General features: G+C 43.5%; 4 protein-coding genes and 1 pseudogene across 18 annotated transcripts; 1 reads left to right on the forward strand and 4 right to left on the reverse strand.

The window, feature by feature from the left end:
- Positions 1-2,528: 2,528 nt before the first annotated feature.
- FCRLB (Fc receptor like B) lies at positions 2,529-6,800 on the reverse strand. Of its 4 annotated transcripts, none has more exons than XM_033855976.2 (6): positions 6,770-6,800; positions 6,443-6,463; positions 5,851-6,105; positions 4,006-4,272; positions 3,058-3,203; positions 2,529-2,735 (listed from the first exon to the last, which is right to left on the reverse strand). In XM_033855976.2, the coding sequence occupies exons 1-6, from the start codon at positions 6,798-6,800 to the stop codon at positions 2,529-2,531; spliced, it is 927 nt and encodes a 308-aa protein (XP_033711867.1). The 4 variants fall into 4 exon arrangements, with proteins under 4 accessions (XP_033711867.1, XP_033711870.1, XP_033711874.1 ...); XM_033855983.2 differs by having other exon boundaries at positions 2,600-2,735; positions 3,058-3,244; XM_033855979.2 differs by lacking the exon at positions 6,443-6,463.
- A 4,371-nt stretch (positions 6,801-11,171) lies between these two features.
- FCRLA (Fc receptor like A) lies at positions 11,172-22,036 on the reverse strand. 2 transcript variants are annotated; one of them, XM_073805200.1, is made up of 6 exons: positions 21,928-22,036; positions 18,273-18,287; positions 17,850-18,041; positions 17,263-17,529; positions 16,505-16,789; positions 11,172-15,665 (listed from the first exon to the last, which is right to left on the reverse strand). In XM_073805200.1, exons 1-6 carry the CDS (start codon positions 22,004-22,006, stop codon positions 15,367-15,369), a joined length of 1,137 nt encoding a protein of 378 aa, XP_073661301.1. In that variant the 5' UTR covers positions 22,007-22,036; the 3' UTR covers positions 11,172-15,366. The 2 variants fall into 2 exon arrangements, with proteins under 2 accessions (XP_073661301.1, XP_073661295.1); XM_073805194.1 differs by having other exon boundaries at positions 17,850-18,002; positions 21,928-22,006.
- A 20,311-nt stretch (positions 22,037-42,347) lies between these two features.
- On the reverse strand, positions 42,348-63,364 carry LOC101317295 (low affinity immunoglobulin gamma Fc region receptor II). Of its 10 annotated transcripts, none has more exons than XR_012331991.1 (9): positions 58,703-58,913; positions 54,601-54,621; positions 52,571-52,828; positions 48,061-48,315; positions 47,334-47,453; positions 45,065-45,121; positions 43,659-43,793; positions 43,069-43,106; positions 42,881-42,959 (listed from the first exon to the last, which is right to left on the reverse strand). XR_012331991.1 is itself a non-coding variant. In XM_073805208.1 (8 exons), the coding sequence occupies exons 1-8, from the start codon at positions 58,812-58,814 to the stop codon at positions 42,870-42,872; spliced, it is 948 nt and encodes a 315-aa protein (XP_073661309.1). In that variant the 5' UTR covers positions 58,815-58,913; the 3' UTR covers positions 42,348-42,869. The 10 variants fall into 10 exon arrangements, 6 of the variants coding, with proteins under 6 accessions (XP_073661309.1, XP_033715917.2, XP_073661332.1 ...); XR_012331990.1 differs by having other exon boundaries at positions 43,659-43,796; XM_073805208.1 differs by lacking the exon at positions 43,659-43,793 and having other exon boundaries at positions 42,348-42,959; positions 52,571-52,825.
- Positions 49,688-52,464, reverse strand: LOC141276770 (polyhomeotic-like protein 1; annotated as a pseudogene).
- A 37,408-nt stretch (positions 63,365-100,772) lies between the features above and the next one.
- On the forward strand, positions 100,773-109,481 carry LOC101336576 (low affinity immunoglobulin gamma Fc region receptor III-A-like). 2 transcript variants are annotated; one of them, XM_019932141.3, is made up of 5 exons: positions 100,773-100,914; positions 101,606-101,626; positions 102,177-102,431; positions 105,328-105,582; positions 107,294-109,481. In XM_019932141.3, the coding sequence occupies exons 1-5, from the start codon at positions 100,866-100,868 to the stop codon at positions 107,482-107,484; spliced, it is 771 nt and encodes a 256-aa protein (XP_019787700.1). In that variant the 5' UTR covers positions 100,773-100,865; the 3' UTR covers positions 107,485-109,481. The 2 variants fall into 2 exon arrangements, with proteins under 2 accessions (XP_019787700.1, XP_019787696.1); XM_019932137.3 differs by having other exon boundaries at positions 100,776-100,914; positions 102,174-102,431.
- Positions 109,482-117,995: the final 8,514 nt, after the last annotated feature.

The raw sequence follows: 117,995 nt of genomic DNA on the forward strand, positions 1-117,995 counted from the left end.
TGCTGGAACCTTAAACAGAAGCTGGATGAGGACTTTTTTTTTCCCCAGAGGAGCATGGCCAGTAAGCTGCCTGTCTGATATCTCTTGATATTTCCTTAGTGCAGGTCTTCCCGGGAGATCATTAACAGGTATTGTAGGGGAAGATCAACGAGAGCTGGGGAGCTTAAAGACAGTGGAGACTAGAGGGCATAAAACTCACTCTTTCCCCCGCCCCCCCCCCCCACACACACATCATTCTAACCCATAAGTTCTTGTTCTTCCCCACTCCCCATATCCCTAACCCTAAATGGAGGTATGTGTCAGGACAGGAAGAAAGATATTGTAGCTGCTAACAAGGTGTGAATGAGGAGATACTGAAGAGATAAAACTCCCTTTTGAATGGCTATTTCACCCTTTTGCTCTCTTAAAAAATGATCAGCTGAGTTTTTAAATTAATTTTTATTGGAGTATAGTTCCTTTACAATGTTGTGTTAATTTCTGCCGTGCAGCAAAGTGAATCAGTTATACGTATCAACTGATTTTTTTTAATGACTCGATTCTTTGATTACCTAGACTCTTGATACTAATGCTAGTCACTTCCTGTCTAGATCAGGGATGGCAGAAACTTCAGGCGACACGGGAGTAGAGTGGGGTTAGCCAGGGAAGGCTTGCTGGGGGAGAGTTCTGAGAAGTGAGCTAAGCCTGCATTAGAAAGGTGGAAATCAGAACCACAAAGACCCTTGTAAACCAGAACCCCAGTACTGGATCATAGGGCCTGGACATAACTCCTCAGGGTTAAGCAAGTGTCCACTGAGGTCAGTTTACTTGATTGCTCTTTCGTAATTTCAAATTAGCTTCTCCTCCAGTAAGGCTTACTGATGCCCTCAGTAAGGAATGCTTCCAAATATCCAACAGGTTAAAGAACCTCTTAACAAGACTTCCATGTTCTGATCCCTTCCTACTTCCCCATGTTCATCTCCTGCCACCTTCTCCCTAAAACACCCCCCCCACACACACACATGCATAAATATGCATAATTCTCCAACCACTTTCAATTATTTGCAGCTCTACAAACACACCACGGTCTTTTATGTCTCTTTGCCTTTGCACCCTCAGCCTGCATGCCCTACCCCTCAATCTTTTCACATCTCTTCTTGGTGAAATCTTGCTCTTCCTTCAAGATTCAATTTCCTCCTCTGAATTCCCAGTGTTTCATAGAGCACTTATCACATTGCACTGTAATTTGTGTGTGTACCCACCTGCCTCTCTCATTTTTATAATTTCAGTGACTTTGCAGTAATAACACGGTGAAGATAATACTAAGAAGAAAAGGATGAAGTATGTTGATGTTATTCTGGTTAATTGTTCAAAAAGAAATGGGAAATTGCATTGTGACTGAATATGTGTCAAGTAGAAGGATGGGAGGGTAGAGTTGTTATCAGTTCTAAGCCTTAGCAGTAAACGTTAACTGATGAAGGATAAGGACCCAATGAGAAATAAACCTCCTGGGAATAATTCACACCAGACTTGCAGAAAACCAATAGTTTTAGTAGGCAGATGAGGGACTTATAAAAATTGAATTGTATGTTAGTGTTGGAATGGCTCTTCGGGAGGTAAGAACATGCTAAAAACTAGAATTCAGCAATTTTGAGAATTTGTCTTAATCTTTCTTCAAAGAGATTTCTTGATGCTAATAGTACCACTTGTTTAGTTAGGCTAAAGTGAGCATGGCCTGCCTGCTGCCACCAGAGCCCATCAGCCTGTCTAGCTATGTTGGCGCAGGAGGTGCATCTGGGTGAGTCTAACAGTATGCTGACCCTTCTAACCTGGAATGGAGGCCCACACAAGTCCCTTTCCCTCTCTAAAACTAGCCCAGGACTTTGAGGGTATACACTCATCAGAAACAGAACTGAAAGTCTTTTAAAATTTAACATTAAAGTCATGATGAATAATTACAACTTGACCCTTAAATGCTCCAAAGAGCTTAGTACCAAATAACCTTAAGTACCAAAAAACTGCCTGTGCTGAAATACATGTTGGGTGGATTTATATGAAAAGCTAAGGATGACTAAATTCAACTTCCAAACGTATACCTCAAAGTAGTAAATAACAGGTTTCTCCTTCCTTACTGAAATCTGTGAGGGGAAGGGAGCCATCAGAGGGAAGGCCTTGTGGTTACGAGGATGTGCTGTGTTAGACTGACATGGCAGCCACCACACTTTATAAGCCACAGTAAGACAGAGGGATGCAGAGATGGCTTTGTAGCGTCTCCACGTGACGGGAAGCAGGAGAGACCAGGGATGGATACGCCTGGAGAGGGGGCAGTAACCATCCCCTCCCTCAGCTCTCCACAGCAGTGGTCTCAGGGGTTCCCTGACTCACAGCAAAGTGGGAAGCGGGGGTCTCGAGTGTGTCCCTGTGCTCTGGGAAGGCCTGTGCCTCCTTTAATTCCAGGACCACCCGGCTGAGAAGGTCTTTGAGCAGCTGCATTTCTCGGAGCAGAAGGTCCATGTCGGGTTTTAGGGCTCCAGTGGTTTGTTCCAAGGGGGTCAGCGGAGCGCAGGCCGGTGGCCCAGCAGTGGGGGCTCCGCCCGCGGGGAACAGCAGCCCGGCTGAGGTGGTGTTAGGGACGGAGGTGACCGACGGGACCGATATGGACAGCGGGGGCTTTCTGAAGGAAAGCGGCTTGTTACCGGGCGCCAAAGCCGCAGCCTGTGGGACCGGGACGGTGGTGGACGCCACGTCCAGGGGAGAACCTGTGAACGCAACACACAGAGAACCGCACGGCTGAAATCCTTCTCACAAGGACTGCGGAGTAAGGAGGGGGCAAGGGATGGGGGTGGTGGGGGTGGGAGAGAAGCGCCGGGCCGGGGAGGAGAGTAAGGGGAGTGAGGAGGGTGGGAACAGAGGTGGAGAGGAGGGAAGGAAGGGGGAGGCGGGCGGAGATGGGGGATGGAGATGGAAGCGCGGGGAGAAGAGGGGGGCCGGCGAGACAGGCATTCCAGAGGGGCGGACGCAGTGCTCCCCTCCCGGGTGGGCTACCCGCCCGGGTGGGCTTCCCGAAGGACAGTCACTCACCCCGCCCCGGAAGCTGCAGCCAAGGGCTGCGTTTCCGGACGCTGCGGCTGGCGGTAGCAACCTCGCACCAGTGTGATTCCAGCTCCTCGACCTCGGGATCGGGGACGGTGTACTCGGCGCCCCAGTCGAAGCGGCGCACGGCGCGACTGTACTTGTAGAAGGCGAACTGCAGCGGCGTGTCGCGCTTCTGAGGGTGCAGGAGCGTCTCGCACCGCAAGACCACTCCGCCGAGGGCCGCGCCGCGAGCCTCCACCCGGCCCATCACCTTCAGCACCGGCGCCTGGAACAGCTCTGCGGAGAGGAGTCCCAGTGGCTAAGGATGCACTTTAGGCCGGCGCAAGGGTCCCAGGGAACCAGGTCCGGCTGGTTCACGGTCCCACGACCCCTCTCCCGGTTTCCCACAAGGGCCCGTAGCCGACCAGGAAGGAGGCTCTGTGTACACGTGGAGGGAGGAAAGTCTTTTGAAATGTGGGGAACGAGTCCACGAGGGAGGGGAGACCTTGAAAGGAGGCGGGACCAGGTATGAACCTTCGTGTCACCTCCCGACTGACACCCAGCTCGGGTTCTCCAGCCTAGAAGGGAGTCGCTGCGCCTGCTTCGCAAGACGCTCAGGAGCAGTTCCCTCGCCCCAGTCCCACAGTGATCCCATCTACTGCCGCTGTCTTTCTGGCTGGGGCTGCGGAGAGAGCTGCCCCCAATATGGGGGTCTCTACCCGGAGTAAGAAGCTGGATGTGTATCGGGGGGAAGGGACACCTGCCCCCACGCAGGCTACAGATCAAGGGCGACTTCACTGAGGAGGAGGAGAGGAGAACGTGTACTTGGTCCCGCAGAGAAATCCGCCATGTGCCAGCTAATGTAACCTCCGCCCCTCCTTTCCCCGCCTGGTTTCTGTCCCAGAATTTCCCAGGGCTCGTTTGCCTCCCTCCTCGGCCCCAAGTCTCCCCCACCTTGCACGGTCACGGCCACCTTGGCGGAGAACATGGGCGCGCTCTCCACCGGGATGCGCATGGTGCCGGAGCACTGGTAGCGCCCGCTATCGCTGGCGCGCGCCTGGGGCACCGTGTAGTTGGCGCTGGAGTGGAAGTAGCGCACGGGTTGGCCATCGTGGTAGTAGTGAAGTTTGTAGACGACCTTGTCGTACCAACCGCGGCAGCGCATGACCAGCGGCTCGCCCTCGAACACCGCAGCATAGGGTACTTGCAGGATCAGCCAGTCTACGACAGTCAGCACAAACAGACTCCAAGAGAAAGTCCAGCCCTGGGTCTCCCATACTTCTCCGCCTCCCTGCTCCCCCGTCCTCCCCCTTTCTCCTCACCAACTCCCTCCCCCCTTACTGGGCACCCCAGGAGCCTCAGAACAAGAAGCATCAGAAGGTGAGTGGGAAGGAAAGGGGAAGACCAGCCTTTTATTAGGTACTGAGAAGACAAAGATGCCTGAGACTTGGTTCCAGCCTCAAAGAGCCATGCCCATCAGAATCCAGTTTAAACTCCTTAGGATGGTATCAGGGCCTTCCTGACCTGGCCTCTGCCTACCTTTTCAGCACCATCTCAGGATTCTCCCCTGCCCCATGTCTCCTTTTCTCTCTCCACCTTCCATTCCTAATGCAGGCTAAGTCCATGCATACTGGACTGCTGGGAGAACTGGCCCTGCTCTGAGCCCAGAGGCTTTGTACCTGCCAAGAAGACCCCTTCACCTGCTGTAGTTGAGGCCTGCTTATCCTGCAGATCTGGGCTTAGATCCTGTCTCCTTGAGAAAACTTACCTGACCCCACCCCCAGACTTAGGCACCTCCCCCAGCACCCTTATGTACCTGATCACCATCATCATCATAGCCAACACTTACATAGCCCTAGTGTCTGCTAGATGCCACTTTAGGTGTTTTCCATCGAGAAAGAATTCCGCAAGTGATAGCCACAATCTCTGTGCTACTCACAGTTCCGCAAGCAGTGACTACCGTCTATCATATTCATTATCTTATCTGTACTCGCTATCAATTTCCAAACAAGAAACCACAGAGTATGGATGTGAAGTATAAGTGCTAATCTGAGCACTGAGTGATGATCTTTAAATTCTGAATACAAAATATAGCCTACCAGGCTAAAATGACATAACATTCCCTACAAAGTAGCCAATCCTGTGCCCTAATGAACAAATTACTGTTATTTCTCTTATCCTGTTTGGAAATCCTTTATCCCCCAGGGAATTGGTTTCTTAATTGACTCTTATGTACGCATGTGTACGTGTCTATAATAAAATTTTGCTGAAGTGCTTTCTTCATCTGCTTTTTTCTTTGAAAACCTATCAATTCATTTTTAATCTTCACAACAACCAAAGAAATAGATGCTCTCATTGGCCGTATTTTAGTGATGGGAGGCACAGAGAAGCGTCACACTGTTCAAGTGGGAGTAATTCCCCCAGCTGCACGCAGCCCGCCCAGGGACCCTCACTTTTCCTGCTTTGCTTTGCCCTTTCTCTCCCTACCCAACCCCCCTCCTCAGAAGTTCTCTATTCAGTATACCAGGTCCTTGGAGCCTCTTCTCTTCTGAGCTACTAAATGAACAGAAATGTTTATTTAGTGTCCATTGCGGCAGGATGGTAAGGGGACCTTTGGGGCCACAAAAGGCTTACTGCATCTCTCACATAGTGCCAAGCAGGTCCCTGCCTGCCCCCATAGACTCAATATAACCCCCTCCTTACTGCCCCAATGGGAGTGGCCCAGTGTCCTCCCCCACAGGAGGGCCATCACTACCAGAGGACATGTGTGCTACCCCTCCCCCATGCTCAAACACTCACCATTGGATACAGAGAGGTGGATGGGGTCACTGACAGGTGCTCCCCGTGTCTGGCATCGATACACCCCTGGTGTCTGCACCTCGATGCTCTTCTTGTGAGAGGGCAGGAGTAGGTGGCCCAAATACCAGAGAGTGCTGATGGGTCGGAGCTCCAGGAGCAGAGGGTGGTACCCATCACACCGCAAGGTTACCCTTTCCCCCTTGAAGATTGTGGTCCAGGGTGGGTGTAGAGACAATATGGGCTTCTCCAGAGTAGCTGGGAGGGTGGGGTATGGGAGGGTGCAATGTGAAAAAGAGAGTCAAGGTGAGGTGGCCAAAGATGAGGTCTGAGGTTGGGAAATCTCAGAAAATGCTAGCTTCCAGGAGCCATCCCTGCGAGAGGAGAGACCACATTGGGCTACAAACTAGTCTCCTGCTCAGCACCATTTCTAAGTGCCAGTGCCTACAGGCAAACTGAGTCACTGGGATTGAGGAGCCATGAGAAGAGTCACTACCCCAGAACAGCTAAGAAGTGGGGAGTACCCAAGCAGGTCACTTAGGATGGTTGGAGTGGAAGTTGTAGAAAATCTGGATGAGGGATGTGTAAGACTCACCAGCTTGCCCACTGCTTGGAACTGCAAAACAAGAAATAAAGAAGCAAGAAGAAGGAGAATGTTGGAGATGAGAGGAAAGAAAGGGACTCACTTGACCATAGGAAGGATTCAACAAGTCTCAAGACCTGTTTTTCTTCTGCCTTTATTTCTCTCAGCTCTCAGAAATCCCCTTCCTCTTTTCCTCTCCAAAGATAGATAACGAATCGAGGATTGAATATTCCCGCAACACACACACACACACACACACACACACACAGAAATACCCTGGCCCCCACTCTTCCCCACACCCAAAGTCCTTATGCCGCTGTTACCTCATTGAGGACTCACCCAGGAGCAGGAGGGCTGTCAGTTCCCACATGATGGGTGGAGATGCACTGGCATGGGATGGGGGAAGGGAGAGAGAGAAGATGGCCAGTGCTGACCACTGAGTACTCGGAGACACTGCTGCTTCTCCCACCCATTTCTAATTCCTGAAGACGGTGGACTGGAGAGAGCAGGAGACAGGCTGGGTACGTGTCAACTCTCAGGTGTCCCAAGCACCAAACATTGTCCCACCTACACCCCCTGAAGCCACCTCACATCTCAGGCCAGCCCCAGCTCCTGTAGAGAAGGCCTGCTGAGCAGAGGCTGTGCCCTTTTCAGCCCACGAAAGCCACACAGAACCCCAGACTCTGGCAGGTGACCCTGCCACCTTCGGGCTCCCAAAAACAGCCCACTCCCATCCCACCTCCTCCCCATCCTCCAGCAGGCTCCATAAGCCTCAATTGAGAAAGACACCTTCATGTGCTTGAGGTCCACCCAGGACCTCACTTTTATTCTGCTCACTTCCTGCTGACAGACATTGGTGTGAGGCCTAGTGAGGTTGACACTGCATTGCGTTCACCTAAGGGTTCACATCCTCCCATGGGTGAATAGAAAAGCATGACTCACCAACCACCTTCTCTGTCACTGTCTTACAGTGTCACAGTCAAGAATAGAAATGTTATGTTTCCCCTTTCTCCCTTCCTGAAACCTTAAACCTTCAGAAGTTAGAAAACACTTCTTTCCTACCCATCCCAATGCTCTCACCCTATAGCATCTCCACTCACTTGTGCCTTCCTTCCTTTCATCTGTCCCCAACCATGCCCCAGTTCTAATAGTCCTTACCTGTGTTAGAGAAGTCACTGCATCAGCCCCTTAGAAGCTTCTCAGAACTGTCCTCCCAACTCTACTGCTTGTGCTTTCCAAGCCATGTGATCATACCCTGAGCAATGGGGAACCTGAATTCTCCTGTAAATACTTAATGAATTTTCCAACCTGATAGTATGTCTCCTTGGGCCATCTTCTGTCCTCACCCGTGGCTGTTTAATACTGGGGCATCTCCTTCCCTTGGAGCTCTGGCAGGAAGGAGATCCATTATCAGACCCTGTCAACTCTCTTAAAGACAGCCCCTTCCCCTCTTCCTTGCTGATGCCCAAAACTTCCATCGGAGAATTCCCTCATAGTTTCTCTTAATGTGCTAGTCCTTGTTGAAATGCAGGTGGCCCTTAGGGAAATGTGATTGGTCCTTTAAATTAAGCTGGTCACTTCAGATCCTGTTTTGAGAGCATGTGTTGATAAAAGAGAGATAGAGTCATATGGGTCTGAACAGTAGGGAGGTAATTGATAAGGTGCTCAGGAGTGGGGGAGGGAGGGAACTAGATACCAGGAACAGAGATTATAACTTGCCTGCTTTGGGAGGGGCCAGGTTAGGCAGTGCCCCCAGCTTCCCCACCTCCTGCCTGATACCTCATCTGGGGCCTGTGTGGGCCTTCCCACATCATTCACAACCTGCCCCCAAGGTCTAACCTCTGCACCAGGTCACCACCTCTATGATATGAATGTAATGCACCCATCAGCTGTCCCTTAGTCTACACAAGCCGACACCATTTTGGCTTCTTATCACTCAGAAGATGGATCTCAGCCTCTTCACCTGATTCCATAAGAAACTTCTTTGTTTTTAAAGTCATTGGAGGTGATTCATGTATTTAGGCAGTTGAGTTGGGTTTTTTTTTTTAATATTTATTTGGCTGCGCCGGGTCTTAGTTGCAGCACGCAGGATCTTTTTTTTTTTTTGAGTTGCAGTTTGCAGGATCTTTTTAGTTGCAGCCTGTGGGATCTAGTTCCCTGACCAGGGATCAACCCGGGCCCTCAGCATTGGGAGCACAGAGTCTTAACCACTGGACCACCAGGGAAGTCCCTCCATAAGAAACTTGATTGCACTCAAAATTCGTGAGGTGTCCGATCTTCCCTGAAAATCTCTAGCATCACCCATAGGGTTCGTATCATACAGTGCTCAAATTTTGGCTTGAAGAATGTCCCACCCACACTTCTTTATTCTAGGCTTTCTTCTGAATTTTTCCCAAATTGGATCATTTTCTCCATTCAGGACTTTTCCCTGCAGAATTTCTAATTCTTCACGCCTTTACTATGCAGAGAAATTTAACAGTTATCATTTGCTACCTGAGCAATTGTTTGAAGCCTATCACGACATAATTTCTGGACAAGATATGCCGTCATCTGATAAGAATTCTGAGGAACAAGACGTTTTCAGTGATGATAATGGAATATTGCTGCTGTTGCTATTGATGATGACGCCAGCTTACTTTCAGTGAGTGCTGCAGCAGTGAGCATGTCACCTGCACCAGGCCAAGTGCTTCACAGATGTTACTTTATTTAATCCCCACGAGAGCCCTTTAAGGAAGGATTATTATTATCTCCATTTTACATGTGTGGAAACTGTGGTGATAGAACTGGAATTTGAATAGAAATCTGTCTCACTCTAAAATCTGCTCTGTCTCTCATGCTCACGGCAGACTGTCATCACTAGTCTTTTCAAGTCTCCTCTCTTGTTTTATTATTTTTTACCTTCATTCACATTACCATTCTCTCCCCCACATGAGCACCCACTATATAATGTTTACAATCCTTTACACATGCACATACTTTTGCTTGAGAACTATTTTGTATTATTAATTTACATAAATGGTATTGTGTTTTAGATATTATTTTCTCTTTTAGAACAAAAGCCAGGGTTTAGAGGAATTTGCCTCTTTTTTTTTTTTTCCTTCCTCGATGATTGAGCTGAGACATCTCACCTCATCTTCTCTGGCCCTTGAACTGGGATTTACATCATTGACTCCCCTGGTTCTCAGGCCTTTGGATTCAGACTAAATTATCCTCTCCTAGGTCTCCAGTTTGCAGACGGCAGATCATGGGACTTCTCAGCCTCCATAATCTCGTGAGCCAATTCCTCATACTCAACTTTCTCTCTCTCTCTCTCCCCCAGCCCCTGACAACCACCATTCTACTCTTTGCTTCTACAAGTTTGGCTATTTCAGATCCCACACATAAATGAGATCATGCAATATTTGTCTTTCTGTGTCTGCCTTATTTCACTTGGCATAATGTCTTCCAAGTTCATCCATATTGTTGTGAATGGCAGGATTTTCTTTTTTTTAATGGCTGAATAATATTCCATTGTGTGTATAATATATAGATATATAATACATACAATATATAGTGTATATAATATAGTATATATACACATATATCACATTTTCTTTATCCATTCATTTGTTGACATTTAGGTTGTGTTCACATCTTGGCTGTTGTAAATAATGCTGCAATGAACATGGGAATGCAGATGTCTCTTTGAGATACTGACTTCACATCCTTTAGATATATATCCAGAAGTGGGATTACTGTTCATTAGGCAGTTCTATTTTTAATTTTTTTGAGTAATCTCCATACTGTTTTCCATAGTGGCTGCACCAATTTGCATTCCCACCAACAGTGCACAAGTGTTCCGTTTTCTCCACAGCCTTGCCAACACTTGCTATCTTTTGTATTTTTGATAACAGCCATTTTGACAGGTGTGGGGTGATATCCTATTGTGGTTTTAATTTGCATTTCCCTGATGATTAGTGACATAGAGCACCTTTTTATAATATATACCCATTGGCAATCTGTATGTCATTTTTTGAGAAATGTCTATTCAGATTCTTTGCCCATTTTTTAATCCAGTTATTGGTTTTTTTGCTATTAAGTTGTTTGAGTTTCTTATATATTTTGGATGTTAACCCCTTATCAGATACAGGGTTTGCAAATATTTTCTCCCATTTCACTCTGTTGATTATTTCCATTGCTGTGCAGAAGCTGTCGCTTCTTCTCATAGATGTACAAAGGAATAAAGAAACATGTAATATAGCCAACTTAGACTTTTAAAAAGCATCCAATTAAAAGCATTAAAATGATTGACCTGAAGTTGAGGTCAAAATTATTTTATTATACCTAGAGAACTGACTTAGGAATAGAAAAGTAAATGGGTTCTTCTCTTCAGAAATGCATAAATATTGGGATCTCTGAGAGTAGTGTCAGGCTGGGCTTTAAGAATGATCTAGTTCAATAATTCTCACTTTGGTCTGTAGATACCTGGGGGTTCTAATGACCCTTTAAGGGGCCTGCAAAGTCAAAACTATGTTTATAATAATACTAAGAGGTTATTTGCCTTTTTCACTAGGTTGACACTTGCATTGATGGCATAAAGCAACAGGGGATAAAACTGCTAACTCCAAAGCACAATTTAAGGCAGTGGCACCAAACTGTATGTTTCACCGTTATGTTATGCACTCGCAGTAAGAAATCAAAACCAAAACAAAACCTTGATGAAATCATTTTAAAAATTAATTTTATTAAATTTTGAGCTCAAAATATGCATATTTTTAATATTCTGTGTGATGAAATAGGAAGTATGCACTTCTGTACTGAAGTACAAAGCCTGTCTTCATTGAAAGCTGTTACACAATTGAGTTCTGAGCTGAACCAGAACAAGCTACTCTTTTTCTCGGAATACCATTTTTAATTGAAAGAATGACTAAAACATTGGTCATTCAGACTTGGGTATTTCTCAGACATTTTCTCAAGAGTGAACAAAGTGAGTCTGTCACTTCAAGGAAAACATCTGACAGTAATTATTGCCAATGATGAAACTCAAGTTTTCAAATGAAAATTAGAATTTTGGGAAAATTTGTATTCATGATCATGATCTTGACAGCTTCCCAGTAAGTAAAGACTTTTCTGAAGATATCGGTGGTGATATTACATTCAATTTTTAAAATATTGTATATAGTGAGATGGTATCAACGTTTGAAAGATCTGTATAACTTTGTGAACAAATATTTTCAACCCACCAATGCATGGGTGAAAGATCTGTTTAAAGTACAAGAAGGACCAATGAATTTTAATGTAACAGAGTAAGAAACACTTGTTGCTATGGTTTCAGATTCCATAATGCAACTCCTGTTTAAGAAACTACCCCTTGTCGAGTTTTCAGGAAGCATCAAAGAAGAATATCTACAATTATATGAAAAGGCTCTTAAAATGCAACTACAAATCTATGAGGCGGGGTTTTCTTCATAAGCTTCCATTGAACTCTCCTTGGAGAGCAGAGATCATGTTAAATTTGTCTTCTTTTTTTCTTATAGAACCTTGCACAGTACTTTGCACATAAATGTCAAATTAAATGAAGGTGCTTCTGTACTGACAAAAATTAGCTGTCTTGTCTGGCTGGGAAAATGTGTGAAACATCTACAGTCATGTCTTTAAGGTTAACAAAAAAATGTTCACCAAATCCAAAAATAGTAAGGGTGTACTGGGGGCAATCTTTAGTAAGTTAGGGTTACTTGGGGATCAGTAAAGGAAAGAACTACTTCATACTGTAGGTAATAAACTTGGCTTCTTATTACTGCTAAGAAAAGACAATGGCAGAAAACAAAAAGGAATTTGAAGATGATTTAGAGAAATATATATATATATATTTAAGGAGGCCTAAATTCCTACTCTGAGAAGATTTTACAAATTAATAATTTAGGGCTTCCCTGGTGGGGCAGTGGTTAAGAATCTGCCTGACAATGCAGGGAACACGGGTTCGAGTCCTGGTCCGGGAAGATCTCACATGCCACAGAGCAACTAAGCCCGTGAGCCACAACTACGCTCTGAGCCTGCGCTCTAGAGCCCACATACCACAACTACTGCAGCCCACACGCCTAAAGCCCATGCTCCACAACAAGAGAAGCCCGTGCACTGCAATGAAGAGTAGCCTCCTGCTCGCCGCAACTTAAAAAGCCCGCGCGCAGCAACGAAAACACAATGCAGCCAAAAATAAATAAATAAAATACATTTTTAAAATTAAAAAAATTAATAATTATATCTACCTGTGTGCTCCTCCCCGATGGTTTCTCCCATTAGCCCCTCAGAGGTAACTACTATCCTGACCTTGGTGTTTCCATTTTTGTGCCTTTTTAAAAAGGTTTATCGTATGTATGAGTGAATGGTTAAGCAATATATTCCTTTGTATAAAGGGCATCACACCATATGATATCTTCTGGGACTTGCTTTTTTCACTGAATGTTAATATTCCTGATATTCTTTTATGTTGCTGCATTGTAGCTATGGTTCATTTATTCTACTGTTGTATAGTATTCTGTTCTGTGAAGCTAGCACAACTTATCCATTTTTCATTGGACAACCGAATTGACTCCAAAGTTTTGATTTTACAAATAGTGCTATTATGAACATTATTGTACTTGTCTTCTGGTGTACATGTACTCGGCATATATATCCAGGCATGGAATTCTGGGTTATAGGGTATGCAAGTGTTCGCCTTTACAAGATAATAGATGTGCTTTGTATCTAATGTTTATTTCAGAGATAACATCCAGTGTAGCTGCATTAGGACCTCTGTGGGTTACAGAATCCTAAACTGCACAGGCCATAAACCCAATCTAGTATAACAATTCCTTTTCCCACCCCCTCTCCAACTTCCCCAGGACAGGTAGAGACAGGTAAAAGCTCTCTCTCTCTGCCTGTCTGTCTCTCTCTCTTCATTCTTTCAGTTATGTTCTTGCCTTCCTCATCCCTGATGATAACAGATTCTCTCCCTGAGGCTTCCAAGCTCCTGACCAAATCTGGGCCCCCTGGGGAGAATCTGGAGATTTTGCTGATGCCAGACATACCACTCGTCCTTTAAGGTTCAGCTTAATTCCCATCTTCTTCAGGATGCCTTCCCTTATTATGCTGACCCAATTCAATTCAATGAAACAAAATTTACAGAGAGTTTAAATATGCCTCATTAAACTAGACACCAATGAGTCAATGTAGATCAGAGAGCTCAAGGAGCTCTCAAAGTGTTCACCCTCTAGTGAACAGAAATAAGATAGTAGAAAATTAAAATGCAGTGTGACGATAGAGGTCCACACAGACACATGGATGATGAGTACAGAAGTGAGACACTTAGTCAGCTGCACCCACTTCTTCCTTTCTTGATCTCGGTGAGCTTTTATTGTCTGGACATGACTTCCTTATTTAGCATGAGCTTGCAGGATGCATTCATGAACATGGTACCATTAACTGAAATCAATTCCATGTAGAATGGTTATAACATAGTATCTTTGGAGATCCAACATAGTCCACTGGCAGTTAAGCTTCCACTTTGGTCATCCACCAAATGACGTATCTCTGGTCATCATTTCTTGCAACTCCCATTCATACAGTTGTTAATCGATCCTCTCACGCTGCAGTGATATTTGTGGACTTTTACCAATTTCCAGTTTCTTTCTCATCTTTCCACTTGAAGGTGTTAGGAGCCACCATAAAACTGGCATTTTAGAGGGAGCTAGGAACCACCATAAAACTCAAATTTTAACATCCAGCATGATTCTGTTCCTTTATTTCTTTGTGGCATGTCTGGACCGATCACAGGTACATATTTTGTAAATCACTGTGGGTCCAAACTATACACAGAATAAATGGCACAAAGAAAAAGTACACTGGATAACCTCATACCACATGATTTAGGAGAAACGTGGTAGAACGCTCTTTGGCTGAGGTCATGAAATGGTGTGCTAACTCACTGACCAAAACTTCCTGTAGAATCTGGCAGGCTAGCTCTCATTGGCTGAGAATATACAATAGCAGTCCAAGCATAGAAAATAAAGTATTACTATGGTACCAAAATAGATTTATGTATATTTTTAAAGAAAACTATTTCAGAGACAGATTAAAACAAATAATTGCTGCTCTGGCATTGTTCTACTCGATCACGTGTTTCTGAGTCCACTAGGATCCTATGGGAAATTTTTATATACCCTGCTTTAATTGTTTAATGGGTAGGAGTATTACTGACCCTCCATCCCAAATTGTAAACTTTCTATAGACAGAGACACTGTCTTATGGGTATACTTAACATAGCATCAACTTGGGCATGTAGCAGAGGCCAACAAAATACCAGCACGTAATTAATATTTGCTGAATAAGGCTAGGAGGAGAGAATAAGTAGAAGAAGCAAAGGTCCACCCCAGAGTCCAACACCTCCATTAGGCTGGGGTTTCCCAACCTCAGCACTATTGACATTTTGGACCAGATAATCCTTTGTTGTGGAAGGCTGTTCTGTGTATTATAGGATGTTTAGCAGCATCCCCAGCTTCTACTCACTAGACACCAGGAGCACACCCTCCCTGCAATGTAACAATCAAAAATTTCTCCAGACATTGCCAAATGTCCCCTAGGGTGGGGAGGGATTGCCCTTGGTTGAGATTGCTGCATTAAATCTATCATCTCATTGCTTCTCTTTCAATCACCAGATTCTGATCTGGGCAACAGAAGGCAACTCCTGGTCTAGATAGAGCAGGAATATGTTGTCATGTTCAGGGAGATATACAATTATAGCTAAACTCTAATTACCACTTTGTACACGTTTATTTATACTCACCTATCCCTGTTAACTCTAGCGAAACACTGGGCAGCTTGTAAAACTACTTATGCTTAAGTATGGAACAGAAAGAGGACAACTAGAAAGAGTTGGATTTATTGGGGGTAGTTGAGCAACACGGCAGGTGAATTATTTACTAATATTTGGCAGGATCCTTTGTGGCCTGAAGCTTCAGGTGGCTGGACAAGTCCCTCAGCTCCATGACCAGGTGACCAAGGATGACCCTCATATCCTGTATTTGTTTGAGGAGAACACGCATCTGGTGATGCAGATGGGGATCTGGGAAGTGCAGAGGAGAAGAGGAGCCCAGATCCTTAGAAGAAGGGGTGGGCAGGGGAGGCAGAGGCCCAGGGGGCTCCGTAGAAGTAGTTTCTGGAGCAGCTGATTTCTGAGGAGCTGGATTCAAGGTGGGGGGTGCAGCAGAGCTGGAGGGACCTGGATTATGGGATAGGAGACACAGACAAGAGTGAAGTCTGACTCTGGCCCTACCCTCATATTCCTGGTCAGTCTTTCTTATTCTCTGAAAATAGCTGTGGGGCCCAATGGCAACAAAATCTTGAGGACTCTGGTCCAAATTTGAATGTGAAGCATAGTTACTTCTGCTTAAAAATCTTGCACAATGAAGCCTCATCATTAGAGGACTATGGATATTAGCCAGTTCTTCCCCTTTCAGTCTAATTCCTTACAACATGCATGTGGTAACTGGTCCTAGGTCAACCTCTTATTGTATATGCCATTAGTGTAATTCCTTACCCTTGTGCCAGCCTTCAGTGTTTTGAGGACACCTCTGCTGGCCCCTCGAGTCACCTCCTCTTCAGAATGAGCATCTCCCATTCCTCCCATTATTTTCCTTCTGACATGACCCAAGCGCCCTCACTACCCTGGACACCTCCTCCGGGTATATTTCAGGTCAAATGCAGCCTTCTTAATGGGGACTCCCAGAATTGAATAAGAACTCCAGACTACTTCGTCCTCACAGTAGATACTATATTCCTACAAATGCCCAGAGGTCATGTAGGGAGTGTAAAGTCTATGGGGAAGCAGCTGTGGAGTTGGCTCAGGTCTTCGTTTGATGAGGTATACGCCACAGTCTGAGGGAGAAGTTTCCTATTTGTGCTTTCTTCCATCACTAGGGACTCTGACTTATGGTTCCTGCCTCCCATGTGTCCTTTCTTAACCTGCTTACACTGAACCTTAGCTCAAAAACCCAATTGTCCTATTCCCCCCCTACCCCTGCCTTTTCACACACACCAGACATATACACACTAACTCACCCTGCACCCTGATCTCCAGCTTGGGGCTCTGTTTCCAAACTTGGTTGTCCTCAGTGGCTGCTTCACACCAGTAGGACCCAGAGTGTGCCTCTGAAGCAGTAGGGATCTGGAATTCTGAGGAAGGGCCCCTGCTACGCACTGTCCTGCTGTCCTTGTAGAAGGAGAAGAGGAGGTGGGCAGCTGACCTCTGCAGGGGCAGCTTTGTCTGACAGCTCAGGGTTACCGGGCTTCCCTCTTGGGGCTCAGCTGAAGGTGTGGCTCTGAGAACCGGGGCTCGAAACAGTTCTGGGGGAGAGATAGGTGAGGAAGAAGAACTCAGCCATCCTACATTCAGGTGGACCCATGACAGGCAAAGACCCCCAGTCACACTTTCCTTCCCCTATTTCTATCGGGAAGGAGTTCTCTTAGAGAAGTTCCCATTTGAAACTTTCAAGTCCTATCTCTCTTCAATAGACAGGACTAGAAAAGATCTAGAGATGGGCACATCTGACCGTAATCCAGACGCCTAGTCAGTGAACATTGGGAAGCATAGAACTGTAGGACAAAGCAGCAGGAAACATGCTGAACTTGGAGTTGGGCTAAATGACTTGAAAAGGCAATGCTAAGATGCTGCCCCTTTTGAAGCCCAACTTGGACATTTGTCAGCAACCTACTCCTTAACCCTTCAGTGACCTTACCATCTCCAGTGAAAGACATTTCTGGTCCCTCTGTCTCTCCCCACCTGCCTCTGCCACAATGACACGGCCTCTAGCTCTTACCTTGAACTGTGATAGCCACAGGAGATGCCGTTTCTGGGCTCCCAGGACCAGGGCTCCTGAAGATAGCACTGCAGTGGTAGTGCCCACTGTCTGCCTTTCGCGCCACGGCGATGGAGAATTCCTTGTTAGGTCCAGGGGGACCCAGGGCTGAGCCATCTTGGTAAAAGGTGACCTGGGTCAGTGGCCAGTCTTGCCAGGCCTGGCAGCGCAGAACCATAGGGTCTCCCTCAAATATAGGCCAGGCTGGACTTTGGAGGATCAGCCAGTCTGCGGTCCAAAGCAAGAGCTGAGTGTGACCCACTGCCTTCCTTGGGAGCTCCCTCAGTGCTGCCCACAACAGACCACTCTAATCTTTCTCTGAGGGGCCAGGTAACTTTCACCACTGGTTGGGAGTATGGAACAATTTCTCTAGGGCCTAGCACAGAGGGCACCCTGGCTTCTTGGGCTGAAGATGGGGCAGATGATATCTCATCCCCTGGCCAGTTTCAGGGGGCACCTTCCTGAGTGGGCTGTGGGGCTGAAAGGAGAACTTTGGCAAATGGGAGAAAGACCTGGCCTGCACTGGTCAGTCCCTCCTGGGACCTCACCGTAGGACACAATCAGATGGAAGGGTTCACTGAAAGTGTAGCCCTTGACCTGGAAGTCGACTTCCCTTGGGTCCGTCAAGTCATCCTCAGTGTGGCAGCTGCCCTCCTGGGTGCTGACAGGTCCTTCGCACTGGAGCGCCTCAAAACCGGCAGCTGGGGAGGGCATGGTCCGAGAAGAACCAGAAAATGATGCTGTGATTGGAGAAAGAGGACAGGAAATTGCTTTCCACAAGAGTCCCTCCCTCTCCTCAGGGAATTATATTTTTTAGAGTGGAATAGGAAGACATCAAAACATTTTTTCCAAGAGACCCATATGGATCTCTCGGAGGGATACAGCTGACTTGATTCGCTGGCTTCCAGGTGCTGTCAGTGAACGGACTGTGGTTTGAAGAAGGGGTGCGGGGGAGAGAATGGTGAACTCACCAGCATGACATCCAGCTGCAGTGCAGGAAGCCAGAGGCCAAAGACAACGAGGACCCCAGAGCCGGCAGACACAGGACAGGAGGGAAAGGGAAATGATCAGATTCTAACATTTGTTGGGTGTTTACCACATACCAGACACTGCCAGCCATGTTCACACCTTATCACACAAATCTTGCAAGATTTCTAGGTATGTGATTTCACTCCCATTTTATAAATCTTAAATGAAACAGGTTTAGAAAAGTCAATTCGTTTACCCCCAATTTAAAAAGAGAGTAGGGAGTGGAGCAAGAAACTCAGGTATGTCTGAGTCCAAAATCAGTGTTCTTTTTACTTCATTGTTCAGACATGATCTACTTTAGTCTTCAGACCTTCCTTGGGGACTTTCTTCCAAATTTTCATTTCCCCAAATTCACTTGGTTCTTCATCCTTGAACATGTTATCTACAAACTAGCTTTTAGTATCTTCTTCCTTGCTCCCCCTTTCAGGTCTTCCTTTTTCAGCCATCTCTAACTTAATGTCCTCTGTCCCTTGAACTTTCCCTGGCAACGGTAGAGTCCATCCCGTGTCTTTCTCTCTACACCTGAACCTCTACTCTCAGTCTGTACTGGTAACTATGGAACAATTCTTTCTTTGCTTGGGGTTGAATAGAGTTACAGATTTCTCACCACATGTCTCCTCAACCTATCTCTTAGTTCCATGGTTGACCAAGGCAAGGTAAATTTCTCCCATCTCCACGACTGCTTCTTGTCCCTTATAATGCCTCTCTTCCTCTTCTGGCTCCATGGTCATTAACATGTACTCAGTTATTCACTCTGTCCTTTCCTATCCTACTTGCTTTTGTTCCCTTCCACTTCCAAAGGCCCAGGACTCTTCTTTGACCTTGTAACCTCCCTTAGCAAGGCCCCTCTCTACTTCCTAATTCTCATTAAATAGTACCAAGTACTTTCTTTAGATCCTCTCTCAGCTCCCTTCACCACTCTGCTACCCATTTTCAGTTCCTCCATTGTCACTCAACTAGACTCAGCCTCCTGTCTTTTTCTAAAATAAAATACTGTTGGGCTATCGGGCACTTTCACTCAATAAACTATGTAGTAGTTGTTATTATTCTCGTTTTATGGATAGGAAAACCAAATTCAGAAATATGAAAAGTGACTTTTTCAAAGTGGCATAGAGCTGGTAACTAAAAGAAGAGGGGCTTGAAAACAGAGCATCTGATTCCATGTCTAGAGTTCTCACAACAATACCACTGCTGTATCTTAATACAGTCACCCAGTCCTGTCTCTATGAGTTCAATAAAACAACTCTTGTGCAGGGATAAAGCAGGTGCTGAGAATTCGAAGATAAATAAGAGAAAGTTAAAAAACAAACAAAAAGGCATTGTCCCTGCCTACAAATAACTCTCAGTTCAGTGGATGCACAGGCATGGGAAGAGATTGTTTCAGCACAAGGAAGAAAGTAATATGAAAGAATTATCACAGGTAGCCATCAAAGCAGAGAGGAGGGTTCAAGGAAGATTTCCCGGTAAAGATGCCACCTAAGCTGAGTCTTTAGGGATGCCAAGAGTCTGTAAGTGAGACAGGAATAGGGAGCAATGGGGAGAGCTCATTTCAGGCAGAGGTAGCAGTATGAGCAAAACTTTGGAGATAGGTAAGGGTCTGGTGTGTGAATATAAGCAAGTTGGGATTTATTAGAGAATAAATTGCAAGGCTCAAAGGGTGAGAGAAGAAGCTGAAAAGTTTTAAAAGATGCCAAGTTACGGTGGACCCTTAATGCCATGATAAGTATCTTAGGCTAGCAGACTTGGATTTTAGAAATCACTCTGGCTGCAGAGTGCAGAATGTATTTCAAGGACATAAGGCTGAGATATGAAGATTAGTTAGGAAGCTGTTGGTCTAGCCCAAGACAGAAATGATGAGGGCTTGTCCTAGGATACCATTAGTTATGTTTCAGGGAAGAGACGGGCTCTAAGACCAACTTAGAAGGTAGACATTGCCAAACTTGATAATTGATCATGTGTAGAGGATGAAGGAGAAGGAGGAATCTAGGTTGTCTCCCAAGTTTTTGACCAGGATATCAGGGTGGATACCATTAACTGAGATCAGAAATAGTGAAAGATGAAATTAGGAGAATTCCCTTGTGGCCTAGTGGTTAGGATTCTGGGCTTTCACTGCCATGGCCTGGAGTTCAATCCCTGGTCAGGGAACTGAGATCCCACAAGCCTGCAAGCAGTGTGGCACAGCCAAAAAGAAGATGAAATTAGGAGAGGGAGGGACCAAGAGGACAGAGCTCTGGTCATATTGTGCTGAGATACCTTGAAACATACAGGTAGCTATGTCTTGTGCAAAGCTTGATGTTTGAATGTGAAACTCAAAAGCATGATTAGGGTTGGAGATATGACTTAGACCTCTTAATTATAGAGTTGTAGTGGTAAAAATTATACAGACAAATAGCTTACTAAGGAGACTGTAAATTAAAAAGTAGGGAGGCAAGGATACAACTGTAGAAAACACCAGTCTTTAAGAGAAAGAGGGACTTCCCTGGTGGCGCAGCAGTTAAGAATCCGCCTGCCAATTCAGGCGACATGTGTTCAAGCCCTGGTCCGGGAAGATCCCACATGCCGCGGAGCAACGAAGCCTGTGCGCCACAACTACTGAGCCTGCATGCCACAACTACTGAAGCCCATGCACCTAGAGCCCACACTTCACAACAAGAGAAACCACCGCAATGAGAAACCCGTGCGCCAGAATGAGGAGTAGCCCTCGCTCGCCACAACTAGAGAAAGCCCATGCACAACAACGAAGACCCAATGCAGCCAAAAAAAAAAAAAATTTAATTAATTAATTAATTAAAATAAATAAATAAAATAAAAATTTTTTTAAAAAAAGAGAAAGAGAAGCCACCAAAGGGACCAAGCGAGATACATGGAGTACAGGGAGAAGCCAGGGGAGTAGAGATTGCCGAGGAAGAATAACTGATCAACAGTGCCCAATACAGAGAAGCCCAGCAGGATAAGATTTTAAAAATGTGCAGTGTTGGGCTTCCCTGGTGGCGCAGTGGTTGAGAGTCTGCCTGCCAATGCAGGGGACACAGGTTCGTGCCCCGGCCCGGGAAGATCCCACATGCCGTGGAGCAGCTGGGCCCGTGAGCCATGGCCGCTGAGCCTGAGCGTCCAGAGCCTGTGTTCTGCAACGGGAGAGGCCACAACAGTGAGAGGCCCGCGTACCGCAAAAAAAAAAAAAAAAAAGTGCAGTGTCAGTATAAAGGTCATAGCACCCTGACCAAAACTTCCAGTGGAAGTTTCCAGTGGAAGCCAGACTGCAAGCATTGAGGAGTGAGTGAAAAGTGGGGAAGTGGAGAAAGCAAGTTCAGACTACTCTTTCAAGAAATTTATCTGAGAAAAGGAAGAAAAGAACTGAGATGGTAGCTAAAGAAGACATCATAGTCAAGGGGACTTTTAGGATGGAAAAACTTTGAAGATTTTTATATTCAGAAAGAGCCATTCAGTCCTGCACACCAAACTTGCTTATATTATCCTTCTTATCCCACCTGAACACGGCTTCTTTGGAGGGCTGAAGTTAGTCCCTGCTTCTTTCCTGGGTCTTTTCCCCAAAGTCAGGAATATCTCCATTTCCACACATTCAAAGATTTTACTTACCCAGTAGCATCTGGGCTGCCCAGAGCATAGCAGGAGAAAAGTAGAAGACCCCAGCCATGAGGACACAGCCCAGCTTCATGGTGACTGTGTTTAGGTCCCCTGCAGCTTCTAACACACTGATTTTCTTCAACACGATACCTCTCAAATTAGAAAAGAGGAAGTAAATCTAACTGTCTGATCTCCTTTCATATGGGACCTATTTTAAAATTTTATTTATTTATTTGTTTATTTATTTATTTATTTTTGGCTGCGTCAGGTCTTAGTTGTGGCGCGCGGGCTTCTCTCTAGTTGTAGTGCGCAGTCTCCAGAGTGTGTGGGCTGGGCTCGGTAGTTGCGACGCACGGGCTTAGTTGCCCCGAGGCGTGGGGGATCTTAGTTCCCCAACCAGGGAACAGACCCTGCATCCCTGCATTAGAAGGTGGATTCTTAACCACTGGACCACCAGGGAAGTCCCTGGGGCCTATTTTCAACTTTGCAATCAGCTTTCATCCTTCAGATTAACCAGGTGGGTTCCAGCATCAATAGCACCCTTAGGGTTGTGGATGAAATGATAGCCCTCTCAATTGTTCAAAGATTCCCCCATAGAGTTCAGAGACCTTCCAAAGCACACAATTGTCTGATATCCCACCAGCCTTCACAAACTCTGGAAAAGGTCAGTACAACAATCATCCGTTTCACTGATGAAATAACTGGGGACAGGAGGCAGGAAATTGCTTGAAGGCTACCCAGAAAGTCACAGGGAGAGCAATGGTGAGAATTCAAGTGTCCTGCCCTGTCCTGCTCCAAGCCTTACATGTTTCTAGTAACCAGACTACAGCAGGACAGAACGGGGAGGAAGATTGGTAATGGCACCAAATTAGATATCAGATTAGTCCCCTGGTATAATCCTACCATCCAAAGCCCACACAAATTTGTACATAAATTTTTCTAGACTCATACCTCAACTCTCTGTTTCTACAGTATGACTAAGGCTATTCAGTCTCAGTGGAGATCTGAGTACAAGGCAGAGAGAGTCCCCTGGGAAAGAGCAGAGGGAAAAAGAAAGTCGATTTCCAGAGGACCTAGCAGTAAGCCCAGGCCTCAGGCGCATGACCAAAGTACAAACCACTGATCCTGAAGAAATTAGAGACAGAAGGCATCCGATAGCTTGAGAAACCTGAGGAGGGTCAGGAATAGGGGCAATATGGAGGCCACAGCATCTCTCTTCAGTTCCAGGGTGCCTTATGGGAATCATTGTCCCTGCCTCCGAACGTTTGCTGTTTGACTGAGGTCTCCTCAACGGCAGGGCCCATGCCTTTTTTCACAGGGACCACACTCCTCTCCCCTTCCCATCATAATACCCACCAGGCCCTCAGATGGTTACTTGGGGATGAAATGAGCCATCATAAATGGGGGAAGGCAATCCTGCCTGAAGGCAGAAGGAGGGCCAGCGTGACCCTTCAACCGTGCAAAAACCACACATCAGAACAGACATATTAGCAACGGAGGCATCAGAGAGTGGATACTTCTCGATCTAAAATAAGAATTTAGAATAAATTTTCCATTATCTGAGAGACAAATGTTTTTTTGCAGGTGGCCCCGGGGAATCTGGTGAGAGTAGGGGTTGAATATGGGTGTGAGGGGAGGCAGTGAGGCAGTAAGCCTTGCAGGTGATGTGATGTGATGTGAAAGAACCAGCAGCCTCAGAAGAGGAAGAGAAGTCTGGGCCAGACCTAATGAAAATGAAGAAAATGAAATGTGTTTAGATGGACCTCCACCCCCTAAAATATAGACTCTCAGAATTAGGTCTTTAAGGGGCTTGCAAACTAACCCCAGAAATCTTTTCCTTCTCATGCCACCCCTTCTCCTTAACTGTCCCTACCATTGAGTCGTACCTGAATAGAGGCTCTCATCTCTACGTACCGTCCTGCATCAACTCTCACAGGATCCTACTCTCAAAATGGAAAGCAAGAAGGTCTCTGAACATACGGAATGAAACTCTCATGTTCTTTACACTGAAATTTCTCCTAAGCTTCTAGAAAATTTTACTCACTTGAAGCTTGATCCATGAGCTATTTAGAACAGATGTGATTCACTTGGAAAAGAGCAACACTGGGTCTGTTACATGCTTATGGAGTCCAACCTCAGTTTCTTGAGTTAGTTCTGGCATCAAGATCACCCCAGAATTTTCACAGGGCAATGGGGCAAGTCCCCGTCCTCATCCCATCCCAATACCAATTAGACCTTTGATATCATCCCCAACTGCTCCTGGCTTGTCACAAGTGGGCTGATGTTTATTTTTTCTTTATTTTTATTTTTTTTAATTTTTTATTTTTTTTGCGGTACACTGGCCTCACTGTTGTGGCCTCTCCCGTTGCGGAGCACAGGCTCCAGACATGCAGGCTCAGCGGCCATGGCTCATGAGCCCAGCCGCTCTGCGGCATGTGGGATCTTCCCAGACTGGGGCACGAACCCGTGTCCCCTGCATCGGCAGGCAGACTCTCAACCATTGCGCCACCAGGGAAGCCCTATTTTTTCTTTATTTTTAATTGGGTAGATAAAAGATATTTATAAAAGATGTGAAGGTATAAAGAATAATGATGCAAGGCAGACTTTTGCACCCTCGCCCAGTTGAGGAAATAGAGTATTACCATTATCCTTGAAGTACTGTGTGGGTCTCTTCTGATTTCATCCTCTTCCTTCCCTGTGACAATCAACCACAATCCTGATCTTGCATTTACCACTCCCTTTATTTTATTTATTTTTGCTTTTTAAATTTTATTTATTTTTAGAATTGAAGTATAGTTGATTTACAATGTTATGTTCATTTTCTGGTGTACAGCAAAGTATCACTCCCTTCATTTTACAGTTGTAATAAATATAATTTTACACTATAAACTTTAGTAAATTGAATAATATTGTATTTATTGTTCTGAACCTTACTTTCTTCTCTCTTTTCGGTGAATTTCTTTATTAGCCTTTTGGTGGGGACAAAAAGTTCTTAATTCCTTTTCTGGCACACTTTAGGTCAGATGTGTGTGTGCATGTGTGTGTGTGCATGTGTGTGGGTGTTTCATGTTTGAAAACTATTTTTTAAGAGTAGTTTTAGATTCATCCCAAAACTGAGGGGAAGGTACAGAGAGTTCCCACATCCCTCCTGCCCGCACACATGCACAGCCTCCCTCTTTATTGCCAGCTCCCATCAGAATTGGCACCTTTGTTAAAACTGATAAACCTAGTACATCATAATCACCCAAAGTCCACAGTTTACATTAGGGTGCATTCTTGGGGTTGTACATTCTATGGGTTTAGACAAATGTATCCATAATTATAGTATCATATAGAGTATTTTCACTGCCCTACAAATCCTCTGTGCTCTGCCTATTCATCCATCTACTTCCCCAACCCCTGGAAACCACTAATCTTTTTACTGTCTCCATAGTTTTGCCTCTTCGAGAATGCCATATAGTTGAAATCATACACTGTGTAGCCCTCTCAGATTGACTTCTTTCACTTAGCAATATGCACTTGTTTCCTCCATTTCTTTTCATGGCTTGATAGCTGATTTCTTTTTAGCCCGAAATAAGATTCCAGGGACTTCCCTGGTGGTCCAGTTGTAAAGAATCCGCCTTACAATGCAGGGGACACAGGTCTGATCCCTGGTCAGGGAACTAAGATCCCGCATGCTGTAGGGAAATTAAGCCCGCGTGCCACAACCACTGAGCTCACTCCCCTCAACTAGAGCCTGTGTGCAGCAAACTACAGAGCCCACCCGCTCTGGAGCCTGCACGCCACAACTAGAGAAGAGAAAACCCGCACGACACAACTAGAGAGAAACCCACGCGCCACAACGAAGAGCCCACGCGCCTCAATGAAAGATCCTGCATGCCTCCCTTCCACGTGCCGCAACTAAGACCGGACACAGCCAAAAATAAATTAAAAAATTAATTTTAATAAATAAAGCTTAAAAAAAAAAGATTCCACTGTCTAGATATACCACAGTTTATTTTTCCATTCACCTACCGAAGGACATCTTGGTTGCTCCCAAGGATTGGCAATTATTAATAAAGCTGATATAAACAGCCATGTACTAATGATGCAGAGCATCTTTTCATGTATTTATTTACTAACTGTATATATTCTCTTTTTTTTCCCTAACTGTATATATTCTTTAATGAAGCATTCATTCAAATCTTTTGCCCATGTTTTAAAGTTGGGTTGTTTGTTTTCTTATTATTGAGTTGTAACAGTTCGGGCTTTTTTTATTCTAGATATATGTCCTTCATCAGGCAATAAGTTTTAGAAATATTTTCTCCCAATCTGACTTGTCATTTTATTTTATCATTGTCTTTCTTTTTGGAGGGGTATCATCCAAATAATTTGTGTATGTGTGTTTGTGGGGTTTGTGTGTGTGAGGTCCAGTATTTCTTTTCTTCTTCTTTTCTTAAAATTTATTATTGAAGTATAATTGACCTACAACACTATGTTAGTTCCAGGTGCACAACACAGTGAGTTGATATTTCTACGTGCTACCAAATGATCACCACTCATTGTCTTTTGAAAAGCAGACATTTAAAATTTTTATAAAGTCCAATTTGTCAGTTTCTCTTTTACACAATAATTTTTTTCTTTTATATATAGTTTTTTAATCATATTTAATAAATCTCTGCCAAACCTAAGGTCATTAAGATTTTTTGCTGTTTTCTTCTAGTTTTATAGGCTTAGTGCTTACATTTAAATATAGGATCCATTTTAACTAAATTTTTTATTTATAGTGTGAAATGAGGGTTAAGGTTTAATTTTTACATACGGCTATCGATTGTTCCAGCACCATTGTTGAAAATATTGTACTTTCCTCATTGAATTGCCTTGGCATCTTTATCAAAAATAAATCGGCCAAATGTTTGTGATCGTACGTCTGCACTCTCTTTAACTTTGTTCTTTTTTTCAAACTTTAAAAAGTTATTGCATATAAATTTTGCATTTCCATACAAACATTGTTGCACTTCCATATAAAATTTAAAAACAGCATGTCAACTTAAAAAAAAAGAGGGGGACTTCCCTGGTGGTGCAGTGGTTAAGAATCCGCCTGCCAACTCAGGGAACGCGGGTTCGAGCCCTGGTCCAGGAATCCCACATGCCGCAGAGCAACTAAGCCCATGAGCCACAACTACTGGGCCCACAAGCCACAACTACTGAAGCCCACGCACCCAGAGCCCGTGCTCTGCAACAAGAGAAGCCACCGCAATGAAGAGTAGCCCCTGCTCGCGGCAACTACAGAAAGCCCGCGTGCAGCAACGAAGACCCAACGTAACCAAAAATAAATACATTTATTCCTTAAAAAAAGCCTGCTGGGACTTTGATTCCATAGATCAACTTGGAGAGAATTGACATCTTAACAATTCCAAGTCTTCTGATCCACGAACACAGCATGCTCCCCATTTAAGTCTTCCTAAATTTCTCTTAGCAGTTTTTAGTATATATATATATCTTGCACATCTTTTGTCAAATGTGTCCCTAAATATGGCATATTCTTCATGCTATTGTAAATGGTACTTCAAAAAATAAATTTCTGATTGTTCATTGTTGTTATATAGAAATACTAAACGGTTTTGTATATTGACTTTGTAACCTTGCCGAACTCACTCATTAGTTACAGGAGTTTTAAAATATAGATCCTTTGGGATTTTCTACATAGATCATTGGGTCATTTTCAAATATGGAAAATTTTATTTCTTCCTTTCCACCTGTGCATTTAAATTTTTTCTTTTATTGCCTTATTTCACTAGCTAGAACTTCCAGGACTATGCTGAATCAGAGTAGTAAGAGCAGACATCTTCACCTTGTTTCTGATCTTGGGGAGAAAGGATGCAGTCTTTCACTATTAATGACGATAGATGTAAGTTTTTTATATATGCCCTTTATCAGGTTAAGGAAGTTTCCTTCTGTTCCCACTTATTATTTTTATTTTTTAAATTTATTATTATTATTATTTTTTGCGGTACGCGGGCCTCTCACTGTTGTGGCCTCTCCCGTTGCGGAGCACAGGCTCCGGACATGCAGGCTCAGCGGCCATGGCTCACGGGCCCAGCCGCTCCGCGGCATGTGGGATCTTCCCGATCTGGGGCACGAACCCGTGTCCCCTGCATCGGCAGGCGGACTCTCAACCACTGCGCCACCAGGGAAGCCCCCCACTTATTATTTTTAAAAAACAATTAATGGGTGTTGAATTCTATCAAATGCTTTTTCTGCATCTATTGAAATGATGATTTTTTTTTGCTCTATTAATATAGTGAATTACATTAACTGCTTTTCAAATATAAAACCAACCTTGCATTGGTCAAGATAGCCTGTCCTTTTTTATACTGTTGGGCTTGCTAAAATTTGGTTTAACCTTTTTTGCATCTATGATCATGAGAAACATTGGTCTCTAGGTTTCTTTTCTTATAATGTCTTTGCCTGGATGTCTGAGTTGAGAAGTGTTCTTTCCTCTTATTTTCTGGAAGACTTTGTGTAAAATTAGTATTATTTATTCCTTAAATGTTTGTGAGAATTCACCAGTGAAGCCATCTGAAACTCGAGGTTTTTATGTGGGAAAGTTTTGACAATAATTTCAATTTCTTTAATAGATATAGGGCTATTGAGGTTATCTATTTCTCCTTGAATAAACTTGGATAGTTTTTGTACATCCAGGAATTTGTCCATTTTGTCTAAGTTATCAAATTTATTGGCATAAAGTTTTATTGTCCTTTTACTGTCTATAGCAACACTGTAGCTACTGAGTGTTTGGATGACTATTTGCAAAGCTATAGGATCTATAATGGTGCCACCCATCTTATTCCTAAGATATGAAAAGGTGTTGCAGTACACTAAGTTACTCCTCACATCTTGACTTAGCTTGTTTTTATATTTCTTCCAAGAGAAAGAAGGAACAAAGGAAGGGAGGGGAGAAATGAGAGAGAGAGGGAGGGAGGGAAAAAGGGAGGAAAGGGGAGGAAAAAAGAAAGAATACACTCAGGTCCAGTTTCAGGTTGCTCAGGTAGAAGCTGGACATCTCCAGACATGCCAGATATGAATTGACATACCCCTCTTTGGATGCGTGTTTCACCTACAATTAGAGGGTTTTTTTTTTTTTAAATCATTTATTTATTTATTTTTGGCTGCGTTGGGTCTTCATTGCTGCACACGGGCTTTCTGCAGTTGCGGTGAGCAGGGGCTACTCTTCGTTGCAGTAGGCAGGCTTCTCATTGCGGTGGCTTCTCTTGTTGCGGAGCACGGGCTCTAGGCGTGCGAGCTTCAGTAGTTGCGGCACGTGGGCTCAGTAGTTGTGGCTCGTGGGCTCTAGAGCACAGGCTCAGTAGTTGTGGTGCATGAGCTTAGTTGCTCCATGGCACGTGGGATCTTCCTGGACCAGGAATCGAACCCGTGTCTCCTGCATTGGGAGGTGGATTCTTAACCACCGCACAACCAGGGAAGTCCACAATTAGAGTTTTAGAACACACATTCAGAAAGCATGTACAAAGGTGCTCTGAGCTTCCCGATGCACGAGACCTCTCACGCTATTGTTTCTCTTCCAGGAAGCAGTTCCCTGTTCCCAAATAAAGCCAATTCCTTACCTCCAGGAGACCAGAAGTATGAGGAAACTCACCCTGCTGCCAGATGGACCTCATTTTCATAAAGAAAACTCACATATTCCTGGAAGATAGTGCTCGGAACTATTCCTTTAACCTGATTGCTGGCAGCAAATAAATGAATTAAGAGTATTTCAGAGGATAGTGCCCTGGGCTCTTTCTCCTTGAGAAAGTGAAACTGCTTGAGGTTCTTGGACCACAGAGGATTAAACAATATATTTGTGTACATTTTTTCTTACTCTCTTTGTTATTTATTTATTTTTGGCTGCATTGTGTCCTTGTTGCTGCGCGTGGGCTTTCTCTAGTTGTGGCGAGCGGGAGCTACTCTTTGTTGCGGTGCACAGGCTTCTCATTGAAGTGGCTTCTCTTGTTGCAGAACATGGGTTCTAGGCACACAGGCTTCAATAGTTGTGGCTCACTGGCTCTAGAGCGCAGGCTCAGTAGTTGTGGCGCACAGGCTTAGTTGCTCCACAGCATGTGGGGTCTTCCCGGACCAGGGCTTGAACCCGGGTCTTCTGAACTGGCAGGCGGATTCTTAACCACTGCACCACCAGGGAAGTCCCTTACTCTCTATGTGATAGCTCTGCAGATTGATTCAGCAAAACAGAGTTATTCTGAGCCGGCAAGAGGTACATCACAGAAGTAAGCAGGCTCTTGCTGGTGCCCAAAATGATGGTCTATCTGCCTTCTCTTGGCTGCTTTATTGGGGCCTGTCAGCACAGACCACAGCCTTCAGCTTTCAGCTCCACATGGACTTATTAATGTAATTTGTTAATTAATTGAAATAAGTCTCTCAATGTCTTCGTTGAAGGAGACTATCTAGCAGAACCATAGGCTTCTTTCTCCCGACTCATGACTGAGAAAGTGCAAGTGTCAATAACTGTCTCTTCTTTGACAGAGCAATTTTATAAGTATTGATTCTGTGCAGGAATACAGAGATGTCAATTACATCATTGCCCAAGTAACAAATTATGAAATAAGATAACCAAATAGAATTATGCATTTCAGATCTTCTGATATTCTTATCAAAGTCTTCAGTTTAACAATATATCAAATTGGATTCTTTGAGCCAGCTTTATTAGGCAGAAGGATAATGCTCCCTGTTGATCCAGGAGAGAGGGGACATCTCTTTCTGAGACTTCTTTGATTAGTTACGAAGATGCATTTTTCAGATTAGAACCTGCAGTTTTAATTGTTTAGCACTATAAGCAAAAAGAAGGCCTATAAAATTCTATTTTGCGGTAGAAGTGATGTAGAAATGGATAGGGTTTTACTTCACGATAATAACATAGGGCACATAGAACATCGAGCTTCCAAATATAATTTATAATGATACATGCCAATTGTAGAAAGTGTAGAAAACACAGAAAAAGGAAATAAAGGGAAAATCACACACAATTCCCCCACCTAGAGACTTTTCCTGTGGAGAGTTTGGTTGGGAGTTTTTCCCCACAACAAGTTCAGGAGGAAAATATCGCCTATGATTAACTCTATATATTGATAGAAAATATAAGTTTAAGTATGCATATAAAAAATATAACGCTTCAGACATCTTCTGGGAATGTGGGTAAAAGGCACTTTTCCCTATTCTTCCTACTAAGCACAAATAAAAGTCCTGGACATTACATATAATGTAATAAGATTCTTAAAAATTGGGGAGAAGAAAGTAGAACAGCTAGAGACTTCAGGACCTGAAGAATGACACAGTGCTATGTTACCTGGGTTTTCTCTTTGCTTTATATCTCAAATTTGGAGTTGAAAACCAGAGACCCAGAAATACCAATGGCACAGCCAAAAAAAGAAGCCCCAGCAGAAGTATGTTCTCTCTAGCCAAATGACTAGAAAAGGACCAGCTTAACATTATCAAAAACATTCAGACAATGAATGCTCCACTCCAGCAATATCGCAGGGGAAAATGTGGCCCCACCTTACCCACAAAAGCATCAGATAAAGTAAACTTCAGAGCAGAGGATATTACCAGAGACAGAGAGGGACATTATATAATGATAAAAGGATCAATCCACCACAAAGACCCTACATTAATATGTAACAAATAGTACAGCTGTAAAATATGTGAAGAAAAAGTGATAGAATGGAAGGAGAACTTGACAAATCTACAATTAGAGTTGGAGGTTTCAATGTCTCTCTTTCAACAATTGATAAACGAACTAGACAGAAAATCAACAAGGATATGGAAGACCTCAACACCATCAACCCACAGGATCTAATATTTGTAGAACACTTCACCCGGTAACAGTGGAACACTCATTTCTTTTCAAGTGTCCATGGAATATACACCAAGTTGGATCACATCCTGGGCAAAAACAAAACAAAAACAAACAAAAAAACAACTCAACAAATTTGAAAGAATTGAAATCATAAAGAGCATGGTTTCCAGACACAATGAAGTCAAACAGAAAAAGAACAGAAAAATCTCTAAACACTTGGAAAGTAAACAACATACTTCCAAATAATACATGGGTCAAAGAGGAGTCTCAAAGGAAATTAAAAAATACACTGAACTGAATGAAAATGAAAATACAACATATCAAAATTTGTAAGACACAGTTAAAGTACTGCTGAGAGGGAAATTTAGAGCATGAACCACTACATTAAAAAAATAGAAAAATCTAAAAAAAAAAAAAGAAAAATCTCAAATCAATCATCTAAACTCCCACCTCAAAACCTAGAGAAAGAAGAGCAAAATAAGTCCAAAGTAAACAGAAGAAATGAAATAATGAGAAGAGCAGAAAACAATGAACATAGAGAAAAGATAGAGAAAATCAGTGAAACAAATAAATACAGAAAGTTGATGTTTATTGAAAAGATTAAAAAGAAATGGACAAACGTCTAGCAAGACTGACCAAAAAAAAAAAAAGGAAAGAAGACACAAATTACCAATATCTGGGTGAAACAGGGGCTATCACTACAGAACTTGCATATATCAGAAGGAAAATTTTTAAATACTACAAATAATTTTATAAACATAAATTTGACAACTTAGATAAAATGGAACAATTCCTTGCAATGTACAAGCTACCACAATTCACCCAAAATGAAATAGATAATTGAATAGCTCTATAATTATAAAGGAAATTGAATTTGTAACTTTAAAATTCCCCCAAAAGAAATCTCCAGGCCCAGATGGTTTCACTTGAGAATTCTGCCAAACATTTAAAGAAGAATTAACACCAATTTTTTACAGTCCCTTCCAGAATATAGAAGATGAGGGAACACATCCCAATTCAGTTTAAGAAGTTACCTGATACCAAAGCCAGACAAAGAATACACACTATTTCTAAGTGCCCATGGAACATGTACCAAGATAGACCATATCCTTGGCCCGAAACAAATACAGGTTTAACACACATATAAAAAGAAAATTACAGACTAATAACTCTCATGAATATAAATACAAAAATTCTTAACAAAATATTAGCAAATAGATTTAGCAACATATAAAAAAGAATTACACACCATGACAAAGTGGGATTTATTCCTGGGGTGTAAGGATGCTTAAATATTTAAAAAATTTTTCAGTGTAATTCACTATATTAACAGGCCAAAGAAGAAAAATCAGATGATTATTAATTTTTTAAATTCTATTTATTTATTTTCTTTATTCTTTTGGCTGCATCGGGTCTTAGTTGCTGCACGTGGGGTCTTCGTTGAGGCATGCCGGATCTTTTGTTGTGGCGCAGGCTTCTCTCTAGTTGTGGCATGTAGGCTCCAGCGCACATGGGCTCCGTAGTTTGCAGCACACAGGCTCTCTCACTGAAGCGTGCAAGCTCAGTAGTTGTGGTGCACGGGCTTAGTTGCCCCTTGGCATGTGGGATCTTAGTTCCCCGACCAGGATTGAACCCATGTCCCCTTCATTGGAAGGTGATTCTTTACCACTGGACCACCAGGAAGTCCCAGATGATCATCAATTAATGCAAAAACAAGCACTTGACGAAATCAACACCCATTGAGATAAAAGGTCTCAGGAAAAAAAAAAAGAGGAATAGAAAAGAACTTCCTCATCTTGACAAAGAGCATCTATAAAAGGCTTACAGCTAACATCATACTTAACAGTGAAACACTGCTTGATTTCCCGCTAAGATAGGAAACAAGTCAAAGATGTCTGCTCTCACCACTCTTACTCAGCATAATGCTAAAAGTTCTAGCCAGTTTAATAAAGTAAGAAAATAAAATAAAAAGGCTTTCAGATTGGGAAGAGAGAAATAAAAATATCCCTACTTGTACATGATGATTGTCTATGTAGAAAATCTGAAGAATTCATAAAAAACTCCTAGAACTAATAAGTGAATATATATCAAGTTTGCAAAACACAGGTAAAGAGTAAAAATTTAATTGTATTTCTATATATTTAGCAATGAACATGTGGACTCTGGAATTTTAAATGCAATACCATTTATAATCACTGAAAAGAAATAACAGGTGTAAATCTAACAAAACATGTACAGGATTTGTATGATGAAAACTACATACTACTGATGAAAAAAACTTTAATATAAATAAATGGAGAGACATACCATGTTTTATGGATAAGAAAATTTAACATAATAAAGAGGCCATTCCTCCCCAAACTAATATATTGGTTTAACACAATTCCTGTCAAAATCCTAACAAGATAATTTTGTAGTTATAGACAATATTATTGTAAAATGTACATGGAAAGACAAAGGGACAAGAATAGTTCAAAATAATGTTGAAAAAGAATAAAGTGAGAGAAATAAATCTACAGTAATCAAGACTTGATTGGCAGAGGAACAGACATATAAACTAATGGAACAGAACATAGACCCACACAAATATGCCCAACAGACTTTTGACAAAGGTGCAAAAGTAATTCAATGGGGAAAGCCTTTTTAAATAGGCAGTTGCTTGAGTAGTTGGTAACTCATAGCAAAAAAAAAGAGCCTCAATTTAAGTCCCACACCTCATAAAAAAATGAACCCAAAATGGATGATGGACTTAAATATAAAATGTAAAACAATAAAATTTTACAAAAATACAGGAGAAATGTCTTTGGGATCTAATACTAAGCAAAGAGTTCTTAGACTTGATACCAAAAGCACGCACAATTAAAAGACAGAGATTTTCATTGGATATGTGGAAATAATAAATTGAAGAGTTTATTTGACTAATAGTTAAGTCTTAAGTAATCTCATTGATATAAATAGGTGTATAATTTAAATACTCTGATGAAATTGTGTTTTTCAACAACAATAAAAAAGAAATTAAGGAATATTTAATTCCAGTGGACATGGGAATACAATAAACAAGAGACTAGTGGAGCAAATATCATAGATGGCTTTATACATATTCTTTGGTATTAAAAAAATGTAAAATTAGAAATAAGAAAGGAGATATTATTCAAGAGTAAAAATCATTACAAATATGGAAGAGATTTCAATGTACAAAATAAAAAGCAAACAAAACACTTGATCAAAGAATCAAAAGTTAATTCTGCGAAAAGACCAATGAAATAGACCTTTGACAAGTCTGATTAAGATAAACAGGGCTATAAAGCTGTCTCTTTAGTATTTAACCATTTAACAATAATATTTTATTTAATATCTATGAAGCAATGTTGGGGTGACCACAAATCTTGGTCATGCTGTTATAGAAAATTGAGTCATAGGGAATTGACTTCATTTCCCTAATGAGGGGAATGGTATTGAAAAGCAAAACAATTTTCCTGGAATTTCCCAGAAAAGTTCAGGAATTGGAGGAATTAGGTACAACACAAGATGTGGATCAGGAATGATTTTGAAAATAGGGGATAGCTGGAAAATCTATAAAAGGAGAAGCTAGACACTTAGGGCCTCTCTCATATCCAGGGGGAGTAGGTGTTTCCAGGTGACTAATTTTCTTTTACCTTAGTTTAATTCTCAGGAGAAATTGAACCAGCCAGCAAGTGCAGGTGAACTCAGGTGAGTTGAGTGAATACGATGTTGGGCATCAACGGCATCTGTTATATCACCCACACACCCTTTCTCAGGACACATGGCAAACTTGCTCCAACCAAGTAAATCAAGAAATGGGAATACATAAAATTCAGGAAAAAGGGGTTTAATACAAAAAACAGAGGAAGGGAAGTCCCAGGACAACAGCTGTGCAGGGGTTCTAGAGATCAAACAATCCAAATTAGTGTCAAAGAAAGAGATTTCCAGGAGAAACTTCTTGCTGATGGAAAAAGAAGAAAAAGAAGAAGAAAGAAAAAGAAGATGAAAAACTATTTGGTGCATTTGCCCACATGAGAAATAGCATTAATCTGCTTCAAAAACTTTTTGAAAAATTTGGAAAAAGCTAATAATAGGCACATAGAAAACTAAGCACGTGACAAAAATGAAGCAGTAATTATCTCTAGATGGAAAAAAAAGATTATTCAGGAGAAGAAACGTAATCAGAAAATACTATTTGTCTCAGGAATGAACAGTAGCCATAAAATGGTGATAAAACTATATTGGAGCACCGGGTAAGGAAAGTGGGAACTGAGTAACCATGGTATAATAAGAACAGTCTTCATATTCTATAGTAGGAAATCAAATGAATAATATCTAACATTTAAAATCAAGAAATCGTAGCATATTGTATCATTTGGAAATACGGAGATAAATTAACAGACTACATATCTGAACTTGTTGAAAATGATTGCCTCCGGGGAACAGGACTGAGGAGATGTCAGGGAAGGGACAAGAATCAGTTATTTCTTGTTATATGCCTTGTATTCTGTTATATAATTCAAATTATATGTGTATTACTTTAACAGAAAAATTTTAATTTATTTAAAAATGAAAGAAAGCATTGTCTCCACATACACATTTAAAACATTCACATGCAGAAAAATCATACAGACCACATCACTGTGCAATAAAAGTGGAAAATAACAACAAAAAAGATAGTACTCATTCCCCTTGGAAAGAAAACAAACAAACAGAATGAAACACTCATTTAATAAACCTTGAGTTAAGAAGGAAATAAAACAAAAGTTATAGATTATTTAGAGACAAATAGCAATGACAGAAATACATATCAAAATTTAACAGATGTGGCCCAGCAATCAGAGAACAAAAGAAATAAAAGGAATCCAAATCGGAAAAGAAGAAGTAAAGCTGTCACTTTTTGCAGATAACATGATACTCTACATAGAGAATCCTAAAGATGCTACCAGAAAACTACTAGAGCTAATCAATGAATTTGGTAAAGTAGCAGGATACAAAATTAATGCACAGAAATCTCTGGCATTCTTATACACTAATGATGAAAAATCTGAAAGTGAAATTAAGAAAACACTCCCATTTACCATTGCAACGAAAAAGAATAAAATATCTAGGAATAAACCTACCTAAGGAGACAAAAGACCTGTATGCAGAAAATTATAAGACACTGATGAAAGAAATTAAAGATGATACAAATAGATGGAGAGATATACCATGTTCCTGAATTGGGAGAATCAACATTGTGAAAATGGCTCTACTACCCAAAGCAATCTACAGATTCAATGCAATCCCTATCAAACTACCAATGGCATTTTTCACAGAACTAGAACAAAAAATTTCACAATTTGTATGGAAACAGAAAAGACCCCGAATAGCCAAAGCAATCGTGAGAACGAAAAATAGAGCTGGAGGAATCAGGCTCCTTGACTTCAGACTCTACTACAAAGCTACAGTAATCAAGACACTATGGTACTGGCAAAAAACAGAAAGATAGATCAATGGAACAGGATAGAAAGTCCAGAGATAAACCCACCCACATATGGTCACCTTATCTTTGATAAAGGAGGCAAGAATATACAGTGGAGAAAAGACAGCCTCTTAAATAAGTGGTGCTGGGAAAACTGGACAGGTACTTGCAAAAGTATGAGATTAGATCACTCCCTAACACCATACACAAAAATAAACTCAAAATGGATTAAAGACCTAAATGTAAGGCCAGACACTATCAAACTCTTAGAGGAAAACATAGGCAGAACACTCTATGACATAAATCACAGCAAGATTCTTTTTGACCCACCTCCTAGAAAAATGGAAATAAAAACAAAAATAAACCAATGGGACCTAATGAAACTTCAAAGCTTTTGTACAGCAAAGGAAACCATAAACAAGATAAAAAGACAACCCTCAGAATGGGAGAAAATATTTGCAAATGAAGCAACTGACAAAGGATTAATCTCCAAAATTTACAAGCAGCTCATGCAGCTCGATAACAAACAAACAACCCAATCCAAAAATGGGCAGAGACCTAAATAGACATTTCTCCAAAGAAGATATACAGACTGCCAACAAACACATGAAAGAATGCTCAACATCATTAATCATTAGAGAAATGCAAATCAAAACTACAATAAGATATCATCTCACACCGGTCAGAATAGCCATCATCAAAAAATCTAGAAACAATAAATGCTGGAGAAGGTGTGGAGAAAAGGGAATACTCTTGCACTGCTGGTGGGAATGTGAATTGATACAGCCACTATGGAGAACAGTATGGAGGTTCCTTAACAAACTAAAATAGAACTACCATATGACACAGCAATCCCACTACTGGGCATATACCTTGAGAAAACCATAATTCAAAAAGAGTCGTGTACCACAGTGTTCATTGCAGATCTATTTACAATAGCCAGACATGGAAGCAACCTAAGTGTCCATTGACAGATGAATGGATAAAGAAGATGTGGCACATATACACAATGGAATATTACTCAGCCATAAAAAGAAATGAAATTGAGCTATTTGTAGTGAGGTGGATGGACCTAGAGTCTGTCATACAGAGTAAGGTAAGTCAGAAAGAGAAAAACAAATACCGTATGCTAACACATATATGTGGAATCTAAGGGGAAAAAAAAGTCATGAAGAAACTAGGGGTAAGATGGGAATAAAGACACAGATCTACTAGAGAATGGACTTGAGGATATGGGGATTGGGAAGGTTAAGCTGTAGCAAAGTGAGAGTGGCATGGGCATATATACACTACCAAACATAAAATAGATAGCTAGTGGGAAGCAGCCACATAGCACAGGGAGATCAGCTCAGTGCTTTGTGACCACCTAGAGGGGTGGGATAGGGAGGGTGGGAGGGAGGGAGATGCAAGAGGGAAGAGATATGGGAACATATGTATATGTATAACTGATTCACTTTGTTATAAAGCAGAAACTAACACACCATTGTAAAGCAATTATACTGCAATAAAGATGTTAAAAAAAAAAAAATCTAACAGATGTGGCCAAAATAGCAATAAGGGGAAAAGTTATAGCCTTTTGTGAATTTGTTTAAAAATAGAAGTTTAGAAATAAATGAATTATACAGTAAATCCAAATAAAGTAGAAGAGGGACTTCCCTGGTGGCCCAGTGGTAAAGAATCCTCCTTCTAATTCAGGGGATGCCGGTTCAATCCCTGGTCGAGGAACTAAGATCCCACATACTGTGGGGCAACTAAGCCCATGTGCCACAACCACTGAGCTCGCACACCTCAGCAAGAGAGCCTGCATGACACAAAGTACAGAGCCCACACGCCGTGGAGCCTGCACACCACAACTAGAGAGAGAAAACCTGCACACCACAACTAGAGAGAAGCCCGCACACTGCAACGAAGAGCCCACGCGCCACAAGGAAAGATCTTGCATACCATGTATATCTAAGACTGGACGCAGCCAAAAGGATTAAAATAAAATAGATAAAGAAAATAAATAAATATTTTAAAAATAAAGAAAGAAAGTAGAAGAAAGAAATACTACATTAGAAAACAAACAAAAAGGGGACTTCCCTGGTGGTCCAGTGGTTAAGACTCCACCTTCCACTGCAGGGGGCGCCTTCCACTGCAGGGGACTCCACCTTCCCCTGGTTGGGAAAGTGAGATCCTGCATGCCACACGGTGTGGCCAAAAAAAAAAAAAAGAAATAAAGAAAAAGAAAAGAAAACAAACAAAAGGCAAAGACTTGATCATTAAGTCCAAAGCTGTGACAAGACCAAAAAAGACAGACAAACATTTGGCAAGCCTGATTAAGGTAAACAGATATAATGGTCAAGGTGGTTGACTCTTCAAAAAATTATTCCACCTCAAAATGATTAAGCTAAAGTAGCTTATTCCCCCTCTAGTGATTGATTTAGAAATGGACACGTGACCCATTTCTGACCAATATGATGTGATGGGAAGATTGCTGGAGAAAGGTTTTCTCACTCTTAAGAAAGAGACACATAGAAGAGAGAGTTAGTCCCTTCTTCCTATAGATCTTTGGGAGTGAGGCCTGGAACTGCTATAATCATCGTGCTGCTAGGCCAAGGGAAATGCCCAAAGGACTGTAGAAAAGCGGATCCAGAGTCCTGATGCACTGGAGACACCCTGTCTCTGAACTTTTTGTTGTGTGAGATAATACATTTCCTATTGTTTAAGCCAAGTTGAATCAGATTTCCTGTTATTTCCAGCGGAAGTCATCTGACAAAAAGCAAGCAAGCCCAAAAGCTAGGTACGAGAGGGGGGATGTAAGTACAGACACAAATTATTACCAAAAAATAGAAGAAAATACAATGTACAGCTGCATACCACTAAAATGGATGATTTTCTAGGAAAGTAACATTTTTCAAAATTGACTCCAAAAGAGATAGAAAAGCCTGATCAGACAAATAATGACAGGAAAAAAAGTTTGTCAAAGGTCTATCCTAAAAAAGGTATCAAGCCCATAGGATATTATAGGAGAATTCTATCAAATTTAAATTAACTGATATAAAAGGAAGTTGAAGGATCTTAGAAACTATAAGAAACAGGGCCAATTCAGGGCTGTAGGAAGTTAGTCCCATCTGGGCAGTGCTATTGGGATGAGTGAACTTCACTTGTTTTCAGTCATAGTGTCACTCTGCTCAAGATTTAAATTCCAGGGAAACAGCTCCTGATTGACCCAGTTTGGGGTGCACGTTCTCCTCTAAAATCAGGCATGAAGTCAGCCCACCTACCCACTTGGACTGAGGGGAGGTAGAGCTATTTAGTCAAAGGGAAATCAGGTTCTGTTACTGGAATCAGGGGAAATTCATGCTGGATAGGAACACTGTCCATTATAATTGGATTGGCAAAAATTAAAAACACTCAACATTGACAAGGGGGTCAGGAAATGGGTACCCTAATATGTCCTCCTTTGGGAGGACATGTAAACTGCTTTCTTAAAGATAATATGAGAGTATCCTTTGAGCCAATGATTCTACTGCTCGGAATTTATCCTGCAGAAATACACGTGTAGTCAAAATAATCACCCAAGAATGTTGGTCATTGAAGTATTGTGTATAACAATGAAAAAGTGCTAATATTTAAAATGTTGGTTAAATTAAATATGGCATAGAAATTGTTCTATAGAATACTATATAAACCTTAAAAAAATACTTCCATGGAAGAGCTCCATAATAAACTATTAATCAAAATAAACCAAATGCATAAGCATATGTAAAGTGTGATCCCATTTATGGCCTTAAAAAAACTATAAATATGTATTAGATGCATATCAAAAAAAAAAAACAAATATACTCCACATGTTCGACAGTGGTTACCCACCAAAGGGAGAACAGAATGGGGATGGGGGGCAAGGACAAAATGGAACTCTCAATTTTCCTCTTTATATTTCTGTATTATTTGAGTTTTCATGCTCACAATGAGTATGAGTTTTTGCCTATGTGTAAAAATCTAATGTGATCCATATGTTTATATGTATTGCTATAGACAGGAATGTGGATTGACATCTTTTAAACCTTAGCATTAGATGCAAGCTTTTATATACAGAATGGATAAAAAACAAGGTCCTACTGTATAGCACAGAGACCGATATTCAATATCCTATGATAAACCATAATGGAAAAAAATATTTAAAAAAGAATGTATATATATGTATAACAGAATCACTTTGCTGTACAGCAGAAATTAACACAATATTGTAAATCAACTATACTTCAATAAAAAAGTATTAAAACCGAAAAAAACACTTAGCATTGATTCTTTCTGATTTGTGAATTTATAGGTAACATTAGTTATCTTTTTTGCTTATCTGTATTTTAATTTTATTTTAAAAATTAGCAGAGTAAAATAATTTACTTATAAATAAGTTGCTACCATGTAATATATAAATAAAGGGACATACATGGTTACTATAAAAATGGGCATGAGCATATGAACAAGAAAATCGCAAAAGAAGAACTATGAATGGCTAATACTCTTAAACGCTCTAATTCTAAAGCATGTAGTTTGGCATAAAGTAAGCTCCTCAATAACCCAGTAATTGCAATCACTATTCCTTATTATTATAATGATATGTGAGTATGAAATACAATATGTGAGTATTATAGAAAGCTATGGAAACCACCCAACAAAGGAAGCTGCTAAATCCTGATTGCAAGAATGTTGCACAGTGAAGCTCTTAGAGTCCCAGGAAAAGGAGCCCTCTCCAAGGGCACCAACCAAACTCCCAACGAAGCTGTCAGTCACGTTTCTAACCTACCGGGAACTTCTCTGAGAAGTTCACATCCTTCTGTTAACTATAATAGGAGAACAGCAGGGCAGAGTCAGCAGTCTCCACTGAGGACTCATCTGAAGTTTGGCTTCCTGAGAACTGGTGTTTATTTGCCATGGGAGGAAGGGGAAGGAGACATGAAAACAAGAACACAAATTCATTGGAAGACGGATATTCAGTTTTTAGAAGAGGGGTACTCGTCCTACACTCCAAATCTTTTCTCTCCCTCACTTCCTACCCATTACTACCTTCCCAAGATTCTTACCATTGAAAAGAAACAGAACCCGAATCAGTCTACACTCCAACCGGTACAGTGTTTAAAAGGTAATGTTGTTAGTGTAGTATTTTATTATCAAAGTAATATATGATCTGTACAGAAAAATTAACAGAGAAAATGAAAAGCACCAATAATTCCACCACCCTGAAACAATCACTTTTAATATATTGGCATATGTTAGTCTATCTCAACATTTTTGAAATCATACATACTTATCTAATTTTTCTCATGTAACCTGTAACATAAGCATTTCCCATGTTTCTACAATCTCTTAATAAAGGTAATTTTCACTGGCTTTGTGGATATATAACAGAAGAGTCCTGATGGCGAGAAGTGCTGAAGCACAGAAGAAATCAGCATTCAGTTATCTGAGACCATATCGTCTGTGGCTTTCAAAACAGGGAGATTTAGGGTTCACATAGATAACTCTGGAAGAGTCATTCTCCTTTAGAACTGCAGCATCCTCTTCTCCTCCTTCAGAGGAATTCAGGACAGAAGACACCAGATCTTGGCCTCTCTGATTCTCTTCCCCAAGTTCCAGGCAAGAAAATGAAAACTAAATGTTGTTCTGGTAAACCGACGACTCTGTTTCTTCCTCTGCAACTTCCGGATACGAGAGAAGTGAATAGGTGACTGTATTCTCAGCCTAGAGAAAGCAGAAAGGAGCAATGGGGATCCACAGAGAGGTCACAAGAATGAAGGCAACAGAAGAAGCGGCAGGGGAGAAGGAGAAGCATGTGGCCGGGATGGCTCACCTCCATTTTGGCAGCCTCTTCAGCATCAGCGAGATTGGCTGTGGGCAAAAAGAACAGAGATCAGCGGGGGCACTGCCTACCCGCGCTGCTGCTTGAGGCCCAGACCAGGCTTGAGGCGAGGACCACTGATCCCCAACTCAGGCCTGCAGGCCAAAGGCTTCATCCCCCACCCACCCTTGGTATCCCAGACATGGCCTCCCGCACGGGCCACACTAGCAGAGGGAGGCGCTCATTTGTGCTGCACTCATTTCAGAGGATCACTGAGTTTTCCTCAAAGCAACCAGGCAGCTTCGGGGATCTGAGATATACTGGGGAGGAGATGGGGGTGTTGGTATTAGAGTGAAGTAATCCAGATGTTTGCCAGCCACAGATGGTGGCCTTTCCACATTGGCCAGATGTAGTATATCTCTGTTGGAACTTTGAAGAATCTGACACTCCCTGATCTCACAAAGAAAGAAAGCATGAGAGTGAGAGTGAGCAAGGGAGGCTGGAGGAAAAGAAAGAAGGAAGCAAGCAACCCAGCCAGTACTCTCCCTGGTAAAGATCTAAGACACATCCAAATGTCCTCATGTTTTCGCCAATAAACTCACTTTGCCAGTGCGAAAAGCAGCCTCAGTAACTGCAAAGCAGCATTCCTCAGGAAGTGGGGAGGGAGTCTGAGACAATGCATCTAGTGTCTTCATTCATCTCCAGGACACAATGAGTCCCTGTGTGCCATGCTCCAGCTTCTGGAACAAACCACGTCCTGAATTCTCCTTCTAATGCATCCCTCAACCATCCCGGCAACTTAGCTGTGCCTTTTGGGAAACCATCAGCCCCAGTGCCTTCCTGCGAAATAAATGCCTTGTGAAATATATTTATGCCGGTGTAGGTAGAAGCAAACATCAAAATGGCTAATCCACTTGTGTTTGCACTTTTTTCTACAGCACTTTGGCCCTGGTGAAGACTCTGGTCCATATCCCCATTTGGCCTGGCCACAGGACATAGGGGCCTTGCTCAAAGCGCAGCCGGACAGCTGTGCCATTTTGCTCAAGCTCTCAAACCTGTTGGCTCTGCTCTGAGTCATACTCCAGCCACCTGAGGTGGAGTCCTCGAAGGCTTCTTTTTCCTGTCCGTTTCTGCTGTCTGGGAGTCCCCAGAGAAAGCTCCAGTTTCCTTCGTGCTCTGGCTTTAACTGCAGTCAGGAAGTCGCCTGGAATATTACTGCTCCTTTAACACATTCCCACTTGGGCCAGGGCTTGGATGGTCACTGACTCTCAGAATGTCAGGCCTGGAAGGGCTTAGAGATCACCCAGGCCAACCCACTCATCTCCTCAATGAGGTGACTAAACCCCAAGAGTGGGAATGACACTCAAGATTCCATTTTATGATAGTGACAGAGCTAGGGCCAGGCCTGCGTTTTAATAAGCCTACACGAGTGGGCATTAGAACCAAGATTTGCCCACAGAGTAAAGCCCACTAATGCACGTGGTACCCCAGAACTTTCTCAGGCCGAAATCTCCTCTTAATGTTCCACGAAGAGCTGAGCCCTGGTACCCTTACCCAATCATTCCACAGAGACAGACTCTGCAGCAAATCTAGGTTTTATTCCTTAGGGCTCTTTCTCCTTTCCTCTAGAATTTTATCCCCTTAATTCTATTTGCCTTAGTCTTACAGCGTCTAACCCCAGTCCTCTGCCAGCTCTTCCAAAGCTTCACAGAAAGACCTAAGTATCTCTGATGTCCTGCTCTGGAAAAATCCCCAGCAGTTCTGACCCCAGAAACTCGGACAAGGCCCTCGCCTCTCTATCTAGGACAGGTGTTCATCTTCTCCTTGTCTCCAGTGAGGTCCTCTTTAGGCCCAGGAGTTAGTCTCAGAACTGACCAAGAGATTTGAGCCCCTGCCCTCTGCCCACTGCCCCCTCCCTCTCCTGTGCTCCCAGCAGAACTCACACAAGCAGCTTCTTGATGCACAAGACAGGGTGTCATTGAGCCCCCAGAGCGGGAGCTGCACTCACCTGGTTCCTCAGGGAGGGTCTCTCCCATTTCCCTGTGTTCAAGGGTTCCTGGGAGGGCTAGGAGGGGCACATAGGAGGTTAGTAGGATTATGGGGTAGGACCTGAGTCTTCAGGACCAAGGACGACCAGAGGTAAGATTGGGTTAGAACCAACACACACCCTTCTTCCACACAGACACCTCCTCTCCTCCCCACTCCCCAGCGACTGCTCTAGCCTGTACAAGGGCTGGTCTAGAGAGACGTAAGTTGGCTAGGTTAACAGTAGGGACTCCTGGGACTGTCAGAAAGGCCATTCTATTGCATCTTTCTTAAGCTTGCTCTGCCTTTTAAAAAACACCTCTTTCTTCCTCTCGGTGTCTCTCCCTGAATCTCTACATTTACTTATCATCAGTAACTGAGGTCTTAGCTATGAACCAACTGCAAAGTGCTTTGTGAGGTATTAGCAGTATTATTTTCTCTTCATCAACGGCTCTGAGTCTTTTCTCCCTTTTACTTTCTCTGCATCTGGATATCTTTAGCACTTTCTCTCACCAGCAAGCTAGCTTTTCAGTGTTATGAATCGTGACCATTTGCTTATTAGATTTGTAGGACACCTTCCCTTCTCTCTCCGCTCTTTAATGTTAGTACTAAGGGGGAAGGAGGCTGCTTTCCGAGAGTTGAAGTTCTTCAGCTGATCAGTCAGTGAACAAATGTTTATTGACCATCTTGCTGCGTGGCAAGCATGTGCTAGGTGCTGGCGGGGGACGGACGGGGGAGAGCGCAGAACAAGGAGACGTGGTTACTGCCCTCCTGTGCTCTTGCCAACGCCTTTGGAATACAGCTTAGTTCTTCAAAGGTAGCCTGCGTGGATTCCATGACCTGGAATACATCCTTCTGCCCTGCTTCATCTCTCCTTTTTTTCTGCCTCGTAATTTATGGCTTCAATGGCATCAAACTGCCTACAGCAACCTCCTTACTCTTCCATGATCCCCATCCTAGCCACAGTGCTTCTCATTTCCATGTCTTGGCCCCCACGCCTGGAATGCTCTTCTAATCCTCTTTGCCTGGTCAACTGCTACCCTCAAACATCACCTCCTCCATAACGATAACAACTTATACTATGTGATGTTTGCTGTCCGCTAGCTGCCGGCTCATTCACCCTCATAACCCTGTGAGGTAGGTTCTATTCGTGGCCTCATTTTTCAGATGAAGAAACTGAGGCACAGAGAAGTTGAATGTGATGAGGAAAACAACTTTTATTTTCCTGAAAAAACAACTTTGTTTTCCTGAGTTGCTGCCTAGGCATTTTACAGCGTGATAACCTGCTTACACCCAGAATCGGAACATTTGAGATAAGGACTTGAGTTTAGGACTCCCGCCATCAGTTCTCGCTTTGCTTTTCCTGGGGCACCTTTTAAAATAACCCCTTAGCGTTAAGCCCGCAAAATAGTGTCCTCCGCCCCAATCACTTTATAAGTACTAGCGGCTTGCTACACTGCTCTCTCTCTCCTGCTCACCCATGACCGGGGACAGAGGACGGCCACCCCCTTTCCCATTTCTGGGATCTGTAAGTAGCAAGTCTTGTGACTCCACTTCCTTTGCGTGAGCGTACCGAAACTGTACTTTCAATCAAAATGACCCCGGGGTTTTCACTTCCCCAATCTGGGAAGTGAAATCAGATGCTGAGGGAGCTGCCAAGCCCATGTGGGTGGCTTGTGCCTCCTCTTTCAGCAGGTCATGATCTGCACATTCTTAAATGAATACACCAACTCCATCTTCTCCACATATTGCCTAACTCACCCAACGTTATCCAGCTGGTGAGCCGAGGAGCTGGGATTTAAACTCAGGCAGTCTGGCCCCACCCGGGGTGCTTCAGTCGCGACACAACACTGCATTCCTGTGAAGCCTTCTCTAACTGCCCCGGCCCATGCTGGCTTGCGCCAGCTCTTCTGTCCCCCGTCACAGCCTGCCTTTGCGTTCTCTAATACTGGTCTTATCCCCTCTAATTATACTGATCTATTTGCATTTCAGTCTTCCCCACAATATTATGAACTCCCTGAGGGCAGAGACTGAACATCTTTATCCTGGCATCATCCACAGAGTCTATCACAGTGCTTGACACATAAGCAAGTTTGTTCAGGCCTGTTAAATGAATGCATGAATAAAATATGGGACTGTATTTGAATGCTAAGGATGCTCTAGCCCAAAGATAAGGGTTCTAGCAATGTTTGGGGTTAGGGCCTTGACTAAGTAGGAAGTGATAACAAGAGGGACCGAGGGGAGGCACAAACCTGAAACCTTTCGCCTGAGGCAGAACCAGGCTACTATGGTGCCAGCAATAGCCATTGCAGCAATCCAAGCGACTACAGCCACCGCGATCGTCACCGACAAGGAGCTGCTCCAGCTGGACCCTGGGAAACACAGGCGTCCTGTCCCTCCTCCAACACAACACTCACTTCCCCCCTCCACCTCACCTGCACAGGATTTCTGGAACTGGGCTTGTGCCTCTCCCATACCCACGTTTCTCTGTTAATCTAATGAAGGCACGCTGTTGAGTGTGTAAGGCAGAGGGAAGGGTTCCTCTTAGCCCCTCGGGGATGACAGGGAGGGTGAACCTGACGCTTCCACCACTGTACCCAGCAGAGCCTTGAACTGTCAAGGACATGCCATGCCTTTGAGAGTGAATGGACATATCATGAGACATGAGAAGAAATTAGGAAAACCTCAGCTTTTAGGAATGTCCAGGCACTTAGAGAACTTCTGCACCAATGAGAGAGCTCTGTTCCACTGCTGGGCTTGGTGTGATGGGGCCTATATTTCAAAGAGGAACAACAGCCTTGTCACCTATCACCTGGAAGCTGAGGGCTCCGAGCTCTGGCCAGCACTTAGCAAGGTGCCATGCCCCTGCCCTTTGCCCAAAGCCCAGGTTTGCTCAGATCTCCCTGTAGGTCCATGTGACCTTACCTCTAAATGTCTAACCCCTCTTCTCCCCTCCTTTCATCTGCACAGAGTTCCCACCTTGGACAGTGATGGTCACAGGCTGTGATGTGTACACCGTCTGCCCGATAAATCCCGTGCAGTGGTACTCGCCACTGTGACTGAGGTTTGCTTGTGGGATACAGAAGTTGGAACGCAGATGGGAAAACGTCTTGGATTTTCCATTCTGGAAGAATATGACCTTATTCAGAGAACTGTTTCTCCAGCTGTGGCACCTCAGCACGATGGGCTCCCCTTCCTGGAACACGAGCCTAGGGGTCTGGAGTAGCAGCCAGTCTGAAAGACACAAAGGGACCCCAGGACCCAGGAGGTCTTCACTCAAATCCGAGACCCAGACCATCCTTACTGGTGGGCCACTGTGTGTGGAGGGAAGAGCTTAAGTTTGGAATCAGACACCCCTGCTCTGTAATTCTAGCTCCATCATGTATGAGCTCTGTGATCTTGGGCAAATAGTTTAACTCTTCTGGGCCTCCGTTTCCTCGTATGTGAAAAGAGTCACAATAACACCATTAGCTATCTACAGTAGTTCCTGGCACACAGTAGGTGCTCAGGATATGCTTGTCTTCCTGTTCCTGTCCTGCCCGACAGGCTTCTTTCTGTAGGAGGGATACAGGAGACCCAGGAGTACAGTCCCTTCCCTGAGGGAGGGAGGGAGGGAAGGACCCAGTCTGACATAGGAGACAACATGTCGGGGGAACACAGCAGAGTCAAGTGTCTTTGGGGAAAGTCACGGACATCTAACAAATGTTAGCTTATTTGGTGCATGTTAGTAAATATGGCATTTCACTTCAGCAGGGACTTTGGCAGCAGTGACACGCGTGGGCCATTAGCCTGCTGTGTACTTTTTTCCCCCGATTTTCATCCTTTTACTGAGGAAAAAGATATTTACTTTCTTTGTCGTATAGGGAATAGAGGCTAAGGTGGGTACTTATAATCTGACCTCAGCCCACACACTCCTTTTTCCTAAAGCTATAGGACAGAGTAGAGTTGGAATTGGAAAGAAAGGGTAGAAAACAATAGATAATGTTGGAAGGGAGTCGGGACATGAGAAAGAAATGACAACAGCCATACGTGTGCTACTCAACCACGCTCAGCCCCTTCAGCAGATCGGAATGATGCCAAAACAGTCTCTACACTGGCTGCTGAGCCTGCCGCAAGTGCAGGTGAAAATGCTCAATACTGAGGGAGGGAGTGACAATGAAGAGAAAACTCCGGGCCACGGCTACAGTGGGACAATCCACAGGGAAGGTGGGGAGCACCACATCTTGCTACTTGGGTCACACAAGCTGGAAAACCCCACCTCTCCCACTGGGGAGGCACCCCTGCGTTCCACCCATTTCCTCCCATACCATCCTGTGTATCCCTCCTCTTGAGGAACTCGGGCCCTGGCTAGACATTCCACTCCAGGATTAGGTGAGCAGTCCTGGTTCCCTAGACTGCCTCTTTTATAAAGGTTGGATTGGGGTAGGTGGGAATGCTGAGAATTGTGAAGATTTTTTTTTTTTTTTTTTTTTGGCGGTACGCGGGCCTCTCACTGTTGTGGCCTCTCCCTCTGCGCAGCACAGGCTCCGGACGTGCAGGCTCAGCGGCCATGGCTCACGGGCCCAGTCGCTCCGCGGCATGTGGGATCTTCCCGGACCGGGGCACGAACCTGTGTCCCCTGCATCGGCAGGCGGACCCTCAACCGCTGCGCCACCAGGGAAGCACGTGAAGATTTTTTTTAATGAAGTAGAACCCGGAGAAAATGTCAAAGCTGCTTCCATGTAGCGCCAGCAACCAATTCTTGCAGTTCTCCTCCCTGTCTGGGTAATCCCCTCTACTGAAGGTGCACATCATTGGAACAGTACTTTCTTCTCAGCAAAGTCTCTACTGGTACCAGGTTGTAACCTGGACAGTGGAAGTGTCAGCCTTAGGCTGGTTTGTGCACGAGGGCCACCTTAGGTCTCCTCGAGGACAATTTCTTGGTGCAGATCTTGAGGGCAGGGCCCAGCTTCATGTTCACGGCACTCACGAGGTGTTCTTTAAGTCAAAAAAGGGCCTTTCCACCCATCTCCTGGGAACAAAACTCCTCTGCAATCTCCTGGAAGCCTTGTAGAGAAGCAATAAACTCATACACCTCCTCTGCACTCCAGTGGCTAAGATTACTGGACAGGAACACAGGGTTGATGCCATGAGTGCTGGTGGAGGCACAGCTGTATGGAGTTTCCTGGGTCACATTCCCCATGTCCAGCTCTCACCGATAAAGGCCCAGGGACATTGGAGAGAGTTCTTCACCGTGACTGGAATTCTCTGAACCCCAGCTAGAGTCCTCTTGACCCCTGTGGCACTTGCCCTGGATCTTAGCATGGGTGATGGCAGAGGAGCTGCAGCAGGGTCCATGTTTGGGATGCAGGCAAGGGCTCCACCACTCCTGTGCCTCTCCTGGGATGGCTCCAAGCACCACCTATTCCTGAGGAGGGCCACTGAGCCAAAGGCCCAGGTGGGTGGCCACTTCTGCCTGCTCTTCCCATTGCCCCCACCAGCTGGACTAAGGCTGAAGAACTAGCCTGAGGCCCTACAGGGAGCCTGAGCCACAGCTAGGGCCTGGCTAGAGGCCTGGGGGAGGCTAAACAGGGGAATAGCTTTCTGGGTGGAGCTTTGGGCTAAGCCTGTTGCTCCTCAGTGCCAAGTTCTCTACCTAAACTGCATCTACATGGCCTCCAGCAGCCTGAGCAGACAGCCCCTCCTGCTGGACTACTGCCACTGCCCTAATAGGCATCAGGATGAGTTGAGAAGCTAGAGGCACATGCTGGGCCAAGGTCTGGTTTACCTGGAATAGGTTTCCCAGCTGTGGTCTTGGATACATCTGGGTCTGGGACAGGTTGAGGGGGAGGAGGTGGTGTTCCCCAGTAGCACAGATTGGGTCACAGTGGTGACACTGGGAGAGTTCACTCCGGGATTGGCTGGTGAGCTGGGAGGTTGATGCTGTGGCCAGATTGACTGAGGCCTGGGTGGTGCTCAGCTGCTCGCTGCGCTGGTGTTTGGGGGAGCTGGCCTGCCGTGTGGCCGCTAGATAGCAGCCAGGCTATGCAGCCGGACCTGCTGAGCTGCTGCTGGACACGAACTGCTGGAGATACTGAGGCCCACGGAGCTGCCCCTGCAGGGCCTGCTCTGCCTGCTGTTCATACCGTGGCACTGAGCTGTCTGGGAACGAGCGCTACCACCTGAGTCGGGACTCCCACTGGTGCAGTCGGCATTCTGTTGACTCTAGTCTCCATGACAGTGGTTCAGGGTCCCCATGGCTGGTGCTCTGGCTCCAGGCCTTCTAGCTCTTCACCTGGGTCCTTCAGGGTGGTGTCCACCTCATGTGCCAGGGCTCCTTGTCAACGCGCCTGCTGGTCGGGTGGGAACTTACACAGTCTCGGGGGAGGGATCCCTCACTTCCACCCCCTCCTAGAGAGGAGGAGCACTGAGGTTGAGGCCCTGCCAGGCCTCTGGGACTTCCCTCCAGGACTGTCTTTTCCTGCTGAGCACAGAGGGTAGAGATAGCAGGCCTGGAGCTGCAGGCCCACTGGGCCTAGATACCTTTGAGGAGAATTTGAGAATTGGGTGAGGGAAGGGGACTAAGTGAAGAATAGCACTGACAATATTCATCATAATCACACTGCAGCTTTTCTCTGTGGGGAATGTTTTCTTGCCAGGAGCTTTGGAGGATCATTAATCTGTTCAGCAAACATTTATTAAGCCCTGTCCCGTGCCTGGGGCTGGATATAAAAAGTGGTTAAGAAACAACTTTCGGGCTTCCCTGGTGGCGCAGTGGTTGAGAGTCCGCCTGCCGAGGCAGGGGACATGGGTTCGTGCCCCGGTCCGGGAAGATCCCACATGCCGCGGAGCAGCTGGACCCGTGAGCCATGGCCGCTGAGCCTGCGCGTCCGGAGCCTGTGCTCCTCAACGGGAGAGGCTGCAACAGTGAGAGGCCCACGTACCGAAAAAAGAAAGAAAGAAAGAAAGAAAGAAACAACTTTCACCTCAAGTTGAACAGAGGGCAGGGGGGCAGAGAAATGCTGATTCTCACCGGGACCTGATGGGGGAGGCAGAGTATCTCCACTGAGCTGATGAGGAAACCAAAGCTCAAAGGTAAATGAAATCATCATGTTTACGTGGCTATAATTTCCAGGGCTAGGATTCAGTTGTGGTCTGTCTGTGCATCTGACTCTGCCATAAAAATGGAAGGATTTCTATGAACTAGGGATTTCCTTCTGCTTCTCTCATACCCACCTGCCTGTCAGTGGCCTTGTTACCTTCTTGCCCAGTCAGCACCGAGAAATAATATATAATATTCTGAGAAATCTCTTAGGAACTTCCACCTCACCACACATACTAAGCAATGGGGTGCATGAAAAGGGAAATCAGTGGACAAAACCCCTTCAAACAACTCACAGCCATGCTTCCCAGTAAGCAGGCAATTCCCCTTTCCGAAAAACCTCTGCCATGTAAGCAGATGTCTTCTATCCTTGCTCTCCCAGACTCTCCCAGGCCTTCCTCCACTGACCGGAAGTCACGTACAGATGCACAGGGTCGCTGAGGCTGGTCTGCTCTCTCTGACACCTGTAGTCTCCGCTGTCATTGCTGCTGGCCTTAAAGCTATAGCTGGACTGGTTCTGGCTCTGGATGAAGCTCCCATTATGGAACCACAGGGTGAGGTTGCCTTCATACAAGCTGGTCCCCTGACACATCAGCGTCACGTAATCCTCCTTGAGCACATTGATCCACTCAGGCTGAATGCTCACCACAGCCTTCGGGAGACCTGCTGAGGGGCAGAGAGAGAAGGCAGCATAAGGAAAGGGACCCCAAGGGCCTAAGCAGACCCCAAATCTCAGATGATGGAAAACTGTGGCCATGCTGGAGACATCAAGAGAGGAACCCAACCCAGAACTCTTGTGCAACCGAAGGCAGTTCCTCCAACTCGTGCAGCCCAAACAGGGGCCCGCAGGAACCCAGGTTCTCTCAGGGAGCTTGCCTCCTCCCCAGGGGAGAGGACAAAAGGTAGGGGAATGGGAGAGGGGGCAAGCAAACACACACGCACACACACACACACACACACACACACACTACACATACATCCTTTGGGGAATCACTTTCCTTCCCTGTAAGCTGAGGCATTTGGACACTAGTGGATAAACTCTCTCCACAGCTGGAAGAAGACAAATGGGGACATCTGGTGGAGGTGCCAGGCTGACAGCCAGACACCACGTTTCTGTTCTGACTGCTTCTATTCTTTCTTTTTTTCTTTGGAATAAAAATTTTTATTCATATAGTTGCTGTGCAATATTATATAAGTTACAGGTATACAATAAAGTGATTCACAATTTTTAAAGGTTATACTCCATTTATAGTTTTTATAAAATATTGGCTATATCCTGTTGTACAATGTACCTTACAGTGTATTATTTTTTTAATTTTAGAATTTTATTTATTTTTTATATAGCAGCTCCTTATTAGTTTCTTTTTTCCTTAAGATGTATTTATTTCTAAATAAAAAGAAATAAATACATCTTTTAAAAAAAGAATGGAAGAAGTCAGAACAAAAAAAAAGATATATTTATTATTTTTTTGGCTGTGTCGGGTCTTAGTTGCGGCATGAGGGATATTTTTTGCAGCGTGGGATCTTCCGTTGTGGTGCGCCGGCTTCTTTCTAGTTATGGCGTGTGGGTTCTCTCTTCTCTAGTTGTGGCACGCAGGCTCCAGGGCAGGTGGGCTCTGTAGTTTGTGGCCTGTGGGCTCTAGTTGTGTGGGCTTAGTTGCCCTACAGCATGTGGGAATCTTAGTTCCCTGACCAGGGATCAAACCTGCGTCCCCTAGCATTGTAAGGCATATTCTTTCCCACTGGACCACCAGGGAAGTCCCCATTCTTTCTCCTTTAGAATAGACCTGTCCTGACACCCAAGCACAGAGGAGTCTCTGTGGCCTCAGAAGAATAAGAAAGAGGAGAAAGGCTGGCAGGCCAGTCTAGGGAGCCCTGCGTTCAGTGGCCCATGTAGAGCCCCATCCCACTACCAGTCCTGGGAGGTGGAGAGGTTAGTGGTGCAGAGAAAGCAGTGCCCAGCCGTGTTCATCCCACCAAGCTGCAACCAGTGGTATCTCCTATTTGTGTCCAAGGCAACAGGCCCTGAAGCCTTCAGATACATGCAAAGTAGAGGATTTATCAACCCATGGGGTTAACCTAAGCAAATCATGTGATTTTGCATGTGGCTGAAACTAAAATGGCCTGGGTTCGTGATTTAGTTTGGAGAGAGGAAGGCAACTGAGACAGAATACAGTTATTTTCTGTGACAGAATCTGTGAGGTCTGACCGGAACAGAAACAGAAAGGCTGTGCCCTGTGGCTGCCCATCCCTGGCTTCCCTGGGAGGAAGGGAAGGAGGAAGGAGAAGGGGGCAGGGCATCTTGTGGGAGCAATTACTCTTTCCTGGTTCTACCTCAGTCCTGGGTTGCTGGTGCACCCAGAGCACCTCCAGAGACGGTGCAGGGAGCAGAGAGAGAGGGTAGCTGGGGGGAGGGAGAGGATGTGGTGAGCACTTACCATGTTTCCCAGCAACAGGAGCTGTAAGGGAGAAAGCAAAGATCAGCCTACTTTCTCATTAGATATGATGATCCATCATTATAAATAATCACCTCCTTGCAAATCCCCTTAACTCTCTTGCCAGTCTCTGTCTGCATTACGTTCCACCTGGGTTGTCCATGCCTTTACTTCCGCAGCTGTGTGTTAATGAAATTCCCACATAAGCAGGCAGGTTGGTATCTCTGTAAATCTACTGTCTCCATATTCAAAAGGACACTAAACTGCCGTCTGACACTTTTCTCTAGTATGTTTGCTCTGCGGCTCTTGGTAGGGACAATCATTTTTCCTCACTCCTCAAACTTTCCAGTCCTCTGCCTCCAGTCCCGTCTCACTCAAAGATGACGCCTTCCTTTATCCTTCACAGAGAAAACAAACGCAGTTAGACAGGAGGTCTCACGTCTTCCCCCAACTAAATCATCTAACCTATTGCATCTCTATCCATCTTCCTTTCTTGGTTTTCACTGGGAACATCTCTCCTCCCATCTGTGGTCAGTCTCTGTCCTAGGTCACATTCCCTTTCACCCGCTCAAGGATTTTCCTCTCTCTGTTATTCCCTTTCTCCTCTGCCTCACCCATTTCTCGATCTCAGCTGGACCTTTCCTATCAACATAAATATATTCCAGGATCTTTCACTGAAAGGAAAAAATCTCACTTGACACCACACATAATTCCAAAATTATTTTTCTGCTCCCTTTCCCAGCCTGATTTCTCAGTTCTTTTTCTACAAAGGCTGTCGTCATTTCTTCTCTTTCCAATCACTGTTTCATTCTCTGCAATTTGAACTCTGCCCTCACCAGTCCACTAAAACTTTTCTTGTTAAAATCACCAATGATCTCAATGTCAAATCAAGTGGACACAGTTCTATTTCTCTCCCAGGTTCCCCCATATAAGTGTATACCTTCACCATCTGCCCAGGTACTCGTGCCTGGAAACTGCAAGTCCTCTTTTATTCCCCTCTCTCTCCCAAACCCCATCAGCCTTTGCACCAGTAAAGTCGTGATCATCCTGCTTCCAGTTAATTCTTGAATGTGTCAGCTTCAGTCCATGTCCACACTATTTTAGGTCACCAGCAGCTTTCTCCCATCTCCCAACTTATCTCTTCCCTTATTTTGCTCCCCCGACAATTCATTCCCCACAGAGAAGCTAGAGTTATTTTTAAAATAACAAATCAGATAATATCACTCTCCTGCTTACATGCCTTCAGTGCTCTTCCTTTGCTCTGAAAATAAAATGTAAATATTTACAAGGCCACACCTGACACAAGCCCTGCTCACCTGTCCAGCCTCATCTCGAGCCATACTTCCCCTACTCATTGAGCTCCAATAACACCAGACCTCTTCAAACTTGGGGCTTTTCTGTATGCCCATCCCTCTACTTTAAACCTGCTTCCTTTGTATCTTCAAATGGCTTAATTCTTATCATGCTTCAGGTCCTAGCTTAAAAGACACTTCCTCAGAAAATTCTTGCCATATCATCCCGTTAATGTAGGCTGTTCTCTCATGTCCCCCGCAACAAGTGTTCTTATCAGAGTATCCTGTTTACAGTTTCATTGCCATCTCCCAATTCATATTTATGCATTTGTGTTCCTTTATTTACTGTTTCTATCCCTCAGTAGAATGTAAGCTCAAAGAGGGCAGTGGTCATATTAATTTTATTTGCCAATGCTCTGGAAATCATTCATTGAGTCCATCTAGGTGGGAGATAAGAGAGCCCAAAATTGCGTTGACAATAGAACGTAAAGATGAGGACATGGGCATGAGAGAAATTTAAGAGGGAGAGAGAACTTGGCACTTGAAGAGATATGGGGGTCTTGTAAATGGGTGACTGGGAAAAACATTAGCTGTGCTCACACAAATATAAATGTTAGGAGGAGAAGGACATTTGTGAGGGGAAGATGAGAGCTGGATTTTGAATGTGTTTTGTTTCTGAGCTGACAAATCAATTTGGAGGTCTCCAACCAGCAGGTGGAAATATGAAATTGTACTTGACACAAACAGGAAAGATAGGTTTGGAAATTATTGACACAGAAGTGATCGCTGAAAAGCAGAGTGTGCAGGGGTGACAATGTGGCAGTGCAGGGAATGGGCAAAGAAGCAGGACTAAGAGGAGGAGGAAGAGAAGAAACAAGTAAGAGATGAGAGAAGTAGAGAGAAGGCACCTTCCATGTATTCATCCAACAAACACTAATGAATATTAAATATGTTCATACTCAGTATAATACTGTCACTGTGAGGGAGGCAAAGACCTTGTGCTTTAGGTCAGGAAGACTGTCTCTCTTGTTCAGTGATAAATCTCCAAGTCCTAGAACAGAGCCTGCACGGAGCATTTATTTAATGGGAGAGGCCACAACAGCGAGAGGCCCGCATACCCCAAACAGAAAAAAAAAAAAAGAAAAAGAAAAAATTGAGTTACTGAGCAATGAAGACCTAAATATGGCAGCCCAGATGAGAATGGAAAAGATGGAGTCAATCTTTGTGACTTAGCACAAGGGCAAATGGATAAAAATTCCAAAAGTCTCTCCCAGGAGTCCTGTCTAGGCGTCACATTGGTATCACTATAGCAGAGGTAGGGAAGCATGCCACTACTCCAGGCCTCAGCTTCTCCATACGAAAAGTGAGGTAGTTCAGTGCTCCTTTTTCACGCTATTCTGCTTCAATCCATTTCATCCTGCTCGTGGGAGGATACTCTCTCTTCCTCACCTCCACCTCCTGTCCCAGTATCATCCGGCATTGAGGGCCAAGGCTCCCAGAGCTGAACAGATTTTACTATCGACCATAGTACATAACTTGGAAAGTGGCTGCATGTCCTCTGGGACCATACTGAAGCACGATTGAGGGTAGATACTCTAGAAATTGAGCTTGGGGAGACATTCCTGGCAATAACGCTTCCCTACTTGGTCTTCCCTAGACTCTTCCACCCACCAGCACTATCAGTCCCTGGTCCCTAGCTCACAGCTGAGAACATGGTCAGAAAGGAGCGCTCAGTTGCAGCCTAAGATCCTGTCTTTCTATTCGATCAGTGACAGGACGTATCCCCATGTTTGTGCAGTGCAAGGAGGCATGCACGATTCCTCTGGTCCCACAACTGATTCTAGAATTGCCTTGCTTATGTATTCTCTGATCCCCATCCCCCGGATAACCCAGACCCTCCTGTGCTTTTGCCCAGGGGAATCTCCTTTCACGTAAAGAGAATAGGCTTCTGCTGCCTGAAGTGGTTTCAGGGGCAAAGAGAACAGCCACTGCCCCCAACCATGTGTTTTATTGCTTCCCCCCACCTCCTATTGGCCTAAGACAGCATTAGCCCTCCCGTCTAAGATATGGTCCCAGTGAAACACAATTTCTAAGGAAGGTAAACACCTTGGCCACTCATTAGTCCTTCAAGTCTAGGTCACTAGACTTTGCTCGCAGCTGGCTCTGCTCTGGCGGGTAGCAGAGCACCAGGGACCTCGGTGCACAGTGAAATTGGGCAAAAGACTTAAAAAAAAATGAACTCTGCTGGGCTTCCCTGGTGGTGCAGTGGTTAAGGATCCACCTGCCAATGCAGGGGACACGGGTTCGAGCCCTTGTCCAGGAAGATCCCACATGCCGTGGAGCAACTAAGCCCATGCGCCACAACTACTGAGCCTGTGCTCTGGAGCCCGCGAGCTACAACTACTGAGCCCATGCACCACAACTGAGCCCGCACGCCTAGAGCCTATGCTCTGCAACAAGAAAAGCCACCGCAATGAGAAGCCCATGCACCACAACAAAGAGTAGCCCCTGCTCTCCACAACTAGAGAAAGCCCGTGTGCAGCAAGAAAGATCCAACTCAGCCAAAACTAAATAAATAAGTTAATAAAAAAAAATAAACTCTGCCAATTTCATAATTTGCCAAGGCCAGCAAGGTTATCAGAATCTGATTTTCATCAGCCTGCCTTCACCCTCCTGACTTTCCTGACGTGCTTCCCACACCAGCCCTCATCCTTGCCCAAGCTCAGCCCCAACCGAGGTGACAGCAGCTGAGTTAGAAAAGCATGCCTGCCTCTGTCCCTGCTCCACTGCCCCTCCTGGGGACCCTGCCTCACCGAGGAATAGCAGAGCCGTCCACAGTAGCATGTGGCCCAAAGGATGGCAGGATGTGCAGGCAGCTCGGTCACTCCTGGCAGCAGGGAGGGCTAGGAATGAGGGGATCCCCATCACCTCCTGGAGCGAGCAGGTTGCCTCTGACAGCCCAGCACAGCAGGCACAGACTTCTCTGGAGGCTTGACAGATTCCACCCCAGAGAACAGACAAATTCTGGAGTCCAAAAGAGGAAGTGAAAAGAAGTGTTGTTTTTGTCATTGACTCCTCCCCTTCCACCCTCTTTCGTCTCAACTTTTCCATCCCAGAACTTTCAGGGTTTCCTAGAATCAATCTGGCTCAGTCCCACTCCAAATTCACAGAAAATATGGAAACTGGGAAACAGATTCTCCTCTTCCTCTGGGGCCACAGCTGGGCTCAGCCTCTGGGAGGAAGAGGGGAATAAATGATCACCCAAACTCAGCTCAGAACCTCCTGTCTGTCTCTCTGCTTAGAAAAGGTGATGGAGGAGAGTGTGTCAGCAGACTCCCCGTACTTCTACATCTATTTAGAGGCGCAGACACTGGCATCAGACTCCTCCTGAGATCGAGCATAGCGACCTGAGGCCAGCCCCCACCATTTGATTTTCTTTATTATCGTAACCCTGACTCTGTTTGTGGAACAGAAGATTGTGGAACAAAGACAAAGCTGTGTGTCAGAGTTGCAATAGGATGATCATTCTTGTACTCATTTCTCCAACAAATATCTTTGAGCAGCAATTAGTGCCCTGGTTCTTTATCTTTCTTACCCATCACTGTTCCTATCACTATGGTATGGTCAAAGAGCAGGGCTTTAGAGCTGTGTAAATCTCATTTTGAATGACAGGTAGTTTCTCAGAACTACAGATTCCTCATCTGTATAAATGAAGATTAGCATGCCTGTCCTTCAAGCAGGGTTTCTCAGCCTCAGTACTATTGACATTTGGGGCCAAATAATTCCCATTGTGAGGACCTGTCCTATACACTGTAGGATGTTTAGAAGCATCCCTGACCTCTACCCACTAGAAGCCAGGGGCACCCGCTAGCTGTGAAAATAAAAATGTCTCTAGACATTGGCAAATGTTCTCTTGGGGTCAACATTGCCCCCGGTTGAGAACCACTGCACTCAAGGTTTTTGAAAATTAAAAGAGAATTTGCGTGCTAACGAAGTCCCTAGTGCATTGTGGGTATCAAGTCAATGCTAGTTTCCCTTTTTTGCTTTCTGTTGTCATCCTCATCGACATTTGTTCACCCTCAACATCCCCAGAACATGAGTTGCTCTGGGATCTCTCTTGGGGCCCTTTGCTGGGGCCTCTCTCCCAAAAGCTCTCTGAGGAAGCAAGCTGTAATATTCAAGGAAATGACATTGTGGAACCTGTTCTTACACTCTGTGGTCTTCAGAAACTGCAACAGCCCCACTCCTCTGGCCAAGGCTTTTCTACTGGCCCCGTTCTACCCCACCTCCCACCCCCAATCTACCTCCAGCCCTTATCTGATTTTTAGGTGAAAAAATTTCTTTAACCACTGAAAAGACTCCAGTGAGCTGACATAACACTTTAAAGGTTAATTTATATAATGGGACCCACACATTGGAGCCACCCCAGTGGACCAGACCACATCATAAATCTAAACCTAAGTCAGCCTGCACTTAACAGGAAAAACCTGTCCAAGGACGTAACCTACACCAATCACAATCCTCCAACTCAGCTTACCTTACTCTAGAAATCAGGACCTGTTAGCCTTATAAGGAAATTCCCAACCTCCTAGCCAGTCATGCCCTGTCTCCACGTTGCCTCTTCTAAAGCTCTATAAAACCTGGTCTTGCCCAAATCCCTTGGGAAGAGTTCTCCACTGCTGATGAGGAACTGTACTACCTCAATCCATGGCATGTTTTCCCTTGAATAATCTTGTAACTAAATTGTTTCAATTTTGTCATTGGACAGGTCAGGCATATCTCATTTTATTGTGCTAACTTAACTGCGCTTTGCAGTATTGCATTTTTACAAATTGAAGGTTTGTTGCAACCCTCGTTGAGTAAGTCTATCAGTGCCATCTTTCCCAACTGTTTTAGGCTCACTTCGTGTCTCTGTGTCACAAAGTGACACACTGGTAATTCTCATAATATTTTGAACTTTTTCATCTGTTATGGTGATCTGTGATCAGTGATCTTTGATGTTACTATTGAAATTGTTTTGGTATTTTCAGCAATAAGGTCATCGTAAATTAAGGTATGTATATTATTTTATAGACATGATGCTGTTGTACACTTCATAGACTATGGTATCGTGTAAACAGCTTTTCATATGTGCTGGGAAACCAAAACATTTGTGTGTCTCATTTTATTGCAATATTGGCTTTATTACTGTGGTCTGGAAGCGAACCCGCAATCTTTGCAAGGTATATAGCCTGTATGGTCAATGAGGTGTGATGGGAAAACAGCCACTGAAGGTTCCCGGGTTGGCTCCTAGATGAAGGTGAAGGTTCCTACAGAGCCACTTTAGTTTGCTACCTCTCCAGCTGCTCTCCAGTGTCTCTGGTAATTTCTCTTGGATCGAGCTCCACCTAGTTCCCATTTGGAGCTCAAGTTTGTTTGTTCTAATCCTTTTAGGTAGAAATTTGGGGTGTGAGAGACTTCAGATATTTCATGGTGAGACCTAGTAGCCCACAACATTTGAGTTTATGCCCAATCTCAGCTACAGTGTAAGCACCTTCAGGAGGACCTGACAGATCTCAGGAACAGTGCTCAAGCAGTCAGAAACAGTAAGTCTGGTTGAACCAGGGAGAATTATTTAAATGAGGGAAAATAGGAGCCCTTGAAGCAAAAGAAAGCATGATGGCAGCCATTAGGAAACTCACAAAGCTTGAGGTAAGTCCACAGCATGAACTGCTGAGGGACTTGGGGAATTAAATTAAGACAATACATTTGGACTATTTTGACCAAAAGCACATCAAAATCTAAGTAGGCAAGTCAAACTGTTGGAAGACATTACAGCATCTGCTACTATAAACAGATATTCTCGTTAAAGGAATAAAGATGTACTACTATGGGAAACTTGAAAACCAAAGCAGCAAAACTGGTAGCCACAGATCAAACACTTAAATGCTGTCAGAGCGCTCACCACCTCACTCTCAGACTGCTGGGCTAGGATAAGTTGGTCAAGGAATGGTTTAGATCAACAGTAGGTTACATGCCAACCTCATGAAAATTTCCATGTAACAAGGTACACTTTTTGTTTTTAATTAATTAATTTGTTGGCTGCGTCGTGTCTTAGTTGTGACCCACAGGATCTTTTGTTGCAGTGACCGGGCTCTTCACTGCGGCGTGCATACTTCTTTGTAGCTATGGTGAGTGCAGGGGCTCAGTAGTTGGAGCACGTGGGCTTAGTTGCCCCAGGGCACGTGGGATCTTAGTTCCCCGACCAGGAATCGAACCCAAGTCCCCGGCATTGGAAGGCGGATTCTTAATCACTGGACCAACAGGAAAGTCCCCAAGGTACACTGTTAAACACCACATTCCCCGGGACTTCCCTGGTGGTGCAGTGGTTAAGAATCTGCCTGCCAATGCAGGGGACACGGGTTCGAGCCCTGGTTGGGAAAGATCCCACATGCTGTGGAGCAACTAAGCCCTCAAGCCGCAACTACTGAAGGCCATGTGCCTAGAGCCTGTGCTCTGCAACAAGAGAAGCCACCACAATGAGAAGCCCATGCACCGCAACAAAGAGCAGCCCCCCCGCTCGCTGCATCTAGAGAAAGCCCGCGTGCAGCAACAAAGACCCAACACAGCCAAAAAAATAAACAAAAAAAAACCAAAAGAAAACACCACATAATCCCCAACCTGGTGGCACATCCCTATTAAGCATTAATTTGGCTCTAAGAGATCCAAGGCTTAGCTACAGAAGTGGGACCCTCAAATATCAAAGAATTAAGCTTGCCACCTTCTGGCACACCTGCCTATCTTATGTCTGATAAATGCGGTCCAAGAAGCTATAGATATCTACAAAAATGGCAACATCTTACTAAGACAACCTAGAATGACAACGGCCATTATAGGGAATCTTCCAGTTAGACAAGATGGCTCATTTAACAGTACACTTGAAAGTAAGAGTCCTCAAATCAAACAAACAGAATGGGATACCTATTTTAATTGGTATGCCTCCAAAAGGCTTCAAGAGTCCCAGAGAGCTTCATTGAAAGATTCATCGCAAAAGGGTAATGAGAAAGTAAAGACACGAGAGGTACCTAAAACAAAAGACTACAAGACTGATGTGACCCCTACTACTCCCCTCTGTCCTCCTTTACCTGAGCACCCACATTCTGCTAATCCTCTGTCTGAATTGCCTTTCCACTCTGAAGAGGCTATAGAACTGTAAACAAAAGTCTGCCAAGTTAGTGGCCTCACAGATACCCTGTATCTATTCTCAAAGGAAGGTCACCAAATGGCCCCTCTCAGGGTTGGTGAGACTCTGAGGGAGTCTCTGGTAAACTGATACCAATTATTCCCTTAAGCAGCCAAGGGGACACTAAAACTACGATTAACGGAAACCCCTGTTAAATTCTGATAGATACCAGAGCTACACTCTAAATACCTCATGCTCCAGAGCCTCCAGAAGGGATCCTGGAAAAACTGGCAGAAGCTGGTGAAGGATGAGAATTCTTACCACAGTCAGGTCTCCCAGATCTCTGTAGTGCCTGGTCAAGAGAGGAAAATAAAATTTCATGTTGTCCTTTCTTTTCCAAATTCAGGCTTTTTTGATTTTGGTTTTGGGGTACCTATTTTTTTTTTTTTTTTTTCGGTACACAGGCCTACTCACTGTTGTGGCCTCTCCCGTTGCGGAGCACAGGCTCCGGATGCACAGGCTCAGCGGCCGTGGCTCACGGGCCCAGCCGCTTCGCGGCACATGGGATCCTCCCGGACCGGGGCACGAACCCGTGTCCCCTGCATCGGCAGGCGGACTCTCAACCACTGCGCCACCAGGGAAGCCGTGGGGTACCTATTGGTTGTCAATTCTTCTCTCCCAGGGACAGCTATTTTCTTCTGTTTGTCTCATTTTGTGTTGAGAACTTGACTTGGCAACCATCAGGTTGGGGCCCCCAAAATATGGCCAGGCAGAAACATGGGCTTGTAGTGTAAGCCCTGACAGTTTTCTTCTTTTTTGCAATACAAGTGGCTGACTTAAGCTTTGATTGCCAAGGCATCCATTTCAAGGGGCAGCCCTTTCAAAGAAGGTTATCTCAGCTGAACACAGTACCAACCACACAAGTAGATAAAGAGCCAGGCCACCTCCACTCACTGAGGCTCCTTTGTTTTAGAGATTTTGGTAGGTTTAAATAACTGACCAATTGGTCTACATGGTTTTTGTTTTTTTCCATCCTGTCCTTTAAATTTCTGCTCTTATGTTTTAAATTCACCAATAAAGAGTGAGCCCCCAAAACCCTAGGACCCACCCTCAGCCCCAATAAAAGCAGAACCCCAGGCCCACGTGCAGTCTCTGTCTCCCCATGACCTTGCTGTGTGGCCCCAGGTGTGCTGTGTAATTTCCAGGTGTTATAAGTGATGAGCCTCTGTTTTTTTCAAAGTTTCCCGATGGTTATTGCTGAAGGGCATCTGGCAATCATTATAAGAACCACAAGAGCTGGTCCAACCACAACACTGGTTGTTGGTAGGCTGAGATCAGCACAAAACAGGGTTGTACCCCATTGGCTTCTGGGGTTCTGCTGACTTTTGCCAGCTCTCAGGGGAATTGTCTAAGTCTTCTTTCTCGTGGCTATCTCTGCGAGTCACTCTGGACCTTGGGAGGGCTCGTATCTTTTGTACCGTCTTTCAGGACACCCTTGGGTTCATGGGGTTGTTCAATACTGCCAGAAATATTTACTATTTTTCCCAGCTGAAACCTGACAAGATATTTGAAAGGATTTTTTAAAAGTAGCCCTATGGTCAGAAGTCGGTCAGATTGGAAACTGATATTCAGAGCCTGATAGGACCTTTTTTTTAAGGCCTTCTCCCCTAAGCTGAATGAAAGAAAATACTCCAAAAAAAAAAAAAAATCTACAAACGTAGAACATAGAGTTCTTTTGATTTGTATCTTAGTTAAAGATTTCCCTGATATAAAGAAGCAAAATGAAGATAATGTATAGTTGGATGGGTGGGTCAACGCTTTGAGATCATTCAGGCTGCAACCCAATTCTTTGAGGAATTAAAAACAACTGTCCTGGGACTTCCCTGGTGGTGCAATGGTTAAGAATCTGCCTGCCAATGCAGGGGACACAAGTTCGAGCCCTCGTCTGGGAAGCTCCCACATGCTGCAGAGCAACTAAGCCCATGAGCCACCACTACTGAGCCCTCATGCCACAACTACTGAAGCCTGCGTATCTAGAGCCCGTGCTCCACAACAAGAAAAGCCACCACAATGAGAAGCCCGCGCACCGCAACGAAGAGTAGAGCCCGCTCACCGCAACTAGAGAGAGTCCGCGCACAGCAAGGAAGACACAACACAGCCCAAAATTAATTAATTAATTAATTAGGAAAAAACTGTCCTTGTCCTGTAAGATCAGAAGTGCAGCTCTAGAAACAATGTAAAGCCAACCTATCCTTTTTACCAATTCCCAAACCTCCCCATTCATCTCAAAAAGCTTGTAGGTATCATAAAATTCTAGATATAGAAAATAAAAGTCCTTCTTGGAGGAACTTGCACTCTTTCCGTGTGCCATTTCTTTGAAATTCAAACTTCAGAGAAGTAATCCTTACTAGGAAAAAAAAAAAAGGAAAGGCTATTTGGAAACTACATACATGAAAATTTTCAGTCTTCACAAATATTAGTAAAAAATTTAAGCCATCTGAGCAGGTAGTTTTAACTTATTCCACCTGTCAGAAACACAATTTTGACCCAACTGTTCTTTTATAAACCACTGAGTTTTGTATTATCATAGCTGTTTCATGGCTAAAATTTTAAAATGAAAGTTGTAAGACTTCTGTTTGCATCTGTCTGTATGTTTATGTATGTCTATGTATATATGTTATAATACATACATACATAGGTTTTTTTCTACCTTCAGGTGGTACTGCCAAAATTAATTTGTAACGAGCTCTACTTAATTGGCCTAAAGAAATTTAAGCATTTATATAAATCAACTATACGCTCAGTAATACAGAAATTAACCCAAATGTTTGCCAAGGTAACATGATGTAAGATAAGCTTCTGTAAAATAAAGCTAGTTTAAATTTGTTGGTTTAATTCAAACAGGCATGTCTTCAGAGTTACCAGCATTAAATACAATACTTTTATTTTACCTAGGTTTACTAAAAGTCAAATAAGCTCACTTTATCTCTGTTAGAGAATTTGTCAGCAAGAAAGCTAACTTGGTTAGCTGTTTAATGTCTCTTAATTTGTCATGAGGAATCGAAACATAAATGTTCAGAACAAGTAAATTAAATATATGTAAATACGATACAAGTTTGTAAGTGAACTTTTCAACAATTTTTATGTGTTATGGTTCATCTACTTAAAAATAGTTTCCAAAATTATTTTGGTTATTTGAATCCTAAAGTTACACTAAGGTAACTTAAATGATGGATATTTGTTGACTATCTAGATCATTTCCAAGTAAGATAAAATTCTGAAACATTAAGTACTGAACATAAGTTTATCCACTTTTGACTTCCTTTTACAGAGGAACTAAAGATATTTTGATCTCTTAGTAAACATGGTTTGTGTCACATTGAAAAAATGTACTATGAGGAAGAATATGTTTCTCAAAATTAGGAAATGTGTTTGCAAATTTGCCAATCCACAGAATTGGCAAGTGACAGTGCACAATTGCTTACTTTTTAGTTTTCACTAGGAATCAAGGGATTCTTAAGGATAACAATTATAATTAATATAAAACTACTAGAAATAATAAGGGAAACATTTCTATGCAAGACATGGAGATGTGTTTTTGTTAGGGAAAAAAGAGTAATTTTGTCCTAAAGTAAAATGTTTATTTCAGAATGAGAAAGAGGAAAAAAAAAGAAAAAAGAAAAAACAGGACAAAACTAGAATGTATATAAAAAGTTGGAGAATATTTGTGGAAAAGGATTCTTGGAAAAGAAATTTTGGGTGTAGTCAAGCAGGAAGGTGTGGCTAAGATCGGAATGGATCTATTTAACTTTTTTTTAAATGAATTTTAATATCAAAAAGTATCCTGGGGCAAAATTAGACTTGGTCTTCTGTCTTAAAAAAAACAAGGTTTTATTGTACTATTGGTCTGCTCTTAATATAAAAGGCTGTGAAAGTTTATTATTATTTTTTTAATCTTTCTGATAATCTACCTGGAAAGCAAATATTTTGCGTCTTACCAAAATAATTTCCTGTGCTTCATGTTGCCTTTATCAGGTCATTGACTACTTAAGAAAACACAGTCTTCTCAATATTAAAAGAGCTAAGTTTTGTTCATAACTATGCAACCTTCTGCATTTGCCTTTAAAATCTTTTATTGTCACTTTAGTTAAATAGATAATTATTATTTCATAATGATCTGTGATCCTATTTAGTCAAATGTTCAAACCTTTTGTCATTTTCACACGTTCCCAAAATCAAATTCTAAATGCAGCGTTTTTTACCTCAGAGTTAACACCGAGATTTCCCAGAGACCCCCTTGGAATTCTCAAGGGATTTGTCTCTCAGCTTGTAAAGGAGAGATGTTGAACTAATTAGATTTATTTGGTATGCTAAATTACATGGGAAGCATTGTCAAATAAGCGATGATAAACCTTCTTAGGTTATATGTGTATGGATATATGTTACTGATACAGGTAATCCAGAAATTGTTTAAAGATTCTAGAATTGTGTCAATACACTCAGTGTCCAATTATCATCCTAACTTATTGTATAACACAGAATTAACTACATTTCCTTATCAAATGAATTATCAGATTTTTATCCATGGGCATTTTAAGTCTTTTGTCATTAACAGACAGTTATTATTTTACTCTAATGCTTTTGCAAAAGTGAGACTCATGGAAAGGACTCTACCAAGAATCCTTGACCACTGACACTGCTACCAAATTACAAGGTATCTAATCTTGCATGCATATTTCACAACTGAAAAAGGGTCCACCTGACACGTGGTCCTGTACAAATGCTCAAAATCAAGTTTACTTGAATGAGAAGCTGCTGATTTCATGAAGTAGAATGCTTCCACCCGAGACTTTGGAACAAGAATCCTGGTCCTTTCACTCTCATCATGAAATACCTTCTCCCCTTTGTACCTACTTCTCCACTCTTCTTTTTCTTTCTGTCACTTGTAAAGATAATGCTAGCATCTGTATTTCTGGGGCTTTTGCAAAGGGGAAGACCTATTTGATTATTGGGTTTGCCTCCAAAGACCCCAGTTGGTCTATGATGCTGGTGATTTTGTAGTCTGCCTGTTCCAAACGTCTCCCTGATTTCCAATGCCTCAGTTTCTCTGGACCAAATGAAATACCCTCTATATCCTGTTAGACTGCTAACCTTGACCCTGTAAGTCAATTTCTCTGCATCCAGTTAACAACTAATACAAAGAGAAATCAGAACAACTAACAGAAAGAGAAATCAGAACAATACTCTCCGTGCAGTCTACAGACCCTTAACTCTTAAATCATAACTCATCTGACCTCCAGGGCTTGGCTGATCACTCTGCACTCCTATTCCAATATTCTCCACCATGGAATACCTCTTTTGGTAGTGCCATCTGTGCTCCTCCCAGGTTTATAGTGCCCCTTCATTCATGGGAAGCTCAATGTTTAAGTAATTGGGAAATGGTGGGACACTATGGTCTGAGCTAACTCTTTATGTCTCTGACTGTCCACAATCAAACCAAGGCTTCGCGTTGGGCTGCTCCTCTCAACTAAAATTACAGATCAATTGAGAATTACCGGGAGGCATTCCTGTTTCAAAATTTGCTTCCTGTGGCAGATACCTACTTCCCTGATTAGCAGGAAGTGTAAATGAGGCTGTGATCAGGAACCTCTCCTTAACTCTTAAAGTTATCACAGAAGCTACTGGCAAAGCAATAGCTGCCTGACAATAATCTGTAGACCCTCTGGCCAAAGTTGTTCTTGTAATAGAATAGGCCTTGATTATCTTTTAGACCGAAAGAAGGTGTCTGTGCTCTAGCCAACACCACTTGCTGTACTTGGAGTCACACTTCTGGGGAAGTTGAAACTCAGCTACCTAAGATTACTGAAAAAGCCACTTGGCTTAAGAAAGTGTCTCCTACGACAAAAACTTGCCAGAAAGTGGGCATAGATGGAAACTACCTCAACATAATAAAGGCCATATATGACAAACCCACAGCAAATATCATTCTCAATGGTGAAAAAATGAAAGCATTTCCTGTAAGATCACAAGACAAGGATGTCCACTCTTGCCACTTTTATTCAACATAGTTTTGGAAATCCTAGCTGCAGCTAGGACTTTTTCAGAGAAGAAAAAGAAATAAAAGGAATCAAAATTGGAAGACAAGAAGTAAAACTGTCACTGTTTGCAGATGACATGATACTATACTATACTGAAGTATACTATACCTGAAGATGCTACCAGAAAGCTGCTAGAGCTCATCAGTTAATTTGGTAAAGATGCAGGATACAAAATTAATACACAGAAATCTCTTGCATTCCTAAACACTAACAATGAAAGGTCAGAAAGAGAAACTAAGTAAACAACCTCACTTACCATCATATCAAAAAGAATAAAATACCTAGGAATAAACTTACCTAAGGTGGCAAAATATCTGTATTCAGAAAATTATAAGATACTGATGAAAGATCAAAGATGACACAAACAGAGAGATATGCCATGTTCTTGGATTGGAAGAATCAATATTGTCAAAATGACTATACTACCCAAAGCAATCTACAGATTCAATGCAATCCCTGTCAAATTACCAACGGCATTTTTCACAGAATTAGAGCAAAAATTTTACAATTTGTATGGAAACACAAAAGACCCTGAATAGCCAAAGCAATCCTGAGAAAGAAAACCAGAGCTGGAGGAATCAGGTTCCCTGACTTTGGACTATACTACAAAGCTATAGTCATCAAAACAGTATGGTAGGGCTTCCCTGGTGGCGCAGTGGTTGAGAGTCTGCCTGCCGATGCAGGCGACACGGGTTCGTGCCCAAGTCTGGGAAGATCCCACATACCGCGGAGCGGCTGCGCCCGTGAGCCATGGCCGCTGAGCCTGCGCATCCGGAGCCTGTTGCTCCACAACGGGAGAGGCCACAACAGTGAGAGGTCCGTGTACCGCAAAAAAAAAAAAAAAAAAAAGTATTGTACTGGCACAAAACCAGAAATATAGATCAATAAAACATGCTGGGAAAACTGGACAGCTACATGTAAAAGAATGAAATTAGAACACTTCCTAATACCATACACAAAAATAAACTCAAAATGGATTAAAGACCTAAATGTAAGGCTGGATACTATAAAATTTTAGAGGACCTAGGCAGAACATTCTCTGACATACATCGCAGCCAGACCTATTTTGATCCACCTCCTATAGTAATGAAAATAAAAACAAAAATAAACAAATGGGACCTAATGAAACTGAAAACCTGTTGCACAGCAAAGGAAACTATAAACAAAATGAAAATACAACCCACAGAATGGGAGAAAATATTTGCAAACAAAGCAACCTACAAGGGATTAATCTCCAAAATATACAAACAGCTCATGCTCCTCAATATCAAAAAAATAAACAACCCAATCAAAAAATGCATGGAAGATCTAAATAGACACTTCTCCAAAGAAGACACAAAGATGGCCAACAAGCACATGAAAAGATGCCCAACATCACTAATTATGAGAGAAATGCAAATCAAAACTACAATGAAGTATCACCTCACACAAGTCAGAATGGCCATGATCAAAAATCTACAAACAATAAGTGCTGGAGAGAGTGTGGAGAAAGGGCAACCGTCCTACACTGTTGGTGGGAATGTAAATTGGTACAGCCATTGTGGAGTACGAAGGTATGAAGTTTCCTTAGAAAATTAAAAATACAGCTACCATATCCCGCAATCCCACTCCTGGGCATATATCCTGAGAAAACCATAATTTGAAATGATACGTTCACCCCCAAATATTCATTGCAGCACTATTTACAATAGCCAGGACATGGAAGCAACCTAAATGTCCATCAACAGAGGAATGGATAAAGAAAATGTGGTACATATATACAATGGAATATTACTCAGCCATAAAAAAGGAACAAAATAATGCCATTTGCAGCAACATGGATGGACCTAGAGATTGTCATATTTCGTGAAGTAAGTCAAACAGACAAAGACAAATATATGATATCACTTATATGTGGAATCTAAAAAAATGGTACAAAAGAACTTATTTTCAAGACAGAAATATAGTCACAGATGTAGAAAACAAACTTATGGTTACCAGGGGGAAAGTGGTGGGGGGTGCTGAGGGATAAACTGGGACATTGGGATTGACATCTACACACTACTATATATAAAATAGATAACTAATAAGGACCTACTGTACAGCACAGGGAACTCTTCTCTATATACTGTAATAACCTATATGGGAAAAGAAGCTAAAAAAGAGTGGATATATGTATATGTATAACTGATTCACTTTGCTGTAGAGCAGAAACTAACACAACATTGTAAATCAACTGTACTCCAATAAAATTTTTTTAAAAAATTGTCTTCTTCAATGCAGTCTTTGATCTATTTGATCTAAGTTCTTTTGGGCCATGGGGACTGTGGCTTTGGAGTGGGAATTATTCTGCTTATAGTCATTTTAATAGTCTCCCTGGTGTGCTGTGTTGTCTCAAAAGCTTTAAGTGCAAATATGTAGCCACTGGCAATGAGACAAATGATCTCCCTTTGCCTAGAATGTCAAATATGAGATGAAGAAAACAGCCAACTAAGGGACTGAGACCTCCATATACTAAACCTATGGAGAGAGTCAACCTGACTCCAACATCGACAAGAAGTGATAGCTCAGAGTGGGGCTAATACCTTACATTTTGATATTGATCTCTCAATTGCAACTGAAAGTTTGATCAAAATGGGGGGAATTGATACAGTTAATTAGTATACTGGGATCCACAAAAATGTCGGCTGCCCCAGTGGCCTGCCACATCACAGATTTAAACCTAAGTTAGCACTTACAGAAAACACCTATCAAGGAAAACTAAAATACATCAACTAGAATTTTCAAACTCAAATCTAACTAGCTTACCTTTTCCTAGAAAATAGGACTTTCCAGACTTATAGGAAAATACCTGCCCTCCTAGCCAATCATGCCTTGTTTTCACATTGCCTCTTATAATTCCCTATAAAACTCACTCTTGGGGGCTGCCCTGGTGGCGCAGTCATTAAGAATCCACCTGCCAATGCAGGGGACACGGGTTCGAGCCCTGGTCCACGAAGATCCCACATGCCACAGAGCAACTAAGCCCATGCACCACAACTACTGAGCCTGTGCTTTAGAGCCTGTGAGCCACAACTACTGAGCCCACGTGCCACAACTACTGAAGCCCGTGAGCCTAGACACTGTGCTCCTCAACAAGAGAAGACACTGCAATGAGAAACCCGTGCACCACAACAAAGAGTAGCCCCCGCTCACCGCAGCTAGAGAAAGCCCACACGCAGCAACGAAAGCTAACGCAGCCAAAATAAATAAATAAATAATAAATTTATTAAAAAAGAAAACAACTCACTCTTGTCCAAAATCCCTCAGGAAATGTGCTCCACTTCTTGTGAGGCACTATACACCCCCAATCCAAAGACTGCTTTTCCTTGAATAAAAATCATCAAACTTGTTCTTTAATTGTTTTAGTTTTGTCATTTGAAAAGACAAAAGCAAAGAGCAATATATAGTTTACACACTAAGAGACCAAAATTAATAGTATGTAAGCATATGAATGCTGCCTATGGAGGAGGCACTTTACATATATTACCTCTAATACTTACAACTTTGGAAGGTAAATTACATCATCCTCATTTGCACACAAACTATTGAGAGACAAACTGATGTGTATTAAAAATTTTTTAAGAGTTTATCTGAGCAAAACTCAATTCCAATTGGGCAGTGATGAACTGAAAGTGGTTAGGAGTGCTCCACAAATAGGAACTTGGAGAAAGACTTTTTAGGGAAAAGGTGACAGCAACGCAAGGAAATTATTTGATTAGCTATAGCTTAAGCATTTGCATTATTTGGAAAAGAGTAGTTGGCTGTTTGTAATTCATTGTGAAGGGGAGCAGAATATGCCACTCCAAAATATGCTTCTTTGGCATAAGAATTACCTTGATCTGGTTATTTTTAAGAAATAGCAGACACTGGAAAAGTTCTAACTGAGAAGTTACCTGTTGTAAGGAAAATGTACACTTATAAGGGAAATCTCCACTATAAGGGTGTCTATATACACCAGGAAGAGAAGGATGACTCTAAATCACAAGAAACTCTTATTCGTGGAGAAGACACAGACTTAAATCTGCATAACAACCTTATTCTTTACTGCGCTTTTCTTGATAACCTCCCAAAACTGGCTCCCCCAACTCCAAAATCTTTCTTTTGCCTTTAGCAGAAGATAGTATTTAAGGTGATGGCGCTGGCCATTTCAGGTAGTCACTCAGTTTTCCTGGGTATCTCCCATGTATACAGGAGTTATGCCTATTATTAAAATTCTGTCTGTTTTTCTCCTGTTAATCTTTTTTTTTTTAATTAGGGTGGGGGGAGATCTCAGCCAAGACCTTAGAAGGGTAGAGGGAAAACTATTTTTCCTCCCTGGCAGAACCAAAACAGAAAGAGGAGTCTTTCTTTCCCATCAGAGCTGGGGGAAAAAACAAAAAAACAAACAACAAAAACAAAACTAAAGAAAGAACAAAGTACAAGATGTTTCTAAAAGAAAGTGATTATAAATATAGGGGCACACTATTTATTCAAAACTGAAATATGCCAATGAGAAAGGAGAATTCTTTAAAAGGAACGGCTTGATTTAAAATGTATATGTCTGGGGCTTCCCTGGGGGCGCAGTGGTTGGGAGTCCGCCTGCCGGTGCAGGAGACACCGGTTCGTGCCCCGGTCCAGGGGGGTCCCATGTGCCGCGGGGCAGCTGGGCCCATGGGCCGTGGCCGCTGGGCCTGCGCATCCGGAACCTGTGCTCCGTGACGCGAGAGGCCACAGCAGTGAGAGGCCCGTGTACCACACACACACACACACACACACACACACACACACAAAAGTATATGTCTGTATGTATATGTATAACTGATTCACTTTGTTATAAAGCAGAAACTAACACACCACTGTAAAGCAATTATACTCCAATAAAGATGTAAAAAAATAATAAAATAAAATGTGTACGTCTGAAGTAAAAGCCTATCTAGGCACAAAATAAAAAATAAAAAACTGCTTTAAACTCAAATACAAACAGAAAAATTATAAAGCAGCCAGAGGAGAAAACACATTCCTTCAAAGAAGCAACAAGATTTACCCCAGACTTCTCAACAGGCAGTATGGAAGTCAAAAGACAATATAATGATATTTTTTCAGTGTTGAAAGAAAACAAAAGTGTCAACCTAGAAATTCTGTATCCAGTGAAAATATCCTTAAAAAGTGAAAGAAAAATAGAAACACTTTCATCCCCCAAAAATAAAATAAAATAAAATGTATATGTCTGGAGATAGGAAATGTATGAATAACTCAAAAGTCAGAAAAGTCCAGTGATTAAGAGTATGGATTTTGTAGACAGGCAGACACAGATCAAAAGCCTCATTCTTTACCGGCTGTGTAATCTTAGGCATATTAATCTTCCCTTCTAAGCTCCATTGCCTCATCTGTAAAATGGAGATTACTACTTACCATATAATGCTGTGAAGATTAAATGAGAAAATCCATAGATTGTGCTGTTAATAAATAAAATTCAACACAGTAAATTTTAAATATCTTATTGGCTTTATTCAATAATTCATGAATCAGGCAGCTTGCAATCTAGCAGATAGAAAGGAGTTCTGAGGAGCTGTACAAAATGAAAGACTTTTATAGGCAGATAGGAGCAGGAACAAGGAAGTTGTACTAGGCTAAAAAAACAGATTGGTTATGGCAGGGTTACTTTCCTTTAAGGGATGGCAAGGGTCTATCAGGCAGATTACCTAACTGGTGCGCTTATTAGGCAATTCCTGATTGACGGGTTTAAGATTCCATTTCTGGGAGAGCCAAAACTGCAGTAAGTCTCAGTTTCATGATGTGGTATTTAGCATAAGTGATTCCATTTTGGGCCCGTTGTTTGTAACAATGTTTCATACAGAATCTGGCAAACAAATTTAGTCTTTATCATTACTGTTAAAAGACTAGGAGATGATGAAAGAAATTGCAGATGACACAAACCAATGGAAAGATATACCATTCTCAGGGATTGGAAGAATCAATATTGTTAAATAGCTCATACTACCCAAGGCAATCTATGGATTCAATGCAATCCCTACTAATATATCAATGGCATTTTTCACAGAACTAGAGCAAATAATTCTAAAATTTGAATGGAAACACAAAAGACCCTGAACAGCCAAAACAATCTTAAGAAAGAAGAACAAAGCAGGAAGCATCACACGCCCTGATTTCAAACTATACTACAAAGCTATAGTCATCAAAACAATATGATACTGGCACAAAAACAAACATATAAATCATTGAAACAGAATAGAGAGCCCAGAAATGAACCTATACCTACATGGTCAATTAATCTATGACACAGGAGGCAAGAATATACTATAGGGAAAAGACAGCCTCTTCAGTAAGTAGTGTTGGGAAAACTGGATATCTATATGCAAAATAATCAAACTGGACTTTTTCACACCATATACAAAAAAAAAAATACAAGATGGGTTAAAGAATTAACTGTAAGACACAAACCATAAAAATTCTAGAATAAAACATAGGTGGTACACTCTTTGACATCGGTCTTAGCAATATTTTTTTTGATATGTCTCCTCATGCAAGGGAAACAAAGCAAAAATTAACAAATGGGACTACATCAAACTAAAATCTTTTGCACAGCAAAGGAAACTATCACCGAAATGAAGAGGCTACCTACCAAATGGTAGAAGATATTTGCAAACAATGTATCTGACAAGGGTTAACATCCAAAGTATACAAATAACTCATACAACTGCACAACAAAAACAAAAAAAACAAACCAATTTAAAAATGGCAGAGATGGGACTTCTCTGGTGCTGCAGTGGTTAAGACTCTGCATTCTAAATGCAGGGGGCCCAGGTTTGATCCCTGGTCGGGGAACTGGATCCCACATGCATGCTGCAACTAAGAGTTCACATGCCACAACTAAGGAGCCAGTACAACCAAATAAAAATAACTAAATAAATAAATATTTAAAATAGCAGAGGACTTGAATAGACATTTTTCCCAAGAAGACTTACAGATGGCCAACAGGCACATAAAAAGATGCTCAACATCACTAATCATCAGGGAAACGCAAATCAAAACCACAATGAAATATCACCACACACCTATCAGAATGACTACTATCAAAAGACAACAAATAACAAGTGTTGCTAAGGATGTGGAGAAAAGAAAACCCTCATACACTGTTGGTGGTAATGCAAATTGTGCAGCCACTATGGAAAACAGTATTTGAGGAGATTCTTCAAAAAATTAAAAACAGAACTACCATATGATCCAGCAATTCCACTCCTGGGTATTTGAAGAAAATGAAAACACTAATTGAAAAGTTATATGCACCCCTACATTCATTGCAGCATTATTTACAAAGCCAAGATATGGAAGCAACATTAGTGTCCATCTATAAATGAATAAATTAAAGAAGGTATGATGTATATACACAATAGAAGATTACTCAGTCATTAAAAGAAAAAGAAACCTTACATTTGTGACACCATGGATGGACCTAGAGAGTATTATTCTGAGTGAAATTAGTCAGAGGAAGACAAATACTATATAACTTCACTTATATGTGGAATCTACAAAGCAGGACAAAAGAACAAACTTAATAGAGTCAGAGACACAGAGAACAGACAAGTGGTTGCCAGAGGGGAGGGTGGGTGCCAAAGAGAGAAATAGATGAGGGAGACTAAGAGGTACAAATTTCACTTGCAAAATAAATGAGTCATGGATATGAAAGGTACAGTGTGGGCCATATAGTCAGTTAAAAAAAAAAAAAAGACTAGGAGAATCTAGTACACTGCTTCCAGTGGGGGATGGTGTTCACGGACCCACTTTGGGAAGGACAGATAAATGCTAGAAACTCAATTGACCCCACTCTAGATACTCTCGGATTCCAGCCACTTGAATTAGAAGCTGCTTTTTTCTTTGTTTCTCTGCTTGGTTGGGTTCTGTTTCTCTTCTTCTTAATATACTGATCACTCTTTCAGCAGATCTCTGTAATTGGTTTATCAGTCCTTTCTAGGGTTTCCTTGTTACAGCCACTTCCTCAAGAGCTGAGACACCCAGGCAACAGAAGCCTAGACACCGAGGCAACACTACAATCAACTGCTGACCCCCAGAGGAGGAGGATGTCTGGAAGGAAAGGCAACCACAGAAGGGAAGAGGGGGAAAAAAATGATGGAGTTATAGAGCTCTGGTTTGAAGGGGCTCAGCCAGGTCCACACACTAGCATCAACACAGTCCAGCCTGAAAACTTCCTTTAGGAATTCAGGTCTTTGCGTTAAAGCATTGTCGCTTTTAACAGCCTTTTAGAAATGCAAATACCCTAAGCTATGTTGATCATTAACTTCAGAGTGAGGATCTGCTCACCAGTCACTCTTTTTCAGAACAGCAGAGTGCTGAAGAATTTTGATGAAAGGAGAGAGAAATAATATGAGAGAGGAAGGGCTATTTCTCAGGAAGCAAAGACCCATGACAAAGTGAGGGGCTTAGACAACAGAGGGCTATTTATCTCTGAGGACCTAGGTTAGGAAGGGAGAGATGAGAGCAGATTTCAGAGCCATCTTTGCCACAGTGTGGTATTGGGCAAGGCACTTTGCTTCTCTGGACCTCAGTGAAATGAGGGGAATGGACAGGATGCTCTTTATCAGAAATGACTTTTGCAAATATTTTCTCCCAGTGTGTGGTTTGTCTTATTCTCTTGACAGTCTTTTGCAGAGCATACGTTTTAAATTTTAATAGTCAAGTATCAATTATTTGTTTCATGAATCATACTTTTTATGTTGTACCTAAAAAGTCATTGTCATACCCAAGGTCATCTAGATTTTTCTCCTTTGTTACCTTTTTTTAATATAAATTTATTTATTTATGGCTGCGTTGGGTCTTTGTTGCTGCGTGCGGGCTTTCCCTAATTGCATTGAGCGTGACCTACTCTTCGCTGTGGAGCACGGGCTCTAGGCGTGCAGGCTTTAGTAGTTGTGGCTCGCGGGCTCTAGAGCACAGGCTCAGTAGTTGTGGAGCACAGGCTTAGTTGCTCCGCAGCATGTGAGATCTTCCCAGACCAGGGCTCGAACCTGTGTCCCCTGTCCTTTGTTATCTTCTAGGAGTTTTATAGCTTTGCATTTTACATTTAAGTCTATGATCTATTTCGAGTTAATTTTTGTGAAGTGTGTAAGGTTGGTGTCTAGATTTTTCTTTTTTTTTTTTGCTTGTGGATGTCCAGCTGTTCCAGCACCATTTGTTAAAAAGACTTGGGCTTCCTTGGTGGCTCAGTGGTTGAGAGTCCGCCTGCCAATGCAGGGGACACGGGTTCATGCCCCGGTCCGGGAAGATCCCACATGCCGCAGAGCGTCTAGGCCCGTGAGCCATGGCCGCTGAGCCTGCGCGTCCGGAGCCTGTGCTCCACAGCAGGACAGGTCACAGCAGTGAGAGGCCCGCGTACCACAAAAAAAAAAAAAAAAAAAAGAAAATTCAAGCAAGAGAAACTGTATTAGAGATGATCTAGACGTTAGCACTAACTATAAGTATATGTTAAAGGCTTTGGTAGAAAACATGGACAACATGCATGAACAGATGGGGAATTTCAATAGAGAGAAACTATAAGAAGAGTCACATGAAAATATTAGAAAATGTTAAAACGTGGTAAGAGAGACGCAGAATATGTTCAATAGGCTCATCAGTAGACTCCATACAGCTGAGAAATAATCAGTGCATTGAAGATGGATTCACAGAAATTACCCAAACTGAAATTCAAAGGAAAAAATGTGAAAAAAGAAAGAAAATAGAGCATCTAAGAAGTGTGAAATAATTATAAATTGGTATAATGTATGTGTAATAGAAATCCCAAAGAAGAGAGAAAAAACAGGGCAGAATAAACATTTTAAGAGATAATGGCCAAGAGTTTTTCAAACATAATAGAAGTTATCAAACCATAGATCCAAGAAGCTGAAAGAACTATAAGCAGACTAACTACATGCACACGCACACCACCTAAACACATAATATCCAAACTCCTGAAACCAGAGATAAAGAGAAAAATAATCAAAACACCAATAGATCTTAATTTTTAAAAATCTTAGAGAGCTATGTTATCAGTGCCACCACCATAGCCAGCCACCAAAGGCATAACTGCTGCAGAGGCTGTATTAGCATAAATGTGAAGACATTTAAATCTTTCTCTTGACCAACTCACAATCGTCTAGAAGGTTTAAAAAGAACATTTTTTTAAGAAATGGAAATGAGAAAAAGAAGAACGTCAGAACCCAGTTTCTAAAGCATGCCATACAACAATGTCCTTCCAAAATAGGTGGGAACCTCAGTGGTGTCTAGACCTCGTTTTCTAGTCTTCCCTTCAAGATGAAAATTTTAGGTCATCTCCTCAGGCTCCAGGGGGCTGCTCTGCAATCTTCCTTATCTCTTGCCTTGAAGACGAAGTATGTTTTCTTTCTGAATCTCCAAGCTTCCTCCCATGAGTTGTCCTAGATGTTGCCTTGGGTCCTGCCACATAAAACTCTCCCTTCATTCCAAGCCCAGGGAGTACTCAAAATCCTCTCGCTTCTCTAAGAAACAACTTATGAACCCCAGTGGCAGAATGTATCATTGCAGTTTGCAGAGCCAAAATACTTTGATGTTGTACAGCATTTCTTTCATCAAGACAGGGTTCTTCTGCTGCCCCTCTGATGTCTCATTACTTTCTCTGAATGCTCCTCTATCTTCACCCACCCATTAAATATTGGTGCTTGTTCATCTCTCTGTCTTCAGTGTACTTTTCTCTCCTCCAGTGATTTTCTAAATGGGGAGAGACTGCCCCAGGGGGTATATCAGAATAGGAAGGGGAAAGAGAGGTAGAGGTGTAGTTTGAAAAGATTATTCAGCATTGAGATACAATTTTATACTTGCAATTTGACAAATCAATTTTGAAACTTAAGAAAAAATTAAAGGAAGATGAAAAATTTTATGTTTAAAAGGGTTGAGAATAAACTTTTTAAAATTGGGAAACATGATCTTGTATATTTCTCAACTCTTCTAAATGATTTTACCCACACACATAGCTTCTACTAGACCAGTGGTTCTCAACTAAGAGAGGGATGTTGTATGACCCAACGCAGCCAAAAATAAATAAATAAATTTATTAAAAACAAAAGAAAACTTTGTTTATTCTTCACCATTTACTACCCACAGCCCAACACCCCCCCCCTTGTCAATTCTTCACAAAATTGTTGTTTCATTGTCTGAAAGGTATAAAAGCTTCCTGCTCTGATTACTTCTTTGAGTCTCATATCTTAGTGGAGCTCCCATACACACATATGAATGTACCAAATTAAATTTATTTTTCCCGTTAATGTGTCATGTCAATTTAATAATTTTTTTTTTTTTTTTTTTTTTTTGTGGTACACGGGCCTCTCACTGCTGTGGCCTCTCCCGTTGCGGAGCACAGGCTCCGGACGCGCAGCCTCAGCGGCCATGGCTCACGGGCCCAGCCGCTCCGCCGGCATGTGGGATCTTCCCGGACCGGGGCACGAACCCGCGTCCCCTGCATCGGCAGGCGGACTCTCAACCACTGCACCACCAGGGAAGCCCTCAATTTAATAATTTAATAATTAGGTTAGCCAAAGACCCTAGAGGGGAAGAAGGGGAAGATCCCTCATCCAGCACTAAAAGATACCGCCTGCTGAAACTAAGACCTGGCACAGCCAAATAAATAAATAAATGAATATTAAAAAAACAAAAAACAAAAACTGAAAACCAAAATTGCCTAACAAATCAGGTCACTGCTCTGCTCAAAATCCTTCAGTGACTTCCCATCGCCTTCAGAATGATGTTCAGCCCTTCAAGATGACATCTAAACCCTTCAGGATGGCACATAACATCTGAGAGTGCACCTATCACTGCCATCCCCACCCCAATCCTATGTTCCACCAAATTTCTTGCTGTTCCCCCAATTTGCCATGTGTTGCCATATGTTCTCCCATGCTGTTTTTTGTGAACAGGGCTATTTTGCCAATTGGTGCTCCTTCCTCAAGACCAGACTCCTTCTCCATAAAACCATAAGTTGCACATAGCTAAACTCTTGTTTGCAAGAGGAGTCACCTAAGTTCTGCTGGCTCTCCAGCAGTGGCCCTGCCTCCACAAAGATCTCTCCCATTCATGAACACATGAAGCATGATGTGCCGTATTTTGGGTACCTTGACGTTGGGATAATGTCGTAGACTGACTTGTTTCATTTTTTTCTCGGCTTACAAAAGCAAGCTCTTTGCTGCCCTCTACTGCCCTCTTTTGAGACAAAGTGGATAATGTGAGTCTCTGCAGGACGAAATACCCAGTTTTCAAAAAAAGCTAAAGAAAGATTTGAGTGGTTTAACATAAGAAGCAGACAGCTAATGGGCTGGGGTAGTGGGAGTCAGGTTCAGGAGCAAGGAGAACCTGGGGATGCTCTTTTTTAAGCCACCTGCTCTGCTCTTGTTGCTTGAGTGACCCTTGACCTCAGACAATGGCATCAACATCTTGCTTTCATTCACTTGCACTCTGGCTTTAGGCCCTTAGTGGTAAGGGCACAATTTGAAGCGGGAGTAGAAAACTAGGAATCAGATCTCAACATCTAGGGTCTGCTACTCAAATGGCTTAGAAGCTCCCCATCAGGGCTGCCTTGCCGTCTAACTGTATCAAATGCATGGTCTCCAGCAAGGCTAAAGATTCAGGAGGGTAGAAACACTCTCTTAAGCCAAACATGCTGAGAGTTGCTGGGAACTGTTCCTTGGGAGGGCTGAAACTGCCCTGCTCAGCAGCAAGTAAATATTTGATACGAACATTTGAAGAACTATAAATGAGGTTCGAAGTGATTCAAAATTATCATCTTGTCACTGGAAACAGACCTACCTCAAGGCCTTAGCAAATAAAGGAATCACTTCTATGGCTTCCAGTTAATTTCCTAAAGCACAGTTCAGCTCGAGGCCATGTCTCTAGTTCTAGCCCACACTTCTCCTTAGAGTTATCCAACGGATCCTGACCACTCCACTGGCATGTCCCATAGGCACCTCAAACTCGGAATAGCCAAACCTGAACTTATATCTCCCCACTCCATCCCACCTAAACTTCTCATCATATTTCCCACTTCAGGGAATGGCACCTCCTAAGCCAGAAATCTAGGTATCATTGTGGTTTCCTTACTCTCTTTCGTAACCCACATCCAACTTTGCCAGTTCTCCTTGCTAAATATACAAACCCGACTACCATTACCTTGGTCCCAAGCTATCTTCATCTGCCACCAGGACTATTGCAAGAGCCTAACTCATCTTTCTACTCCCAGTCTTACTCCCTCCAACCTCTTTATAAGCTGAAACCAGAGTAATGTTCAGACACACTAGAAATCAAAGAAATGCAAGTTAAAATGATGAGACCCCATTTTTCGTCTATTAATTGCTTAAGATTAAGAAAAAGAATGTGATTAAGTGGATTCTCATTGATTTCTTTTTTATTTTTTGGCTGCGTTGGGTTTTCTTTGCTGCATGCGGGTTTTCTCTAGTTGCGGTGAACGGGGGCTACTCTTCATAGTGGTGCGTGGGCTTCTCTTTGCGGTGGCTTTTCTTGTTGCGGAACACGGGCTCTAGGTACGCGGGCTTCCGTAGTTGTGGCTCGCGGGCTCTAGAGCGCAGGCTCAGTAGTTGTGGTGCACAGGCTTAGTTGCTCCGCGGTATGTGGGATCTTCCTGAACCAGGGCTTGAACCCGTGTCCCCTGCGTTGGCAGGCAGATTCTTAACCACTGCACCACCAGGCAAGTCCCTCTCAGATTTCTGAATGCAGTGTAAACTAAAACAATTGTTTTGGAAAGAAATGTGGAAATACTATCAAAAGCTAAGAAATGTGCATGCCTATGACATCGTAATTTCACTTCTGGGAAAATGGCCTTTGGAAAAATGCAAAAATATTTTTTAAAAAAAGAAAAAGAAAAACTGTTGTTCTTTGCAGCACTATTGAAAATAATGAAAATTAGAAAAAAACTAAAAATATCCAAAATCTGACTTTAGGTAAATCGCTCTGCAACTACATCACCTGGAGTCTCCCTGGGCACTGAGAGAGGTGTATGTATCAGTTAGGTGACTTTCTGCAGCAAGTACCGGGAAACTCCTCTCAGATGGCTTAAACAAGAAATATTTTTCTATATCACATATCAAGTTGTCTGAAGATAGGGCAGTTCTAGTGTTGGTTAATCTATAACTCAATAATGTCACCAGTCACCCAGATTTTTCTCTTTGTTTTGCTATCATTAGCATGTTAGCCACTTCCCTCATATAAGCAAGATGGCTGCAGCAGCTCCCAGCATCACATCCTTAAACATCACCATCTTTAAAGACTGACAGAGAATTTATTACTTCTATGCCCCAAAATCCCCCCCTCCCGACAAGCAGATTGCCTCTGAGCGTTCATTGTCTAGAGCTGTATTACATGTTCAGTCCTAAGCCAATCACTGGCAAGGGAATTGGTTCTCAATGTACGACCAGCAGTATTAATATCATAATGTTAGAAATGCTAAGTCTGGGGCCCCACCAGAATCAGAAAATCTGACAGTGGGGCCCACTAATTTGTGTTTTAACGAGTCCTCCAGATGACTCTGATGCAGCTCAAATATGAGAACCACTGACTTAGACTAACCAAAATCCACCTCCTGGGGCTAGGAAAAGGTCTAGCCTTCTCTAAAGCTCATGGCCACCATATATCTGAACAAAATCAGGTTCTGTCAGCCCGGAAGAAAGGGAGAAGTAGGCAAGGTCTGTACAGGAGAAAGCCCTGTTCTAGTGTTGATAATGAATCTCTTAAGGATACAAGAAAGTCAATGGAGTAACACTGTCTCTTCCTTTCCACACACTCCTCAAAAATACATATTTTTTTAGTATGTTTTCTTCAATTAAAAAATGTGAGGGAGGGACTTCCCCGGTGGTCCAGGGGTAAAGAATCCTCCTTCCAATGCAGGGGACGTGGGTTCGATCCCTGGTCAGGGAACTAAGATCCCACATGCTGTGGGGCGACTAAGCCCGCACACCACAACTACTGAGCTTGCGTGCCTCAATGAGAGAGCCCATGTGCCGCAAACTACAGAGCCCAGGTGCCCTGGAGCCCACATGCCACAACTAGAGAGAGAAAACCCGCATGCCACAACTAGAGAGAAGCCCACGCGCTGCAACTAAGACCGGACGCAGCCAAAAAAAAAAAAAAAAAAGTGAGGGAATTTCCTGGCAGTCCATTTCTTACCAACCAGGGTTCTTGGCCTTCCCCAACCAATAGAAATTAACGGCCAGACAAGAAATTCAGGCAAGGCTTAATCGGGGCCCCTGTTGCAGCAGGAGGGAACAAGGACAAAGCCCGAGTGGGGGCGAGCTTGTTCCTTATATGGGGGGAGGGTAGGGGTGCGTCCAGGGGTCAGGCCAAAGGGGTGGCTTAGGTGTTTCGCCCACCTCCTAGGTGGTGTTGTATGCAAGGAGCGTGCTCAGTACCCTGTTTTTGCTCCAGGCTCTTCAAAAGTGGCAGTTGGACTTTTTGGTCTCTTTGTACATTTTGGGTCCAGAATTTGCCCCAACTGTGCATGCACATAGTTATTTTTAATCCCATACAGTTTCTTTGTATTTTGTTGCTTGACGAGAGGTGTGTCCAGGTGCAAGCATTGCAGCACTGCAGCAAAGGTCCCAGGTCCCAGCAAAGGGTCCCAGGTCCCAGCCTGTCTCATTCCCCCCTGAGAGGTTCTACACCCTTATTCTTAAGGGGTAAGGGGCCGGAGTTGTCTTCTTCTGAAACTCCTTCCTGCTGGACAGGGGCCACAGCCCTTAGCCTACCCTAGAGGTGTCGAAGTCCCTCACTGACTGTTCCAAGGACCTGTAGGGACCCGGGCCCCTTTCCGCTGGAATGGGCTGAATTCCCTGAGCCATCATGAGCCTTACTTCAAACTGTTGGAGGCTAAATGACACAAACTGAACCAAAAGGTTAAACAAACAAGGGCTAAAAAGGAGAAGAACATTGACAGCCATTAAAGGGCCTAGTAAGGGAGGGAACCAGGGTTAACTTTGGGCTTCCTTAACTGCTGGCCAGACAAGGGAGGCAAGATCATGAAGCCACTCTGCCTTGTTCGGCCAGAAGGTAATCAAGGTCCAGACGGTCGTCAAGAAACACACCAGCCAAGGAAACAAGAGAGGTCCCAAGTCTCATTAAGGCTTCACATAGGAGCCAACCCACTACATCATTTTACTTATCTGTTGATGGTGCCTGTCTTTTGAATAGGTATCTCAGATCTTCCACTGACTCACAGGTGTATTGTTCTGTTGTGACCTGAGGGGTTTCTGCAGGTAAAAGCTTTAGTCTGGACAAATGTACCCAACTAGATATCCCTTGCAGTCTGACAGCAGTGGGGGTGGTTAAAGTTACTTTATAGGGGCCCTTCCATTTTGGCAATAGTTGGTCTTCAAGGGGACCCCTCTTTCCAGGTGTTAAGAAGAACTTGGTCCCCAGGGTTTATTTGTGAAGGAACTGTTCCTTCCTCTGTAGTTTTAGTGGGAGCTGGCAGTGCCTTGTGGGCATAATCCTGGATTGCCTTCTGAACTTGTCCTAGATTAAGAATATATCTCATGGCCTGGTTCACTTCCTCATCTAGTAGAATGTCAGTAGTAAGAAAAGGCCTCCCATAGGTCATTTTAAATGCGCTAAGCCTCAGGCCACTCCTCGGGGTTGGTCCAGGGTTCATGAGTTTTTTGGCAGAGCTTTGCTAAGGTTTTCTTTAAAGTATGGTTCATTTTCTCTACCTTCCCTGAAGACTGGGGGTGCCAAGAGGTGTGTAGCTCGTAGATCCTATCCCTAGGGCCTTTGTGAGTCCCTGGGTGATTTGGGCTATAAAAGAGGGCCCGTTATCGCTCTGGAAGGACTTTGGAAGTCCAAACCGAGGAATTATTTCCTTTAAAAGGGACTTACAGACTTCCATAGCCTTTTCAGATCGGGTGGGGAAGGTTTCAACCCATCCTGTGAAAGTATCAACAAACACAAGAAGATATTTATATCCTGATCGTGGGGGCGTTTGGGTGAAACCTAACTGCCAGTCTTCCCCTGGATATGTCCCTCGGTGTGGATTGGCTTGAGTAACGAAAGGGGAATTGGATGGGTCTGTGGGTTATTACGGGCACATACATCACAGGCAAGCGTTACTTGTTTTTCTGTTCTTTTAAGCCCCGTCCCTGAAAAAGCCTTTTGCATCAAGTCCCATAGCGCATCCTCCCATAGTGGGTGGCATCATGTAAGCTCTTAGTGAGTTTCCATTGTTGGGCCTCAGGGATTAGAGCCTTAACCTCCTTTTTATACAAGCCTGTGCTTCCCTTCTCATAGCCCCATTTCTCAGCATTTTCTTGTTCCTGTGGGGAATACTGGGGAAGGCTAGGGAGTTCAGGGGGGCCAGTCAGTAGAGCCATAACTTGTTCAGGTTCCTGCAGTCGAGCTGCCTGTTTTGCTATTTGATCAGCTTTGCTGTTCCCTTGGCTCACAAAGGATCCGTCCCTCTGACGGCCCCTACAGCGGACTACTGCTACCTCGGTCAGAAGCTGCACTGCTTCTAAAAGAGCCAGAATCAAATCTTTAAGTTTTATGGGGGAATTTTTAGCAGTTAACATTCCTCTTTCTTTCCAAATGGCAGCATGAGCATGTCGCATGTGTAACCCATATTTAGAGTCAATAAAAATATTTCATTTCTTATCCTTCCCTAATTGCAAAGCTCTCGTGAATGCAATTAGTTCAGCCTTCTGGGCTGATGGCTGGGGTGACAGGGCCTCGGCTTTTTTGACTTCATCTAGACGAGCTATGGCATACCTTGCCTATCGGGTTCCCATTTCTACAAAACTGCTCCCATCAGTAAACCATCTGACCTCAGGGCTGTCAAGAGGCTCATCTAGAAGATCAGGCCTGCTGGAGTAAGTCTGTTCTATGGTCTCCATACACTGGTGCAGCAAGTCTCCACTCTCGACTGCTGGAAGCAGAGTTGCTGGGTTCAGGGTTTGGCACCCCTTTAAGGTGATGTCAGGGGCATCCGTTACAAGGGCCTGATACCTTGTTAACCTTCCTCCAGTCAACCAATGATGTCCTTTGACTTCCAGCACAGATTGTACCTGATGAGGGCTTAACACATCTAAGTGTTGTCCCAGAGTGAGCTTGGAAGCGTCATTAACCAACAGGGCTGTGGCTGCTACTGCCCTAAGGCAGCTTGGCCATCCCAGCCCCACTGAGTCCAGTCGTTTTGAAAAGTAAGCCACTGGTCTCTGATCCGGTCCCAGCTTTTCGGTCAGGACTCCTAGTGCTATCCCTGACTTCTCACGAACATACAGGGTGAAGGGCTTGTCCAAATTTGGAAACCCCAGTGCAGGTGCTCTACTCACCTCAGTCTTTAGAATCTCAAAGGCCTGCTGGTGGTCCCTATTCCATGGAAGGGGTTCCCTTTCTCCTCCCTTTAGAGCCTCATATAGGGGTTTTGCTCTAAGGCCATAATTTGGAACCCAGATACGACAGAAACCAGCCATCCCAAGAAGCCTCGGAGTTGCCTCTTTGTGGTTGGAGATGGTAATGCACTAACTGCTGTTTTTTGATCTATGGCCAGGGCTCGTGCCCCTAGGGTCAAAACAAATCCTAAATATTGAACCTGTTGCTGTGACATCTGAGCCTTGGTTGGAGGCACTTTATATCCCCTTTTTGCCATAAAATTTAGGACCCTAACAGTATTTTGATCTGAATCTTGTTTGGTCTCACTACTTATGAATAAATCATCAACATATTGTAGCAGAGTCCCGTTCTCAAGGCTCAGTTCCCTCAGTTCCCTTGCTAACGCATTTCCAAAAAGATGGGGGCTGTCCCGAAAACCCTGCGGAAGCACTGTCCGGGTATACTGGGTAGACTCCGTGGTGTCAGGGTCCCTCCATTCAAAGGCAAGAAGGTATTGAGTGTCTGGATGTAGGAGAATACAGAAAAATGCATCTTTGAGGTCCAAAACAGAGAAATACTGAGCGCTCCCTGGCACTTGGGTGATGGGGGTATATGGTAGTTGTGGCTCGCGGGCTCCAGAGTGCAGGCTCAGTAGTTGTGGTGCATGGGCTTATTTGCTCCGTGGCATGTGGGATCTTCCCGGACCAGGGCGCGAACCCGTGTCCCCTGTATCGGCAGGCGGACCCTCATCTGCTGCGCCACCAGGGAAGCCCTGGCAGGGGGTATAAGGGGGTATAAGGTATAAAAACCTTATTTTTATAGGGGGAACACATTTTCCCCTTCCTGGCACCGAGGTATACCAAACTGTAGGATCTACCCATTCTCTAATTCCTTGGGGGATGTCTTGGGGAATATTTTGATGACCAACAGGTGGGTCATCTGGGGCTACTAATAGACACATTCTCTGTTTGAATTATTTACGTCCTTGGGCTTCACCCTGTCCTAAGAATATAGTAGCTCCTAACTTATATAACAAATCTCTCCCCAGGAGAGGGACAGGGCATTCTGGCATATACAAAAAGGAGTGAGTAATAATAACGGACCTGATTCTGCAGGCAAGGAGAGACGTAAATCACCTTACCTTTGGCTGTCCATCAACTCCTGTCACTGTACAGTCACGGTTGGAGAGGGGGCAGGCTGGCCAAGTCAGAACAGAGCAGGTGCCTCCAGTGCCTACAGGAAATTCATTTCTCCTACCTGCCACATCAAGGGTGACCCGAGGCTCCGCTGGAGTAATGAGGATGGATCGAGTGGGATCTGGAGGCTGGCAGGCGCTCAGGCCTTATCAGTCAGCGTGCAGACATCTCTCATCCGAGAGATTCGCAAGGAACTGGGACCTGCTGGGGTTGCCTCTCGGGCATCCCACAGGAGGATGCTCAGGACGTTCCCCCTTTCCAGTGCCCCCCTTCTGATAAAAGTCACACTGGTTCGGGCCAGGCAGCTTCTTGGTGGTCTGTCCAGCCGTCTCAGCCCTCCAGGGTCCCCTCGAGGTGGTGGGTGAATCAGAGCAGCCAAAGCTGCGTTTTATTAGCCTCTTATCCTTATTGGCCACCTCCATTAAGCCTCAGTTGTTATAGACCATGAAGGCCTGCTCTACCAAGGTTGACAACGGGGTTTGGGGCCCAGCCTCAAGCTTTTGCATTTTCTCCGGATATCAGGAGTAGCCTGGGTGATAAAATGCCTGGCCAATAATGTCCTCCCTTCTGCGGTCTTAGGGTCTGTATTGGTGTACTTCCTGAATGCCTCTGTCACCCAGCTCAGGAAGACTGCCGGGTCTTCAGTTTTTCCTCTCGGACCTTATCATAATTTACAGGCTGCACCATACACCTTTCCATTCCTTCTGACAGACAAGTAATATAATGTCTCATCCTAGCCTGGCCTACACATTCTTCATAGTCCCAGCGTGGGTCACATTCTGGGATTGCATCCCCACCCGATAAATTTGGTGGCGTGGATTGGTGGCCAGCAGGCCATCTGCGTGTTCCCTGGCCTTTCTCAGTATACGCTCCTTTTCATCCAGGGTGCAACAGTGGGCCAGAGCATCTGTGATGTCCTGCCAGGTGAGAGAGAATGTCAACCCCAGCGTGATAAATTATCCCTAAACTTGTCAGGGTTCTCTGAGAACCTGCCAAACCTCTCCTTACAGATTAACCCAACTCGTTTAGGATCTCTCTTTGGGATGTTCCAGGGGTCCCCTGAAGCGCCCCAAAGTTAACTGGAAGTCAAGAGAATTTCAATTAGAATTTGATACTTGGGAAGTCTGTCAAAAACTTGAAAAACTTTTAAAACACCTGGTCAGAAAGAATCACAGGTCGCTGTGAAACCATTATTCCTTGAGCTGATGTGGGGAAAACAATATCAAAAGTAAACACAGATCACTTAAAGGCAGAGAAACTCACACAATCTGATATCAAAAGTATTCCAGGAAAACTTTGTTCTCTTATGAGAGAGAAAAACCAAATCCGGTCCTGTATCAGCCTACTCTCAATAAAATCCATTTACCTAATTAAATTTAATGCAACCTTAGAAGACTCTGACTACATACAAAATTCTTTTCTCAATGTTCCCCTTTTGCAAACCTTCTATAACTTTCTGTACCCATATTTTGTCCCTTATTCTTTCCATTCAGAAATAACCAGCTCAGACTTCCCTGCTGGTGCAGCGGTTAAGAATCCACCTGCCAGGGCTTCCCTGGTGGCGCAGCAGATGAGGGTCCGCCTGCCGATACAGGGGACACGAGTTTGTGCCCCGGTCCGGGAAGATCCCACATGCCACGGAGCAAATAAGCCCATGCACCACAACTACTGAGCCTGCACTCTGGAGCCCGCGAGCCACAACTACTGAGCCTGCGTGCCACAACTACTGAAGCCCGTGCGCCTAGAGCCTGCCCTCCGCAACAAGAGAAGCCACTGCAGTGAGAAGCCCACGCACCACAACAAAGAGTAGCCCCTGCTCGCCGCAACTAGAGGAAGCCCGCGTGCAGCAGCGAAGATCCAACGCAGCCAGTAAATAAATAAATATTTTTTTTAAAAGAAAAATCTTAAAAGACACAAACAAGAAGTTTTCAAGATAAAGAGGATGGGGGTGCAGGTGTGAGGACCAAGGGAGAGGTAAAGGGAGGAGGGACAGAAAAGACTGAAAAAGAGAAAGAGACAGAAACCTGCCCCCTGCTGGTGTCTCTTCAGGCACCAACCCCTGCGCTTCCAGAAAGGGCCAGTGAAGGAGGCAGCACCCTGTACACTGCCCACCGCCCACTGGGGTGATCAAGCCCAGAAACCAGCCAGTTGTACGTCGTCTGCAGGACTGCAGCCCACAGGTGGGACTCTCACCCATGCATACAATTTGTACGTTGTCTTGTACGAGATGGATGGGCACCTGGGCCAGACAGCTGGTGTTTGTCACATGGAGTAAAACAAGCTTTGTTCTCACCCAGACACTCCAAGGACAAAGCCAGTGGCAGAGCTGAGCTCTGCTGAAGTAAAGAGATAAGGGTCCCACTCCTGATGTCAAGGAAAATCCTCCCTGTCTGCACATGCGCAGGAAGGCTCCTTGGGGGTCAAAAATGGAGGGGACACCACCCCATAATAAGTGTGGACATGCACCCACATGCCTCTGGGGTGAGATCCATCTTAGCAAAAAGTTGGGCACGCATGTTGGGGAGGGTCCTGGGACCAGTCAGGTGTGAAAAAAGAAATGAGATAATTGGCCAAAGGTAAACGGAGACCCAGAAGAACTGTCCTATACAAGGGATTTAAATCACCTCTTTACTGAGCTCCTCCTTAGAGAGGACACCCATACCCTTTCTCTGTGGGCGTGTATTTCTGCCTTGCTTCTGTCATAGATAAATAAACTGCTTCTCTGTGTGCTCTCCCATTCCTTGTGCTGTGTCTTTAATAATAAACTTTGTACCTGTTTTAACAGTTTTTGCCTCCTTGAAACATTCTTGCTTTCAAATTGGGGAAAGAGCCAGGGCCTCTTCACTTCTAACCTCTAGCCCCCGGTGGCCTAGCAGTTAGGATTCCTGGTTTCCATCCAGGCTACTCAGATTCAATTCCTGGGCAGGGAACTAAGATGTCTCTTCAGGACCGCTCACCGATGTCTCTCCGAGATCAGTCTGTGGGTCCCCAACCCACAGGTGGGACTCTCACCCACACGTACCCCAGTATATAGAAATCTACCACTTCAGCCCGTTCCCAGTGGGACTTCTCTTGGCGGCAGGAAAATAAAGGGGAGAATATTGGGACAATCGGACTTCCAACCACTACATGAGATGAGGTTTCAACCTCTATTACGCTCATAAATCTCCGGTCAGGGAGAGGCCGCTGGACCAAGGTCTGCATGGTATGAGGCGAGCCTCTCCCTTCTCTGCTTGTCCCCCGTTGCTGGTCACAGGGAGCACGGTCTCACAAGCTGAGAGGAGTGACACTGGAGCTGTCCTATGTCCACTCTCTCAGAAGGATAGGACAGAAGTAAGAGAGGACAGAGAGAGGAGAGGACAGAGAGAGAAGTAGAGAGATATCAGGAGAGGGAAAAGGGAAAATGGTGAGGGGGAAAAAGGACAAAGGGGAGGGGGAAAGCGTTGCCTGAATGAGGGTACTGAGGTCCGCAGGGGCCAGGAAGGCAGACTTACCAAATGCAGTGACACTGAAACAAGATGTTCAGGTGGCCACTTGTCACCCACGGGGAAGCTGTGTTCGTGGTCCTGGAGGGGCCCAGATCCTCTCCCCCCCCTCACTGCGTGCCACAAAATATGTTACCAACCAGGGTTCTTGACTTTTCCCAATCAATAGAAACTGACTAGAGACCAGACAAGAAATTCAAGCAAGGCTTTATTGGGGCCCCTGCTGCAGCAGCGGGTAGCGGGAACAAACAACAAGTTCCCTTGTTTGGTTACTCCCTGAGGGAGGAGGCAAGCTTGTTCCTTATGTGGGGTAAGGGTAGGGGTGTGTCCAGGGGGTCGGAACAGAGGGGTGGCTTAGGTGTTTTGCCCACCTCTTAGGTGAGGTTGTGTGCAGGGAGCATGCTCAGTACCTGCTTTTGCTCAGGACACCCTGTTTTTGCTCCAAGCTCTTCAAAAGTTGCAGTTGGATTTTTTGGTCTCTTTGTATCTTTTGGGTCCAGAATTTGTGCCAACTGTGCCTGCACAGTTATTTTTAGTCCCATACAGTTTCTTTGTATTTTGTTGCTTGAGGAGAGGTGTGTCCAGGTGCAAGCATTGCAGCACTGCAGCAAAATGTCCCAGGTCCCAGCCTGTCTCACAGTGGTTAGGACTCCAAGCTTTCACTGCCGGGGCCCGGGTTCAATCCCTGGTCTAGGAACTAAGATCCCACAAGCTGCACGACCAAAAAAAAAAAGGGAAAATATTGAGTGGTGTGTGCATTTGTGTGCCTATGTGTATGTGGAATTGTAAGAAAGCAAGTTGCAGAATAATTATGTCATGTGATATGTAAACAATAACAACGAAAATGAACACAATATAAATATGTAGGGTAGATGTGTGTTTACATGAATATGAATATGTACAGGGAAAGTTCTGGAAGGACAACAAATTTCTCAGTGGTTATCCTTGAAGAGTGGAGTGAAATTGGGGGAGAGAGGTATCACTGTCATTTTGACTTTATTTACTTCTGAATTAGAAGAATATAGAAACAGAAAGAATATATTATAGATAATGTGTGTAGTTTCCAAAAAAATTGTTTAAAGCACCAACACAAAATATAGGTGAGAGGAACAAGGGCTGAATCTCTAGGAATGGTTCTGAGCTCTGCTCACATCCCCACTGATGAAGGGATAGCACTAATGAAAAACCAAAACAAAACAGTATTTCCGTTTCCCTTTCAAAATTAAGGTTTCTTTTCAGTGTCACTTTTATTTTTCTAGTAGGTTTATCTGGTTTGCATGGAAGAGAAAGCATGAGTTCAATTTTTATAATTAACTTTTAAATCTTAGAGCTATTAATTTGCTAGCTCTGTTAGAAAATTCCCTGGGCTCTCAAAAATAGCCCAGTGGCCTTCATTAGGATTTTCAAAAGACAAAGTTTACTACTTTTGATACCGAAAAAGCTTTATCAGAAAGTCCAGGCTCTTGTTCAGCTCATCCAAAAGAATGTGGGCAAGGAACACGTAACACAAAGAAAAACACACAGAGACTGAGGAGCAAGGAGAACAAAGAAGCAGTTTATTTAGGGCAGAAGCGAAAGTTACACACTCGGAAAAGAAGAGTGTGTCCCAGGTGGGCCAGCCCCGCAGAATTTTTGATCTCCTTTTTAATCTTATTTTTAGGTTTTCGAATGGGTGGGGGTCTTTTTGATTAACGGTGGAATATTCATTGAGGGGAGGGTTGAAGTGTGGCCTGGATGCACCAGGTTGCATCAGCTCCTGGTCCTGTGCACTTGTCACCTGAAGCCACCGTACATGCACTCTAAGAGTTGTTTTCCCTTAAATTTTTCCATACTAGTCGATGGAGCCCCACAGGTGGAAGCTCCTACAGGGTCATCAGGCAACCTGTGCATTTTTTTTGCGCATGCTCCTCGGTTTTCATGGTGAGAGTTTCTCATTCAGATGCTACAATGCTCCTGTTTTAGAAGTCATTCCTCCATGCATAATGGCCACATTAAGTGCAAAACAAGGAAGTGTCTTTGCCTTCTCCCTAATGCGTATACATGAGGAGGCTGTCCTTGGGCTCGGCCCTAACTTTCCTGCCTCACTTTCTGCAATGCCTAGAAATTACAAGTGGAAGCCAGCATTCAAAATGATAGAATATTAAAATGGAAAGAACTAGACATACTCTAGCTCAATTACCTCACTTACAGATGAGGAAATAGAACTTTAGGAAAGAGAAGTGGCTTGACAGCTAGACTCAGACTGAAACCAAAACCTGGATTTTCTTCCTCCTCAACCAGTATCTTTACCATAACACATCACCAACTTAAAATTCTGCAAGTTTGGGAGGAGTCTAAGTGTGTTCTGATGTGAGATAACAAGGTAGGGCATTTGCATATAACATCAAATTTCTGTAAAGCTCTTCCACGTCAATAGGCTGTATTATTTCAGTGACCACTGCTAAAGTACAGGCAGTGGTTTAAGGTTACACCACAAAATCTATTTCATTTCCTTGTAGTTTTCTTCCCTTGTGTCTGTCTCTTCCTATTTTTGGAGTTGTTCTCTCAGCTCGACTGCTTTTATGTGTTTCTATATTCACATCTGTTTCCAGGCCTCTGTGTGTGTGTCTTATTCTGTGTGCATTTTCCATCTGTGTTTGAGATTCAGTGTCTGTGAACCTGGGTATCTTTCTTAGTATTTTTTACTTTCCGAGCGCCTTTGTCTTTCTCAGTTTTCCCCCATATTTTTATGAAAAAGCCTACGGATGATGCTAGCCCCTAGCTGTTTGATTCTTCCCAGGGGAGGCCCAGATATAGTGGAGCAGATATAAGCCATCCCTATCATGCCCTGTCTGAATTCCTGACCCATTTAATCCATGAGAACAATAAAATAGTTATTTTACACCATCATGATTATTATTTTAAATTTTGGGATGGCTTGTTACACAGCAGTTGATAGCTGGAATTCTCGGGCTACGCCAAAGATGACCAGGCCAGCCTGCCTCGCACACTCCCTCTCCTGACTCTGTCTTGGATGACTTCACTGAACTTCTACCTGCCTTCATTCTAGTATTTCCGCAATCCAACTGCACCGCTTTGGAGGTTCTACAGGTGGCATAACCTACCTGCATTCCTGCTCAGGACTGCTCTCAGCAAGCTAGTCAGACAGCCGTTGGCCTGAATACTACTGAAGAAAAGTTACCAACACTGAGGATTGTCCTAGCTACAAATCCATAAACTTCAACCTCTGCTGGGCCCTTGGCATTGCTTGGCAATCCTTTTACATGTAAACTGTCAGCTCCTTCTCCTATTCACTGTAATGGTCATTCTGAACCTTCCCTGGTATCCTTAAGCCCCCTACTATCATCACCTTCACCCCCTCTTTCTCAACAGATGACCGACTCCCCACCCAAGAAAATCAAGGCTAGCAGATACAAACTACTTTAACGTTGTTACTCAATATCTGAAAATAGATTTGCATGTGCATCTTTCTCACCTCCTGCTTTTAGCTCAGAGGGAGAGGTGTTCCATACCCAGTTCAGAACCAGCTCTCCACCCATGTTCTATTCTCATGTCTTTAGGATCTGCACTTGCTTCATCAGGTATTCCCTCCTTATCACGCATCCAACTTCTCCCACTCTGCTGACTCCTTCCCAAAGACCCGTAAACAAGTTCAAATCTTTACTTAAAACAAAACAAAATCTCCCTTTTTTTCCTTGACCCCCTCTAGTTACCATCTTCTTTTTTTTTTTAATTTATTTATTTTTGGCTGTGTTGGGTTTTCGTTGCTGCACGCAGGCTTTCTCTAGTTGTGGCGAGCAGGGCTACTCTTCATTGCGGTGTGCAGGCTTCTCATTGCGGTGGCTTCTCTTGTAGCTGAGCACAGGCTGTAGGCATGCAGGCTTCAGTAATTGTGGCACAAGGGCTTAATTGCTCCGCGGAATGTGAGATCTTCGTGGACCAGGGCTCGAACCTGGGTCCCCTGCATTGGCAGATGGATTCTTAGCCACTGTGCCAACAGGGAAGTTCATAAGTACCATCTTCTAATTCTCCTTTCTTACTGTATCACTCAGGGCTCTTGATAATAAGCAACTGTATCAGATTCTGGATATATTCAGTTTAAAGAAAGGAATTTATTGTGGTGGGGGAAGCTGGAGGTAGATCAGCCTATCCCACTGTTGGGGTGAATGGGACCCGACCCAACCATCTCCCTCTCTTCTAAGTGAATCTTGCTTATGAATGAATAAGTCTCAACTATTCAGAATTCAACATCCCAGAAAAGACAAACTGGCCAAGCCCAGATCACATGCCTGTTCTTTGACTTTCTGTATTAGTCAACTCAGGCTGCCATAACGAAGTACCACAGACTGAGGAGCTTAAACCACAGAAATTTATTTTCCCACAGTTCTGGGTGCTAGAAATCAGAGATCAAGGTGTTGTCAGGGTTTTATTTTCCTGTGGCCTCTCTCCTTGGCTTATAGATAGCCATCTTTTTAAAAAATATTTATTTATTTATTTATTTTTTGGCTTCATTGGGTCTTAGTTGCGGCACACAAGATCTTTCACTGCAGCGCACAGGCTCCAGAGCACATGGGCTCTGTAGTTGCGGCACTCAGGCTCTCTAGTTGTGGCACGCTGGCTTAGTTGCCCTGCAGCATGTGGAATCTTAGTTCCCTGACCAGGGATTGAACTGGCGCCCCTTGCATTGCAAGATGGATTTTTAACCAGTGGACCACCAGGGAAGTCCTGATAGCCATCTTCTTTTTTTTTTTTTTTTTTGGCTGCATTGGGTCTTCGTTGCTGTACGTGGGCTTTCTCTAGTTGCAACGAGCAGGGGCTACTCTTTGTTGCAGTACACGGGCTTCTTATTCTGGTGGCTTCTCTTGTTGTAGAGCACAGGCTCTAAGCACATGGGTTTCAGTAGTTGTGGCACATGGGCTCAGTAGTTGTGGCTCGTGGGCTCTAGAACAGGCTCAGTAGTTGTGGTGCACGGGCTCAGTTGCTCCGAGGCATGTGGGATCTTCCCCGACCAGGGCTCGAACCCGTGTCCCCTGCATTGGCAGGCGGATTTTTAACCACTGCGCCACCAGGGAAGTCCGCAATAGCCATCTTCTTGTGTCTTCACATGGTCTTCCTTCTGTGCATGTCTGTGTCCTAATCTCCTCTTGTTATAACTGTACCAGTCATACTGGGTTAGAGTCCACCATAATGACCTCATTTTAACTTTAAAGTCCCTATCTCAAAATATGGCCACATTCTGAGGTACAGGGGATTAGGACTTCAACATATAAATTTAGGAGAGACACAATTTAGCCCATAACACGGGCCCAAGGTGACGGAAGGGGAGATCTGACTCCTTTGTCTTCTGTAGTAAGAAGCAATTACCACTTTCTATGGACTACTCACAGTGGGGGCTTCCCCCAGGGATACTGAGGTGCTGATTAGAAGGGGGAAAGGAGTGGATCCCCTCTGTTATGCTTTCTCTGTTATGAAAGCATAACAGAGATTCTTAAAAGGAGTAGTAACTCATTAAAACACTATTTCATTTCTACTCAATCTTCAGCCAAAAGTTATCAAGTTCCTGTCCCCCAACCCCAGCCCCTGACATTGCTCAGGCAAAGGTCATGAATTGTTCCCAGATTGCCACATTGAAAGAACTCTTTCTTGAACTTTTCTATAGCATTTTATACTGTTAACTTCTCCCTCCTTGAAGATCCATCCTCCCTGGGCTGTCCTGTTCTCCTCACTTCTTTAGCCCCTCCTACTCAATCTCCTTTGTCAGCTATTCTTCCTTTACACACCCTGTCAAAGTTGCTGAGTGTCAAGTTTCTGTCATTGGTCCTCTCCTCTCCCCTCCCCACCTCTCCCCTCATTTCGCCTTCCTTCCCCTCACTGTTCCCCTTTTTTCTCACTCAATACTCTTAGAATCAGAGAGATGATATTTATACTTCATCTTAACCTAGGATCTTTGGATGGGCTTCACAGGCAGCTTCTTAGATTATAGGGAAAATGATGTGTATGTGTGCATTTTTTCTTGGGAGAGGGCCGAAAGCTTTTATCAAAAGTTTAAAACAGGGCTTCCCTGGTGGCACAGTGGTTGAGAGTCCGCCTGCTGATGCAGGGGACACGGGTTCGTGCCCTGGTCCGGGAAGATCCCACATGCCGCGGAGCGGCTGGGCCCGTGAGCCATGGCCGCTGGGCCTGTACATCCGGAGCCTGTGCTCCGCAACGGGAGAGGCCACAACAGTGAGAGGCCCACGTACCAAAAAAAAAAAAAAAAAGTTTAAAACATCAACCATGTTGGTGCCTCCTAAATCTTCTTCTGTCCAGACCCTTCTGAGTTCCAGAGTCATAAGTCCAACTGCCTACTTGGCATCTCCACCTAAAACCACCACCAACCTCCAACTCAGTGTCAAAAGCTGAGATCATTATCTCCCTCTCCCAAAGCCTGCTCCTCTTCCTCTAGTTCTTATGTCCAGGAAATGTGTCACCATCCTCCTGATCACCCAAATCAGAAAGCTGAGCATCACCTAGTCCCTCCTTCTCCATCATTCCTTATTGCCAATCACTCAGCCACATCCCGTCCGTTCTACTTTCTTAACATCTCTCCTAGATGCTTCCATTGCATTTTCACTTTTTTATCAGAGAATCTCCTATCTTTCAGCTAAACTGTTAAAATAACTTCCCAAATTTTCCCTCCACCTTCAATCTTTCTCCCCTCCAACCTGTTTCTTGGACTGTGTCATTTCCCAGCTTAAAACCTTGATGAGCAGTTTTACATTCTGTAAAAACTACTGTGATAGCAGCTCCAGAACATACAAGTTGTTCAACGTGACATACAAAGTCCTTTATGATCACCCAATAAATATTAATTGAATGACTAGTCTATTCCAGGCACTGTGCACTATGCTGGGGATACAATGATGAACAAGAGGAACAGATTCCCTACCCTCAAAGAACTTATAGTCCACAAATGTGATGAGGACTGCAAAGGAGAAGCACAAGCTCCTGAAGGAGTACAGGGGATGGGAGTGTCACAACTTAAGTCAGAAAAAGAGAGAAGGCCTCAACCTCCTGTGTTGCACTTCTAATAGTCATCAACCGGTATGGTTCCAGAGGTGGAACCAACAACTCTATATGCATTATTTCATTTAAACCTCACAACAACTCCTTGGGGTTAGTACCATTTTTGTTAGCCCAAGTTTAGAGATATGGAAACTGAGACCTCGACAGGTTAAATAAACAGTGGAGTCGGAATTCCATCCCACACTCACCTGAAACACAGCCTTCATAACCCTTTAAGAGCCTGTACTTCTCCCCTGCAGTACTCACGAATCCTGTGGAGCTATACCCAGCTCTGTAAACATGCCAGCCTATTTCACTCCAAGTCTCTGCTGATGCGGTTCCTTTTGCCTGAAACGACTATTTCCCTCAAAAGCCTTCCTGCTGAACACATAATTACCTTCTGTGATCTAATTAAAGTGTTCTGTCTTCCACGTGGACTCCTCCCCCAGACAGAATTAGCCACTGGCTTCTTCGTGCAGATGCAGAATTTCAGAAGTACTGTCAGAGTCCCTAAAGCACTTCAGATGATCATCTGGTAGTTTCCCCTTAAGAAGCTATAAATCCTGGGGAATGATAACTGATGAACTCTGTAATCTCAGAACCGTGTGCTGTGGATGTCATTTCAACATTAGGGAAGAGAAGAAGGGAGGGAGTAAAGAAAAGGATGAGGGAGAAAAGAAAAAGCAAGCGTGGAGACAAACACTCCAGCCTAAACTAGGCCGAGACCATCTGTCCTTCTTTTAAAAATTTGCATTTTACCTGTCACTGTAAAATTAACACATACCACCCCAACACACTCAGCTGGAGGATTGCTCAGGAAAACCTGCAGAACGTTTCCCATTCTTCTGCTGTCCTCCTGTGCTCTCCCTCCTCTCCTTCCTGCCTAGCCCACCCTCTCGGCAGCTGGCAATTCCTCCCTCCATTTGAAGGCCACAGACAGGAAACGAGTCAACAAGAAAATAAAACCTCAAAGAAGGAAAACTGAAGTGAACGCCTTGCACCACATCATGTTGCAGAAAGCCATTTCAGTAGCAATGAACAACAGAGAGCGCTGAGGGACAGCCACCTTTCACCTCGGAGATCACAGAAAGCCCTGAAGGTACTCTTCCTGTTTTAGGTTTCCCAGATAAGCATCTGAAGTACTATATGACGGAGCCTGCATTTCCAATTTTAAAAGAAAATTTTGGTAGAGATAATATTGGGGTGAGGGACGCTTCTAATGATCTGATGATTTAAATGACTGCTTTCTGTAGGCAGGCCCTGGCTGGGTGGAGATGGGTCTGGGCCAAGCAGGAGAGTGAGAAGTTTTGAGGTAGAACAAGAGACCCCGTGAGGGAATGTCCTCCTTATTGAGTCTCATTCCCAGGGTCCTGTTGTCCTGTTCGTGTCACCGGGTGGATCCCAACCAGAGAGGTGGGGTTTCATTTGTCAGCGTTCAGATTCAGGAATCAAATGACGTTCCCAGAAGAGGAAACTGATGAGTAATAGGCTTGAGGGGTGGGGAGAAGGGCTGTTTATTTCCTCTCTTCAAGTCAACTAGGTCCCCTTAGGGCTCTGATATCTGTGGTGACTTGTCTACTCCAATGCACAACATGTGGCAGCTGCTACCACCAACGGCTCTGCTGTTTCTAGGTAAGTCAGAATCACCCTGTCTGGGAGTTGAGCTCAAGATGCCCTGGGTTCAGCAGACATCCCTTTTCGGGCAAGGGATGAGACCCCTACCAAGGGATAGGACCCTTACCATGTCTATAGATCTAGATTTAGCTTCTAGGACTCTAGGATTTAAGCTTCAAGCGTTAGAGATGTGGAGAATTGCTGGCCCTGATTTGGGCATAATCAGGAGGTGAAGGGGGACGTGAGGTCTCCGTTACTTCACCCCTCTGGGTCTCAGTTTGTCTATCTATAAACTGAAGAGTATGGACTAGATGGTCCTGAAGGTCTGTCTCTTCCATTCTCACATTCCAGTGCTCCTCTCTAAGTCTTTTAATTTCCTCCCTTTCCAGGGGACTTGGGGTGAGGTTGTTTCTATGGTTTGATTCAGGGATATTTGATCTGCACCCTTAATCTGGGAGTTCGAACGGGGACCACAGAGTAAGGGAATGGTGTTGCAAACAGGGGTTTGGGTGGACAAGGGAGTAGGAGGCACAGACACCGGAGACCAGAGGACAGGCAATGGGAGAGCTATCCACTATATTTATCTTGATTCTTGGGAACACAGGCCTCCCAGGGCAGAGGTGGGCAGGGGAGTTTAAACTCACTCCACACTCCAGTCACCCTGATCTCTGCTGCTACTCAATATCTGTTTCACTCTTTCTTCTTACAGTTTCAGCTGGCACGCAAGCTGGTGAGTTTGCTTCGTCGTCTTGGATGGGTCAAGTGAGGAATGTAAATGTGCAATAGCCACAGGGTATTAGGAAATGTTCTTTGCATAGGAAGTTGCTGATGTGGGGCTGGCAGGGGTAATTCCCCCAACACAGTAGGGCTTGGCCCTATGCTTCTCTGGCCAATTTTGCTCAAGATAAAGAGAGACCAAGAAGGAGGCCAGGGCTTCCCTGGTGGCGCAGTGGTTGAGAGTCCGCCTGCCGATGCAGGGGACACGGGTTCGTGCCCCGGTCCGGGAAGATCCCACATGCCGCAGAGCGGCTGGGCCCCTGAGCCATGGCCACTGAGCCTGCGCGTCCGGAGCCTGTGCTCCGCAACGGGAGAGGCCACAACAGTGAGAGGCAAAAAGAAGGAAGCCAAGCCTCCCCAAGCCAATATGCTCAGACTGAGTGCTATGCTGAGGCTGAGTTGCCAACTCTCGGTTCGCAATGGGTTTTGAGCCTCCCTGGGAATGCCAGTGTAGGGCTGGCTCATTTCCTGCCCTTATCTACATTCTCTTGACTCCTCAGCAGACCTCCCAAAGGCTGTGGTGCTCCTAGACCCTCAATGGGACCGGGTGCTCAAGGATGACCACGTGACTCTAAAGTGCCAGGGGGACTACCGTCTTGGAGACAATTCCACACAGTGGTGGCACAATGGGACTCTCATCCCAAACCAGGCCTCCAGCTACTTCATCACAGCTGCCAAAGTTGAGGATAGTGGCGACTACAAGTGTCAGACAGGCCTCTCCACACTCAGCGACCCGGTGCAGCTAAAAGTCTACATGGGTGAGTAGGTGAAGGGGAAAAGGGAAATCACCAATAAATGGTAAAACACGAGGCCCTGAAAGACTTGGGAAGCACCAGAAGATGATGTTCCTGGGGCTTAAAACTAAGATGAGATGATCTGTAGTCCTACTGAATTATATCAGATTGTAGTCCTAGCTATAAGTAGGCCTTAGGTAAAAAGCCAAAACCTGGGACTTCCCTGGTGGCGCAGTGGTTGGGAGTCCGCCTGCCGATGCAGGGGACACAGGTTCGTGCCCCGGTCGGGGAGGATCCCACATGCCGCGGAGCGGCTGGGCCCGTGAGCCATGGCTGCTGAGCCTGCGCGTCCGGAGCCTGTGCTCCACGACGGGAGAGGCCACAGCAGTGAGAGGCCCGCGTACCGCAAAAAACAAAAAAAAAAAGTCAAAGCCTGGCATATACTACAGGGCTGCTGCACTGCACAGTTCCAGGAATCAATATTCACAACGAATACATACAGCATGAATGGTGTCATCTGAAGGTCAGGGCATGACACTGATGCTCAATAATAGTTATTGAATAAATTAATGAATCCATTTTAGGACCTCAGTCTCCTCACTCTCAGACACACAATGCCCTAAGCTACCCCACAAGCCATCCCTAATTCACCACAATCTCTCTGTCTCTCTTCCCATCAATGCCACACTCAAAATATACACTTCAGCATAAATTTGGCCGTGTGATATCTCTCCTAATAGAGATATATGTACACATTCAGGCTGCATATTCATCATGGAATCAGTCTTTGTGTATTAACAGAATCCACTCATTAGATGCAAGTAGAAGAAGTATTTTGGAGGCAAGAGATCTCTCCTGGTGTCCCTGAAATCACACCACATAGCCCGGTACCTGCAGCGTCACCTTGTTAAGCCTGACTCTATTTTCATGGCTGCCCCATCTGTATATTGTATGTGAGTGGAACAAGTCTGGAGGGGAAGGAGGGCCTAATGAAGGTGGACCTGCAACAGAATTCCATGGAATCTGAAGCTGCTTTTCTTGGCTTCTTTGCCTGACTGTGTCACTTAGCTGACGTTGTTCTCAGTCTACAGAGTTACAAAGAGGAATGTCTATTATCTAGCTAGGTGAGAGATAGATGGCCACCTATGATCAAATAAAATGGGGAATTACCAACAGGAAGCAATAGACAAATCATATCTGGTAGTTATTAGCTTGTCTTAAACTTGGCTCTAGAAACTGACTTTAGAAGTCTAACCAGTGAGAACTGTTTTAAACTGTGACCAAGAGCATTAACTTCAGCAGGCAAACTCCTGATCATTCTTTAGGACCCATTTCACTTATCTCCTTCTCTGAGAAGCTTTCCTTACTTTCTTTGGGCAGAATTTCTTTGCTCCATTCTCTTTGGTCCTTCAGTCCTTTGTTCTTAGCCTGTTGTAGCACTTATCACATGTATTGTAATTATTTCTATGTCTAGATCACAGATTCTTTGATGTGTCTTAGTCATCTGGGTATCCCCAGTCTGCACAACATAGTAAGTGCTCAATAAAATATTAGTTTAACGAATGTACATATGGACATTCACTGAGTCCATGACAGCCAGAATGGAACAAGAATGTTCCCCCCCAAAGAAACCAGACCATACATATACATATAAGATTACATAGGTAACCCCTGTTAATATTTAAGTCCATGTTTTTTCTTTTTTTCTGAGCATACATACTTTTTGTATTCTGTCTTTTTAACTTAACATTGTCTGATGAATGTTTTCTCATGTCATTTTAAAATTTCTATGCAATATCATTTTTCGTTATTCAGACCAACTTCCTGACCACAACTTCAAGTTCTCTCTGTGTGTGTGGAGCCTGGTTACTTGGCAAGGCAGTTGTGAAAACAAGTATCTTGGTGACATAACATTCTGTCTCTCAGAGGCTGTGCTCAGTAATGAAGATGGCCTTGCTGAGACGCTGTGGCCCTTCAGGAACCACCAATTACCATCAGCACTACCACGCATGCTTTTGTTTCCCCTCCCTGACTTTTTTTTTTTTTTTAAGATTTAACTTAATTTTTTTCTTTTTTGGCTGCACGCAGGCTTTCTCTAGTTGTGGCAAGCGGAGGCCACTCTTTGTTGCAGTGCACAGACTTCTCATTGCAGTGGCTTCTCTTGTTGCAGAGCACAGGCTCTAGGCAAACGGGCTTCAGTCGTTGTGGCACCCGGGCTTCAGTAGTTGTGGCTTGCGGGCTCTAGAGCGTAGGCTCAGTAGTTGTGGCGCACGGGGTTAGTTGCTCCGTGGCATGTGGGGTCTTTCCGGACCAGGGATCAAACCCATGTCCCCTGCATTGGCAGGCGGATTGTTAACCACTGCGCCACCCGGGAAGTCCCCCCTCCCTGACTTTTATATTGAGGTCTCCCTCATGATTTCTGCAGCCACTCCTGTGGCCACTCAGTAACCTTCTTCCTGACTGTCTGCAACAGTCTTCCAATATTCCTACAACTGTCCATTCCTTCTGAAGTCTACCTTTCCTTTAATTGGGCAAATCATCATTTTCTAATACAATGTTTACTCTTTGATCTAGAACTTACAATGGCTCCTTATTACCTGCCATAGCAAATCCAAGTGTAGCCATTAAGGACACTGCAAATTGCTTCTCACCTGCCTCATCACTTAGACCCTATGCTCTAACCTTATGTTTTGACCATGTGTGTGTCTCTCCCTCTCCACCATTAGACAAAATTTCTTGGTGTGACTTGAGCTCTCTTGCAGGGCCCAGTTGGCTTTTTCCCAAAGAAAGCTATGTAAGGATGGCTCCCAGTCTGGCTTTCCATCATCCCCCAGGATCTGGGTGGTGAGCATCCCCTTCACAAAAGCTTTGCACTGAATGCTGAGGCCTCCTGGGCCTGTGTTCTCTTTGTGTCTTTCAGACTGGCTGTTGCTCCAGGCCTCTCGGTCGGTGGTCCAGGTGGGGGAGCCCATTCAGCTGAAGTGTCACAGTTGGAAGAAAACTACTGTACAAAAGGTTCAATTTTTCCAGAATGGCCGAGGCAAGCAGTTTTCTTATCAGAATTCTGACTTCTACATTCCAGAAGCAAAACTTGAACACAGTGGCTCCTACTTCTGCAGGGGGATTATCGGAAGTAAAAACGAGTCTTCAGAGGCTGTGAACATCACTGTTCAAGGTAAGAGATGTGCAGAGTGCATCTAAAGGGCCCAGCGCACCATGTGTGGGGACTCTGCCTTCACACTGGGAAGATGAGTTGGGAGGAGATTGCTGACCGTTCCACAGACGTCTTTACAAGGGTCATTCACTCTGCAATGTGACAGCAGGTGCGGAAGTCACATTTCCTCCCCCATAAATATGCCTGTCCTTACCTCATTCTAACTATATCCATAATGTTATCTGTCTCTATCATGCTGGCCCATCATTACCTGTTCTCCTTTCCCCTCCAAGCCTCAAGTCATAGCCAAAAGCGAAGCTGGCAGTAGCGCCTCACTTTCTCACAGAAAGACCCATAACCTGTGTTCTGGCTCTGCTGCTAATAAACCATGTAACTGTGGCCAGTTAGACTCTCTGAACCTCAGTTTCCATTTCTGTAACAAAGACATGCTGACCTTTATTGGGCATCTTTCAATGTGCTGGACACTGTGCTGAGTGCTTCTTCACATGCAACTAGTCTGATGATCATAGTAACCCCTCACAACAACATTAAGAGATCGGTAACATTGACTCTACAGATGAAGTAACTGGGTGGAAAAAAGGGAGGGGGGTAATTAATGTGTCTCCAAGGGCACAGCAAAGATTCGAAGCCTGTATATTGAACCACCAGATAAAATGAAAGGATTGGACAGGCGCCAATGTCCTGTGACAGAATTTTGAATTCCACTAAGTCACTTAGAAAACATCTCCAGTCTCTGTAGTACCATCCTCCAGGGTCAGAGATCCCCTGCCACCGTGCTCCTGGACTTCCTAATTTCACAAAACTTCCACCTGTAATCAGACTAAGATGTTTGTTGTAAGCAATTTACATGTGGTAAGACAGCAAGATAGTCACACATCTTCTGAGATTTTAACAAAACAATGCCATAATTTGTATAAAAAATAACTTCATCACAATTTAAATTGAAAATAAATACTCTCAAATAGAGAATGAGAAAGCAAATAACAAAGAAAATGGGGGCAAAATGCCAACAATTAGTAAATCTAGGTAAAGAATATATGAGAGTTATTTATACTTTACTGGTAACCTTTTTTTTAAGTTTGAAATTAAATCAAAATTAAGAGTTGAAAAAATTAAGACTAAAAATCCACTCTAATGTTACCAGTTTATAGACTACAGTGAGGAATGACTTTAAAATAACAATATTAAGGGCTAAGAGGTTGAGAACAAGCAAATTCTACCTCTTTCCATTTTGGGTTATTAGTTACTGAGCCGTGATAAAGAAATAGTATCAATTTTCTGACGGTAAGTAGCAGATTTCAATGGTTCACATTTTTTTTTTTTTTTTTTTTAGATTTCCTTTAGTGGGGTAAAAACAATGAGTATTATTTTGAGACACAAGAGAAAGTTACTGAATTAAGAAATAGTGTTCTCACACCAACTTAAACTTTGACTACTTTCAGAATTTCACACAAAACCCAGCTACAACCTACCTTGCTCAACGCTATGTCACATACCTCCATCAAACAGGAAAACACTTTTGCTCAGGTAGCATTAAGATCCAGACTCAGTGGGAGGAAGCTATGGCTTTCCGCCAGACTCCCCCATGTTCCTTAGAATCTGTCTCTTAGCAGGTGTCAGAAAGACTTTCCACCGATGACCTCACTGTTTATTCCAAATTTCTGCCTTAACAAATGTCATTTTATTCTCATCCCTCTGCTTCTCCTATTAGGTCAAGAAAAGCCACCCACCAGCTCATCATTCTTTCCACCTTGGCACCAAATCACTTTCTTCCTGGTGATGGGACTCCTGTTTGCAGTGGACACGGGACTGTATTTTTCTGTGAAGAGAGCCCTTCGAAACTCAAAGGAGGACTGGAAGAATGGCAAAGTCACATGGACTCAGGGCCCTCAGGGCAAATGAGGGTAATAAAAGCAGCATCCCCATCCCATGGGGGTGATAAAAGAAGCATCTCTGAACCTCTTTCTAAATTCACAGCCCCACCATGCCCAACAGGCATCTCTGGGAGCAGCAGGAAAATTACACCTCAGACTCCAGGCTGAGGGTCCTTCACCCAACTCTGTTTTCTCTTGTCTCCTATGGAAAGGAAAGGACTGTGATCTTCAAGTGCCAACAGTGAAACCCCAGTGAGCAGCTACATTACCAGGAATAGAAGTCTCAGAGCGACATGGATGCTTTCTCTATTCTAACCATTCCGTCCCAGCAAAGCAACAATACAGACTCTTGATGATTACCCTTAATGTATGAATATTGTCCTTAAATAAATGGATATGTAAATAAGAGAATTCCTGGTTGAGAACCAGCTGGATAGTAGTCTGCATCTGTTGCTTCAGGGCTGGCTGCCTTCAAGGCACCCTAAAACTCCTTCTAGACAGACTGTGGGTATGTCTGGGGGGTCTAGGGGAGACAGCAGAACCATTGAAGGGGGTGGCTAAGAAAGAGCAGGGTAGTCCAGGAAAGACCAGAGAAGACCACCACCTGGGCTGTCTTCCTAGAATATGAGCCATGGTAGATAGAGGTAAAAAGAAATCACAGAGGTGACGTCGAATAGAGTCTTTCAGGGGAGCCCATGTCAGAATTGGGATGGTCTGCAAGTATACAATGATCAACTTTCTTAATGTCATGAGTAGGAAATGGTCCAGGAAGGGGTGTAGGGGTTGGAGGATTTAGAAAAGAAAGCACAGAATAAGGCCATTGGAAGGAGAGCAACATTGTTGTCCCGGATTAAGCCCAGTGAACAGAGATACCTCCGCATCCAAACAGAGAAAGCATGAGAAGAAGTCAACCACAACTGCACAGGAAGGAATGGGTAGGAGGTGAGAATGCTTTTACTGGGCACAATAGTGAGAATTAGAGAGCAGTGGCAGGGACTATAAAATCAGCTTTTCCGTTTTAGTATCTAATTCAGATATAGCTTTGATCACATCATTCTTTAAACAAATGTTGGATAACCAATATTAAATGCACTGAACTCTACTGAGTTAAATTACGAAACTTTGAAATCCCTCAGCATGTCAGTAACAATGGAGTAGAGGTGGAGAAGGCAATCACTGCTTATCACAGTGATAAGCTATCTCTCTTTGTGTTTCAGAAGTTTTAAATAGAACCATTTCTTGATTTCAGTAAGGCATTTTACAAGATCCTGCTTCTACTGTCAGGCAGAAGATGGAAACGCCATGGTAATAAAACAAGAATGGAAAAAATCCTTTTTTCCTCCCAGTGTCCAAAATTCTATCAATTCTATCCTGAAACGGAGCAGGACCCTATGGTCCTTGTCCCGCATGTCCTCTGCCTGCCTTTTGTCTGTGGAAAACCTTTAGCCAAAGAATAAGTTTAATCAGAGAAGTGAGAAAATGCAGAAACAAAGGAAAACAGTCAAAGGAGACCAAATTATAATAGTTTAGTCATTAAGCGTAGTCAAGGACCTTTAGTTCCTTCTCAAAGGCTATAGATAATATTCTGAGCCATTTCCTGTGAGTTGTCTTATAGTTACTGAAACCCGACCCGGTGGAAAGAGTTAACTACATGATGTCCAGATTGTAGCCATGACAAAATTCCACAATTTTGGAATTGTGGAATTCCAAGAATTGGAACTGCCACAAGAATTGGAACTGCCACAATTCCAAGAATTGGCCTCAAGGAAATGGGAACAAACTGACCCTCAAACTGAAGACGAACCGTACTTAAAACAATCAAGATGATGCTGCTTAGACCACCCATGACCAATTTCAAGATGACTGTCAGAGCTGACTGTGCTGTTTCTGCATGTAGCCCCCTCCCGCAGCCTATAAAATCTCTTGCCCACTGATTGTCAGTGAGGGAAGTCGGCCTTTGGACAGGGTCCACCCCTCCCCCCAGGTTGCTGACATCCAAAATAAAGCAAACTTTCTTTTCCACCAGCCTTGCCTCTTTACCAGCTTTTGAGCGGCGAGCAGCCCGACCCCACTTTCGGTTACATAGGGATTAGTTTGGGTTGATGAGGAACCCCTCTCGTCTCAGCAACCATCTCACCACAACTCATATGAAGTAGTCAGCTTGCTAATTCACCAAATCTTGTTGGGACAACGGGGCAAAGGGAAAATTTCATAGGTGGTATTGGATAGGAGGATGAATGAGAATTAGAGGTAGTTTTAGAGCATGGTGCAGGAAAGAGCTAGGAAGGAGGTGGGGCCTGGGCAGAGGTATCTGGACAGCCTAATTGTGTCAATTATGAGCTTTATGCCAAGACAATTCAAGCTTGGTATAGGAATATTAGATGAGATTCAGACATCAGACAAGGGCATTTGGAAATGCTGAACATTCAGCTCACATTTATTTAGTATTTACCATGTGCCAAGCTTGAGTTTAGGTGCTGAAGATACCGAGATGAACGACCCAGGGTCATTCCCTGGAGGAGCTTTCATTCTTAGTGAGAAAAAAAAAAACACGTAAATAAAGAGAGAATGGGGCTTCCCTGGTGGTGCAGTGGTTGAGAGTCCGCCTGCCGATGCAGGGGACACAGCTTTGTGCCCCGGTCCAGGAAGATACCACATGCCGCGGAGCGTCTAGGCCTGTGAGCCATGGCCGCTGAGCCTGCGCATCCGGAGCCTGTGCTCCGCAACGGGAGAGACCACAACAGTGAGAGGCCCGCGTACCGCAAAAAAAAAAAAAAAAAAAGAGAGAATGAAGAAAGGGCTGCAGAAAAGAGGCTTAATGTTTGGTGTTGTGGTGATGGATGACTAGGAGTTTGCCAGGCAAAAAGGAGAAGCACTGAAGGCCCATATGGGCAAAGATTCAAAAGCCAGAGAAGGGGGTCAAGAAAGTAGTTTGGTTCTGTTCAAGTCTAAAGAGTCAGTGAAGGAGAGGAGAGAGTTCAGGGGCCAGATTATGAAAGGCACTGCCTTCCAAGCTAAGGAGGTTGTAGTCTACCCTGCAGGCCATTGAGGGATTTTAAACAGGTCTTTTCTAAAGAAAGCCTCTCTGGCAGCTACCTGGAGGCTGGAAAGGAGAGGACAGCTGAAGACAGGAAACTGCCTAGGCGGCTAGGTAGTTATTGCAGTAACCAAAGAGATAAGTATTGAGGAAGTAAATGTCAGCAGGCTGAAGAGGAAGACGGTTATTCAGATATTAAGAAGGTAGATTCTCCGAAAATTGGAAACCAGCAGGACGTAGCATGACTAAGGGCCCAGGGTCTGGAAACGCCCATTTCATAAGTTAGGAAATACAAGTACAAAGGCAAGGCAGGTAGATGTTGGGTAAAAGATTTCAGTTTGGGATTACAAATACTCACTTCCTCTGGCTGGTAAGTATTTTTAAAGCATCAGTTTCATGATGCAATTTTAGTAGAACCTTACTTGAGCAAGTAAAAATTGTACTGTTAGTTGCAACCTTAATCACGTAGACTCGAAACTTTTAGCAGAACACGTGGTAGGGTGGACGGAACCCGAGTGGAGTGACACTGACAAGTCCCGGGATTCAAAACGGCAGAGGTTTCATTTCTGGGTGGACTCGAACCACCAAACTTTAACAGTTAACAGCCAAACGCAGTAACCCATTGCGCCACAGAGACAGACAGCAAACTTTAGTTTACTGACAAATAACCCCGTAGTGTTCTCCGTGTCTTCAAAGTACTCTGGTTGAGGCTGCCATAGGAACCGGTGGAGCCATCACGTCCCAGCGCACCAGGACACTTAGTAGCCCCGAGAGAAACGGGTCTTTTCCCCTAGGACCTGCGCTAGCACCTGCTAAGATCTGGGACAGAACTCACTTTCTACCCGGAAGATGCTAAGAAAACGAGAGCAGCCGAGAACGAATGAACGAAGGGTCTTTGGGGAACCCAAAATGAATGCTCTCTGTGGGTTCACGAGTTCACTTGGTTTTGCTCTGAGAAGTATATCAATATACTTTTTTGCTAACCTAGACAATTGATGCATTCATGTGTACGTGCGCGAGTGTTAACTTATAATAAGCTTATGATTGTGAAATTTTAAAATACTGCATCACATGTCCCATCATGTCCGGCAAAATGTTATATCTAAGTAAGGAAGCGTAACATAACAAAATTAATCTTCAACCCCAGCTGTTTTGAAAGGTTTCTACTAGCATATTAGGCACCCAGACAGGACACAGGATTTATAAATGCCTGTAATTTAAGGACTTTCACTCTGACATAATCCATATCCAACTGCCCGAGGCCCTTTTTCCAACATAATCAACCTAGGGATCCTGGTCAGTGCCGGGCCTAATAAGTTTCTCCTCTTGTCTACAGCTTAGAGAGAAGTTCCTCTCTTTGTTCTCTTCTTAACAGCCACGGGCTTCTTAGAGAGAAGTTCCTCTCTTTGTTCTCTTCTTAACAGCCACGGGCTTCGTCAATCACATCACCTCCACCCCAGGCATACCCAACCCAGCTACCACACCGGTTCCTGGCCGCACCCAAGCACACGTAAGCAGCCATTTTCTCTGTTGCCCAAGCCCCAGGGCGCCTCTGAACCCTCCACATAGAACCTTCTTCTTCCTTCTGCACCGCCATCCTCTTAATTAGTGGGTTCCAGTTTAGGTGCAGGTCAAAGTTTTCAATGTTTCCAGTGAAATGAGAATACACACAAATATAGAGATGTATGTGCATAAATATATATGTGTGTGTGTGTGTGTGTGTGTGTGTGTATCTCAGATAAGTTTGCTAAATGACCTCTAAGCTGGCATTGCTTTTTCACACTTTAAATTTTTGTTTTTAAATGTCCTTTCTTTTATAAAATTATGATGAGGATAGATGATAGTTGATGTGGCTGCGACTGTTTTATCAATTTCCTAACTTGGCAAAATAAAAAGTTAGCAACCCTATATTGGTCACCAGCATTTGGGGGAAATTTTTACTCCTCTGTGAAGTCCAAGTTTGGGGGTCACTACTCTCATCTTCATCTCCTTTATTGGATTGGCTGCAAAAACTAAAAATAACTTTCAAGTTTATTCTAAATATACATATATTTCCTATGCTTCACTTTGCATGTACACATTACAGCAATCCAAAAGAAGGGGGAGAAAAGAGTCAAAGAAAAACTGAGGCAAAAAGAAAGTACAAAATGGGGTGGTAAATAAATCCAAACTATATCAGCAATCACAATAAATATAACTGGAGAAAACTTACCAGTTAAAGACAAAAGTGGATTTTTAAAATACATTTTATTTTGTTTAGAAGAATGACATTAAAACATAAACAGAAAGACTGAATGTAAAAGAATTGCTAAAGATATGTCAGGAATATTCTAACGAAAAGAAAGTTGGTAGTTGGTATATAGCTATATATCAATAATATCAGACAAAATAAAGTTTAAGAAATAATGCCTTACTAGGGATGAAGATGGTCACCATATGCTAATAAAAGATTAAACTCACGATGAACATATAATAATTCTAAACACATATGTATCTATTAAAATAGCATTAAAATATAAAAGCAAGAATTATTATACCAAGAGGAAAATTGACAAATCCATCACCACAGTGGGAGAATTCAACATACTTCTCTCAGCATTTGATAGGTCAAGCAGAAGGGAAATAAAAGCATATAAACACAGTTAACAAGCTTGATTTAATAGATATATAGAGAGAGAGAGAACTCTGCAACCAATAATTATTGGTTATACTTTCTTCTCAAATGTACCTGGAATATTTATGGAAATTGACTTTGTATGAGTCCATAAAACAAGTTTTAACGTACTCATGGAATTGGCACTACTACATATGTATCTTTGAACAGAATGAAGTTTAACTCAGAAAGCAATTACTGTACAAAAAATAACTCTTGAAAACCTCACGTATTTGGAAATTTTAAAAACACCTGTTTTTAAATAACTCAAGGATCAAAGAGAAATTGAATGACAATTGAAAAATACTTAGAGAGTAGTAATAAAAATATAACATACCAGAATTATCAAATGCTCAAGGTTTTACATGTGCACTTGGGAAAAGGAATACTGTACTAACCATCAATGTTTAGCATATGTGTTAAACAGTATTTTCTGTTAAATCTGTTAGAAAAAAAACAACAGAAAACTTCTGAAATGCAATTAGTCCTGTTACAATGAGGGAAATATATAGCTAGTAACTATTCTGAGTGGTCAGTGCCACACCAGTTGACCCCTCAGAAAGAATCATCCTCTGGGTTCTGCTTTGGCTCTCCCTAGACACCCCAGAAACCCACCCCATAACACTGCTAGCCAACTCTAAGTGACTGTAGGCAGTCACTTCCAAGGAGGCCACTCAATGCCTCCCAACCTGCAGGTCTAATTTAAGCCAGCCTACTGCAGGTCCTGGATATAGGTCCCTGTCCCTGTACGTCTCCCAGGACAGGGCTACCTGAACCATGGTCCAGTTAATAAGTGCCAAGTGTTTGGCCCCCCAAGACAGTGGCTAGCCACCACTACTCAGTACACCTCTGTAGTCACCCTTGTTTGTGGCCACTTGTGGGAACTGCAGCCTCCACGCAATCTTGGCGCCAAGAGAGTCAGGGAATAACAGAGAGAGCAGGCAGGCAGTAATAGGTCACAATGAAGGCATCAGCCAGGTGTTGTGGCCTCTGCTGGCACTCTGGCACTGGAGCATAAGAAAAATCGGGGGCTAAGGGATGACTGAGGTGCACTTGTTCTCTTTTTCCATCCATGTTTTATTTCACCTTCCTTTCCTGTGACGAGGTTTTGTTTTTGTTTTTGTTTTTTCATCCCAAACATCCTCCCACCATGGGCATTAAAATTTGTTTTAGTAATAAAATGAATAATTAATGCTTGTGCATTGCCAGGCACCATTCTAAACGTTTATTAACTCATTTGGGAATTGTAATTATCATCATTATCCCCTTTTACAGATGAGGAAACTGAGACAGAGAGCCAAGATTCAAACACAGGAAGTACCACAGAGCCCATGTGTTTAACCACCACATTATGTTGCCTCATCCAGCCTGAATGGCTGAGGTCAACCTAATTATACATGTCATTCCAATAAATGATTTTTGTATAATACAGATAACAGATATATAAAACCTTAGACAATATTTCAAAGGCTAGAAAAAAATGTTAATAAAATTGCTGTTAGTTCCACAGAAGATGACAAGGGATTCAGTATCAACACCCATCCTTTCCTAATTTTAGGAAAAAGTTTTCTGCTTATTGAGACAAGTTACCTAATGACTATCAATTTATTGGAAAGGGATTGGAGGAATTTGATGGATTTCTCCTATGTTAAACCAGGGCTCAGGTAGCGGCATCATTTATCTAGTGACAGCTGTATAAAACGAAACCAACAATTATTAAAATCAGCTAATTTGGAGATGAGTAAAAAGATTTAACATAGTGTTTGCCCTTACATTACCCGGAAATTAGTTTTATAAGATACACAAACACACTTATCTATATATATAATTAAAGAATAATAGAGAATATTTGAAACGTATACTCTTGTAACTGTTTTAAATCTTCAGAATACCATTCCTAGCTCGGTGTTTCAACATAAATGAATGCCATAAAAGTAATTGGAAAAAATGCTAGTTGCAAAAGAATACATACCACCTGCTACCAGTTGTATAAACTTTAAAAGTGTGAAAATACAAATAATATATTATTTGATAACACATACACATGTAGTGAAATTTATAAAAGCCAAAGGAATAATAAATATAAAATCCAAAATAAGACTCCTTATTGGGAAGGAGAGAAATGCATCAAAGAGAGAAACGTAGAAGGCTTCTTCTGTTCTGTTTCTTTCTTGAGCAGGGTATTGAAATACAGAGATGCTCATTTTATTATTTTCTACATTTTATATTTATAATGTGCTGTTTTGTGTGAATTGTTTTGTTAAAATTTAATCTTTGTTAATACAAACTAGCCTTTCTGCTTAAGATCTGGGAGGAAGGCGCTTCCCTGGTGGCGCAGTGGTTGAGCGTCCGCCTGCTGATGCAGGGGACACGGGTTCGTGCCCCGGTCCGCGAAGATCCCACATGCCGTGGAGTGGCTGGGCCCGTGAGCTGCGTGTCCGGAGCCTGTGCTCCGCAACTGTGAGAGGCCCGCGTACCGCAAAAAAAATGATCTGGAGGAAAATAATAGCATTTAAGTGGACAATGAGAGAGAAGCCAAAAGACTTTATCCCCATATTTATGGACAAACACCAGATCTAGATAGATTACTTAGATTACTCTCATTCAAAGATGAGCACATAGAGTTCTTAATTGCAAACAAGATAATCTACTCTAGCTTGTTTAAATACAAAGTATTTATTGAGGGGTACAGATAATTAATGAGGCATTGGGAAAACTGAAAAAACAGACTCCAGGCCGACTTCCAGGAATAACTCCCCCAAAACTACTCTGTATATTGGACTACCACACTATACAGTAAAAACTGCTGCAAAATAAATTTAAAAGCTTTCACAATCTCTAGTTCTATAACAAAGCAGTATTAGCCACTATTTATATCAGCAAAATTATATTCCTGCCTCTCTCCCATGTAACTCCGCTCCAAATCAAAATCTCACTAAAGTATATCTGTTTGGTGAAAGTAAATCATATCTGGAACCCCAGTTGCAGAGGAACCTAGAAAATATAGTTCGGCTTTCCAGCCACTACAGCACAGGCCACTACAACAATGCCAGAATGCCATTGGAATAGGTGTTGAACAAATCAATCCACATATCCACTGCAGTGAGTAAACTGAAAAAGCAAAAATAAAATAAGATCAACGCCAAATTAAAATAAAAGCAAACAGACTTCCCAGCTCCACCCTCAGTATGGGACTTTTAGGGTTTGAGGGGATCGAAAGCTCTAAAGAACTAGGTAGTAGTGGGCTACAGATGTGGTTATGGTGTGATAAGCTGTGGCAAGGGTCTGTGCATGTTTTTGTCCATAAATGACAACCTGTGGGGGGTGGGGAAAGGGCTCCAAGTCCTTGTGTTGGACTCCTCCTCCCAAATTCCTGTGGAAAAGATCCAATCAGTGTAACAGAGAAAAGTTTGTGTCATCCCAATCATCCTCAATATCTAAGAGAAAGCTTGCAACCTCCTGGCTTCGTGATTAACATCTCATGATCCAAGGTGGGTCTGCTGTCAAACTGTTTTGGAAATCAGAGCGGGACATCACTCACATAGCTGAATATCAAAAATCATGTGCAGGAAATGACACAAAGGACAGCAGAGTAAAAGAGTGTAAGCCTTTGACTCACAATCAGCTACAATATCCAAAAGGAAGCTCGATATCTTCTTGTTTCATGGATCCAAGCTGGGGCTGGAGTCAAGGATGTCCCAGAGTTTTTGTTTTGCTTTGTTTGAGGAGGATGGATGGGTTAGTACACATCAACGATGTCAAATCACTGATTTCAAATCAGTGATTGGGGGGTGGGCTATCGGATAAATTGAACAGAGAGCCATCAGGTGGAGGGATGGGTAGAGGTATGGACTTACCTTATGTTATATCTCAAAATAATTTCAAAAAGTATTAAAGAGATAATGCCAAAAAGTAAAAACGAACAAAATTACTATGAGAGAATAAAGGTTAAAAACTGATCTGATATCGGGGTGGGAAAGACTTTTCTATGTATATAAAAAGTTAAGAAAGAAACTACTAGGAAAAATATTTGACTACATGAAATTAGAAACTTCTGAACTTCAAACATTATGAATAAAATTTAAAAGCAATTCCAGTTTCCATAATGGAAGAATAGTTTTCATAGGACTAACCATTCCACAGATAACAGTGATAAATTCTGGACAAAATATTTAAAAAACAATCTGTTTGAAGGCACTGAAGAGCAATTAAACTAGATAGAAAATAAAGAGGATTCAAGCCTTGGAAGAAGTAACCACAATGTGTAATATCTTCACTCTGAGGGCACTCACCAGTCAAACCCTCAGGCATATAAACTCATGCTGAAAACCAGTCTTATACCTCATGCATCAGGGTAGAGTTTAGAGCTGCCAAATTGGCTGGAAATTAAAGGAGTAAATTTCAGAAAGGAGGGAGCATCATTAGGGAAAAGCAAATCCACAAATGAATCACCTGTCAGATATTTGGCTCACCCTTGAACCTGATATGTACTGATTTGAGGGAGGCCAGGGTGAAAATAATAGCTGGAAGGCTAAAAGACTACTGAGCAGAGATTTCAAGAACTGCCCCACCAGAGGAGGACAAAACACTGGAAATGACATAAATGTTCAAAAATAGGAGATTAAAAAAATTACGGTGCAGCCATATGGTATAACACAATGAAGTCATTAAAGTAATGTTTCAGACTAATATTTAATAAATGTAGAAATATTCACATGTTTAAGTAAACATTCAAGTAGCTTAAAAAAACAGTATGTACCGTATGATTCCAACCTTGCATTTTAAAAATGCCAGAGATAAACATACAGCAAAATATTAATAAGGATTTCCTGGATGATGAAAATATGGG

The sequence above is a fragment of the Tursiops truncatus genome, chromosome 1, assembly GCF_011762595.2.
Source record: "Tursiops truncatus isolate mTurTru1 chromosome 1, mTurTru1.mat.Y, whole genome shotgun sequence".
NCBI lineage: Eukaryota > Metazoa > Chordata > Mammalia > Artiodactyla > Delphinidae > Tursiops > Tursiops truncatus.

Excerpts from the sequence above, each read along its gene's own strand:
- FCRLA (XM_073805200.1), bottom strand. The coding sequence starts at position 22,006 with ATGAAGCTGGGCTGTGTCCTCATGGCTGGGGTCTTCTACTTTTCTCCT. Across the intron at positions 17,530-17,849 it reads CCATCTGATTGTGTCCTACG|ACTGGCTGATCCTCCAAAGT; the intron begins GTGAGGTCCCAG and ends TTTGGACCGCAG. Across the intron at positions 16,790-17,262 it reads TGTGGCTATCACAGTTCAAG|AACTGTTTCGAGCCCCGGTT; the intron begins GTAAGAGCTAGA and ends TCTCTCCCCCAG.
- LOC101317295 (XM_033860026.2), bottom strand. The coding sequence starts at position 58,814 with ATGGGGATCCCCTCATTCCTAGCCCTCCCTGCTGCCAGGAGTGACCGA. Across the intron at positions 47,454-48,060 it reads TGTGACCATCACTGTCCAAG|GGTCCAGCTGGAGCAGCTCC; the intron begins GTGGGAACTCTG and ends TGTGTTTCCCAG. Across the intron at positions 43,107-45,064 it reads GACCCTCCCTGAGGAACCAG|CCAATCTCGCTGATGCTGAA; the intron begins GTGAGTGCAGCT and ends TTTTGCCCACAG.
- FCRLB (XM_033855976.2), bottom strand. The coding sequence starts at position 6,800 with ATGTGGGAACTGACAGCCCTCCTGCTCCTGG. Across the intron at positions 6,464-6,769 it reads GACAGCCCTCCTGCTCCTGG|TTCCAAGCAGTGGGCAAGCT; the intron begins GTGAGTCCTCAA and ends CTTGTTTTGCAG. Across the intron at positions 6,106-6,442 it reads TCCAAGCAGTGGGCAAGCTG|CTACTCTGGAGAAGCCCATA; the intron begins GTGAGTCTTACA and ends CCACCCTCCCAG.
- LOC101336576 (XM_019932137.3), top strand. The coding sequence starts at position 100,866 with ATGCACAACATGTGGCAGCTGCTACCACCAACGGCTCTGCTGTTTCTA. Across the intron at positions 101,627-102,173 it reads TTCAGCTGGCACGCAAGCTG|CAGACCTCCCAAAGGCTGTG; the intron begins GTGAGTTTGCTT and ends TTGACTCCTCAG. Across the intron at positions 105,583-107,293 it reads TGTGAACATCACTGTTCAAG|GTCAAGAAAAGCCACCCACC; the intron begins GTAAGAGATGTG and ends TTCTCCTATTAG.